Raw genomic sequence first — 123250 nt, forward strand, 5'->3', positions numbered from 1 at the left:
ATTTCAAATATGGCAAAAGAGTCAATGATTGCTTCACTATAATGATAAGAAAATAAATACGGAAAAACACACATATGAGCTCATGGATGATTACTGATGAAATCTGAATAGAAAATATGACTCTAGAAAATCTTGAACATTAGTGGCAACTTACGACCAGACCTAAACATTATTACTACGGTGGCTGGGTTGTAAAAAAGAAAACGTCCATTCATTTTAATCAAAAAAAGATGCTTACTAAAGTTTTATAACCTTCGTAATCAAAAAGAGATTACTAAAGTTTTATAACCTTCGTAAATCGTTTTTTTGTCATAATCTATTTTATAAATTGCACAAAAGGAGTTTTGGTTCTACCTGGGCCATACAAAAAGACACCTTTTTTTATCCTTTAATTCTCTGTTGACACCAGATTCTTCTTCGGGTACTTTGGGTCTCCCTGCACAATGTAGATCATAAAACCTGTTAAAAGGAGTTTAGGTATATGCTTGAGACTATTACTTATGTGAGTAGGAGAACGTACTCTTGACCTGAGATATAGACGCTCAGTCCACATAAAGTTGTTGGACTTGAGATATGTAGATATACAGTATTTACGAACATGAAGTGGAACCAAGAAAATAATATATATTTTAGAGCTAAACTTATAATAGATTTCAAGAGTTGTTTTATGTCCTTCCCATTTCAAGTTTACGTGTGCCAGACAATTTCACCAATCCATGTCAGAGTTAAACTTCATTTATGATACACATATACAATCAACAAAAATAAAGTCATTGTCTGACCATCCCCCTTTTCCGCATATACTTGTAAAATGTATGGTTTCGATTGGTTATTGACCCAAGTTTATAAAACTGACCCGTTTTGACCCATTGCCAAAACTACCGGCTAGCCCATTTTCCCACCTCTAAGCAACAGCATGACGAACCAAGACAAATTTTATTTTTGCAAATAAACATAAACAATACATAACTATATAGAGGTATACCTATACAAATGATGTTGTATACCCTGTATAATTTGTTCACTATTCCACAAAAAAATTCTACTATCAGCCCCTCTTTCTTATCCACATCCAAGTCCCTGCTCGTATTTACATATAAAAGAAGTTAAGAAACTATATACAAGTCTTTTGGCTTCTTGTATACTGCACAAAATTTGGATGTGTGCATCTGCGTTTAACTAACAAAAGATTAATTAAGTTGTATGTAAGGGGGTTTGTATGAGGGAATGGAAAACAATACAAGAAGGGCTAGTATTTTCATTGGAAGTTTCATACCTAAATGTACTTGGTGCCAATACGAATAACCTCAACATATCCAACTTCATCATGTAGGCCAATGTCTATCACCCGATCAAACCTGCCAAAAATTTCCCGAGTAAACGAAATCCAACTTAGCTTGCATCAACTTAAAGGTTTTAAACAAAGATAAAACCTTGTAATAAAAAGAACCCATTATACGCTATTCATCAAGTGATCGCGTAAACCCTTGAAACACATAGATCAGGAACATATGTTAAAACAAAAAGTAAGGCGGTTCAAAAAAATTAAAAAGTATGAATGTTATCAACACAATCTAGTTAAATATACCTTTGTGTTCACTGGCTCAACTATTTGCCCTTTTTTATTCGACTCAAGTATTTGTATCACAATGCTGAAAATAAAAACAACCCATTAAACCTATTCATCAAGTTACATCAGAAAATACATAACTAATAGAGTACTCTACAAATAAATAAATTAAATTAGTGTAAAATAAAATATAAAATTGATAATACATGAATATCCTCCATTGTTGATGTATCCCCAAAAAACTATGGAGAGAATGGAACATGGAGATGGTTTCCAATGAAAAAACGACAATGGTTGTAGTGGTGAATACAAAGACGATGGAGGCAGAGACCCGGTTGGTGGAGGTTGGCGATGTTAGACAACATATTTACAACCAACCCAAAGATAACTAAAGATGATGGCGATCGATGTTTTTAGGGTTTTGTTTAGGTTGGGGTATTGGAAGAGAACACAAATTATAGAGGCCTTGGTTACCTTTGGTGACTGCCGTCGAGGTGGGGGTTCTTGAAAGGGTGTTTGAATGTGTGTGAGAGGAGAAAATATTGATTATAGATAATCTCCATTTGTTTATTCGGGTGTCTGAATGTGTGTGAGATAAAATAGAGACCTGTTTGACCCGTTTAAAAGTTGACTTTTTATTTAAATGGTTGAGATCAATTCTTTAATTGAATTTAAATTGCTGAGATTACAAAAAAACTTTATTTTTTTCTCACTTTTGTGGGAGCCATATATATAATAGGGGTGAGATAATTTGAGACCACCTCTTATTTTAGGACTAACTAGGAGCATTGATTTTTGTACACCATCATGATCTACTACGATATACAAGACTTTTTTGTAAAAACACTAAGACTTTCCGGCGATGGATCCATAGAAAAATCATGTGTAAGTTACTTACACATCCGTAACTTACACACTAACTTACACATGTGTAAGTGTGTAAGTTAACTTACACATGATTTTTCTGTGGGCCCGTCGCTTGAAAGTCTTAGTGTTTTTACAAAAAAGTCTTGTATATCATAGTAGATCATGATGGTGGTGTGTAACTTACGAAAATCAATGGTCCTTTTTTGGACTTTTTTTAGTTGGTCTCGAATTATCTTTTCCATATATATATATATATATATATATATATATATATATAATATAATAGGCTTGGATTGGGTTTACAAATATTACCCCTTATTTTCGAATCACGATACAAAGTTCTCAAGCGAAATCCATTTAATATATAAATTAAGAAATTGATCTTTCAATTGCTTAACAATCAGCGAAACCCATTTAAAACTATCTACAAACGATCTAGACTTATATAATCATAAAATTCAATTATTTTTTCTTTTAAAAGAGGTAGCAATTTAATGATTTTCTGTTTATATTAATACTTAACACGTATCTTATAAAAAGTTAATGGTTGTTTATACTCTTACCATAAAATTTACAGTGGTAGTCCAAAGATAAAGACTCTCAAAACATTGAAATTCTATTTTGTAAACTTTTAATTTAATGACATATCCAATCCATTAATCTAATCGGTTTAGATTGGTCTCAACTTGTCATTTGTCAGCATAATACACGATGAACAAATTTGATCGCCCACTCGATAATCATAAACCAAAAAAATGGCACGATTGATAACTAATGAATTTTCATACGAAAACACTAATGGATTGTATACGTAAAAAGTTATAATCAAAACTTTATATATCTTGTTGATAGCCAAAACGTGGATTTGTCTATGACTCTATGTTTATCAATCAACATTCTAAAAATGATTTTATTGTCCAATATAAAACTTAATTACCTACGTTTGAAAAAAATCATGAATGTTGAAATTGAATCGATCTTAATATCAAATCAAGCCATCAGGATGTACCAACTTATACATAGGCTAGATAGAATTGTGTAATCTCTTTAATTTGTAATTAAAATGAGAAATTCAAAAATGACATTCATAAAAAAGAAAAACTATCAAAATTTATGACACATAACGATCAAGTTTATACATATCAAAAATTTCGTTAAGATGCATTAAATAATTGTATATTTACCTGGACGAGCTTTTAATAAAAAAAAAGTAAAACAATCTTATGCAAATTAAATAAAACTCACAAAACTTCATTTAGCATTTCATAAACTTATTAAATATAAAGTCTTCATTTATTTTGACCTTAATATTTTTAACGGCCAAGTAAGTAGTGGGAAGGTCAAACACGAATATATGTCCAAAACAAGGGGTAATATTGTAAACCCAAAAGACTCCATAAATACGTCTCACTGGAAACTCAAACAGTAAAAAAGAACCTGTTCAAAAACATCACAAAACAGTCTTTACTCACACACAGCTCCACACTGGATTTCCTGCTTCTTCTTTACATTTCATTTCATTTCATTTCACTATATATATATATTGGTACAATTCACTTCTTCATATGCAAAGCATCTTCTTTACATACACTAGGTAACATTAATCAATAATCATAATCTTCATTTTTTCTTTTTATATTCATGATTAGCTTGTTTTCGAACATGATATGTATGTGAACATTATTATTGTGTGTTATGACTTAGAATACTGTTATTGTTTTTTTGTTACTTTTATTATTGCTTACTTTGTATTTTTGTGTTACATTGAACCGTCTTTTCAACTATTTATTATATTTGTTTTCAATACATCCAACTTGTGTTTATTGGGCCAACAAACATGTAGCAAAATCTCATTAATTTTATTATTGTTGTATGATATATACATTTTATGTAACATATAATTTTTTTTATGTTTCCATGTATGTAACATTGTAACTTGTAAATGACTTTTAATAAAAAGGCAATTTTTATGCAACATAGATTTTTTTAGTGCATTAAGTTCATCCACCCGGGTTCGAGTTTATTTGGAAGATGTGGTTTCCATTCCTACGCATTCAGGGTAATTTAGGAATAATTTGCCTGTTAAAAAAACACGCGATTAAAGTTTATTTTATAATGTTTTTTAAAAGTTGGTTTACTACATATAATGACAATATTCGTAGAATGTCGTTGTGTTTTAGCTCGAGGATAAACATGTACCTGTGTTTATTGGCCCAAAATGTAATAAAACTTCATCAACTCGACGTTGTATAAAATAATTAAACTGTTTTTTTTAATGTAATATTTCGGAAACAAAGTTAGGAATGATATATGTAAGTGACAAGTGATGACGCGACGAGTCATATCACCATTGTACTTAATTACATATGAAACGGCCACACGTTACACGTTTGTTATGTAAAAGGTTCATTAAAAAAAGTTCATTACATACAATGACGAGATGAAATTTTGTCACATTTGGTGTTAGGGATCACACATTGATGTTAATATGGAGTTTGTTTTCGATGACTGGTGGACAATGCACGATTCGAAGGTTTGATTGTCTGTGACAGAATTAGTAATGTCATTTCGGCATTAAATCAAAAGGTATAATCACAAAAGTTGTTCAACTCTACTGTCATGTCACTTGAAATCATTCATAGAAATTGTGAAACTAATATTTATCTATTTTATTTCAATTATGTGTTGAATTTGTCATTTTGTATATTTACATATAATTCATAAGCAGTGTGTGGGGATACTAAATAGAAGACCTTGTTGTATTTGGGGCCAATAGATGAAGGTAAGCTGGATGTCATCTTTTTGTTTTCTTTAGAACAAGTTACATTGTGTGATTGTTTGTTTGTGTTGTACATGTGCTCCAAACAGTCTACTTTTCCGCTTAAGACTTTGAGAGATTTTGTACTTTTTGTATTTATTTGCTTAGAGTTTTGCAGTTTTGGAATATTTATACAACACTTGGCTAAACATCATCCCCCACCAAGTCAATTTTTAAGCATTTTACATGCATTGTAAAAGAGTAAAAAACATGAATATCAATTTTTTAAGTATCTACCTTCATGGAAGTTTCAACTTATTGGGGTCACTGGCACCCGTCTAAAATTTCTTGAATCGCTTATTAAATAGGTGGTTTGCTTGTTCCATGGATCTTTGGGGTATTTGTGGAGTCCCGGATTTGCCTGTCAGGTCAACAAAGTTGGCCCGGATGGGCTCGTGCAGATGAAATTTACTTGTTTACGCCAAAATAAAGTTAACATGTAGTTCATTGTAACGTCAACATTTCTATATAGGTATACAATGTATCATAACTAAATACAATTTACAATAGGAAAGGGTATCAGGATATGTAAAGATGACAAATTATTCATAAAAACTGTTGATGATATAGTGTATTTAGTTATTGTTCAAAAATTTTTTTCCTCAATTTTTGGAGGTATTCAATACATATACATAATGCTATATCACAACTAGAATTGTCTACTTATACATTGATGAGTATCTAACTTGGTGGTGGGGGGTAGAATGTCACAAACACAATAATGCATATTGGATTTCTTGTTAATTTTCCATATAAAGCAATATATGCATGTATTTACAGACAGCATGCATAGATATAGTATATTCATAAGCATTAGTATTATCTTATATTACAGGAAACATTGAGTAAAGAAGTGAACATGGGAAAGATGGAGAAGATCGTTGTTGCTGTTAAAGCGTCTAAGGAAATCCCAAAAACCGCTTTGGTTTGGGCCTTGACTCATGTGGTTCAACCAGGACATTGTATTACATTGCTTGTGGTTAGCCCTGCACAAAGTTCGGGTAATATGCTTGTTTTTAATGGTTTACTAGCATTAATGATCATAAGTTGCATGACCAAATTTTTTTTTTTAGGCTAGCCAATGATTTAAGCTTTTGTTGCATGTTGATTGTGTTTACTGAAAAGGGTTGTGTTACATTTGAAATTCGGAAAAACAGGGCGAATTTTATGTTGTATGAGTGTACTATATTTAACTACTATTATGGTTTCTTACAAGGGTAGTCCTCAAAAGAAGTCACATAAACTTTCAACAAAAACACGGTTGAGTCATTGAATAAGTATTGTGTATAATAAAGTCACTCAACTAAGTGATTCTTATTCAAAAGTGTACTGATTAACTACAAACCGTTTACAATGTCTGATAAAAACCTGGTTCCATATAACATAATAGAATACAGTTCACAAAACAGATAAAATCCTGTCTAGCCATTAAGATATATACTTTTGAATTAATTTTTTTGGGGTAAGTGACAGTAAACACACAAATTGTTCAGTCACTTAACTGCATCTTTGTTGGTAGTTAACTCAAAGTTTTTTTTGAATAAAAAAGGATGCCATAGGATATATTTTCTTTACGATATGTATAAATAGTTCTTTTGCTCTTCATAGGTAGAAAATTATGGGGTTTTCCAAGATTTTCTGGAGACTGTGCTAGTATACCCAAGAAGTCGAATTTAGGAACTAGTGCAGAACAGAAAGATGATATTACTGATACTTGCTCTCAAATGATTCTTCAGCTTCATGATGTATATGATCCAAATAAGGTAAATGATAATTTTGATAATCCATGTTGCCTAATGATTCTTAATCATCATCTTGATTGCCATAACTGTTTTCTGAGTTTTTTTTATTGTAGGTAAACATGAAGATAAAAGTTGTATCTGGAACACAATGTGGGATAGTTGCTGCAGAGGCTAAAAAGTTCAATGCTAGTTGGGTTATTTTGGACAAGTAATATTTTGATGTTCATATTATAATGTTTTTTATGATAGTTTTCGATATTTTTGGTTTTACTTACTTTATTGGTATGTATTTTTCTTGTAGAAAGCTTAAAAATGAACAGAAGTCATGTATGGAAGAACTGCAATGCAACGTTGTCATAATGAAGAAATCGCAACCAAAAGTTCTTAGGCTAAATTTAGTTGGATCTCCTAAAAAGGACTCTAAAGCGAAGTCTCCATTACTATCCGAGGCAGAAAAATCATCTAAGAAACATGAAATTAAGAAAGTAAACCATAAGTCATCGGTAGTTTCTGCTCAAAAACAGGTTAGCACTCCAACAAGTAGTCCTGAGGTATTTACTACAACCGAACCTGGAACTTCATCTGTATCGAGTTCTGATCCGGGCACTTCACCGTTTTCTGTCCCTGCAACCGAAGTTTCTGAGAAGAAAGAATCTTTTACAAGAAAAGATGATGAAGATCTCACCGAATCAAGTTCGGACTCTGAAAGGGAGAACCTTTCATCAACTTCCTCTAGCTTGAGATTTCAACCGTGGGTAGCTGACATGATTACTTCAAGTTGTCGATCTTCGCAAGCTTACACCACATTAAGTAAAGGGTTTCTTGGAAAGTTCTCTAAACTTGGTCATGGGTCTGACACGGAGTATAGTGGGAGTCTTAGAGAAGCAATATCGTTGTCACGAAATGCACCATCGGGTCCACCTCCTTTATGCTCAATATGCTTACACAAAGCACCCATAGTTGGAAAACCGCCTAGGTGGTTCACCTTTTCTGAACTGGAGCTTGCTACTGGTGGATTCTCGAAAGCTAATTTTTTGGCAGAAGGAGGTTTTGGGTCGGTACACAGAGGGGTACTTCCTGATGGGCAGGCAGTTGCTGTCAAACAACATAAACTGGCAAGTTCTCAAGGTGATCAGGAATTTTGCTCTGAAGTTGAGGTGCTAAGCTGTGCTCAGCATCGAAATGTTGTTATGTTGATTGGATTTTGTATTGAAGATGGAAGGAGGTTGTTGGTTTATGAATACATATGCAACAAATCATTGGATTTTCATCTTTATGGTGAGTACTATACTAAAAATTCCATGTAACATGCTAGATGTGTCAATGTCAAACCATTTACTTATAGATCGGTTTTGGTTTTATTTTAATTTATAATAGGTCAGATAACTATAAAGGAAACGAATTGAAGGGGTTAAACATGTTGAATATCATAATTCATACAAAGGATCAATGCATAAAAAGTGTCTTAAAGTGCTTTACCGTATAAATCATATAAAAAGCTTAAAGAAACTACTAAGAAAAGTTAATGCAGGTCAGCCCGACTCTTTTTGACCCGCTTTATGAAGTTCCCATTACCCATCTTGACTTGTTGCCACCCTAACTACACTGTACATTTTCCCAACTTTATGATATACTGTACACACCACCTGCTGGATTTACTTTAGATTGCAGAACTTTGCTCCATGTAGTGGTTTCGAGATAGGGAGAAACTAGAAGTATATTTTACATGTAGTTACTATATTGATGATTGGAGGGCTACTTTATATGACCTACTTTGTGGTGTTTCAGGACGTCATCAAGTTCCGTTAGAGTGGTCTGCGCGCCAAAAAATTGCTGTTGGTGCTGCTCGAGGACTACGATATCTTCATGAAGAATGCAGAGTTGGTTGCATTGTGCATCGTGATGTGCGGCCAAACAACATCCTTGTAACTCATGATTTTGAACCTATGGTATTTACCTTGTATATCTAGAAACTGTTAAATGGGTCAAGTCTCTCAACTGTGGCTGTGGGGGGTAATGGGTCAAAAGTCAAAACAGGTCACTTGTAGTACATGTTATAATGGTCTGCGTCAGGTTGGTTGTCCATTGAACACTTTGTCCATTTGCAAAAGTTTACATACAAATGATTCATTAATCATTCTTTAGGAATCTCTTTACTAAAAAACATCATTTTTTTTAATTTTCAAGGTTGGGGATTTTGGGCTAGCGAGGTGGCAGCCTGATGGAGAAACAGGCGAATCAACTCGAGTGATTGGAACATTTGGGTAAGTTACTAATGCCTTCACTCCCGTGCCCGTTTGCACCATCTTTGAAATCTTGTTAATATGATCATCTATATCTGGTTTAGATATCTAGCTCCGGAATATGCCGAAAGTGGGCAGATCACTGAAAAGGCTGATGTATATTCGTTTGGGGTTGTGTTGGTGGAGCTTGTTTCTGGACGAAAAGCAGTGGATCTTAACCGGCCTAGGGGACAACAATGCCTCACTGAATGGGTGAGTTTCAACTGTCTATATATTAGGAGGTCGTATTTGTTTGAATTTAGGTTAACTTGACCCACCAGTTGGAAATTTTCAAGAAACAACAGTGTTTTTGAGAATGCAAGTACAAAAAAACATTATTAGAAGAATTACAATATTGTCTTGTAAGCACGACGATTTAAGAACTTCTATGCATTTGAATACTCTTGGGTGATGTTTGACTCATTTTACCTATTTCATTCTGAGCTAATTTTTTTCTTTGAATTTTGCCTAAGTAGTTGAAAAAACATAAAATTGACTCATTAAGCAATTAGTTCATATTCTCACCTTTGGTTTGACAGTTATAAATGCTTGTTCATGATTTGTAGGCGCGCCCATTGTTGGAAGAAGATGCCATTGATGAGTTAATTGACCCACGGCTAGGAAATTGTTATTCAGAAGATGAGGTTCATTGTATGTTGCAAGCTGCGTCTCTATGCATTAAAAGGGACCCTCACTTACGGCCTCGCATGTCACAGGTCATTCCCTTTCAGAAGCTTTTATTCACATTTTGAACATTTAAGTGGAAACAGAAGTTGAATGGGCTAAACCGCAAAATGTTAATACCCCAAAGTGATAATAATTTAATCCAAGCTTAAGGCAAATTGGCAAACTATGGTCATCTTTCTCACTTAAGGTGATATCAACTGATTTACTTATGGGTGGGTGGATTTGGGTCATCTTTTAACTCTAATGATTAGGACAAAAAGTTAGCTACAAAGAATCAGGCCAGATGTTCAAAACAGGTTGAAAGTTGTTCAAAATGTACATTTGTTCATACAACTTGCTAAATCGCTTCATTTAGGTCACCTGACTAAACCGTTTTGACCCATGCTAATAATGTACCTGACCAACGCAATCGACAGTCAACTGTCATACTAATTACTTTAAAAAAAACAAACACACACACATGAACCGTTCTAGTTGTTTGTGCATTTAAGTTGTTCGTTGATGGTATTTCATTCCTAAATGTTAATATTGGAATAAAGGTGCTACGCATACTCGAGGGTGACTTCATCATGGAATCAAGTTATGTATCGTCACCAAGGTGTGAGGTGAGTAACCGAAGTGATAGGAGCTGGAGTGATCAGCCACAATACAACAGTTCTCCTTTAAGTAAGCCCTTGGAAAGATTCAGCGGCAAGCATTCAATGGACTCGAGCATGCCATCTTGTTGGAAAACAGAAAGAACTTGATGTAAGAATGTATCCTATCGATGTTATCTATAGTTTTTAGGATATATTTTTGGCAGATGCATTTCCTTCAGAGGAAGGCAATCAAATTTATATTAGAAGTTTTTGATATGATCTACTGTTAGTGTAGTACTATATTATCACAATCTTAAAAGGTTGATACTAGCTAGTAAAGATCCATATGCTGGTCAGATGAACATCCATACTATCTATAAATTGGTTTTATTGTTTCACATGACAATGTGGCAGCATAAACATAACCACATAGCCATATCAAATATTTAGGCTAAAATGCAATTTTAAAACCCCAACCCGTCAGGTTCGGCCATACAAACCTGTGCTTATTCATTTATTGTCTAAATAAGAAATGATCCCTATGTTTAATTAGGGTGGGGATTCTCTCAAGTTATTTCTAACTTGAAGGGTCAAGTTAAGTCAATCTCGACCTTTTGATCAAAATTAAAGGACAAGATTCAAAGTTAATTTTTGAATCTTGTCCCTTGATTTTAATTCAATGATCAAGATTCAAAGATTTATTGAGAGAATCCCCACCCGTTTAATTAACATAAGACTATAAGCAACCTGACATCCTTTGGGACACGGCCAATCACTTTGTTTGAGCATTAAAACTGGCCAGATTATCATTATCAGAACCGGTTAGCTATCATTTTAAAACCAGCCAGTATACAATTATCTACTTCGTAAACCTTCAGATCAAATAACTTGAGTGGGTTACAACAGCTGAATATAAGCTTTGACGACGTTCCGTCAATCAATTTATTGCTTTGGATCCACTCGACAAAGAGATGCTTTAGAATGGCCGACTCTAACCAAAATGAAAATTTTACAATCACAGGGTTGAAATCGTCAACAGAAAGATCATGGGAGTTGCAGTGGCTTTACACGACTACAAATTGAAATTATCATTACACTTGCAATTTTACACTAAAAAAAAAGATCATACCCGTTGGTTTGTGTTTAGACTATCTTGACAAACCCTTTGACCTCTCAATCCCATAAAATCAAGTTATGTGGCATCACCAAGGTGTAAACTACAGTGCCTAACCAAAGTGATAGGAGCTGGCCAATCAGGCACACAACAGCTCTTCCTTAAGTCGCTGGAAAGACCAAGCGACAAGCTTTCAGTGGACTCGAGTAGTCGCCACTTTGCCAGCCATTAAAACTGGCTATCTAACTTTTATAACATGATACATGCAACGTTCACAACCAACAAACTTGAACAAGAAGTTTCAGACAACCAACAAATTAGATATATTCCACCAGTTTCCTTTATTAGCTAAATTTTACTACTTAAAATTACTACCCTTAATCATCTGTAAAACTTGTATCTGGGATTCACTCCTTGAACTAATCTGAATATTTTTTTTTTTTAAGAACAGCACTAATCTGAATATTTTACAATCATATGGTCTTAAAATCTTGAACAGAAATATCCAGGCGGGTTGCAACGGCTATAATTGCTGCTACCAGAGACACTGGATTCCAAATGGTAAACCTTATATTCAATCCATGTTAACTAGGATCCATCAAATACGTACATTTCTAGCATATTCAACAACAAACTATCATTACAGATAAAAATTAGATACACTTCCGTTTGTATCAAGATTATCCTAAAAAACCTTGACCTCTCACCGCTTTCTCATTTTAGACCTTGCGTACCTACAAACATCACACAGATTAGGAAATAATATGAAATACTGTAAGAAACAAGAAAGGCATAGATAAGTCTCAATATGTACGGATGTAACCATAACATTTCGTTCAGGGATGTTCATTTTTGACATAACAAGTAAATGGGTGTTCTGATGTGCTTCAAACTGATTATTGCACCTTTACTTGCTGAATGGAAGTTATCGCTCTGAACTTTTGGGGCTAAAAAATCAACTTTTAACAAAAGTGCAAGATGTTGTTGCCAAAAATTGCATAATTCAGGGCAATGCAAAATTATCTTATTAGCATTAATCTCCAAGACAATCTTTAAAAAGTTTTGATAAATACTTCGATAAACTCGTCAAAAGTACAAGATCATGTATTTGGGTTGGGTGCATTTGCAAACATTAAGTATACAGTAACTAGCACTTACTCTATATGCATGCCTCCACGGTCTGATGAAGGTAGTGTGGTTCCCTGAAGGGAATTCATGACCTCAGTAGCTTGCTCTACTTCCTGTCAACAAGAAACAATTGATATATTAAAGGAAAAGGGATTCCAGAAATAACTGGATAAAAGTTAGTTGGAACAAGAGCTATCACTATGATTCGAAAAGCATTATACAGCACTATCAAATAACACAGATGATACGCAACTCGCGCCACCAACTCTTAAGTAGAGGTTGCTATTTCATTCACTAATATCATTGTCTTATGTAAAAGAAATTGCAAAGTAGATACTAAATGTAAACATTAACTCTATAATCAGAATAAAAGACCAACTAAGGTCCTCTTCCTACAATAGAAACTTAGTGTCGTACCTCATAATCAGCAAATGCGACAGGCATTCCACCTCTATTACGCACCTTAAGTGTGTTAAAACCCGGGTATCTATCAAAATACAATTATCAGCACTCCGGATGCAATTACTTCAGCAGTATCACATCTGAAATCTGAATTAAATGTCAATACTAGCAAACTTAAATTCTAGAATCTCATTGAACTTACTTAGAGACAACAGGCCTTAGCTCAGCTTCTGTGCAATTGGGACCTAAATTTGCAATAAACAATGTTGAACATGCTCCGTCGACTGTACTTTCTGTCTGGTCCTGCTCCTGCTCCTGTAAGTTGCAATCAAGCAGGCATCAATCACACACATAAAAGCATGTCTAAACAATTACCTGCTACATAATTGAATCATGTACACATTACACTAGGTTACATTCAACTAAATACTGTACTGAGGCAATACTTATAGAAGAAAATATCCTTCATAAAAATCAAGCATGGCCCAAAAGAGCTGGGCTGACTTACATTTTCTGCAGCTCCGGTATTGTCAGGATCTACAGCTGTCTCATCATCACTGCTGGTTGACATAAAAAACGAGTGAGTTTAGCTATCTGCAATCATGGTGAGTTCTATTTACTATGTGATTCGTAATGACTGATTCATTGATAATCCATATGACAATCAAAAGAGACTGGTGCTCTTTAGAAAGCAGTCAACCTCTTTGTTGAAGTATGTTGATCAGGCTCAGCTGCTTCTTCTGATTCACTGTTGCCTGAAGGTGTTAAAATGTGCATGTGAGTAAAACAATGGAAGCTTAAATTTGCTATCTCCCGCGTTATTAAAAAAGTGTTTGTTGGACAAGAGTACATTCTTGCCGATCATTACCATCATAACTCGATTCTTGGTTATCTTTAGTAGCTTTGGATCTGTTATCGATAACAACATAAGCATCGGGTCCTGTGTAATAAGGCATTTATCAGTCATTGCAGGGTAAACCCAGTTTAAGGGTCAAACTTAAACACAGTTGATTACCTGGTTTGTTCTTTCGTCTGGAATTTGATCTTGCAAGTTCAATATGCAAAGTAGACCCAGTTTGAGGATCAAACTTAACACCCTGCAAAAGCGAAAATTATAAATGCCCGTATGACCTATAAACTAAAAACTACTAATGTCATCATTCTTGAAGATTAGCATGTAACACTCCTTTCCCATCGGCACATTCTGAACAACAATTCGTGAAACAAATTTGAAACCTAGTTAACATGTGCTAAAACCTAGCCAACAAATCAGCTATATACTTGAGTTAAATGACCATCAAAACTTGCTCCAAAAAATTCGAACAATCTCCATTACAGAGAAATGTGACTGGCCTAAATTAATAATTCAAATTTGCAGCAAAAATGTGTATACTAATGAATGAATTTTATGAAAACAACAATATACACAAGTGGGTGCAGGTTATTTATCAAGAAAACTAATTAGGTGATAGCAAATCCTTACATTCAAAGCATGAAGAGCTGCCATCGCCGATTGATGGTTTACAAAAGTTGCAAATGCAACAACCTGCATAGTCACAACAAGAAGCGAGTCACCGAAAAGATTATATGCACATGAAAACTTCTAATTTAGACAAACACAACTACAATTACTTTCAATGGAACAATGGAACACCCAAATACCTGTATCATTAATACGAACTTACACTTACTTTCAAACCCATACAACATTAATCAACAATAAGGTATTCTTTTGTTAAATTTTTTTGCCATGTAATCTTAGATGTTGTTAGCGATTCAAAGTAAGGAGTAACGTCATATAACAGCAACACGTTTATCGCAATATTTCACATCCAATACTATAACTATTTCTAAGCCTTTATCGATGTAGTCAATAAAATTAACATACGGCGTTTCATTTTCGTCAGTTTTTAAGTCATGAAACAGCAAAACCTACTTTCTCAAACAGTTATCGGTATCTCTTTATAGTTACTACTAAGTCTGTTCACTAAATTTGTCATCATGGCCAAGTCATAACAATCGATATAAAACACCGAAATAATTGTTGCTTCGATACAACCTTACACTTAAATTCAAACCTCGTACAACATTTTTTTTTTTAAAACCTCGTACAACATTAAACAATTACATTTAACAGACTATAAGACCTGATTGCCACGGCCGGTGTACTTAAGTTGACAATAATCAAAACCAGGCCGCCGGCGGAACAAATTGTGTATCTCACGCGCTTTAACGTCGTCAGGTAGACCCGAAACAAAGAGTGTGTTAATGGCATTTGGGTCATCGTAAACGGAATATTCCGGTGGTGGAAGGGTCGGAAGATTGTAGTATAACGGGTCGTAAGAATGTGGTATCGCCATCACCGGTGGCAGTGGCGTCGCCGGAAAATTGATCGGAATTGAAAGCCTAGGTTTTTGAAAGGGGGGGAATATGTGAAAGTTTGTAGCAAAGTGATAATATGGACAACAACAAGGATGAACTTGTGTAATTAATTTTGGGAAAGGATGAGTTATGAAGAAGAAATAACTATAGGATAGTTTGTGTTATCTATCTAAATCTTTCTTCCTTTTTCCTTTTTCTTCTTGAACTTTTTAAAAAATGATACCTTCACATATATAATTTATAGAGATATGTCACTTGGGTCTTGTTTCGAGAAACATTAGGTTTATGTATATAGTAGCATATAAAGTTAAAATATTTTTCAGACGTTTATTGTATATAATAATATATAAAATTTATAACGATTTGTCTATTATTTAAATGATTTTCACAGATATCAATAACCATGTTTTGTCGCTAATCAAATCCGAAGAGAGGACACGTTCAGATCGTCCATGTGAAACCGAATTACTTGACGCCTATCAACAATCTCTATATTCACCAAACGTTTTGAATGGATTTAAGATCTTCGACACACCAAACCATAAGTTGCTTTTAAAACATAGTGTACATGTTATGCTCCTTCGAAATATAAATCAGTCTAAAGGGTTGTGTAATGGAACAAGATTGCAAGTTGTGCGTATGGCTCCCCATGTCATAGAAGCAAAAATCATCTCAGGTTCAAATGTGAACGATGTAGTGTACATATCAAGGATGAATATTACACCATCATACAAACACATACCATTTAGGTTTCAAAGGCGTCAATTTCCTTTAGTTGTTTGCTTTGCCATGACCATAAATTAAAGCCAAGGACATTCATTAGCTCAAGTGAGATTGTTTTTACGACGTTCACACATGGTCAACTATATGTTGCTCTTTCACGAGGTTACAACCAAATCTGGTTTAAAGGTCCTTATTGTCGATTAAGGTGGAAAAAGTTCAAACAAAACAAGCAATGTCGTGTATAAAGAAGTACTACAAAATGTTTGACATTTTCACATAATCAAGGCTGGTAATGTTTTCATTTCATAAATGTCTGTTACCTTTGAATGTCTTCATTTTTACCTTATTTTTTTACTTTTCGTACTTTTATTATCAGTCCATGTTCACTTAGATCCATTGGATATGTAATAAAGTTGGTAGTATTATATGTAATCGACTTGATTTTATGTATTTTCTTCTTCTATGGATTGAAACAATCAAATGATGTTAGCCTTTCTAGGATTGTACAGATTCTTTATCGTTTTAGAATTATAATTAGAAAACCTGAATTGAACCCGGGTTAATTAACTAGTAATTTCAAAACTCAAAAACTTCTTTATAGCCCAAAACTCTATTTATTTATTTAGGAGTACAATAAAAAAAAAAGTCCATCACCTCTAATAGTGTTACACCTGTTACTTTTAAACATTGTTAATTCCATAATATCACATAATAAGGTCTCAAACTTAAATCATACAATACAGAAGATCAGAAGTCTTAAAGCTTTATATTATAACTTAAGTACAATCTTAATTTATTTTACACACAACTAATTAAGTCATCATAGCTTCCTTGTAAAACTTTTACACCTTCTCTTTTCCCTTTAATGTACCTGCCTTACAGATCCCGAGATACAAGTTTATTTACTAATCAGCCAATGGCCTAATGAGTTCAAGGGTTCATAATATACAATAATATTCTAAAATAATATACTGTAAATAACATAAAGAGTTCAAACTGTAGAAAATACATCATGTGGAACTGTACTGTAGCTGTATGATACCGAATAATTTAGTGAGTGAACACTTTTATCGGTAAAAGCATATATATATCTGTAATAAGTCGGCATCCCAACTAGTCCACATAATTGTGTCATAAAATAACTGTACAAATCTAATCATGCATATAAAAAAATATAACTGTAATAATTAAATGCATGAAAAGAATTGTATAACATGTATCCCAGTTTATAAAAACTTGAACTCACCTTAATGCTTTGTTAAGATAACTTGTCCTATCTAATAGAGATTTTAACTACATATAAAATTTCTCATTTCTATAAATAAACTTATCCTTAAATTATCACCTACTATTTGTTCCTAGTTTGTCCCATAATAATTCATAATTTATATATATATATATATGATCGTAAGTTGTATTATGCCCAATATGGATTAGAGGAAAGTTATTTTGAGAACTCCTAAAAAAAAAACCCAGGAACCAATCTGGACCACTCATTTTCTTATATTTTCTCTCCCTTCCATTAAATAAGAAAATTCACCCAAATCATTTAAAATGCTTTATCTCACAAACCGTAAATCATTAGACGAAACAAAAAACATGGGTAGTCTTATAATTTCATCCTCTTTCATTAGAGATCCAATTCGATATAATTTTGACGACTTTTTAATTTTCATTTTTTTTCCCCATCACGTTCATCCTACACATGTGTAGGTTCATCCTACACATGTGTAGGTTCATCCTACACATGTGTAGGTTCATCCTACACATGTGTATGATTATTGTTTTCACATGTAAATTAGTAATGAACATATGTACACAACAATGAAGGTCAAGGGCGGAGCCCATCAATCTATGGCAGAGCCATGGTGGCCAAGGATGGAGCCCGTCAGTCCATGGCGGAGCCATAGCGGCTAAAGGCGGAGCCCGTTAGGTAGATCACCCCTCACTGGTCACCCCCTATGACCTATCACCCTCTATGACCTATCACCCTATGACCTATCACCCTCTATGACCTATCACCCTATAACCTATCACCCTCTATGACCTATCACCCCCACTAGCTTTGGTTTATGAATATCGTTAAGGGCGAAGCCCGTTCCGAATCATAATTTTTGTTCAACCTACACATGTGTAAGTTCAACCTACCCATGTGTAAGTTATGTGTAACTACAAAAAAAAAACGAAAATTAAAAAGTCGTCAAAAGTATACCGAATTGGATCTCTAATGAAAGAGGACGAAATTTTAAGACTACCCATGTTTTTGGTTTCGTCTAACGATTTACGGTTTGTGAGTTAGAACATTTTAAATGATTTGGGTGAATTTTATTATTTAAATGAAGAGAGAGAAAGTGGGAAAGAATGTGTGGTCCAAATTGGTTCCTGAATTTTTTTTTTTTAGGAGTTCTCAAAATAACTCACCCCTATATATATATATATATGTATATATACTTCTAATTTATGAAGGGATAAAGAGCCCATACCCAATAACTATACTATGTAAGACTTATAATGTCCTTTACACACTTGACTCTACACTTCACTTTGGTAAGTCATCTCTAGCTATATCACTTTCACCAATTCTAACTACCATTTAAGTGTTGTAGTGAATGTTTCTTACACAAACGGTGGGCAGTTTTAAAGAGAAGATTTTAATCTTGTTTATAATGCCTTTTTAAGCCACGTTGCACCCAACTTTTTACATTTAGCTTAGACCGTCAAAGTTTATCTTTATTTTATTCTGTACGACCAAGTAACAAGTTTATCTTTATTTTACTCTATATTTATCTTTATTACTATGTAGGACCTAGTAAGTAGTACCTTGATTTATCAAAATTATATAACTTTTGATTATTTCTAGTAAAATATATATATATATATATATATTCACATAATATAATTATTCAAATAATATAATTAGATACTTTTATCATATCTCAGTACTTTGGGTGTTACAAATAGCTAAACGAAGCCCATCACTTCCGAAATTAAAAAAATACATTAGAATATCATTAACGCCGAGGCTAATGAACGGTAGTTTTTTTTGGCTTTTTTCTGTACAACAAAAATTAGACATATATATTTGATAGATGAGATAAAAAATGAAAAACTGATTTAGTTCAGCTGGATTTGGGCTCTATCTTTGCTATAAAAGGTGTGGGTTCGAGTCCCCCCAACACCACTAAAAATTTCCAACCTTTTTAGATATGAACAATTGCATATATACCCAAATTCACCATTTAAATTACAAAAATCCCCAATTAAAAATTTTTTCCCAATCTTTTTAGATATGAACAATTGCATATATACCTAAATTCACCATCTAAATTACAAAAATCCCCAATTAAAAATCTAAATTGCAAATATACTTTTAAACACACATATTTACCAATTTATATCTATTCCATTAAATAACTTTTATTTCAAGACCATTATACCCTTCTTCAATTTCCACCTAAAACTCTTGTCACTTTCCAATCCCAATAAAATCAAAACTCACAATTCATTTTGTTCCTTTCGATCTCATCATCATCATAATCAACAACAAAACCATTTGAGTTTAATTCTCTTTTAATCTCATAATCTGTCAATATAAATAGCAACAAAAACAATTTAGTATAATTCCCCTCAATCTCACCATCATAATCGACTTTTGTAGATACTTTGTTTTTTGTATAAAAGTAGTATAAAACCCACCAATCTTTGCGTTTGAGCAATCATATCCTCCTCCGCATGCGGTTGTTCAATAGTTGGCACTACTACTCGGTTGCTGCTCTGGGCTGCACGAAGAGAGACGACGACCGGCTCTCGTTGGTGAGAAAAGCGAGGTAGATATAAAAGAATGTATATATGAAGCTATATATTGGTGATGATAACACACCTTTTGATTGATTGCAAAAACTTCTATATTATTTGAAAGTATATATTTAGAGCTGAAGATAGATGGTGATGATTCTTAATAATGACTTTTAATAATGATATAATATTGTTGATTAAGATATCGAGATATGCAACTCAAAGAAAAAAGAAGATGAAAAATCTGTTGTTATAATGTTATGTATGTATATATGTTTGTCATAATTGATGAGTATAATTGTCTAACTAATAAGAAAAACTAAAATTGGGTATATTTGTGATTTAACTTTTTGATTGGGGATATTTGTAATTTAGATGATGAAATTGGGTATATATGCAATTGTCCCTTTTAGGTATTACATTTTCAACCCTTTAAATTTTATATATATAACCTTGACCTTTTACATTTGATGATTTGGTGTAGTAGTTTAGTTCACTTTGTTGAAATTTTTTTTTTTTTGCTTTCTAACATTTTTTACTTTACCAATTCTTTACAATATTTTAGAACTTTTTGATTTATTTGTTTTCCAATTATTGTTTTTTTTCATAATTTATTTTTTTTTTGCAATTAGACACATATTTCCACTATTAACTAACTTTCTTACATCTAAAAACTTCCTAGTAAGTACCACAACATGCTTCAAACGTTGGGCGGCACCAGAACTTTCTAGTTTACCAAAAGAAATACAAACTTGAACATTAAATTTTAAATGTTGTAACTCTATTTCTTACTCCAGAAGCTATGACATTTTGATCTTTTCTCCTGCAAAATTATCCAATCATAATTAGAAACAATGGAATTAGCATATAATTTTTTGAATCCATAGTAATGGAATTAGCATATAATTTGTTAAATAAATATAAATTGAGACTTTCTAAAAGAAGAAAATGAAAAAATTTACTTGGTTGTGATTGAGAGCACTATGCCACCATGAGAGAACAATTGAAACAAATTTATCAGAGAACCCATTTAAATAGTAGACAAATCGGCAGGATATTTGGAACCCAATTGGGAATTGGTATTAGATGAATGGTAGAGGTATTATTGTCTAATTCATATCAAAACATAAGGGAGATAACGGGTGTGATTAGGAAAGAGAATTAGTGAAAAATCTTTGTCACGTTTTAAAGCTATTAGGATGATTTTTAGGCTAATTTTTAGGAGGATTAATCATTTTCCAAATTAACATTGGGTATATTTGTTTTTATTTTCTTAGTTGGGGATTTTTGAAATTATATATATCAATTTAAGTGCCCTTAAGGCCTCTCCCTAAGCCTTCGTTGTCACCTTCGTCGACGCCCTTCCACTATCGACTCCATAGGGAGCAACTCATATGACACCCCCTTTTCGTCCGTCCTTCCAGCGATGAGCATTGACGAAGCAAAGGAGCGTGGCAACGACTAGTTTTTATTTTTTTTTTAACAAACGGCTAACTAAGTTTTTTTAAAAGAAACCCTACTAAAAAAATCAACTTTTATTCAACCATTCTCATCTTATTCACTTCTCTTCACTCATAAAATTTATACGAAACAACACACACTCTATACATTTTCACTAAATATGTCGAGTTCCGACGAAGATTCAGTTTCATACATTCGTAAGTATACAATAGATGCTGAAATGTTAAACACTTTCGTTACTTTAATTGACGAAGAAGAAAAAGAAGCAGAGAGTTCGAGAATGGCAAACAGACCAAAAATACCAAGAAGAACAGTACCCAGAAACCATGTGGAAGCCGCTGCACGTTTATATAATCATTACTTTGCCCCGCAACCCGTTTACCCTGCTGATTATTTTAGAAGGCATTTTCAAATGCCCAAAGAAATATTTCTTCGTATAGTAAACGATATACATTCCTTTAACGCCATACAACCATTACCAAAATACTTTGCATTCTCCCACAACGCTCCAACCGACGCCGTGGGTCGCCCGACGTTAAATATTTTTCAAAAATGTTCTTCCGCTATACGCCAACTGGCTTATGCTTCTACTGCCGATCAGTTAGATGAATACCTCAAAATGGGTTCCCAAACGTCTGCCGACCAGTTCAATACACTCGTAGTGACAAAGGACATCTGACGATTATGCTTGAAGCGGTTGCTTCATATGATTTGTGGATTTGGCATGCTTACTTTGGATTTCCCGGAACAACGACATCAACGTCCTTAATGAATCTGACTTGTTCGACCAGTTTCTCCAAGATAAAGCTCCTGCGGTAAATTTCACCCTTAATGGCCAACAGTTTACAAAGGGTTATTATCTAGCTGATGTTATCTATCCAGAATTGGCTACCCTTGTCAAGTCTTTCAAGTGTCCCATGGACCCTAAGACCAGTAAATTCAAACGCTTCCAAGAGTCTGCAAGAAAAGACGTGGAGCGTGCTTTTGGGGTACTTCAAGGCCGATGGAGAATCCTTCAACAGGGTGCGTGTCCATTAAGTATTAACAAAATTAAACGCATCATGTACTCTTGTGTGTTGTTGTACAACATGGTCGTTGAATATAACGAGTGTGCAATCAGTCCTTTGGATTTGGAGCTAATTCCCGATACGCCGCCAGCACGTTCTTGGGACGAACGTGTTGACATTCATTCACGTATGACAGAGGAGTTACGTGATAGGGCGACACACAACTTTTTAAGGCTTCCAATTTCATAAAGCTGTTAAATTTTTAATTTTGATGACCAATTTTCTTTTCTTTTACTTTTATTTATTATATGGCTTATTTGGGGATATATGTAATTATCCCTAAATAAATATTTAGGCTATGTTTGGCACAAACTTTTTAAGAGTTTTTTATGAGCGTTATCTTTTTGTTTTAAACTAAAAGCTCCTAAAATTCTAAAAACTTTGTTTGGTAAGAAAAGCTTCAAGCTTTTAAACTTAATGAAAAGCTCTATTAGAAAATGGTTTTCTTCATACTTATCTTATATTTTTAATTAAGCTATAATGACAGTTACCATGTCAAACACCATTAAAAGTAAAAGCTCATGCTTACAGCTTTGATGAAAAGCTACCGCTTACAACTCTAACTAAAGCTACTAGCTACAACTACTTTTTGCCAAAAATACCCTTAAAATTTAGACAATTTATAATATGATAGACAAGTAAAACGTTATATAAGAAAAGTAGTCGATTGTCATTCAGATAAAAGAATCTCACATGAAAAAACAAACGGGCCTAATTATAAAGTGGGCTAGCATAATTAGGGCTGTAAACGAACCGAACGAACACGAACGGATAAACGAACATAATGTTGTGTTCACGAACAAATGAACGAACATAATGGCTTGTTCATGTTCGTTCATTTATTTTCACGAACACAAACGAACGAACACTAATGAACGAACACAAACGAACTACAATGAGCAAACATATAGTTATAACTATTAGAACTGAAATTCAAGATTACAAAATATCCATTGCCTAAAAGTTTTACGAAATATTCCTACTTATGGTACAAATATATAACATTTATCTATTAAAAAAAGAGGTTTATATCCTTTCGTTTCCAGAAAAATAGAGTTTTAAGCTTTAAACTTTGAGTCCAATATAACAGGATCATACGGTTTTAATATAAAAGAAGTAATTATATTTAATTCTTTTCATACATATATATGTATATGATATAAAAGAAATGTTTATATTTATAACTACTTTTAGGTATAGTTGATTAGGTATTACCATATTAGTATATTTAAACGAACATTAACGAACAAATGTTCACGAACATAAACGAACGAAGTTCACGAACGATTGTTCACGAATATAAATGAACGAACGTTCACGAACAGATTATCGAACGTTCATGAACATAAATGAACGAACGAGATCTTTGTTCATGTTCGTTCATTTAACTAAACGAACAAATTTTTGTGTTCATGTTCTTTCATTTAACTAAACGAACGAACACGAACGAACTTCCCGCCAAACGGTTCGTGAACTATTCATGAACTGTTGAGTTCATTTAGGCCTATACTTATAATATCCCACTTCTAACACTATTCATCACTTCTAGACACACCAAGAACACCCCCTCCTTATAACCCCCACTTCTAACCCACTTCTAACACTATGCATCTATTATTTACTTTTAATTTTTCATAAAATTAAACAAACACATTTTATTAAAATTAAAACACTTTTTATTATTAAAAAACATTAAAACACTTAAAAATAAAACATAGAACACATTGAAAATTAAAAAAAAACATTAAACACATTAAACTAAAAAACAAACAAAAAAAAAACCCAAACTAGATATCCTTAAAATATGGCCCACACTTCTCGAAGAGGTTTTTGCGCGTAGCCCGTATTTGCTCCAGCTCGTCTTCATCTATGCCGGTGGGGATTGGCTGTTGCAGAAGTGCGAAAGCCGCCCTGACCTTCTTCCGGAAGCGCTCATCCGCTCTCACCTGCCGCTCCTCCTTTACTTTCCTCCTATCCTCATCAATTTTTCTGGCCTGCTCTTCTTGCAACATGAGCATTCGATCAAGGGTATGCAAGGCCTGTTCAGACCCACTCGAACCACCACGGCTAGAAGTGACATCCCAACCACTTGACATTTTCCGGGCAAAATTACGACCCATAAGTCGTCGAATTGGGTCGTCTCCAAACAACCGCTCTATCGCTGCATCCGGGTTTTGACTCGACTGGCCCAACCCTACAAAATCACCCAAATCAACATACTCACCCACGTCTCTTCTAGGAATACTATGATCTTGCCAAAAGGCAGGACAATCTTTCAACACCCCGTAACATGGCTCAAACTGATACCTGGGCGGTCCATGAAACCCCACGTACTCAATGTGAGCTTGATTGTACACTTGCTTATCATCGGCGCCGCTCTATCGCCCATGCTCTTGCAGCCTCTTCATTATTGCTCCAAACTTCTTAGTGGTACTTTTGATCTTGTTCCACTTTCCCTGTAACTGGCTTTTATTTCGTTCTCCGGCTAGGGGGTCTTGGTTGTACCATTCGATCACTTTACGCCAAAACATTGTCTCGTCTTGGCTAATACCAACTTTTGAGTCCTGTGAAGCATGTGTCCACGCCCTCCACAACAATACACACTCGTCCATGGACCACTTCGCCTTCTCAGCTGCAGCCACCCCTTTTTTTGGTCACTCGCTTGGGTGGTGCAGGAACCTCTTGAACTTCGTCTTCTTCAGCAGATGCGACACTAGTTCGTGCCGGTTGTGAAAAAGTCTCACCTACAGGCCTCTGGATGGGCCCACCTGCAGCCTGAAGTGCGTTAAAGTGTTGCAACATCAGGAACTGCTGCCACTGTTCGTTTATCAATGGTGTACCTAACAAGCTCGTGAACGATTGGTTCATCGCATCCAAGCTGCTAGACGCCCCCGCCATATTAGATGACGACATGGAGGGGGGGGGATCCCATTTGTGAAAAGGGTCCTAAACCTAGAAGAGAATCAAAATCATCAATCACATTTTGATATTGGGCAGGGTTTTGGTTTATGTTTGTGTTTTGGGTTTGATTTTGGTTTTGGTTTGCAACATTCTTGTTCTTGAAAGAAATGTGTGTTTTTGAGTAAGAAAATGTAAGATGGAAGTAGAATGCGAAGAAATGATGGTGAATGGTGGTGAAATGGTGTTATTTAAATAGAAAGGAAAAAAAAAATTTTAAATGGGGGGAGCGGCGCAACACTAGCCGTTGCTAGTTCAAAAAATCCTTTTTTTTTTTTAATTTACGCATGAAACAAGCGAACCGGGCCCCACTTGCTCTCTCCGACGCGCATTCGATATTGGAAGTAGACACAAGACGCGGCCATTAGATGAGCCCGTGCTACTAACGTCGTTGCGTCTTCTGCGTCCAACGCATGGCCGACGGCTTATAAGTATAGGCCTTACAGCCCTAAGCATATTACAATACTATCAGATTCCTTGAAGGATAGATGTGGGCTTGTATTACAATACTATCAGATTCCTTGAAGGATAGATGTGGGCTTGTATTACAATATTATCAGATTCCTTTCACTGTAAAACCCTAGAACGTGTAACACCCAATTATTCATTTCACAAAATAATTTATAGAAAAAAAAAAACCAAAAATCACAATCAAAATAATGTCGGAATATATCCCACTGGATGTTCAAGTGGAAATCTTGAAAAGGCTTCCTGTAAAACCATTGCTTCAATTCCGATCGGTCTCAAAACAATGGAAATCCTTGATCGACAGCCCCAAATTTATTGCTGCTTACGGTTTCCGCGAAACTCACCCGAATCGTTTGATTTTAAGGTACAAACCTACTATAGATAGTGACGAAACATTTTTAACATTTGTAGATGATAGTTTTCTCAAACAAGATTTTGTTCCCACTCTTCCTGATCTCATTAAGAATAATATGAAACGCAACTCAATTGTTGTCGGTAGCTCTCATGGTTTGTTGTGCTTTCACGGTTATTATAAATATCGAATTCACGATTGTAACTATGTTGGACCAGAGATAGTTGTTCTTTGGAATCCTTCAACCAGTAAATCCGTTGGTATTGAAGTTCAAAATTATTTGGTTCACCGAATTATGAAGTTATTGGTTTTGGGGTTTGTCCGGTCACTTTTGATCCTACTATAGTTAAGATTGTAAAATTTGACGTTGGTATCCCTTGGAAAGTTGGAGTTTTTACGTTGAGCACCGAGACTTGGAGTATTCTATCTACCAATCTTACTAGCAAATTAATTAAACTTTTAGGGTCTCAGGTTGTTATCGGTAGGTTTATTTATTGGCTTTCTGTAAATGAACCATATCCACTGACGATGATCTTGTCACTTGACTTGACTACCAAAGAATTTAACGAGATAAATTTCTCGGATGGTTTAACTCACCCGCTTTGTCGAATTTGGACTATATCTAAGCTAAAGGAGTCTCTTGGTTTGCTTGCTAACCATAGAGAGTTTAAGGAAGACCTAGGAGTTTGTTCTATATGGATGATGAAGGAGCAGGGTCTTAATAGATCGTTTACCAAGCTATACAACTTCAACAAGCCGGATGCCAGAGTAAGTAGATTACTAGGATTTAGGAAGACAGGTGAACTTATACTGGAAACATTCAATTACTATCCCAGACTTGAAACTTACGATCCCAACTCAGAAGATACTGTTGATCTTCGGATTGTCGGAGAATATTCTTCCTTTTTTATGTGTTCTTATATGGAATCACTACTTTTGGTTGATTTAGGAAGAGAGTGGAAAATATTGTAGACAGCAAAAGGCTTCGAAGGGCATGCCAAAGTTCAAATTTACGATCCCAACTTAGAAACCATTGATAATCTTGCACTTTTAGGAGAGGAGTGCTGCTTCTTTATGTCTTTTTATATGGAAACAACACTTTTGCTTGATCAGTTAGATGGTTTATTATCTACAGTAGATGATCTCATTAAAAGACGTGGGTGGATTTACCAAGATGTAATTGATCAGTTAGATGGTTTATTATCTACAGTAGATGATCTCATTAAAAGACGTGGGTGGATTTACCAAGATGTAATTAGTTAAACCTAAATTACTTTTGTCATGTAAAAGTACTGTCATTATTCTGCCCGACTTAGGAAACAGTTAATTTTAGTATCTTTGTATCTATTTGTAGCTGTCTGATTTGTTGAGGTTTTGTATGGTTGGTTTACATGCAATGAAAGTGTTTGAACTTGATGAGATGAGGTTATGTATGGTTAGTTTACAAAAGGAATGGTTAGTTATTTCTTTTTATCATATGGCGTATTAGCTTAGATTCTATCAAAGGTTTGTAGAATTCTGATTGCTCAAAGCTCAGTTTCAACTTGATGCAATGATGCCTACAGACACTAATTTGCTATTAAAGAGAAGATTTATCTTGTAGTTAAATTGAAATAGTTTCCGTAAGTGAAATTATACATAAATACGAGTGGATTCTGAACTTGAACGTAATATTCAATGACAAGGCTTGCTTAAATGCATAACAAAACTACATTCTGAAGCTCTGGACTTCTACTCATTGCATGGTTTGGTGCAGCTCATTTATACGGTTTGAGTTTCTCATCCTCTTCTCTTAAAGAGAAGACTTATCGCTGAGGTCACATCTATCACGCTGTCAACTAAACAGCCTTGCCACATCAGATTATGATGTAATATGCTGATGATTTTCATGTGTTCTCTATGGTTTTTATACTTTGTGAAAACGTATATACTGAAGTTTATACGAGATACGTACATGGTTATTACAGGGTCTACTCAAGAGAGTGGGCCTCTTTGAGTGTTGATGCCAGGAGGATGATTCGATTGTGAAGTGTAATGAGTGGGCATTCTCAATGAGCGGGTCTTTTGAAATTCAAAATTATACCAGATTTTGTTAGAAGGTAAAATCCTATGAATCTTCTCTCTCCATTATCTTCCTCTCATTTTCTTGCATTTTTTTTCTTTTTCATCGCAGTTCTCTTTCATAATGAGTAAAAGCATCTGATTTTGGGATTTAGGATTTAAGTAGTTCACATGTATAATTTGTTTGATTGTTGTTTAGAGTGCATACTAAGTGTTTGATGAAATGCCTCAACGAGTTTCATCTTCCTCTTCTATTTCACTTTTAGTTACAGGTTTTATTTGAAGCATATATTATTTATTATTGTTTAAATTATCGTGCTTCTATTTTTCAGATTCATATCACTAATTTGAAATTCATCAATGTTTAATGTTCACAATCTGGTATGTTTCTGTTTATATATGGGTTTTAGTAATTTGGTGTTATTGGAATAATAAATATAAATTGATATCTATGTTTATGTATATTGACATATTGTTTGTTGATAAGCAAATGTTTTGGAATTTCAGATTTCAAAAACCAGAGCTAAATTTCATCTCCTTAGATATGATGGTTGTCCTTTTTTGATCGGCTATGATGATATGTTTACATTAATATAGAGCTAAGGCTTTGTGTTTCTTGGCATGGCATTTGAGGTGTCTATGTGACCTTTATGTCACATGTAAAGCTTCTGTATGAAGCCATGTTGAATCATTACTTTTGCTTGAACATGTCTGAGCCTTTCGTGTACAACTGGTGTGTTTGGAATTTGGACTGACTATGATGATGTGTTTTATACAATATGCTTGTCCCTTCTTTATTGGCTATGATGATGTGTTTACATTAATGAAAATAGTTGAGGTTATGTGTTCCTTGGCATGGCATTTGAGGTGTGTATGTGACTGTTACATGCCAACCTTCTTATATGTAGCCATGTTGAATTGTTGATCTTAATTAAGCATGTCTGAGCCTTCCTGCTCCTGGTGCGTTTAGATTGGCTATGATGATGTCTGATCCTTCTATGATTTAAGTGTCTTTGTTGACGAGTTTAGTGAAAATCTCAAAGTGTTTTTTTGGCAGAGTTTTGATTGAATCGATTACTGGTGAATGATCTGTTAATGTGGTATGATGCTACAATTTCGTTTTTCATAGATGTCGATTTGCCCGCAAAGTGTGAAAAAAAAAAGATTTTTAGCCTTTTTTGGCACGGACAACAGGTAATGTGTATTGCTTCTTGGATGTCTTATGGGATTATTCACTATACAAGTTGAAATTCATTTCTTTTTTGGTTAAATTTTATTCAAATATATTGTTTTCTCGGCCTTTTCTTTGAGTTAGTAATATGTTCTGTTCTATAAATCATGATTCGAGTTTTTGATTATTTTGAAATTATATATGGTGGTGAAGTGTTGATTTAATGGGTTAATAACTGAAAGAGTTTTTGATGGAGGTCACCAATAGTGTAGAGACAAACATGGTGAAAATGGGCTGGTAACTTTATTCATTGTTTTGTTATAGCTTATATTCATATTTGTTGATAACTCAATGTTTTGTAATAGCTTATAGTGGTTCATGGCAATTGTTGTTTGAGTCAACAGTGTCATTCAATGAATCTATTTTCCATTCCAAGTGGTTTCGTGTCAAAACGAGAAATCAAAATTTGTCAAAACAGCTTTGCAAGTTAAGTGGTCTAGGCCGAGTTTTGAGCAGAAAGTTTGAGTCGACTTTGAAATATCATAACTTACTGGATTTTGAGAGTTATATGAGCAGAAAGACTCCTAAATCTTTATGGCTGCGAGATCTTGATGCTCTTGATAACCAACTTAATATTGGTTTAACTTTGTGTAAACAATGACTGAATATTTTATACAGATTGGACAGTGGACTTGCAGCATTATATATATGTACATATGTGATTGTTTGTTTTGGATTTGAAGGTGTTTGTTATTGGATTTAAATTTGTTTTGGTTTATGACTTTATGCAGCTATGTTGCAAGTGGAAAACTGAAGGGACAAGCTGTGACAAAGGAAGATAACTATGGCTCTAAACCGGTAATGCTTTGTGTGTTTATTTTATTGGGTAAGAATGGTTTTGGTACAATGTAATGAAAACTTTAATATGTTTTTACTTTTTGGTCATAATAATCTTTTTTATGTTTCGTTGGAGGTTTGGACCAAGTAAAGCGAAATTGTTGAATTGAAAGCGAACTTGACATAATGTCTCTTGACAACAAGAACTGGTGCAAATTGAGGTATTGCATAAAGATTAAATATGTTAGTATCCTCTTCTCTTAAAGAGAAGACTTAGCGGTGATGTCACTTCCTAATTGTTGTCAAGTAACCAGCCATGCCACATAGTATTGTGATGTAATATGGTGATGAAATTCATGTGTTTTTGATGGTGTTTATACTATGTGAAAATGTAGCTTCTTCTCCCTATACGGTATACGTATTTACTTTGAAAAAAGAGTGGGCTTTTTTTTAAATGTCAGATCTAAACTTTATTTGATATATAGAGAGAGACAGAAGAGAGAGAAAAGAGAGTCATAGACTTATGGTCGATGATTAAAAAAGCCCAGGTATGATCGTAGTCGTTTAAAGGGTGTTTGTGTACTGATTTTTGTGTGATTATTATAAGGTTACACAATAAGTGATGATAAAGATTATTTTTGGGGAGAAAAAAAGTGTAACGATGAATTATTTTGTTTCTAAAATTTTCGGTTTTGATTTTGTTTAACCTAATGTTGTTTCTTTGTTGTATGTTTATTTATATAATCCACATCTCTTTCTTTAAACTTTCATCATCTTCTTTCTATTGCTTTCTTTTTATTTTCTTTTAGATGAATTTTGGGTTATTAATTCGACAAGCTTTGTATCAAATTTTGAGGTTTCATTATATATGTTTTCTTTTTCAATTTGCAGAAAGGCGGTCTGATTCTAAGTCCGGAAGAATTGCTTCAGTTAACTTCTGATTTTGGAGAAAAAACTATCATTAAAGTGGCGGTTTGTTCATAATGATATATATATATATGTGTGTGTGTATGATGATATCTTGGAACTTGGGAAGCCGGTTTGTTTCATTCTTTAATGAGAAAGTCCCATTTAATTGATTTAAACTGGGACTAAATCAATTTTCAAGATGGTCGAGTCAAAACTATAGTGATGAAAGTGGGATAAATCTGTGTTCTAGATGGTCCAGTCAAAGCTCTAATTTGTATACATAGTGTGGTAGTAATGTAGTATTGTTTGATTTCAGAAAATATGTATTTTGCTTAAAAAGTGGATAAGGAGCAGGTGTTACTTTATGATGCTAGGGCTTCAAGAACTGAAATCGAAGCTCAAACTTCATACTTTGGGTTAGTGAAAAAAGGTAAACTATGATAAGTTAGTATTTGGGTTTGTTTTATATATTTTGCGTGATTCAAGATAGTTTAATCTCATACCAACACAATCTAAGGTATTTGGTGTCACATTATTTGAACTAATAAATCCATATATCCAGGTTGATGAGAATGTGTTTGATAAGTTCATACTCTATTTCAAGATAACTTTCAGTATATTTCTCGAAACTTGCTTATAATTACCTTTACGTATTTGGTGTCGCATTATTTGAACTAATAAATCCATATATCCAGGATGATGAGAATGTGACAACCCAGTCAAAGAAAGAACAAAGCGAGTTCTGAAGCCAGTGGCTCAGAGGAAAGCGACTATGATGAGGAGGTATTAAGCGCTATACAAGTTTTAGTTCTCTTTTTTTTTATGTTTTTTTAAATAATGAATTTCAATCTCCAATGCTATGACGACTGCGATATACTTCCATGTTGTTTTTAGGTTGCTTTTCTTCTTTTCGTTTCTCTCTCTCTCTCTCTTTCTCTTGCGATATACTTCCATGTAGATGATGATACGATGAATTTGCAACTGTTCAGGAAATGGATTGGTTATATTTTTAGGGGGTTTTGAAATTATTGATAATAATGTGTGTTGCTGTGCTAATTGAGATTTATTTTATTGATGTTTTCATCTGGTGTATTGTAGTGTATCTAACTTGTCGAGTTTTTCTATTGGCGAGTATACGAATTTTATGTCTATTGTGTTTATCGAATTTTCAATTATCATTTCTATAAAAGTTACTTTGGCCATATAAGTTGTCAACTATGTCTGATATTGTCAATACCAATGAGTTGAAAGCTTCGGCAGACGGTTTGGAAGTTAGACAATTTGGTGCACTGGCTCTTTGTTATAGATTGTTCTGTGTTTAATTGTTAGGTCTAATTATATACTCTCATATGGTTTTGAAAATCGATTACTGCCATGATTTTTTATCTGAGATTTAAGGGATGGTAATAGAGTCAATGACTGTATGTATCTGCAATGTGTTGACTGTAGTGAAAAAAGTAAAACAAACTGTTAGTGTGTGTTTAGTATGGTTTTGTTGGTTACTTATGTTTCTGGAGGGCGGCATCATTTTCCTACCTATGAGAAGTAGCTTATCAGATTGGATACGGTAGTTGATACTTCTGCAATTTGATTGTTCATTGTAGAGAGGCATAATTCTAATTACACTGCTCGATTTTACTTTAGAGATTCCAGTACTCCGGCTGATGGGAGCACTTTACATGGAAATCAAGCCCGTCCTTAAAATGATAGTAAGGTGAGGTTTTTTTTGTTTGATAAGTGAAGTTATAAAGTACAACGTGTCAATGTAGTGGAAATGTCTGCTTAATCATCTGTAAAGTATTTATAGGTATGCTTAGTGATGGAGTCATGAGTATCACCATGATCTATTAAGTATGGTGTGCCTTTCTGTGTTTTTTATAATAAGTGAAAGGCCTTGGTAACCTCTTTTTCTGTGTTTTTATAACAATTTCCAGATCATATTTCAAGTTTCTCTTTTTGCCTATAAGTTTTTAGAAAATGTGTAGGTGAGCGAGTTTCTTGCACGGGCAGCTCGAGTCTTTTAATCTCATACTTGGTATTGATATCACTAAGAGCAATGAATGGACAGGTAAAGTTACTACTTTTACTTTATAGTAATTATCGATTTTAAATTTTTGTATAATCGTGAGTCATTGAATGAAACGACGACGATGAATGTTAATTGAAGTGCAGTATCGTCAAATGATTCTCATATGGGATTCTAACATTTACTTGAAATCGTCATGTGGTTTATCTTTTGGCAAAAGGAACAGATTATACAGGTATACTAAGATTAAGACGATTATGTTTCATTGTGTATAATTGTAATCTCTTATTATACTAATGGAGATATAGAAGCAGTTGGACTTCTAAATTAGTCGCCACATAATACGTTGATTTCTCTTAGACGGAATGTTAGACTAAAGATGGCAATATGGGTGGGTTGAATATGGGCTCGGTCACAACAAGTCTCTTTTTAGTATATGTCAGGCTGGCTTGAAACACCTTTTGTCTTCTTTTTCTTTTTTTCAATATGGAGTAACATATTTTCCACTAAAGATTGTTGTTTTGATTTAAGTTTAAGGACAACTCATTGTTGGGTTTGTTCATTTTGCAGAAAAAGTTTGAGTCAGTTAAATACAATATAAGGTGAAGGCTTACAGGAGGCTTGGGATGTAGTTCGTGATAGAACTGATTGAGATGCAATCGGTAAATGTATACGGATCGAGGTATAGTTAATGAACATATTAAGTGAACAACAATCCATGGCTTCATCTATATTAGCATTAGTAATTGTATGATGGCATTAGGTAATGGCTATTGAATATGAAGAGGATAACACTTAACGCTAACTGTGTTTTGTAGGTGCTAACTGAGTCGAAAAACGCATTAGGCAAAACATTACATTGAGTTATTTTTCAGATGGAAGGTGGGTGAATGTATGACATTGATGCAGCTGCTGACATTGTTCGAGTGGACGATACATTAAGTTAGTCTCTCGTGTATGTCTTTTGGTCCCATCCTTTATTCTATAGCTTCACAACAGGATTCCTTTTGGTTGCACATTCCACCATAGAACTCAGCACAGTTTTTTTGCATCTTATCTGGTCTTTTAAATTTCACTAATTTTTTTTTTCTACATTACACTGCAATGCATAGAAGTCGCTAAGATTGAAACTTAAAATATGGTTATGCAAATGGTGGAAGCTCAGTTAGAGAGTAGGAATTTAAAAGGCAGCCACACATTTTTGGGCAACTAAGGGGAAGAGGTGTAATGCCAATTTTTTTGGCAAATTGGCAAATTTTTAACCAATCACAATTTGACACGTGGCAATCCAAAAAACTACCAAAAAGTACCCAATATTTGTCAAAACTATGGGTGTAGTTGGTAAAAAAGTGCTGATCGGTTAGTTTCTTCATCTCCCACCCAACCCCCTTTTCTTTCTTCCCACCCACCTGCTGCTTCTTCTTTGTGACCGTCTCTTTTTTTCTTCTTCTTTGTGACCATCGGTTCTACATCTATCTATATCTCTTCTATATCTACACATATATATCTATTTCGCCGGGAAGCGGGAATAAAAAAAGAATAAACTTGCCGGGAAACAAGAAAAAAAAGGAAGATGGTGGCACGCCGGAGTTTAGCCACTTCCGACGATGATGATGGTGATGATGTAGACGCAATGACGGTAGCACGCCGGAGTTTATCCATATACACCCCCAATTTTTCCGGTATGTGTGTGTATATATATATTATATATGATTTTTTTTTAATTTGTTTACCTCGATGCACATACACCCAACGTTCACTTGCATCGGTCAAATGTGGCCGATGAGCCGAGCCGATTGTTGCCGATGAAGAGGTTGTAGTGTTGCCGATTTGCCGATGAACTTGCCGATCCATTTTGCCGACTACACCTCCCCCCCTAATGTGTTGAACCTTTAACATCTCTACGGATTAAGTAGAGATGAAACTTAAAGATATCTACTTAAGTTTGGTGTACGTTTGGATGGTGGAACCTAAAAATCTCTTTTGATAGCTGGTCTTCGTATGTGATGTTTTTCAGAGCATTGAATTGAAGTATTGTCATTAGACCCAAATTTGACCCAAGCCCTTTTTATCATTATTTTTCCAAATCATCCGTTTTTTTATAGACACAAGTCCTATAATTTGACCCAAATTATCTTATCTAAAAGTAAATGGACCAAATTTTGTACCTCTAATTTTCATTGATATATGTAAATGGTGTTTTATAGGTGTAGACTGTGTAGTAGTCCTCTTATACACAAATGGATTCTCGTGAGGAAGGGACCAAGGCTTCTGATTGAGGTGGAAATAATCATTTTCATCTCTTATCATTTTCAGAAAACATAGAAATATGTAAGGTTAAATTTTTCATGCATCAACTTTTGCTCAGTCAAGAAGACTCTCATATTTATTTTGAGTATTTCTTTTTTCAACTTATTAAGTGATAGTTATCAGTTATTTCTTTTTACCATATGGCGCATTAGCTTACCTTCAGTTACATGAAGTCATTCTTATTTATGATGATAGGTGATAGATGTTACTTTTAAATGTTAATCGAATTCTGATTGGTCAAATGTTAATTTCTAACAAGTTGGAACTTTCTTTATGATGTTTTTGAGGCTCGACTATCCGGTTGGAAAGCTGAGAATCTATCTATGGCCGGCAGAACCACACTTATAAAATCTGTTATGGAGAGTTTACCCACATATTATCTTTCTATTTTCAAGGCCCCGGTAACTGTGACGGAAGGGTTGGAGTCGCGCATAAGGAAATTTCTTTGGGGAAGTTCTGATTCGGGAAAGAACAGATTAAAGGAAGTCAATGTAGCTTTATTATCTAAATGGATGTGGAGATTCAAGACGGAGCCCGAAAGTTTATGGAGGAAAGTTATTAGCTCATTGCACGACACGAAAAGAGGCTAGAACTTCATCCCTGCCAATAGGTACTTGCCAGGTATTTGGTGTAACATCGTCAAAGGTATCGACTCCATTAAAGTGGCGGGTGTAGGAGTACAGAACCTGTTAAAAGGGGAGCTGGGTAATGGAAATGATATTCGATTTTGGTTAGATAATTGGATTGGAAGCATCCCTCTAAAAGATAGGTTTCCTCATACTTTTCAAACTTGAAAGAGAAAAAAGATTACGGTGGGGGAGCGTTTTAACGGGGAGACAGATGGTTTTTATGGGCGATGGAACTGGACAAAGAACAACGTGACGAGCCAAGAAGTCAGTGAATGGGAAGAGCTCTCTAATCTAATTGATGGGGTGGGAATAGGGGACAGAAACGATAAATGGGGGTGGCATGGAGGTAATGGTAAAGAGTTTTCGGTTAAAGATGTGAAGACTTTCCTCTTAAAAAGAAAGGATTTCAGCGACTCATATGTGTTGGATTGGTGCAAATGGCCCCAAAGAAGTGTAATGTCTTTGCTTGGAGGGCTGCTTTGGATTGAATTCCGACCAAGGAGGCCCTTTGGAAACACAATAGTTGGAATGGGGATTTGGCGTGTGTCTTATGTGGGGAAGGACAAGAAAGTACAGACCATTTGTTTTGTGAATGTGTGGTCTCGGCTAGGGTATGACATTTCATCAGGAGATGGACTAGATCTGCTCCATTTTTTGTTTTCAATATCAAAGAAATTCTGGAAATACATAAACAACGAGGAAGAAGTAGAACAGAGGTCTCGGCAATCAAGGGCATTATAAGGATTAGCTGCTGGTGCATTTGGAGAGCAAGGAATGACAAAGTCTTTAACAATGTTGATTCTAATGCTATTGGAATTATTCAAAGTATCAAGACACTTGGGTACCTCTGGTTTAAGCATAGAACGAAGTATAGGAATGTTTCTTGGCAAAACTGGTGTAAGTTCATTTTTGTGTAAATATTTGTATATATTGGCTGCCGGCGTTTTTGCCGGGGCTTAATGAATAGAATTTTACTTTTCAAAAAAAAAAAAAATGATGCCTAGAACCTTTGTTTATTATATAAACTAATTTGCTATTCAAGAAAAAATCCGTTAATCCTCGACCTTCAAACCCTGAACCCTAGAGCTTGTTATCGTCCGTGAATGACGCATTATAAAACCCTAAAATGGGCACCCTTTTAATATACTAATTGGACCGACTCAACCTAGTTCGGGCCCTGAATAAGATTTTTTAGTGAGAAATGTTAACGTAAAATTTTTTCTAACTTGTCAACCCACCAATCTAACACAAGTCAACCAAAATCGATCCAATTGACTGCCCTACAGTCAACTCCATATATAAACTGAAGTCAAAGAATTTTATTTTCGTATTTGATCCATCCCAATTTAAATACCTTCTGAAAAATCTTCAATCACTGCAGGCAATATTCTAGTAGACAAATAAGTGTTCATGAGACTTCCTTGTTTACTTGTGTTTTTGGTTAAAATAAAATAAAGGAAAATGTGACTAAAAATAAAATGGTTCCATCCTAATACGGTACCTCACATTGCTGAAAGCGAGTGACTTTAATATTTTGGTTTTCCGAAAATGAATATTGAAGTTTGTTGTATGCTAATTTTTTTTTATTGAACGTGTAGTTGTATGTTAATTGATCAGTAGGTAGTTGTCTTACAAAAGAATTTTAAATATAAAGTTGGAAGGTACAAAATCACAAAGCCTATAATATTATTTAATTTCACATTAAGTTTCGTCTAACTTTTTGCAAAAGGCCATCTTTTAAATTATTATTTGAGGTCTCGTAGTTGTGTTATACTTATATACACAAATATAATCTCGATCTCAAAAAGCTAGCTATGATCAACGAATTAAAGTCCGGCACACTAACTGAATTTCATATAGACAAAACATGAATTACAAAAGAAATTCGTTTAAAAAACACCTAGCAACATCTGTGATGGCATCACATTAGCAATTCATAAATCAATAACTCATCACTATAACATATGTTTAACAAACATTAATCAATATGAAGATGGCCTTAGAAATGTCTGAAAGTGCTTATAAGAATTGGATTTTCTGAATAGATAACTTATTTTCTAAGCAGATAAACGCTTTAAAATAAGATTTCAGTTCCGAATAATCAAATCTCAAACACCTGACACCCTCGATTCCATCTTCTTCTATGATGAAGCCTCCAAGAATCCGCCTGCCTCGACGCCATCTTCGTCTAAACACAAATTATCCGTCTTTCTAAGAAGAGCATGTACCAAAACAACCACAATTCCAACCAAAACCGATATAATAATGTTCAAAGTCGCACCAGTTAACAACAACAAGCCAATTGTAAATACTGCCAAAACCCCCAAAACCACACGATCATCAATCGTGTAACGAAATATCACTAGAGGTTCGTCACGTAAAAAGTAAAGAAACAACCAACCCGCCATCAAGACAATAAATACAATCAAAGATATAGGGTGCCATAACAAACTTAAAAACAGAACTGCAAGTACTATAATAGCGTAATTCATACGAAAATATCCTATATTCGTTTTGACTCGTGAAGTTGCATCAGAGAATGCACGAGGGAAATTTATTGAATGTATGTTGAACATTTCTTTCCATGACCTTTGTACTCCAAGGCCGGTTGTTATTCGTTCTTTTGCACGAGATAAGAACTCAACCTTGGAGCCAGTATCGGTTGACGTTGGAATCGTGCCGTATGTTGCCGACATGTTGGCCGGAAATTAGGAAATGGGTGCAAAGGGTTGCAAGTGTTTTGGAGTGTAAATGAGAAGAAGGGGACGTTTTAGATGGAATGAAGAAGGGAACGTGGAATATTAATAATGGAGAAGTAATGGCCAAATGGTGGAGGTCAAGCTGCCATGTGCTACAAGTAGATATTTTCCGGATTATATATATATTTTTATTTTAGTACGAAATATTAATGTTGATATGGTAATATTGTTATTTAATTTGATCCATAATGATGTTTATGTAAGGCTTAAGTTGAGGTGCAAATGAGACTCAAGCTCATTTAAGTCAAACTTACTTTAAAAGGTAAATGGAGGAACCTTAGCCCCAGTATCACAATTGGATACCTATCGACCCATCTTGTATAAGCTATATGATGCCGGTTAAATACCTTCATCCTAATCCCTACATGATCTGGGCACCCCGAAGAATCAAACCCGCGTATTTAAACTTCACATATGGGTTTAGGCTTCATTGGTAACGGGTACCTTAAAGGAATTATTTTTTGTTCCCAGCGGAGATCGAACCTGAAACCTTAAGGTCACCAAGTGCTTGCCTTACTACTAGGCAAACTTACTTTATGTGAATGGGAAGTTGAATTTGGTTTTTCATATTCAGTTTATTTATAAAAATAAAAACGAGTATTGATTTAGATATGCACGATTCGATCAGGTTATTTGGTAGTTGTTATCGAACCCTCCAATCCTTGATCAAGTCCAAAACTATACCTAACAGGATTTTAATTAACTTGAGATTTCTTATAATATATGTTTTATGATATACATGTAGCTATACAAATTGAGTGTGGAATCACAAAACAAGCCGAGTTCAAAGTTAGATAACTTGATGTGAATCTATGTTAATTTATTCGTGAAAGTCTTATGTAAGAGATTTTATACTCGATCGTGGTAATGCTCAAAATACTCAACTTAGTTTTTTTTAGCTGATTTGAGTAATTTGAACTTAATTAGTTTGGTCTAGAATCGAGATGAACTAACCGTAGAGTGTTGGCGAAGTATAGATCAAAGGCAAGGTTGACCAAATAATTAAACGAGTAAAACCAAGACGCGATTATAATCTCATAATTCATTAAAGTTGAAAAAAAAAAAAAAAACTTTGACTTTATGTTGACCCAATCCAAGATGCGATACACCCTAGTCTTAACCGATACACCCGAGACTTGACCAAGTTGACCCGAGTCTTGACTTCTAATCGACTTTGGTCTGAGTCTAGCAAAATGGTATCGTCAACCTGCCAATACACGATCCGATTCCAAGAAATTGAGCGTATCAGTCGAGTTTCACAACATCAATCAAAGGTGTGGTGCGGGTGTAGCACCACACATGAACGCCGCCACCAACTCCTTAAAGCGTGGTGCGACAAAGGATTTGAGGGGAAGTTTGCCGTGAATGGTAGAGTGAAAGACTCTTGTTTCTTTTCCTTTTTTTTTTTTTTTTTTTTTTTTTTTTTTTATCAAGTTGTTTATATATAAGGTAATGTGATATAAGGTATGATCCTATGAGTATAAAATGAGATGTAAAAAATATTGTAAAATGTGGTATGAACAAGGTAAAAATGAAGTAACATAATAAGATTATTTGGAGTGAGGGGTGAGAAAAATACCAAAAATGAGGCATGCCAATACTCTAAAAGCTTGTTTTTGTCGACTCATATTCTTCTTCAATTCAAACTTAAAGGAATTAGTTTGTAAAAAACTTTGATTCTGTTTGTAAGCGAGCATATTTTCAAGATCCAATTAGTTTATCCCCTAATATTGAAAGTAGACCAAATATCAAGTTGGTCAATCGGAGGGTTTCTTAATTAGCAAATAAAATGGTTTATCGGTTAACTAAGAAAAGGACTATTCATAATAATGAAAAGGACTAGTAATTTGACGTTTATATTGAATGAAAATACGTAGCTTTAATGCCATACACATGTCACCATTTCTTGCCTATGTGTAGCGAAAAATCATTATTAAAGGGCCTTTCCATTTTTAAGCATGTATTAAGAAGAAAAATCATATCACAAACTTAACATATAATCGTCTAGTCACGGTAGTAACTAAGTTTATACATCCGACACTAGCTAGTTAAGTAATGAATTAACCTTTGAAAACAACTCATCAGACTCATGATCTAAAGACTACATGTTCGAATCTTGTCCCCGCCTAAATAAAAAGTAAAGTAATGAATGACATTATAAAGCTGTTATTTTTCATATAAATAAAGTATTTATGTATTGTACATAAATACTAGAAAACATTTTATAAGTAAATAAAATTTTCAATAATAGTTATTAGTTATGCTAATATTTATTTATCATTATCTTACAGTGTTCATATATCCATTAGGATCTAAATACTAGTTATAATTACCTACAAAAAAAAACACTAGTACTCGTTGATTACATCAGACTTTGGAAACGGCGGTCCTTATCTCATGTAAATGTTGAAAGTCTTTTTTTTACCATCTAAGAAGAACCTGCAAGCGATATCTATATCCAGTTATAGGTAAATTTTGTTCACAATTTAATCGCCTTTATACACTATCGAAATATTTAGACACAATACTATTAAAAAAAGGCGATGACCAGTTGCTTCCTTACCTTTCTTTAATTATTATACAGGCCAATCATTTAGTACTTATTATTATATTAGTTTTAATTTACGTATTAGACCCGTCAAACAAATAAATTAAATACATATCATTTCTTTGAGTATGATTACGATATACGAGTAATATATTAGTAACCACTAACCACCATTGGCGTAGTCTAGCGATTGGATGATCGTATATCTTAATAATAAGTATCAAATTCAAACCTTTCATAAGTACTAAGCTTGTGTTTTTGAGTTTAAATGTAAAAGAAGAGAAAAGAAGAGAAGAAGGATGAATGGAAGAGAAAAGGTGGAGTTTTCTTCCTTCCAAATCATCCCAAAAGTGGGAGGAAAATATCTTTAACAAATTCTATAGAATTCTCTTTCCAAATCTTTTCCCTTCTTTTCTCTTCTTCCCTTAAATAAAACTCAAGAACCCAAATATTTTTGAAATCCTTTACAATCTTTTCCTTTCTTTTTAAAACAAAACTTAAGAACATACCCTAAGATATTTAGGTGGTCAATGTAATTAAAGATTTAAAAGTTAAAGCTGATATTATTATGCATTATTACTTGTATAATCTTTATATGAAATTATACACATAATGGTTAACAAAATCAAAATATGTGATAGTGCATGACACTGTCTTTCAAAAATTGCCACAGTTATAAAAATTATGTTATGAATATACGAGTCAGAGCTTGTTCTTTCCATATAATGAAAAGAAAAAAGAACCAACTTCGTTAAATTATTTGCTAGAGTCATAGAGCATTTAGTGGTTGTATTTATGTGGTATGGATCGGATCCTATTGGACCCGACATATTCAACTGCCCCGTCATGGCCATAGACGACGAAAAGATAAGTGCTTTAATGGTAGGGCGTATAGGAGTAGCCGAGTAGGGACTTATAAATAAAAGGGATTCGGGGCTCCGATTGTACCACGTGGTTTGTTTCATAAAAAGGGAACATGTGTCTATGGTCTTTTGCTTTTGATGATATATGCATTTCTTTAAAGTATATATTTTTCTCTTCTTGTTTCAATTTTTTTCAAAGACCCTTAAATACAATTACTGATATACCACTAGTTTACTCGATATATCTTAATATTAACGGAAGGAAACTCATTATAGGAAGAAAAAAAAAAAAAACCTTATGAATCAACATAGATTATATACGAGTATATGTACGTTATGGTTATATTAATACCTACTAGACATGAATTTCATGTATGAAGACATTGTAAATTTGTGCAATTGCATTTTGGCCCCTTCAATTTCCATTTCTTTTGCCGACTACTAATTTATATATGCATACAATTACATATACATAGATAAAGACATACACACATGGCACAAGATAATATGGAAAAAACATACAAAAAATATATAAATTTAAAATTAACTATGTGAATCTACATGTATATATATGTGTGTGGGTGTATACATATGTATATGTATGTTTTCTTTCGGTAACACTATCTTCCAAAGGTAAACTGGCGAGATGGTGAATTATAGGCATGATGTTCATCTGACTTAATTTCGATATGATTGCCAACTTGATAAATATCCATTGCAACAAAAAAGCCAATTAAGTGTGAAAATATATACAAGGTATATTGTATGTAATTAACTTAAAATGTGTTTATCATGCGTATCGTATGTACTTCTTGATTTCTTTCACTTTATCAATCTAATAATATAAAACGAACTAATCTAACTCCTAATAGCATCATGAGTGATTTTGGCGACCATAAAAATGTCACATCAACGTTTGTTTATCTCATTATATACACCAGTTTTACCATTCATTAATATCCAACCACACACCCCATAGTTATTATTAATATGAGAAAATGGAGTATATGACTGTTAGATACTTAAGCTTGAGTGTAAAATCCCTCACATATCAATATTTTAATATATATATATATATATATAAATGTTTGGGCCCCATGTTTTTCATGGATTACAAAAACAAGATGTGAGGGGTTCTACATCCAAGCTGGGTGATGGTGTACCCACCGTCACCTAGGATAAAGCCTCACCCTAGGTAAGCTAAAAAGATCACCCAAGGTATCACATAACCTGGGGAAAAAAAGATAAACATGAAAAGATACGATCATATCACTTCCTTAAATAAAGGAGATCGTTACCAAAGATACAAAACGCGTGAAAGACTTATTCTCCACAAAAAAGCAGCTATAAAAGGGGGAAAACCCTAATCATTATCATGATGCCTACCACGGCCCGAAAAACCCTACTTGGGAAATAAGTCACGAACCCCCTGCACACAGGAGGAAGGATGGCTAGAATTATCTCTTTGGCTAAGACTAACAACATGATCTTGGCATATCATATTATTAGTCTGGGGGGCTTGATGGTGTACCCACCGTCACCCAAGATAAAGCCTCACCCTAGGTAGGCTAAAAAGATCACCCAGGGTATCACATAACCTGGGGAAAAGAAGATAAACATGAAAAGATACGATCACATCACTTCCTTAAATAAAGGAGATCGTTACCAAAGATACAAAACGCGTGAGAGACTTATTCTCCACAAAAAAGCAGCTATATAAGGGGGAAAACCCTAATCATTATCATGATGCCTACTACGGCCAAAACCCTACAACACATACAAGATCCACGGGCAAAACCCTAAGAGATCTTAAACACATCTAAACCGGCGTACAAAAGGTTCTCACACCTTACCAGCAGGGAATCGCCGTCCAATCCACCAAACACCTCCAAATTCTCTAACCTAATCCGTTGTACAAACACTGGGTATCTAACAGCCACATACTCCATACCCTCTATTAATATATAATGTTTGTGTGTGGAACAAATTAAAGAAAAAAGCCTTGATTACAAACGTCATTGGAGAGTCGAGACTCGAGTGATTCCAATTTCCGTACAAATTGTGGCTTAAGCTTCTTTTTCAAACCGGGAATTAAAACCAAACTTCTGCTCAAAGAGATTATGTCTTATGTTATAGAGTATATAATTTCGGTCACGGGAATCAATTTCTAGTCGTAAGATCCACTTTTCGGAAATATGAGTCGAAACAATAACAAGATCGAATACTTTTAGTTTCCATAAATAGAGCACTAATAGACCTAGGGAGAAATAATTAATTTAACTCATTCGTTTCTAAATCATGAATGCTTGGAATCTATATTATGTCCTATATTTAGATAATAAACTTTTAAGTGTGAATTTTTTTAAGTGTGAATTTTTTTAAGTGTGAATCTATATTATGTCCTATATTTAGATAATAAACTATATTATGAATGCTTGGAATCTATATTATGTCCTATTTTCACACTTTTAAGTGTGAATTTTTTTTTATACAATTTTAAATGTGAATGAATAATTAACATATTTTTTTACATTTTTTAAAAATGTGAGGAAATAAATTTGAGCAATTGACATTTTTGTTTGCAGTGAATAGAAGTGAATTAGAATATGAGGAGGCGTGGAGCAAGTAGTAGGGACCTATAATGGGCCAGTTATCCGGTAACAAAAATATGTACACAAAAGGAATTAGGCAATTAGCCCACAGATAAGAAAATGCTTTCTTATGCTTTGAAAATGCATTCTTAATAATGTAGATATATATCTAAATTACATATAAAACACAAATCCTCAGAATTGCAACATTAATACATTAATACCATGAAAGAGTTTAGCTAAGATTTATTGAAGTGTGATTTTATAAGCTTGTAATCCATACATATAGATGTTACATATATATATATATATATATATATAGGGTAATACTCCAGTGAGAACAGTTTTAAAATAAGAAGAGTGAGAACACCTTAAAAATATCATTTTGATGCATTAAAAGTCCATAAAACTAACATAGTGCAGAACTAATTATCTTTATTTAAGTGTTTAACAACACATTCATCCGTCAAAATCGAAATAATCATGTATTTTGTTTTGTGCATCCATCTTGGATGCATAATCCATATATATATATAGACGTAAAGTAAGGTCCTTATTGGTCATGAAGAAATCAAATATGCATGAAGTTCCCTAGATATGGTTAGGGGTTTAAAGACTTGATCATTCATGAGACAAGTATGTACATTTGTTGAGGAGAATATAATTAGAGATGGGCGGGTTGTGTAACGGGTCAAAACAGGGTGTATCCAGTTGTGTTGACCCGTCCACACTTTTTTCTCTATCAATTTAGTTGCAGGAGAAAGCTTTTCTAATCCGATTGGACTTATAAAGTCAAAGGCGGGATCTTTCTAGCTAGGACAGGAGAGCTATTTATTGAGTTTAATGTTCTCAAATGTGTATAAATTCAAAAACAATGTTGTGTGTTCTCACATAAAAAAGTAGTCCGTCCGGCCAATTAATGACATTTTAGAGCTTAAGTTATATAGTGATTTATTTTTCTATAAAAATAATTTAAAAATCTGGTACAAGATATGAAATAATCTTATTTATTGGTAAAAGATTAATTGTACATGGAAATAAGAAATGTATATACATGGTCAACTAATTAATGGGCTAGTTAACGAGCCGCACACTCATAATGAATCGCAAACTGATGGCACTCCAAGCAGTTGAGAATCATCCTGTACTGCAATTGCTGATGACACATACTGCATTGACCATCACTTTCAATCCCTTGTACAAAGGCCAGAGAGTGTCGGTGCAGACTTTGGATTTCAACCTTTCCCCCAAACTTAACATTCAGAAAGAGAAAGACACATAGCGGATACTCGGAATAAACAGCTTGTTCACTTTGTAGAATTAAGGGAACACAAGCTGCATGCATGGACCAGGCACATGTAGTGCAATGATAGAACCACTGTCTCGAGTTAAATGAGTATATTCTATCCTCGCAAATCTCACAAAAGTATTCTTGCGGATGGTTCTCGACCAGACCGTATCTTAGACTCAACGGATGTTTGTCGTACTTGTGCCGGACTTGTCGAGGCAATAACAAAGCACACCTTGTATGGATGTAGAAATCACAAGAGGGACAATGGAAACCCCATCCAAATTTCATCTGGAACCAACATGCCTTGCAATACTCATCTGATGGGATGTCTGAACCCTTGATTCTTCGCAACAGATGGTTGGGGTGAGCTTCATGAGTGATTTCCTCCGGTATGAGGGAGCAATTGATGTCTACATAATATCCACACGTTGTGCACCCATACGCAAAACCATTGGAGGGTAACCGGCAAACTTCACAATCGAATACAACGACCAACTTTGCTTTTGGCAGTAGAAGTAGTAGCGTGTGCTGTGGATGGCCCGGGTGGTCATGTAGTTGAGAGGGTAGCTTTGCACACCACTCATGGAGCACAAAACCACCACAGGAGGATGATGATGATGATGATGATGGGTTTTCTACATTAGCATTAATATTATGTTGGGGACTACTACCACTACACTTGTAAAATGGCACTGACGTGATTGGTCTGACACATCCATCACATAGCAGCTGTGTCTTCTTCATGGGATCATGAAGGAAAATTGATTTGTTATGAAGGGACGCCTAGGTATCAAATAGAATGAGTGAGTGTGGATGACTAATATGGTTGATCAATCTCCTTTTATCTTTCACAAAAAATCCGTTGAGATTGTAAAAATAATAGTGCTTCAGCAGGTTCCAACTTTCATCTGGAAATGGGCAGTGGAGTAGATTAGGATGATCAGCGTCGTTGAAGTCTTTTTTGTAAGTACTGCCACGGCCTGATAATTTAAAGTTAGAACCATTAATTAATATATCAACCACAATATACATATCATGAACGTACACTTGTAATTTATCAAAGGTTAATTGCTCACCTGCCCACTTTGAAGTCACACATCCAAAATGGACGTAATATCGACATTATCGCATTTGTAAAGCCACGCGTAATTGCCAAGAAAAGTGTCATCACAGACTTTGCAAAATGGAAAGGTGTTAGCTTTCAGTTCGATATAGGGAAAGGAAGAGGCAAGGGTGAGTAGATGAGAATGAGTGAAAGTGTCTTTGGTAGATCGTTGAATCGATAACTTTGTCGGCAGCAAAGCGCAGTCCAGATGGATCCAGAACCAAGAACAGATGGTACATTGGTAGAAGGTCCCCCTTTCATCATTATGACTCGTAGCACAAGCATCACAAGTAGCTGATGTCGACTTGAACATACGCTGATGTCGACTTGAACATATTATGATCAGCTTTGCAGATGCTATAGCTCCATAAGAAATCAGAATAATCTCCAAATTTGAAAGAGGGATCGGGATCGGTAAACCGGAGTTTCTTGGACAAGGTAAGCTGATGACCCGCCGGATGATCATGTAACGGGTGGCTCTTTAGGATTAAAGGCAGTTCCGCACAGAATTTGTGCAGAGAATAGTCGTCGTCACATTCATGACACTTGTAGTAACACAAATGAAATGAATAAATCCGCTCCTCACACATTTTACATTGCCCCCCATGCTGCTGCTGGTCGTCTTCTTGTACCACCACCTTCAAATCATCACCTCTTTCTTCGCATTTTTCATTTCTTCCTTCTTCTTCTTTTTCTTCTTCATCAGAGGAGTCTTGAATGATGTGGGTTTGTTGTAGATGCGTAAGGTAAAGCAAATGATGGTGACTAAAGTGTTCCATTGCAACTACATTCATCATACCGTATATATATTAATATATACTATTTAATTAGTTATTCAAATTTTGTTTTTTATTTTTGAACCGCAAATAATTAGTTATCCAACTTCTAGTTATTATAATCAAATCAAGGATTACTCCATCCCCTTTTCTACGTATATGAAGAGCTGACCTAACGTTAGATCATTTGTAATACTCCAATTATAATGAAAAAAACATTAAAAAAAATAAATAACTAGTAATTGCAAGTTAAAGTATAACGAGTAAATAGCAATTAAACTTTACCTCAAACAAAACTGATATTGTTATTTAAGTTATCTTTATTCTTTTTCTTCTCTTTTTCTTTTTTTTTTCCCTTTTCTTAAACAGCAAGTTATCTTATTTTAATTTATTATCCATGTTATGGTTCTAAGAACATGCTCGATGTATTATCAATTTTTATTTTTTTTTTAACAATTGAACTATATTATCAAGGGTTAAGTACCTTGAAATGTAAGTAACTATAACCAAATATATATAGTTGGAACGAACTAAGGTTTTGGACATTGTATATTAACAACTTCATACATTATCCAAATTATGTACTGTAATATGACATGTGTAGCAACCCATATGAGCAGCCACATGTAAGTTTTTGATTGGTCTCATGATTTGAACATTTTTACTAAGATCGTAACACCCAATATCCAATCTGATAGTCGGTTCTCACTATAAACATTTGATCACAGTTAGTTACATTTTTGGCACGCTTAACCCTATTATCAAATACGGAGTATCACATAAAATTTTAAATTAACTAGAGGGTACCTGTACAATGCAATGGTGATGACTGGTAATGGTGATGGTGGTGGTGGTGAATAGTGTAGAAAATCTATGTTATATTATAAAAAAAAATTAGTTTTTTATTTTTAAAAATGTTGAAACTTATGTAATATTTACACATAACACCCCTTAAAATATTTTTATTTATATTATCCTTTAACATTAATTATTAAATTTCACTATCAATCATTGATCTTTCAATATATCTTCATTAATCCTTTACATTGAAAACTTTTACATCAATAAGTTACACCACTCGATATCGCCTCCACCACCAACAGTCATCGCCATCATCACACCGTTTTCGCAACGACCATTGCTGCATTTGTGTGCGTATTCTGCTAGTTGATATAAAGATAATTAATTTAGGTGAAAACATATTAAGGAGTGTCAAGTTTCATGAGTAATATTAAAGTAAGCAAAACAAAAAAACATAAAATTTTAATTAAAAAAAAATTGAAATAATAGTAATTTCATGCAATTTAAATATGGAAAAAGATACATGCAACATAATTGTTAGTTAAAAGTGCTCCATGATGTTCTAAAATATTTTTATTCAATTTTCTTTTATATATGGATTTAGATTAGATTTAGATTTAATTTACATGTCATCATTTTAAATTGAATCGATAATAATTTGGTATAGGTTCCCCGCGTTAATAAACCCACTAATTTTAAAATTACTTACCATATAGGCTATAATTCCCGTTGGAATTTATTTATTTTTTTAAATTTCTACATAAACACTCTCTTCGGTTATCATCCAAATTAGAGGAAACAAAACTATACGTAAGAACCTTTCAAAATTGGAAGGAAAGATAAATGATACCTGGTACTATAGATAGAACGGAACTATTCGCATAAAGCTGCAAACTCAATACAAAAGCATTCAAAAAGACTGATGTTTAGCTCTGAAGATGGAAGGAAATGCCTTGTTAAATAGAAGTGGATAGGAATATCTTTGGTTATACGAAATGAATTATTATATGAAAGAAAATGTCTTTGGTTACAAAAAAGGAATTATCAAAAAAGTATACCATACGAAATGAATTGTTATATGAAAGTTGATAAGAATGTCTTTGGTTTAAAAGAAAAAGGAAGTAAATAAGAATATGTGTGGTATTATCAACCACTCATTTTCTTCTCTCTCTTTAAATCTCAACCAATCATTTTTTTCTCTCTCTCTTATAAATCATTTATTTCCAATTCATTCCAAAAACTTTATTTCAAAAACCGTACATCGATAAATTATAAAAATCATATAGGTGTTCTTAAAATTTCATGTTCTTTCATTAGAGATGTCATTCGATATACTTTTGACGAATTTTTAAATCTGAGGGTGGAACTCATACGGTTAAGGTATTTGGCTATCACACTTTATGACTTATCACACTCTATGACCTATCACCCCACCATTTCACCACCACAACGCACAGATACTTACTCTCGTTATACAAACATAAAAGGAAGTTCAATTGAAGTGTACTCCACTGTTCCATTTGGTCCAATATTTTGGATGCATAGTTGGAGGAGCACACGAATGCTATCCCACCACTACGAACTACACTAGATTTGAAATTAGGCAGCCCTTAAACCCGAATCGATGGTATTTTGAGACAAATAAAATGGGTCGGGTCGGGATAGGTAATAAAATATGAGTTTGATAAAATAGTCAAATTTATATAAAATGTATTCCCTCTGTCCCACTAAATGGTCCATTTATAAATTTTCACAAGTCAATTTTTTGCAACTTTGACCTTGAATATCTTTGTTTGTGTTGTATAATACTCAATGAAAATTATATGAACTAATTGAGTTTTACATATATTTACATCGATATAATTTTCATCGAGTATTATATAACATATACAAAAATATTCAAGGTCAAAATTAGAAAAAGTTGACTTTGAAAACCTAGAAATAGAAACATTTGATGGGACGAAAAGAGTAGTTATTAATTGGCAAGCATAAAAGGAAGTTCAATTGAAGTGCACTTCACTGTTCCATTTGGCCGGAATTGGCCCAATATATTGAATGCATCCTTGGAGGAGCAACACGGATGCTATCACACCACTATGAACTACACTACATACAGTAACGGATCTCAAATTTGAAATTAGATGAGCCCTTAAACTGAAATGGATGGTATTTTAAGACAAATAAAATTGGTTGGGTCGGGATAGGCTAGGTAATAAATAAAATACGAGATTGATAATAATAATAAATAGTCGAATTTGTTACAAATACTACTTGGTGAACATGTCACTCCATCAACCTCAAAAATCAGTTATTATGTGACTACTAATGATAAATAAGTTTTCCAGTTGAGATTTATTTAACTGACATGAACATGACTACAATTTTTCTTTTTAACGAAAAGTGTTGGATGTTAATGAGTCGTACACTAACAGTAACATTTAAGATGGACAGTATGCTAGAAGTTGGAACTCGCGTACTCCTACAGAATAGGAGCGATAATACGTATACCCACACGTTCAAGAAGTAAATGCCCAAAACAAAATTCAAAATTTAATTTCAGGTCTCCAAGCTAACATCCATACGCCAATTCCCAAAAAAAGCTACTTTATCCAAGACCAAATAGTTAACTGACATGACTACATTGTTTTTACCTTTTCTTCAAACATGATATACATAATACATACATGACCGCATATACATAGACCGATCCTCTAACTTCTTACTTTCTTTCACACCGTAGAACTCAAATTGAAAAAGGAATCTGTATAATTATCTATGACCACACATTTTTATCCGTACAACTTGTCAATCAACCCAATTTTGTAGTTTTTTATAAACATTTATTTTTTGTTATTTTTTAATTTCTTTATTTTCAATTATACATAACATTAAAGGAAACGAGGTGCTTCCATATAACGTCCTGTAAAATTTTGCCAAATCGTGTCTCATTTAATTTTTTTTATCACGGGTTATTTATTGGTTTTTTGCACTCTTTTTTCTTATGGGTTCTCAAACGATATATCACAACTTTTTTATGTCTACATCCCGTACCACTACAATTATTTTCATTTTATCACATCGCAGCTTTCTATTAAGGGTTATTTATTGGGGTTTTTTTACACTTTTTTTTCCGTTTGAATTTCCAAACAATATATTACAACTCTCTAATGGTCATATCCTGAAATGTTATGTACTCTTATTTGATTTTGCACACTTTCTTATTTGTGGTTTCAACCTATATATTAAAATTTTCCATTCGACTTTTTTCTTTGTGCATATTAATTGTATGTATTTGGTACTATAAACTTTTAGACGCTTTGTGGTGTTATTTTAAATAAGTATCTATTTCATATGTCAAAAGTTTGAAGCTAACATATATAGAGACATCATAAGTTACAAAATGTAATCACAATAATTGAAACTTGACAATGCTGAGACGGAAGCTAATGTGGTTTTGACATTAAACAAGGATACATTTGAAAAAATTTCATCCGTGGTAGAATGATTTTTAATTAGACGGTTAAAGGTTTAACGCAAGTACATAAAACAACACAACCATTTCATAGCGAAAATTAAGTTGCAGGGCTCGAAATTTGCTAGTTAATATTATGACAATGTCTCTTCACAACTTAAAAATTGGATGTTTACCACTTTACCCAACAAATAACTAGGGTGTAAACAATGTAAGAAAATTTCCATCATTTTCTTTTTAGCCATCATGCTTTTTTCTTTTAAGTGGATATCCCTACTCTTTTTAAGGAAGGTCCTACAAAATTTTTATAACTTTTGTAAAATATTTTTTCAAAAAAATGTCACAAATGATTCCTGTTGTTTGTCACGAAAACGAAAAAGACAAGAACCAATTACAACGAAAAAAAAAAGCACAAGGGGGCAAAATGCAAATGTGAAAACCATTTGTGACATTTCCTCTATTTTTTCTTAACAAAGAGGTTCCTTTGACCCCTATAAACATACAAGTTTATTTGCCATAATGGCGAATTGTGATGTGATTAATAGATAATAAATATGATGTGGTTAATAGATGGTAAATATTATACGATACGAGCATGATACCCGCGCTATGCAGCGACAATGATAAGTCAGACGGTCTAGTGGTGTCGATGATGATATTATCGGTGGTGGTGGCGTTGGTGGTGTCAAGTGATGTAGGTTAATATAATTGTGATATGAAAATTTTTTTAAAAGATAACAGCTTAAAATGTTAATTATTAAAATAAAGGTTTAATAAATTAATTCATTAAAGACAAATTTAATACTTTATAAAAACTTTTTCCATAATGGGTATTAATTAAGGGTAATTTAACATGTAATTATTGTGTAACTATTTCTAAAAAATAGAGTGTAATAATTTTTATAAAAGAGTATAGATATGATAGACTCCATTGGTTTTAAACATTGCTAAAAAGTGGGCTTTCAACCCCTTTGATGCCTCGTCATTCAACTTCTAATCAAACAAAATTATGCAAAATGATATACAATTACATACATGTTCCATTGAGAAACATGATCAAGAGTTCAGGCTGGCATCTCTTTATGTAAGTTCCACCAACTTTGGGAAACAACTTCTGTCTAAATATACAAGTGAGCAACAGCAATAATTACCGCGTCAACCTTGTAAAAGGAGGATCATAATGATGCCCAAATAGTCGTTGCAACAATTCCAAACATTTACCTCAGTCAATCACGTGGCTCTACCCATAACAAAATGATAAATATGGATTTTCATGTCTTCGTTTTGGGTTATGATCGAGATTCAAAAAACAGGAAAAATAGGATGAAATAAATCAAAACCACATTACTAACGTAACATAGCAGGACTGCAGGAGCAAACATGTATACACATGATTAATAGGAACATATACACTAACCAAATATCACAATCTCAGAGAGATTGAACGATGTCAACGTGAATTATTCGTGCAAAGAATCATCTCAAATTCCTTGAAGAATCAAAACCAAATGTGTTTATCCCTATAACAGTTTTAACCTTTAAAGTATGATTCATATAATGTGTGCTTTAAGATGTGCGCTTGTGTTGTTTTTCTTTTCCTTGCAGGTTTTATTTGGGAGACACAAAAAAAAAAAGGTGGGAAGGAGAGGAATATAGGTTAATTTGTTTAACTTTAGCCTATTATATGAAGCTGACTATAGAATAATCAGAATCAGAAACTGAATATCTTTATCTGAAACACAAATTAGAGTTTCATTTTGTTATCAAAGGGTGTTTGGATTGCATGTTTCAAAGTACTTATTGCGTTGTTAGTCAACTACCTTCTCTGAAGGTGCTTTAAAACAACACACTTTTTCCTCTCAAAATAAGCTTGAAAACAAGTTGGTCTTGTGTATCCAAAAAATTGTAAGCACTTATATGCTTTCAAAAACATTTAAGATATAAGATACTGGTCATGGCATATCAAAATTCCAAAGCCCTTCCTGAACCTCATCGGTTTTTGCCATCGAGAACTTAGAAAGCGTTCCTTTCGCATAACTAGATTAGTAAATTTGGACAAAACAGAGTGTCTGAAAGCTTTTCCTTTACACTTACAGAAAAACCTTCTCAAAACTTCAAAATGATATTCAGAATGCTTCAAAATGATGTTTTTTTCTTAATTACGAAAACCAACTGTAGAAGTAATGGTATACTCACTTGCCATTTAAATATTTGAGTAGTTGGAAGGGGTTTAGAAGCTCATTGATCAGATCCTATCAAATGTCATTTTCATCCAGTTTAATGTATTATTGATTAGATTTTAACACGAAAGATACCTTCAATCACTTAGCTTTCTTCTTTTGTTTCTTACGACCGTTATAATGGCCCAGGGTTTAAAAGATCTTACCTCTTTCACTTTACCTGGTTACCTCGTATAACCGATGATGCATTCACAACTTTGCAACCAAGTCTATCTGCAAAACAAGAAAACAGTATCAATTTCATGTAGTCAATCTATAAAATACTAGGTATAAATTTGTGAAGGAGCAGAATATATATCATTCGCAATAGTTGAAAAATGAAATATATTTTAACTGAATCATGTTTTGAGCACAAACTAGTGGCATCTTTCTATGTAGCAATGTGCGTTCTTTAAAGAACCTATAAGTTATTACCGAGATTAATCATTAATATGAGAATATATTATATGACTAAAGGAATCGGTTAAAGGTGTTAGCAGACTTCCTTATTTAAAAATAAAAGAGACTTCCTTCCTGCAAACGGAGGTCCTCTTTGGCTCCACACTTCAGAAATTGAGCAGATATGTGATATATTACACCCTCCAACTAACTTCTATACTAAAAGAATGAATCCCTCAGAGAAACCACATATTTTTATGAGCAACTAATCATCAAGTACCAACTTTATCGTGCTGCTAAAGACAATAAAAAGCAACCGGGACAAAGCAAAATCAGATTATTTACCATCCTAAAGACAGATTAAAAAAAACTAGTAGAGGTGGCAATTTTGACCAGTTTACTTATAAACAAGTAAATATTGATCCTGTTTTATCTGAAATGGGACGAATAAAAAGGTTAGCTAATAGGGAAAAAGTTTAAAAGGGTCGGAAGTGGTCCAATGGCCCAATTTTTAAACATAGAACCTCCTAGAGTATAACAGCCGGTCCCTTTTGAGCCGTACTAAAAACGATCCATTGCCCAACCTGCTCATCACCGCCAAAGATTGTTCCTTATATGAACTTCCTAAAAATTTTGGGTAACAAGGGTCAATAACAAACCTATACATGCTATTCAAAAGTAATGTCAAGACTAGATATGAACTAGTGCATGCTTGTGACCGATTTTCCCTGTGAAAAAAAAGAACTGATCGGCCATATATAGAATTAAGAAAGGAAGACAGACGAGTTGCATCATCAACTAGATGTTGGAAGTTCTATATGCTAAAACCTCAGAGAATTCTAGATGACATATCTTTATCCAAAGGCAGTTCCTGAAATATGCCAATTTTAATCTTCTTTAACTGTACAAGTACAACTAAAGGTATGTTAGCCTTCTCCCGACATGCATCATGATGAAGATTAAGGGCCAGCAGAACGTAACAAGCTTACTATGAAAAGGTCCCATGTGCTTCAAAATACCATAAAAAAGATCTCACCCATATCATTTACTAGATGTTGAAAGTTCTATATGCTAAAACCTCAGAGAATTCTAGATGACATATCTTTATCCAAAGGCAGTTCTTGAAATATGCCAATTTTAATCTTCTTTAACTGTACAAGTACAACTAAAGGTATGTTAGCCTTCTCCCGACATGCATCATGATGAAGATTAAGGGCCAGCAGAACGTAACAAGCTTACTATGAAAAGGTCCCATGTGCTTCAAAATACCATAAAAAAGGTCTCACCCATATCATTTGTGTCAACTCGTATCACAAGTGACAAGGTATCCAAGCATACTCTAGAGGAATGTGGTCATGAAGAGGAGATCAGTAGGGGCATTAATTATTCTGGTCAAACCATATACGTGCCTAATCCTATTTTTATATTTCGGTTTAATGGTTTGAATCTGGATCACGAAACTTTTCAGCCCCTACAAGATGAACACCCCTAGGCATCAGAGTAATTCGGTTTAGGTGGCTCTAATTTTGGTTTAGGTAGCTCAAGTGTTGATTTGGTTTTTGGGTAAGTTGTGAAGACACACAAACCAAATAAATTCAAACCTACTAACCCATGACCTGCTCATCAGGATGAAATGGTTAGTGGTACTCTTGTTTAATGGTTTATAAAAGACAAAACACTTACCCAATCACAACACTGGCTCCAATCTTCACGGTGAAGGACAAACAAGAGTAAGATCTTGTCCAACTAGTAACGACATCATGAACTAACGTTCATCTAACTAAAGGCTGACAAAAGGGGAGACCAGATACTATAGGCCGATTAAGTATATTATTTCGTCTTCAAAAAATCCCTATATTTTCCACTAAATTGCAGCATAGCAAGGCTTAAAGGACCTATGAGGGGCTAACAACCAGCTTGGGAATTAACAATATGAGTTACAAAACATATTCATACCACTTGTAGCCGCAAGGCCATAGAAAATAAACGAGAAAGGTGGAGAAAATAGAGTAAATTTTGATGATGAAAATTCTAGTAACACTGAAAAGAAAAGTTTGTTGTAATGCAAATAGAAAAGGAAAAAAGAAAGAAGCAATTAAAGTCTTGGAATACTTGCCTATAGTATAAAGTTCACAGTAGAACTCACCCCATGAAAAGCCTGAATGATTGTTGTCTTCCCTTGAGGGCTGCAAGTAAAAGCAGGCTAGCAGCAGAGGTCAAACTTGTCAACATCAACCATCTTAGCTTCGGCTTTCCATTCCTGAAGTCATCTTCTAATAACTTTTCAAAGAAAATACGGGATACCGAAGGGAGTGATTTGTATAACTGATAAATCAACCAACTTCAACATAGCAACAACGAATATATTGTAGATATGTGCCTTATTCCTCCATTTCACTTTCAACCACTCGTCCACTAGTCATATAGCTGCAATGCAATGAAAACCTAACAGAATCCAGCACAACTTTGACCTGATACATCCTAACTATAAACGAATACATCTAAGGGCCTTTGCTGTAAGGGTGTGGCGTTGTTGGTTGTTTGAGAAAATGGCCCTGGGGTTAATACCCTTAAAACTTAGAAAACTTAACACGCACCTAAAGGGCTGGGTTTAGAAATCCATACCCATTCTCATTCCACCTATTAGTAATTGATGGCTTCAAACCAAATGCCGCCGATATCCCCATTTCCTATATGCATCTATGTCCACTGATCGTAAACAATGACATGCAACAAGGCCTACTAAAATTCACTAACGCATTCTACTTCCACAAAGTTACTCCACTACCTTGAACAAGACTGGTATCTTTGATCATATCATAACAACCGTTAAAAACACCAGAAAACACCATAATAGACCTTATGTCTACATCTTACAAAAGTCCAACCATTATTCAATTAGGGCGAATGACTCCCCTCTTCTTATGCAGTTAGCTCGACTCCAGGTTGCTGGCTATCCTGCTTACATGGCATCTCAAAAACAGAGACCTATGAAATCACAACAGAACATAGATCTAACTACTCTGTACTTCCCGGCCCCTCATGTTGAAAAGATCACAGAACAGACCATCAAATCTGTTGCTGTTCTTGTAACATGGCAAATCTAATGCCACACATATACCAAATGCATGTATATGATGAAACTCGATGTTCCCTCTACAAGTCTACAGCTATCTCCTAAAGAACTTTCTTACATAATAAGGTTCATGTGAGAACTATTCACATATGAGCATAGGTAATTATAAGTAGAACTTGATAATTCATATGTGAACGAATATGTTCACATATAGCATTCATATATGAACATCAAGTTATAATATAGAAGTTCTCATGGTTCTTCCGATTCAAATGGTTCTCACATGAACTTTTTCCTATATATACATATATATATATATATATATATTGTAAAAGGGCACATTATGTATCGTTTAATCACCTAAAACAAAATATACAGAGTCATATTGGGCGCATTCAAATTTGTAATGCTCAGATATTTCAACACTTAGCCTTCTATATTCTAAAATATGAAACTATATCCTAAGTCCCAACTCAACAAATACTTGTGTCTTTGTGGAATACAAAGGTAATAACTTTCAGTCAACGCAAAGAAGTCTCTTCTTTGGTACCCACACAAATGAACGACCAGCTGATGTCTCCACAATTCTACTCCACTAGGAGTTAGTTATGCAACTACCAATCAACATCCAGTCCAGTTAGCTATATGTGTATATGGTAATATTCAAGACAAGAAAAACTTTTATACGAGTAATAACAGACAAATTTAAAAAGTCTCTAACTCATATGCTTCAATTACTAATTAAGAACTTGAGATGGCAACCACACAAAAGAGTCCTTGTTGGTATCGGTAATAGAAAACAACCCAATAATCCTTTTTTCTTTCACTTACCTAAGATGGCTAATGAGAGCAAACAAAGGGATTACCGATGTAAACATAACTGAGAAGAACCATACACATCGACCCACTCCGTAATGGACACAGAATAATTTTGACAAGAAGATGTGCCTTTTGGGTTGAAGATGTTCCATCCACATGTCAGCGACGAGTCATTCGAGATTTCTCAAGGTCTTCCCATAGAGTAGAACTTGAGCCATATAGACGATTGTCAGCAGCACCCTGAGGAGAATAGGGATGTTTCGTCAAGCAAATGTAAAGTTTCGATTACATGGGTGGTGATAAAATAGAGTAGCCACTGTACCAGTTGATGTCCATATGCATCGCCATAAGGACGAAGATAACTGCCATCAGAACTGCCGTGATTCAGCCTGTATGATCCACCTATACAAGCAAGTATCAAAACATAGTAAGAAGATGCCATTTACCCCTAATACATGCCATTTTTTGAACTATTTACATGCAACATCCTAGTACTTTCAAAAATGCATGACCAGAAGGGCTTGACAATCTTAGCTAGGTTATTTTCAGGCAACAATTTTGGGGAACAGATGGAAAACCCCATACTTGCACCAATAACACAAGTGAGAAAGACTAGATCAATAAATCATAAGACGGAGTATACCAATACCCCACGATCTAGAATCAGTATTTGCAAGTTCTGCCCTAAGATTTTCAACTTCCCGTGCCATAGATACCAAATTCTTTTCCATTGCTTCTTTTTGATCCATAAGCTCAAAAGCACCCTTCTTCTCGTAATCAATGGCGGATCTACAAATTATCGAAGTTACAAAATAAGTTCGAATATTAAACAAAAGACAACGGATGCACCAAAATAGTGAGGATTTCAAACCTAGCATGCATAAGCTCCTTGTGTAGTCCCTCAAGCTCTGCTCGTAACGCTGGAAGTTGCTTGTTTTCAGCTTGTAATTTCTCAATGTCTTTCGTGAGAGTCTTAACCTGCCCAGATAGATCATGCCTAATAGAACTAAGCCTCTTTACTTCATCACGGAGTTGGATAACCTCTTTTTTTAAAGGCTCAGTAGCACGAAGATCAGCTTCGAGTTTCATGCCATCATCAATAAGCTGCCTTGAACGCATCTCATTATCTGCTCTGATATCATCTATTGCAATGTTCATTCGCCTAACTTCTTCTCTCGCAGCACCTAACTCTCGTTGCAGAACAACGCGATCATCAACTAACCTTCTATTCTCTCCTAAAAGCCTGCGAATTTCATGATGTTGCATTTCAAGTTCTTCTTCCAGCATGATGGGATGGGGTGGCATAGGTCGACCCATAGGAATCCGGGAGGGAGGCCTTTCCGGGGGATACCCACGATGACTGTCATATGCCTCATGAGGATATCTGTTTCTTCCAGCCATTTAATATGAAACTGAAGGAAGAAGATAAGTGTTCAACTCAGTGATATATAAAGAAATGGCATTTCCATTAAGATCACGGGACCTAGTTGATGTAAACCTCGACATACATCTAGTATAAACTTTTAACATAAACGCAACAGACTAAAGATTCAAAAATTTAAAAGTCGGTTTCCTTCCTAACACCTAGTATTCGTGAGTAGTCAATGCTATCAACAGAACTTATTTTCTAAACTCGCCCACAAGTAATCACTTGAGTTCATGTAAACTTCTATTATCGGAACTTAATTAAAAAAGTAACGTCAATTATCTTATACTATTGTATAAAGCATCTATCTTCTGCAGCCGTCTAAATTTCAACAATGGTCATAAACTTAAGGACAGGTGTCATTTCAGCCATGGAATCATCCCTTGATTCAGTCTTCATATTTAACACCCCGAAATTACAAATCTTTAGGGCATGGGCAACTAAAAGTTGTCTCCTTTTTTTACTTTTAAGCATCTTCTTTAACCAAATAACCGTAACTAAAGCTAATCTTGATACTTAACACCGAGCGTGTGACAATGTCATATTTCGCTTATAACCAGACACCCCGAACTTACTAATTTTTAGGCCAGAAGCAGGCAACTAAAAGTTGTCTCCTTTTTTACTTTTGAGCATCTTCTTTAACCGGATAACAGTAATTAAAGCTAATCTTGATATTTTACACTAACCGTGTGATAATATGTCGTATTTCGCTAACTTGACACATACTATTAATCCATAAAGTCTGTACTTTTCAATAACAAAAATATAACCTAGTCACCATTATATCAACACATAATCTTTAACTACGGGACATTCACCCAATTGTGAATGTTTTACACATATGTATATGTATATAAATATATATGTATCTATATCTATATCAATATGTGTATTTATATGAATGCAAACCCTAATAATATAATAATATGTAATAATACATGGAATTTAATGTATGAAAAGAGAAATTTTTCTTTAAAATCAAACCTTTGAATCGCCGATTAGATATTTCTTCAGAGAAATTTGCAAAAGGAGGATTATATACAGAATTATTATTATTATTATTATTATAGACGGGAAAAGTGGAAACTATTAAATCAAAGGTGACTTAAATATGTTTTTTTTATATATACTTTAACTTTAACCTAATGATTAAAATCTTCATTTTAAATTTTCTTTTTAAATTTTAATCAAATAAATAAAAATCACCAATTCATTAAATGTTTTGAATATATTAAATGGCTTAATTTATAAATAATATCGGTAGTCATTGAGTAAAAAATAGATAATTGATGGTTAGTTTGTTTATATAATCTATCCTATATTATAAAGCAAATCTCCCAAGTCTACATTTTAAGTTTCAACATTTATTTTTCCAAAATGCCCATATATCAATTCTATATTTACCTAACACATTTTTTCTCTTTTCAAATCTCAACCAATCATTTTTTTTCTCTCCCCTCATAAATCATTTATTTTTCCAATTTATTCAAAATCTTTTATCTCAAAAATCGTACATCGATAAATTATAAAAATTATATGGGTGTTCTTAAAATTTTATGCTCTTTCATTAAAGATGTCATTCGATATATTTTCAACGAATTTTTTAAATCCGAAATGGAGCCCGTACGGCTAAGGTATTTGGCTATCACACTCTATAACCTATCAACCTCACCATCTAACCGCCGCAACGCGCGGATATTTGCTCTCGTTAAAAAAAACATAATATTTGACTGAATTTATAAAGTTCTCCCTTATTATTAAGTTTATTGTATAAAAAACAGAATAGGGTCTAATAGACTTTATTTTAACTTCAATTCAAAAAAAAGTTAGAATGGTCATAAGTCACAATATAATATTATAATATACTTTATAAGAAAAAACAATAGTCATTAAAAATTTAAAAATTAAAATATTACAAGAATTTCATGCAACTTATATATGTAAAAGTACTACTTTACTTTCCCATTATATTATATTATATCTTTTATTAAGATAAAAGGATGTGAATAGTAATATGCATATTCTAAATCATAGTATACAATCAATTTTGAAGTATGATCATAAAAACCCGGGATTAATCATTCAATGACCAATGTACTTTTTTCTTTGTACATGGTTGCTAATCGAACTGAATTAATGTTTTGTATCACTAACAAACTTTTTAAAATTGTACATGGTTGCCTAATATGTGACTTGTTACCTGAGATAATAGGTTAAACTCTTTTTTCTTTTAATTAAATTTATAAATTTATATTTTTCTGCTCTTCTCTCTCTTCATATTCATAAAAATTTACAGATGTTCATAAATTTATAAATGTTTTTTTTTACCCAACAAAATTCTACACAGAAAGAAAACAAAATACATCAACACATGATTATTATCTATACATAAAGTCTACACAACAATATACATATTATAAGTAACATTTTGGTAAAGGAGATGCTCTCACTCACAAAGACAACATAAAAGAGGAAACAAAAGCAAATTTCCGGCCAAAATTCATGACAATCCGGCCGGCGGCCTCATCCCATTTTATGATATTCTGATCCGCTCTTCATCCTCTACAAGTCCATGTGTTCACTGTTCAACTCCACTTGAAGACTTAGAGAAAGAGAAAAGATAAGAAGAAGAACACGACCGTTCACCGGTGTTGACCGTCGCGTAGAGGGCTTCCATGACTATATCTGATCGGAGCAAACGAAGAACATATATATTTTCGAGACCCATAACAAAGATTTCTTCACGGATCTATCATTGATCTAACCGACTTCCATTTATTTTATATGATTCGTTTTTTTACATATACTTATACCTTCATCGATCGATTTGAACTTTGGTTGTTCGTTTGCTGTGATTGAATGTGTTTTTTGTTTGGTGAGTGTTTGCAAGAAAGATATTCATAAGCCAGTGTGTTGTACGTTTAAGGAAAAGGAGAAGTGATTTTTAGAAGCAAGAGAGATAAAGGGAAATTAAATTACAAATTTATCAGAAGTTGTAAATTTTTTCTTTTTTAGCACCACCTTCAACTTCGTTCTTTTTTCTTTCAACATTTTGGGTTTTTGTGTTTGCTACTTCTTAATATTGGTTTTTTCTTGAATTTTGTAGTAATTAATTTTTTGCGTTATTTGTAAGGGAAATTATTTTTATCCACATATCTAGATGTATTTTGTTTTATCTCTTTTGTTATGTAGAACTTTGTTGGGAAAAAAAAAGATTTATAAATTTATGAACATATATAAATTTTTATGGATGTATGAAGAGAAAGAAGCAGAAAAATATAAATTTAATTAAAAGAAAAAAGAGTTTAACTTATTATCTCAGGTAACAAGTCACATATTACACAAATGTATAATTTTAAAAAGTTTCTTGGTTATACAAAGCATTAATCCAATTCGATAGGCAACCATATACAAAGAAAAAAGTACATTAGTCATTGAGTGATTAATCCCTAAAAACTCTCACATCTGTATATATAAATAATTTATCAAATTTAAAATAAACATGACAATAGAAACGCTAATTTAGATCTATGTGATTTGACTTCAAGGTCTTTGGATAGATCCTTAGCCCCACCTTCTTTATTTGTTTTTTTTTTTCTTATTTCTAAATTTGTATCACCTTAAACTTATTAATAAAGATTAAAACTTAAAAAACCCTCTTCACCTTTTGTCTTTTGGAATTAGGATTGTAACATATAAAGGTTATCAACAGATTCATCTCTAAATGTTTTTATTTTTATTTTTGTATACTCATGTCCCATGTAATTAGTCATTCTAAGTAGATATGTTACGTTGATCACGCAAGCATGAATAAAAACCCAACAAGTTAAGGCACATGCTTCTAAGAACTGTCGCTGCCCATCGAGTGCGGTGAATCACCTAGTTAATGTTTGTAAAATACATAATGTATGTTTTTTTCTTGAAAAGTAAAAATATATAATGTATGTAAAAATACCAAATCAATAAACATTTGATAAGTATATATTTTCCAAAGCGGTCATGTACTTATATAAAACATTTCTATTTTTATCCATATGAAAAACATGAACGCTTGTAACTACTTAATGGCGTTGGTGTGTAAGAATTTTATATGCATGACGCAATACATGAAATGTATTGATGTACATAAACAAACTTTTTAGTCAAACATGTAAATTTTTATGATAAAACATCAAATAGCCCTAAACATAAATGGGGGCATCAAAAATAGAAAGTTTCATGGACCGACAATCATCAATTAGGGTTGTAAATGAACCAAAATTTATGAACCATTCTATCGAAAATTGGTTTGTATTTTTTCGTTTAGTTAAATGAACAAACATGAATACAAAAATTCGATCATTTATTAAATGAACCAACATGAACAAAAATCTCTTTCATTTATTTATGTTCATGAACGAATCTGTATGTGAACATTTATTCTCTTATGTTCGTGAACATTCGTTCGTTTTTGTTCGTATATGTTATAGTCTTTATGTATATAAAGGTAAAGGAGGGCACCATGTCCCGGATACCACATTGGAACCCCATCATCCCACTCCGTAAGAGTTATGATGCTAGTTAAATACATTCACTTAATACCCACATAATTTGGACATCTTTAAGGATTGAACCCGCGTCTCTCAACTTCACATGTGGGCCCAAGCTGCATTGATAACGGTAACCACTCAATCTATTGATGGATTGGTATACTAAATATCTTAATTAATAACTAATTTATATATTTTAAAAACGATTTTCTAATATTAACCTCCTTTTATTAGATGAATATGTAATATTATTATCATAATAAAGAATGCATTTGGATTTTAATACTTTGTCATATGTTTGTTCAATCGTGTTCATTTATGTTCGTTTGTCTATGTTCGTGGACATTCGTTCATCAACACAAACGAACGAACATGTACAAACCAATTTCTTTAATGAACGATTAATGAACGAACATTGACAACTTTATGCTCGTTTATCCGTTCGTGAACTATTTATTAAGTTTTAACAAATATAAACAAAGTCTCGTTCGTGTTTGTTATGATTTGTTTATACATCAAATATACATTTTAAGCAAGGTTGTAAATAACGGTCGGCGGTCACTCGGCGGCCGACCACCTTTAAGGATATATCTCATTTCGCGGAGATATATCGATGTTATAACGGAGACTATAAGTTATAAAGGAATTTTTTTTATAAAAGATATATATGAACAATTTCTCTACAAAATAAGTCAATAACCATAAAAAACTAAAAAAAGTATAACATAAAATACCTATACTTAATTTTTAATATGATTTTTTTATTTATTTAAAATTTACAATAATAATGTGCCTACCTATAATGTTGATGGTTTTATTTAAACCACGTTATCTTTTTGTTCCATAGATATTTGTATTGGTTTTAAAACCAAAGTTAGCCTAATAAACACAAAATCATTAGGTTAAGAATATGCATCTATCTATTACCCATGGCCTAGCCTCGTTAAGTTCGACATTTGACCCTTATTAACTATAACCTTTAAATCTACCTTACAAGACACATAACGTAACAACAAAGACCACCTTTAGGCATAATAACACCTTTATAACGGCCTTTAAAACCTTTATTTATAACAACACTGATTTTAAGTCCCCCAAACATCTTGCTAGACAAGGTGTACTCTCGGGTATGATGACAACACTAGTACCAAAACAAGTTGAAACCCGGGCTCCATGTTTCTCATATTATTAATTTGTTTCACACTAATTTTCCTTGTTTTACAACAAGAACCAAACAAATCTTTATCTATACTATTTTATAATAATTATCACTTTCTCTTTCATAAAAAATGTTAAATACAAAATTACCATTTTATCCTTAATAAATTAATTTACACAATTAATCTCTTATCTTCTAAATTATCTCCAATACCCCTTTACATAAATTACATTTATAGTTACACCCACTACCACCAACACCACGACGGCCGCCGTTACTACTGCCAGTCGTCGTCACCATCAAACCGTTGTAACGCACGGGTACAATGCTAGTCTAGAATAAGTTAAAACTAAAACATTGTATTTAATATGTTAAAGTGGAAAAACAAGTCAAAAATTTGGGTAAAAAACCAAATAAAATTCAATAAAAAAAAAAACTAAAAATCATTTTACGGAAAGAAGACTAAACTAAAAGCGGTTACCGAAATAATGTATTTTACACTGTTAAATAAAGCAGATAAATAAAATAGAATACGGAGAGAAAAAAAAGGTTGTTAATAAAACCTAGAGGATCAGAGATTCAGAGTGCACCCTACCGCAAAGAGCAAACACCCTGACCAGTGATTTAGTCTTCAGTTGAATATATAGATAATAATAAATTAATAATACAACTCTTTCCAAGCCTTATAATATTCTACTAGGATGGATAAACAGTTTGGAAATTCAGCCAATACTCAACCAGATATATATCAAAGAACTCATGAACCAGAAATATTACATAAGTATGGAGTAAAGGTATCTGTGACACCATACACTAGTTTCAAGTCCGAAAATAGGTTCAAGGTCCTTGTATTATGCCAGGATGGATGAACAGTCTTGGGTATTCGGGCGATAGTCAACGAAACATATGTTTAAGAAGTCATGAACCAGGTGGATTATAAGTCTGAAGCAAAGAAATTCTTGACACGATAAACACTAGTTCAAGTCTGAAAATAGGTTGAAGGTCCCGCAAGCATATAATCAAAAGTTCTACTTGGTGAATTCTATCTTTGATACACGACCACAACGCTCTAACTGCACTACTAACAATGGTTTAAAGAAGTGAACATATAAAAGAACCAGCAAACCAGTTTCAAACGTGCAGGAGGAGCACATTATTATATAACCCCGCTTGTTGGCAAGTGGATAGTATCCACTTGTTGGTAACCTCGTATGTTTTCTTTTTGAAAGTTAATCAGTTCCAAGATCGTCCGCCGCTATAACCCCGCCCACGATCACGAAAACCACCATGTCCTACATGACAAAGATATTATATATAGAATCAGTTGCAAAAGTTACGAGCACATTAAAAAACACGCAAAATCCAGTTAACTAACCAGGAGGAGGAGGTGCACCACGACCCATCGCTGCTAGATCAGGATTGACTTTCTGACCAGCCTCCTGAAGGATGGCAATAAGTTCTTTAGCAAACCTAGCATTTGCTGCTGTAAAGAAGGTGTATGCTGTCCCCTTTGCCCCGGCTCTTCCTGTTCGGCCAATCCGATGAACATAATCTTCAAGTGAACCAGGGAAGTCATAATTGATCACATATTTCACGTCCTTCACGTCTGCCATTAATTCAAAATCATATCAACAATATGTATACCATCTTTTTTTGGTGATGCACGAGGTTAATGACTTGATGCATCCAACAAGTAGTTTAAGGTACATTTATTGTCTACCCTAACTACAAGAGATACTTACACACATTAATCAGAAGAGGTATCGTTTCAGTAATGTCTATACGAGCACAGACAAAGCTAACAATTATTCCTATGGCATCAGCATGAATGAACTGAGCGGGTTGGGTAAAAGGTCGATACTACAGACACTGCTTAAGATAGGTTGTTTTCTAGTGAGAGCTGAAATCAACAGGTCAGATTGGGTCGGCCAGAAGCATTTTTCATCCTTATCTCAAAATTAATGCAGTAATTACAAAACTATACAAGTTCAATAATAGTTTAAATCTTAAATAGAACACTTAAGGAAGTTGTATGTGTTAAAAATAGAATCTCCGCAACTTCAATCCTGTTTGGCTTGCCTGGCCCATTCCTTGTACTTGTATTAAAGTGAAACACCAAATATATGTAAAGACAAGTGCAGCAGATATGAGGCTGATATTTTAAACTATATACGTATAAAAGATAATATAGTCAAGCAATGGACTGTTGATTAAATTCATATTTTACAGGGAATAAAAACAAAATTTCTGTGAAATCATCATAATACATAAAAGCCTTGCCCACATCTCCAGTATATACTTGCAACACAATTAGATTGCTCTGAATTACACGTACCTAACCCACGGGCTGCAACGTCTGTGGCCATCATTATTGGACTTTTGCCAGCTTTGAACTCAGATAAAACCCAATCCCTTTCTGCTTGACTTTTATCTCCATGAATGGATAATGCAGGCCAACCATCCATCCGGAGCTGACGAGTAATTTGGTCACACCCCTTTTTAGTGTCCATAAAAATCAATATTCGACTACCATCCATGATATCATCCAGCAGTTTCACCAATCTAAAAAGACAATCAAAGTTAGGTTTTTTCAAGCATATTAGTGATAATTCTTAGAAATCTCATCCGTAACACCAAACCAACAGCCCACTTACTTGTTATACTTCTGATTCTCGGTCACAATATCCACATGCTGGTGAATTGAATGATTAGCTTTTAAGTCTGAAGACCCAATTACCACCTGTACATATCTCAATGTCAATCATCAACATATCTACAGGGCTAGTTAAACAAATAGGGGGCAGTATATATATGCCAAAGATAGAGGGAGGGAGACTGAAAAAGATTGTAATAAACAAATGTAGCAGTTTCATACACTTACTTGAATATGGGTCAATTTGGGTTAGATTTTTATCTCTAACGGGTCAAAGGGGCAGATGTAATGACATACTTATAGCAAATGGGGTTAAAAATTGTCCATAGTTCTCAGTTATTCCAAAAAAAGAATATGTTCTATTCATAGTCAAAATTTTACGATTATATTAAAACTAGTATATAATTTATAAATATTAGAAAATCGTTGCTATTAACGGTTGGCAGGTAAATCATCCTGACCCAACCCATTTTGACCTGTTACCCAATCATTTTGCCACAGCTAGTGATTAGCACTTTGAAAGTAGTTCTTACTTTGTATGGGTTATAAAGGATCTGTTTTGCAACTTGCTCAACTTCCTTCGGCCATGTGGCACTCCAATACAAGGTTTGACGATCTGGCCGTATCTGTATGATAAATATGACAATAATGAGTAGATATTTAAGTGCTTGTGTTAAATGATTTATTTGACTTCTGCAATCCCGATATAAAAGTGATACTTAGCCAGTTTACAGGGAAAAATGGCACAAAACATGATTTCATTTAGATATTCACAGTACACAACTAAAGGACCATCAACAACTAAGCTCCTAAGACAAAACATGATTTCATTTAGACTTCTGTTTAGGAATTGTTTCTATTAAATCTTTGGATTGAAATAATACTTAATTATAAACAAAGTTTTCTTTATAACATAAATAAATAATTAGTAAATCACAAACCTGCGACACAATTTTCTTCATTTGAGGTTCAAAACCCATGTCTAACATCCTGTCCGCCTCATCCAACACAAGATAAGTGACCCTTCTCAAGTTTGTATGATGAGACTCCAACATATCAATCAACCTTCCGGGCGTAGCAATAACAATTTCAACACCTAAGACACATGTGCGAGCACACATACATACACAGAACAAAAATATTAAATGGACATTAAATGTGTCCTTATGTTCAAAGAGAACTATGCAATAGTGTTAGTATATACCCGATCCATGAACATCACGAGATACTAAAGTCATCTTGTGCGTATCACCACCTACCTTTCTGTAAATCGCGAACTTGAGGTCCCTTTGGAACCCCACCATATATGCAAGTATTCTTTATCTTTGAAGATGCACCAAATTTAGTTGCCTCTTGTTGTATCTGTACAGCAAGTTCACGAGTCGGAGCTAAGACCAATACGATTGGACCATCTCCGTGAGCTGAAAAAAACAAACAATATTACAATCATGCCTAGCAGGGGTGGAATAGAAGGAAAAAAGGAAAGAAAACATTTAGACTAAAACATAAAAAAGAAACATAGAATTGGGAACAAAAAATAGCAGAAAAAAGGCATACATAAGATTGGTTGTGCATTAACATGCACAATGGCAGGCAATAAATAAGAAAGGGTCTTTCCAGATCCTGTTTCAGCTATTCCAATGAGATCCCGACCCTTTAATGCCATTGGCCATCCTTGAGCTTGGATTGCAGTAGGCTCTGTGAAGCCTGCTTTGACGATTTCTTGCATAACATAATCTGTAAAGTTAAAAGAATCAGTATAACTGATTATTGAACACTAAAACCAAACACAGCTAAAAATAGTTTACTGGCTCCTGCACGTATACAACTAACAAGACATTTTTAATAAATATATCCCTTCTGAACAAATGAAAAATATCATAAACCAAAAATGTAGTATCCTAGAATTATTTGTTTCAAGAGCCTGGTATGCATAGTTCTTCAAATTTCTTGCTAATAATGGCTTCACAATATTACTCTAGGTTTGGTCGGATCACAATTGCTGCATAACTTCACATATTATATGACTCAAAATAATCTGGGGGACATAAAATATTTCGGGAGCCTTCACAGGAAAAAAGAGCCCCACCACACTTCAGCGTACCAAAAAATATCCATTTTGTCCGCTTACCTGACCCGCCACCACTATTCCATATCATAGAGATTAACAAAAAAAATACATATGGCGGTCCTACATTAAGTCACTACAACAAGAGCTTGCATGACTTTTACCTGGAAATCTTGCATCAGCGAATGTCTTAACAGGCTTAGGAACATCGCGACCTTCAACAGTGATTTCTCTTTTTCTCCTATACTCTTCCACCTCACTCTCAGTCATTTTTGCAACATTGGGAGATTCCACATAGAAGTTCTTCTCAAAAGGAGTTAATCCATCCAAATCCACCTTCGGTTGTGGCTCCGAACTTTCAAAGTCCCTCTTGCTAGATGATAGATGATGTCCACTACCACCACCACTAGAACCTCCACCGAACCCTGAATCACTGAACAAACCGAACATACTCGAATTAAGACACTTTATGTTTTCATTAACAACCAACTTGACTATTAGGCTGAAACTAGTAAGGGCTAACAGCAAAATGTATTTGAATGCATCTAACTTTACCCGAAAATCTATTTTATAAATCCTATTTAAAACTCGCTGTATGTACATAACTTCAATTATTGATTGTATCTCGCCTGTAACCTGCATGGCTGCATCTATTATTGACATAACAGCCATACAAGTATAAGTATATTAGCTGTCATGTCATAACCGTTTTACAAATCATTCAATAGCAATGTAGCAAGCTTTAAAGTACGATACATCTGGTTTAGTTTTAAGATCAACTTACATGCATTTAGACACACTTCACTATGGATAACATCAAAAATTATGAATTAGTGCTATTGTATGTATTTGATGAATTTTTTTTTTCAGGTAACCAATATTATTTAGGGATAAGTGTTTAAGAATGTATCCAACTTTAGTTCTAATTCTACTGTATATGTATGTATCCAACTTTTATATATTCCCATTGTTGTATCCAATTGTACATTTGTACTTTTGCTGACATGTCCTCCATATAAGTTGACACGTTAGCATAAATACCACCGAATACATACAAAAAGAATATTTAAAAGTTCGATACACACAATAGCAATATTTAAATACATACTATAGTGTTCAAATCATATTTTAGTACATTTCAAAGCACTTAATCCTACTCTTCGGAACGCCTAATGTACAATTTATAACAGGTCAACAACAAACAATAGCAATTGAAAGTTCAATATCTACGATAGCACCGGTTATAAAATACAATACATACATACAAATGTAATTTCCGGGTTAAGCTTACATACTAGAAAAAAAAATGAAAAAATCTTTTACCTCAATACATAACCACATATGTGAAAATAAAAAAAAGATGCAATAATAACGAAAAAAAAAAAAACATCAGACATCTAAACTGGATAACTGACCCATTATCGATCTCCAACCAACGAGTCCTAAGGCCAAAACACTATGGTAATATGCACATTGGGTCGGGATTTGAACCGCTGACCAACGATTGGCTACCGGGGACATAAAAGGAGACATCTTTATAAACCCTAAGACACAAAAGGTACTTCAAACCTTAAACTACAATGACTAACCTAGGTAAAAGCCCTAAAAAAACACTTACTAAACCCTAAAATATATATATATATTATATAAAGCAGGAAAATTTAAGGGAAAAAAGGGAAAACTAGAGATGGGCATACGTTCTCCGGTCACGGTATGAGCTGGGGTCGCCGGAACGGCTGTCGTAACGACTCATTGTGAAGCTCTTTTATAATTATTCTTGAAGAAAATCTAAAAGAAATTGTTACTGTAATATATATGTATATATCGATACAGATATAGATGTATTAAAAAGTAAAGAAATTTGGGACACGGTTGATTGATGTGATGATGGTCAGTCAGTCGGCAAATATAGGTTTGGCTGATGTTTGTTTGGGTAATGGGTGGTACACCTCCACATATATACGGTTTTGACTTTTGAGTACGGCTCGATATCAAGGGGGTGTTTGGGAATTTTTTTGACAAATTTATTTATTCATTTATTTTTTTTTGTGTGTGTTTAAAGGTGGTTAGATTTAGCTTACATTGTATTCATCGAGTTTGTCTTAGAAAATCTTCTCACTCTTAATGCTTAAGTAATGGTACATTGAGTCATTGACATTGGCTCAAGAGGTCATCCCCATTCACAACCCAACTCAACAATACTATTTAATAAAAAACTAATTTCTCTTTTATTTTTATCCAATTCAACTAAACTCAACTTTTATACTCTCATTCACAATCCAACTAATTCATTCAAAATCTTTTATCTTAAAAACCGTAAATCGATAAATTATAAAAATTATATGGGTGTTCTTAAAATTTCATGCTCTTTCATTTAAAATGTCATTCGATATACTTTCAACGAATTTTTAAATCCGAGGATGGAACCCGTACGACTAAGGCATTTGGCTATCATACACTATGACATATCACAACCGATGACCTATCACCCTAACATCTTACCGCCGCAACGCACGGGTACTTACTCTCGTATTCTAACTATTTATAAAGTAAAATTATTAATCGAAGAAGTTAACAAATATGTATGTAATAATGAATAATACATATAAAAAATATACATAATATAATATTAACGTGAAATAGATTAACTTTAAGCATTCATGACATTAAAAATTTAACCACTTAGACATTGACTAATATTTAGCGAACGACATGTTCAGTGAAACCAACGAGTCGGTTGCATATAATGTAGGCCCTACCCAAAATTGCTCACTTGAACCGACCAATCGGAATAAATATAATGATGATGGGATGGTCTTATATGTTTTATATATGTGTTTTTGCACATGATATGAACTCAACTTGTTTGCAAAAGTTATAAAATTCAAATGATATGATTGTAGTCTTTATAATTGCGGAGTTTGATTGTTAACTAGGATCATGAATAATGCCATGAGTTCTATGGCAATTGTGAACATAAGGTATTGGTATGAAGTAAACCAAAAACATTACATTTCTACTATAGATTTAACTAACCCTCTCAACATGACACACATAAATTGTGTAAGTTGAGGGACCAACTTGGGGTGAACTATAACTACTTCCACTTCATGTTTATTGCAATTTGCTAAGTAAATACGAGTAATTAACACCTAATACAGTAAATCAACATTTGGCATGATCAAATAAAGCGAAGCTTCATATAGCGCTGGACACTTATGTGATTTAAAAGATCAGATTTTAAGTCTTGTTACACTTGATAAAACCTTAGGGATGAAGACAAATCGACCTGGAAGCTCAATGGATGGAAAACAAAATCAATCGTTTCCAAGGTAATTGAAAATTTACACGTTCGTGCAGCTTTCCAAACGGTGATCCAAAGGCTCGGAGAGGTACACCTCTCTCAAACCTACTTAGAACTATCGTTAGATACCCGTCATTTAGATTTTGACATAAGTTGTGGAGCTTAATGCACTACACACAAGGCCTCATTTTTTACATCTTTGATTTTCAACATTAATAGATTCCAAAATGCCAAAACTGTATTGAGGTTATCCAAACCAGATGTCAACCAAATGTTGAGGTTAACCGAATTGATGTTAAGGATATATACATCATATATAACCTGTGAAACCATACAAACACTTTGGTCGAAAGTTTCACAAAAAATTAGTTAACCGATCCACTGACAACGCTACCGAACTGAAAAAAAAACTAGTATTTTGAAAAAACTGAACAAAAGTGAAACATATTCTACAATCATCTACTTTTCCACAAGAACCTTTTTTTTTATCCACAAGAACCTTGTTTGCAAAAACTTAAGTTTCTTTCTTTCCAAAACTAACACCTTCACTACACCAACACAGTTGCCTTCAGTTCTATTCATATTTATCTTCTTGCTTCTTTACATCAATCTATCTTCAGAGACGAGTAGATCTTACACACAAACCAGAAACAAGCATAGAACCCAATGGTACCCGTCAACACGAAGAATGCATATGAAGCAATCAACATATACCCAAAGTATAGAATGCCAGAAACGAATTTTGAAATTTCCAACTTTGTGAAGAAGTAGAATATGGAGTACAAAAAGAGGTATAAAGCTGACGAACCCGCAGTCAAATAAGCCCGCCACCACCAATTATAGTCTTCACTGCATAACTGGAAGTAGCACAGCACAACTGTTATTTCGGCACACGTTATCATCAATATCACGAAAACGATGAATAAGAACCCAAATATGTAGTAGAATTGGTTGAGCCATATGGATGTTAATATGAAAAATAGCTCGATAAAGACTGCCCCAAAAGGTAGAATTCCGCCAATGAGAATTGAGAACATGGGTTTCATGTACCAAGGTTGTTCAGGAATTTGTCTCGGAATTTTATTTGTCTTGACAGGATGTTCCAAAACGGGGTTCTTGAACCCGAAGTAACTGCCAACGAAGACCAAAGGTACTGAAATCCCAAACCATAAGCAAACAAGAGCAAACATTGTTCCAAAAGGTACTGCTCCTGAAGACTTCTCTCCCCAAATTAAGGCATTGAGAACAAAGAAAACTACAAATAAGATACCCGGAAACATAAATGCTGTCTTCAACGTGTTCTTTTTCCACTCAGTACCCCTTAATGTTTTGTAAAGACGGGCCGAGGAGTAGCCAGCAATTGAGCCCATGAACACCCAAACCAGAACCAGGGACGTCATAAGCCCACCACGGTTAGAAGGGGAATAAAACCCAAGCAATGCAACTATCATAGTGGTTAGTGTCATCCCAATGATTTGGACACCAGTCCCAACATAAACACATAGTAACCCGGAATTCACAGGGGCCCGAAAAACATCTCCATGGACGAGTTTCCAGCCTGTTTCTTCTTGAGATTCATCTTGTGTGTCTAACTGGTTATAATTTGAAATGTCTTTGTAGAGTGTTCTCATCATAATCATGGCTACCATTCCGGAAAGAAAGAGGACGATCATTAAAGAGTTAATGATGGAAAACCAATGAATTTGATCATCATTCATAAGAAGGTATGTGTCCCAACGTGATGCCCATTTAATGTCACTCTCCTACAGTATTGATAAAGATAAGAAGCAGAATACAAAAGTATCACCAACTGCATATCATATGGTGGCAATTTTTACCCATTTGCTAAAGATATGCTGATTTAGGTTGTGTTTTATTACTTTATTCGTCACAAATGCATCCAATCAAAAAGCTGAAAGGGGATCAATATAAAGGGTCAAATAAAAATACTAGCTGAAAGGATATCTGGTCGAATGGGTGAAACTTCAAAGTTGCCCAAAGTCTATTATTAAAGGACAAAACATGTTTGCAGATCTAACTGACAGATTACACCAGACACAAAAAAAACTTAAACCAATTGTGAGAAATTACCCAACCACCCATCTAACCACCTCTATCCAACATACTGCCACCAAATGCTTAACAGAAATAACAAATGATAATGTTTCTTGAAGATCATACCTTGAAAGTAACATCAAACGTAAATACAACCTCCTTGTCTGTATTGACTTCCTGTGGTACGGTGCTCCCTTGTATTATTACGCTTTTCGTATTTTGGTTACAGGTAGTTAGCTGAGGGTTGTTGTCATTCCATTCCTTGTACTCGTGATGAATACTGTAAAATTAAGTAAATAGTAAAGTTAAGATAATATAAAGATCATTGATTTAACATATACCAGTTGTTTCAAGATTTGATACTGAAAAAGATATGTGTAGATGATTACTAGAGATGACAATTACAACCCATTTACTTAAAAATAGCATTTGGCATGTGTTCTTTTCGAAAGACATCAAAAATAGCCCAAACTAAACTATAACATATACAATCTCAAGTATTTATCCAAAAATACTGTGAATAAATTAGCTTTGGTTAGCACACTTGAACAGCTATTTATTCATACAAAAATTTATAAAACAATATACACTGTTTACCGGCCAACCCATATACCAAAAGTCACCTGTTTCGACACAAACCCGTTTTGATATGTTATACAACCCGCCTGGACCACCCATTTTGTTACATTTAATGATTACATTCAAAAAAAAAGAAGGTAAGGTAGACGAGCATGATCAATCCTCAATATTGTTCACCATCAGATACAAAATAATCCATGTCTGTCCACCTTTAATAAGAGTCTACTATATATATGCATGATGATGCTTATATTTTTTTTCTTTTAGTAGGACCAGGAGAAACAAATACCTGCTTGGGGTAACTTCAAACCCAACAATACGAGCAGCATCAGTCTCAAGATCCTTGTGATACATAACTCTAAAGCTTAAGTGATTATTGATGAAGTATTTTTCATCTTTGCTCTAAAAACATAAACGCAGTGACAAATTAATAAACTTCTAGTATTTTAAAGCAACGAAAGGGAACTTTATCCCCTACCCTATCTCTAAAAAACTTACCCCAGCATAGTTTCCTTTGAAGCCAACACGGAAACCATGTTCATAAGTGGTTGAAGGACTACCATCACGTCGTTGTCTAAGAACAGCAACCGGTAAGTTATCTAATATCCTGCATTACACACACACACACACACACACACATATATACACAGTAAATTAATGCTTTCACGTATGCAAGGAGTAGTTTACTAATACTTAAAATAAACTAGAACGGTAATATTATGAATGTCCTACTCTATGTAGCAATTAGCAAATCTAAGGGGCCAAAAGAAGGGAGAGAGGTAAGCTGTACGCTAACAGTATCTATCCCTTCCTTGAGTCAGCACAAAAAGCAGCAAAAATGGGCAGCTAGGGTGACGGATCGAAATGGTTTTGGGTCAAATAAGTAAAATATAACCCGACAACCCATTCATAAGTAAAATATTGCCACAAGCAGGAACCGTAAGAAGAGTATATCAGATATGAAACTAATATATGGTATATGTAAGCTGATGACAAAATTAAAACGAGTGATCCATACATATTAACCCGGTACTCATCATTAATCATGTCCTTGAATTTTTTTGCAGATTCAGCATCAAGCTTTATTCGGCAACCAACTTTACATGGTACTTCCTCTCTCATGCGAAACTGCAATGATGTTTAACAGCATAGATCATCACACACTACATATATTACTCAGTTACATATAGAAGAAAGACCACCACCCTTATCAGGAACTAGATAGAACAAGAAAAGGTGTGTCCTCACTGTGTAAATTGAATTCTCAATCCGATCACCTCGTAACACCTCGCCCAAATTTTCTGCGGTGTTTTGAATATGCTTGGGCTTACAATAGTTCAAGTAATAGTATTCATAAGGAAGTTGTGTCTTGGTAGATGACAGCTTGTTGACTTTAACTTGAAGTGGATCACTCTGATAATGCAACACAAATCAATATAGAAGGTTAAAAGCCATAAATAAAAGAAGCTTAGTATATATATATACACTGGTAGTAGTCTTAGAGTAACAAGGTTCGTAACAGCATCCGTTTACAAAATACCAAAAAAAATATAACTGAAATCCATATGTTCAGAGGAAACAACTATAATGAACAATAGTTCATATGTGGTAACGGGCATCCAATGTTATAGCATCATAATCTGTAATAGGAAATTGCTCAAAATTATAAGCGACATGTCTATATAGGTGAAACATAATTATGCTAGCAACCAAACATATTCACCTTTACATGCACGAATCCGACACCATCTAGCTCATAAAAGGTCTGGAACTATGTAGGAAATGAAAAATAAGTGCCAAATAAATCACCCTTGTCCATTCAATTTTCCTTTATTAGACCATTACTTTAACATTAGAAAATGCCTATACCCAAATCCCTAAAACACATTTTCTCTCTTTATGTGACCATACAAGCAGCTAAATTAGTCTAGTTACAAAAAGCTGGAAGATACATACATATCTTTCTAAGCATTACACAAACTAGAGTAATCTCATTGAATAGCCAACCAACAGAATCTAGCCTTTACTATATACATGTATCCACCAAAGGTGTGTTTGGCGTGCAATTTACGAGAACTTGCTTATGCTTTTCATAAGATCAAAGCTCAGATGTTTGGCTCACAAAACTCAAAGAGCTGAAGGAACAAATAAGCTCTTAAACCATTAAATAACTTTTGAAAACTAGCCAGAGCTATGAAAAACTAAATTACCTGAATGCCCCTTTTTATCACATTTTGCATTTATAAGCTCTAGCACCAATTACTTTGCCAAGCTACTATGCCAAACACGGTTATACAAACAAAAAGCTTCTGCCACAAGCTCTACAACCAATCGGTAATATAAGCTGACATCGTGCACTGACTTTAAACCAGACGGTTTGCGCCACATCCACCATCCACACCGTAACTAAAACATGTCTCCTATATCAAATGATAGAATCGATACTAGGTCCACTACAATCATCAACACATAATACCAATAAGGTTCCACTTTAAAACTAAATAGTGATAAAACGAGCAGTCCAGTAGCTTAAATATTGCCATTTGTTTCTTACAATTTCAAATGCCGGATTCTGTATGCACCCATGACTCAACAACCCTTTATATCATATGTAAACAATTTATAGGTTTCTTATATTAAATGGAAACCACCACGAAAGTAGCCTATGTTGATATAAGTCCGAATATCCCTAACTAAACAACTTAGGTATGTCAGCCAAAAGTACTCAAAAAACGATCACAAGGATACCCCGGTTACATTACGTACATCTAATTCAAAAAACTCGGCTTTCACGATAACCTGAACAAATAAAACCTACACCGTCTTTACGTTATATCAAAATTTCGAAAATTCGTTATCACAACAACATTTTTTTTGGTAAAGTTGATCACACTTTTTCCTACTATAAAACCTTCACTAAATTCTCAAATACAAAAACGCTAAACCCTAAATCGACACACGGCTCATAAAAATCATAACAAAAAATTCATATATAATCAGAGTATTGAAACACACACACACATATTGTAATAAGTTAAAAAGTGAGTAGTTACAGTTTGGAAATCACGAGGAGCAACACCAGGAAGATAAAATGATTGAGAAGATGAGGCGAAAAAGATGATGACGATGATATATGTAGATACAGAAACTGTATGTATCATTCTGTTGCTAAGACGACCCATTTTTTTTTTTACCAAAACACACAGAGAAAATTGCCGCACACTGTGTGTAAATGATATATGACTTTATACAGGTTTGGTATCTTCTTCTAAGTAAATTTTTTTTATTATTATTATTATACTTACTTAAGAGTTAATCAACATTTTTTTTTTCTTTTTTGTATTTTTGAAAGACAGAAAGAGTTAATCAACTACGACTAATTTAATTGATACCTTTAAAAAAAAAGTGTATATAATTTAATCTTTTACTTTTTAAGTTTCAGACATTTAAACCTTTTGATTTTTAATCTTATGTGGAGATGTATCATTATTTTATTTATTCAATCGTATATGATGCTTATGTTTCTAACAAAAACTCGTAATAATCCATAAGTGTTCTCTTTCATAATGATTTTGTTATGTAAGTTGTTCGGGGTTCTTTTGATGACTTAGTTGTTGGAAGGCTCAAATTTTCATAACACACGTTACACTAGTTACTTTGTGACGAGTTAACTTTTAATTTAACTTCAAAAACTTAGTTGTTTAAAATTCGAAGGGTTGGATCAATAAGTCAATACAAAACATATAGAATTAAATCATTGACAAATAGAACATAGCTTTCAAGTCCATTTTGGAAGCGATATGTTTAACTTGGTGGTGGGCTTTTTGAAAACACTGTCATCTTGAAAGGATGTTATGTCTCTAGTTTAGGTGTCTATCATTTTGATTGTATCTACTTCCTTCTTTTGAATTAATCATCGTAGCACGAAGGATACCTTATTTTGGCCCCTCAGGCACATTAGTCCTATTTATTTGTTTGCAACTTTTGTATGTGATTTTCCGTATGTTGCAGAAAGTTGGTTTTAAAATATATATATCCAAGCCGTTTATTGAAAAAAAAAAATTCCAGCATCAAAAATCAGTCAATACGACCACCACAACCATCAACTGCACATCTTTCACACATCAAAACCCAAAACAAAATAAATAGCATCAAAACGCAAAAGATCAAAAAAAAAAATTCCAAGAGCAACTATGATCCAGAATGCGTCAATAAATTCAGGAAACCTAAGCATGCAAGTTGCACCTTTTCTTGACAGAAAAGGCCGAGTTAATGACAGGCTCCTACAATAGCTAACAAGTCCAAGCAGATTAGTCTGCAAATTCACAATGAATTCTTCGCAACACAACAATATAAGAAAGCCTATGAAGCCTTGTCAGAGGGGCAAGAGAGAATGTGAGATCTGAATTTATCCAGCTCGGTAATAACCTCCTGTTGTGGACGATGTATTAAATCAATCATCCTCCATATCTGCCAAATTCAAACCATATTCAGTTTCAGGGGTTTTGAAAAAAGTGGTAAATAGATTTTAATGAAAATTTTAACCCATTTATTTAGGATAGATTACGATTATGAAATATCTCAAATAGGTCAAATCAAACAATTAGCTAAAATGGAATTTGTTGGGAATTTTTGACACAACACAGTTCATTCTAAATCTCCCAAATTGATTATCCAAAAACTCAATTTTACTTGTAATGATACTGTATAATCAAATCTAACGCTTTTGCAAAAAGTAAGGAGAAAAACATTTCTAAGTCAAACAGACACAAGCCACCCTGTTTTGACCTGACCAACATTTTGTCATCTCTGATCAATGTTTTAAATACCGGTAAATACCAGCCGGTATTACCGGTACCGGAGACCACGCCGGTATTTTAAGTCCGGTATTTTTCCGGTATTTTCACTATTCAATACCGGCCGGTATTTCCGGTTCCCGGTATTTTCCAGTATTACCATACCGGTATTTCCGGTATTTTCAAAAAATAAATTTTGATTTTTTAAAAAAATTATTTTTATGATACTTTAATGTTATTTTTTGTTATTTGTGAACATTAAAACCTATATTTTGTTATGAAATACATATTTGGTATTATTTTTGGGTAAATTATAATTGCATTTTGACTATTTTTGTTAAATTGTAACAAGTTTTGTAGGATTTTTACACAAAAAATATAATAAATTAAAAATAGTCGTACCGGCCGGTATTTCCGGTATTACCGATAATACCGGTAATACCGGAAAATTTTTCCACGCCGGTATAACTAAAATACCGGTTTTTAAAACATTGTCTCTGATAGGTTGCCATAACATAGAAGTTGATCAGTGAACTCCAGTAATGATGTAAAAAGTTAAAACACACACCTGTAAAGTTCCACCCCCACCAGTACTTTCACCATCATCAGAGACGCTAACAATTGTCCATGGATCATGTAAGTTCCAGTGAAAATCAACCACCTTGTCCCTACGATTCACACAGATGCTATTCACTTTAGTTTTATATAGATAAACAATAAACCAGTGACTAGCTATAAATGAGATACGCAGAAACATAATGCTTATAAACACAGTGTGACATATATGTCATCTTGCATAAATAGAGAGGACCATACTTAGTCCCTTTGATTGCAAAATAAACACAGTATTCGAAAAGATTGTTTAGGATTATAGTTAAGTATCGTCTAGGTCAATTAAATACCAAACAGAAAGGTATGGTTGCCGAACAAAAACAAAAAATACCAAACAGAAAGGTAGTAACTGAAAAGCCAAGGTCAGATGGAGGGCAAAGAACCCTTTAGAATGAAAAAGAAATTTCCTGACCCAAGAATTTCTTTAACACAAAAGAAAAAACATGGAATTGAATATATCCATGAAACTATGATAAGCTTTGTACCTGTGCCCAGAATGGCGGAACAATAAGCCTTCGGCAATTTTCGGGGAAGAATTAGAGAGTTCGCCAATCTGGTTGAAAACAAGCAGGTTTATTTAGACAAGGAAAAAGAGTACATTCAGTAGAAGTGGCAAGATGGATAAACGGGTCAAAACAAGGATATTTTCCCAGTTGGGAGTTGGGACTAACCTAGAACACTTTTTGGTGCTTTAAGATGTTTATTGGGGATTAAAAAATATTATATTATTTTGATAATAATCTTATTCTTTTATTAAAATCCAAATTCGTATACATTAGAATACACTTTTGGGATCTTCCGACGCGTAAGACCCTTTCATTTTTAAACCATTTTTAATCTCATGTGGCATGCGAGAGAAGAAAAAGCGCCCAGGCCGACTGACTACAGGGTAAATGGGTTAAAACAGCCACTTCTGAAAAAGGGTGCTCAATGAAGACATATGGAGTGCACAACAAAGATAGGCTTCAGACCTTATTATGATCCCAGATGTTCAAGATTCCATCCTCTGCTGAACTACCAAAAACAGATGCTTTGTCCGGAGACCACTAAAACATAAAAAGAAAAGCTATAATTATATTTAAATGATCTAGAAGATTTATAAAAATTATTAACAAGTTATACCTGCACACAAAGAACAGCAGCAGTGTGATTTTCAAATATATGTATGGGTGATCCAACCCCGTTAGCAGTGAAATTCCGACGATCAAACAATCGAATAGTGTTATCAGCAGACCTAAAAGTAAACAATTTAGTAATGTAAGTGACTGCTTTAACAACTATCTATCCCTTATTGCACACTTTGCTCATTTATTTAGTTTACTTGATATCTAGAGCAACCAAAGCAACACGTAGAGAAAGAAGAATGAAATGGATGCTAAAACTCTAAAAGTGCCTAACTATACAATCATGAAGCTCAAAGATAACGGAAAACAATAGTTCTATGGAAACATCTTGCATTGATGTTATGGTTCCTATCGAGCCCATAATACAGAAGTAGATGTAAAGAGGGCAAAATGAGCCAGTTAACCAAAAGGTCAAAATGTCCAATGGTATGAGTCGGGTCGGGCTGACTTGAAACACATTTGGTCCTAGTTTTATAAACGTTTTATAAACCTTAATTGTGCCAAATAATTATTACGGAAATAGATTATGTCAATAAGCAATCTAACCTTTTGGATATAATGATTCAGAAGGTTATAAGCATTCAAAGAAACAGTGTGCGACATTCAACCCATTTGACCCATTTACCTAAAAGTAGTTTGTTTAATTACCGCCTATAAATAGAAGACATCATATATGTTAATTACTTAATTACCCCGTCAATATAAGATTTTCATCTATCGGATTCCAATCAACACAATGAAGATCAGCATTGTGTGCTTTCTCAACCTGCAAGAAGTACATAAAAGATAAAGATAGATATATACATCCGCTAAACAACGGCAGGTAAAACTACAAAAATACTTGTCAGGCAACATAGAATTGCACGTGTACGAATGTCATCTGTGCAAGAAGTCTCAACGACTAAGAATGACAATAAGACTTATTTAGTGAGTATAAACCGATGTTAAAGCCCTGTTACTCTATACAGGCTGATTATGATGGCAAAAAGTAAGTAGTAACAAACCAATAAAGTCACTAAGATAACTAAGTAGTCAACTCAAAAAAACAATCACAGCTTATTGGAACCCCTATGGTTAAACATACAAGTGGCCAAACGGCTAGGTCAGGCTATGAGTAACAAGTCAAAGCAGATGACTTCTTGCATGGGTCAGGTCAACCGGAAACATTTTTGTTCGGATGTTTATTTTTATTATATTTTAGATAGCTAGCATGTCAGATATGATCGCAAAAATTACTCTATATCCTTCAATTTAAAATAACACGATTTAGCTGTTCTTTTCATTTTAATTGATTCATATAAAACACAACCCATATGTAGCCATTTATATATAAATGTGCCACCCCCACCTAAGGCGCATGAGGAAGATACCTTGACAACTGGAGAAGAGCCTGTTCTTGCATCCCACAGGATAAGACATGAATCATCACCAACACTACAGAATTCTTGTGTACTTCACAAAAGTGAAACAAGCACCCAGTTAGCTAATTAGATATATCATTTACAAGAAGACATTATGTTTCACAATATAGATAGTGTAATAAACCTAGAGGGGCAGAACTGCACATCTTCAACAGTATCATTATGCCCTTGGAAGACACCCCTTGCTTGAATAACAGGGCTCTCAGTACGCTTATCGTCAGACCCATCAGTCTTTGGGCTCTTGTTTCCGTTAGGCTGTGTTGCCAATGTAGATACATGATCATGAATACTCCACAAGACAACTGACTTGTCCTTGCCTGCCAAAACATAAACGACACAAACTTGGATTACGTATGTAAACCAAAATGTGAGAATAGTAAAGTAAATTGCAAAGAAAACAACGGAAGAATAAAGGTTCTACTCTGATTAACACATATTAATGTAATCAAACTATTGCACTCACATAATCTCAACTTGGAGCGCATAACAAATATATCTAAAGCTATTAGTGCTCTTTTGTGTGTCAAATGCTAGAAATTTAAATAAACAAACAACGAAAAACTCTAAACTCGCCTCATATCACAGTTAAGCTAGTAACGGCATAATGATAACCCTATCTTATGCTAAAGTATAAATTACCAAACGACTGAAAGAAGAAAAATAAATTCAGACAAGAATATCGTGCAGGCAATTAAATCATTTAAGTTCGCAACAAATATCTGTGTGCCCCTCATGTGGTCATTTTAGTAAAGACATATAACAGAATAAACACCCTATTGTTTCACTCCAATTACAACCGCTAAAACAAATGTTTTCAGTTCTATTACGAATTTCTCTTTCTATATCAGCATCAACCACAACTAAAATAATCATATTTAACAAAATATGTCAAGAAAATGTCCTAATGTATTACCTCCAGATAGTACAAAGGGTTCACTTCGGCACATGTCAAGGGCAAATTCAGCATTTTCTTGATGACCAGACAAGATCTGTAAAGTAAACAAGATAAATATGATATAGAAAGGATGAAATTGAGGTACAGATAAGAAAAGAGGGAAAATAGCCAAAATAAATATAAAAAAAAACTGTGTACATAGCCACTAGAAGTGGCTAGATGGGAAGCATTGAGAAGCTGGATATCAGGCCAAGCAGGTAGAGATAAATCGAGTACAGTCAGGTTGACCAAGTAACATTTTTGTCCATTATTTATTACAGTAGAGATTAATGCATCAATTATGATACAAAAAACACTGTTGTAATTTTAGTAAGTAACTCAATCTGAAACTGAATAGAAATGAAACTAGAAAATTGTGGACATAAGAAATAGACTTGGGCGACTTTCAACCCCTTTGACTCATTCTGCTTCTTGATTGGCCCATTAGACCCAACTTAAATGAAACACAACCCATATCAACCCATTGAAAAGTGAATGGGCAAAATTGCCATATCTAATAGCCACAAACATCCGCAAAGATACACAAAGAAAACTCAAAGCTACTGATCCCAGAAAAGCTCCTACCAAATCCGGTCGCGACTCGGTGGCTCCCAAGACAGCATGGCGATTAGGCTGAGATTCAACATCCCAAATAAGGACCTGATTTAAAGAGAGGGCAAGGGGAAAGTGAGGATAAATATAATAGATGATATCGTAAATGGTCTATCTATCAAAACCAGCCATACATGTTAACATAAAGAGTACATAAATTGAGTGCATACATCAGGACTGTCAGTGTGGGTAGCTACTATGTTGTTGTTCTGAGGCAGCTCCCTGATACGATTTACCTGCAGATATATAAGAAAAACCAAAAAAAAATAAAATTACATCTTTAAGAAATACAACATAAGCAATAACGATTCAGTAAGATATGCGTACAGGAGTAACATGAGTGCTTGAATATATATGCCTAGATCAAATAACAAAAGAGGTGGCTAGGATTCATTTTGATCATACTCTTTGCTTAAAATGTTTCTCTCACAAAAGACATATTGGTGTTAATTGCATTTGCAACCAGTTTCAACTAAAATGATCCGCTCAATTTTTAAAAAAAAAAAAAACTCCCACCACATGGATGGACTATTATATAAACAATGAATAGCGACTACATGAAAATGAAAACAAGTAAAATTATGAGAAGGGGATTAGATAGCACTGAAAGTTACCTCTCCGGGATGTATAATGGTTTTATACTTCTTCACATAAGGTGACCGTGCTTCTTCATTGAACTACGGAAAAAAGAAATTGTTATTCAAATCATACCAGAAGCGTAAAGTGAAGGAAGAACAGGTATTCGTTTGACTTTGGGACTCACCTGTGATATGTGTTCTGCAGCTGCTACCCTAGGTTTAACAATTTCACAATTTGCTATCACAAGTGTATTTGGTACACTGCCATCGGTCTGTGAATGAAGAAGTTCAGATAACAATGTCAGAAGATGCAACACAAAAGACACATTCACATTTTGTACCAGAACATAACAAAAAAAGGGACAAACTTAGATGCTGAAATGACAATATTACTTTCAGACTAAACGAAATTAAACAAATAATATTTCTAAGAATTTCATCAGTTGTTGAGAAAATTAGTATCTAACATTCAAAATTGTAAGAAGCTTCATAGACCGGTTTCTCATATCAGAAAACTTCATATATATAGTTTTCACCTATAAATATAAAAAGTAGTAGTTTCCTATACTAGAAACACATAACTGACTAGCTGTCTAATTTGAGTTAGCAACAGTTTCAAACATCAGACGACTATCTCTTCTACTTATTTTTCCTTTTAGTTTATGGCTTCGACAACACAGAAACAGACCAGATGCACCCAAGTGTCTCGACGACAATGCCATGATAGTATGCTCACATGACAAACAGGTTTATCATATGCGCTTGTTTTCTTTTGCTAAACCATGAAATCTAATTCATAGCAAATCAAGAACATAACTTTACCTGCTCTGAGAGGTAGAGTCGTTGACGATTCTTGTAAGTAGCTCGCTCTAACTGCGGTCCCCATCTAGCAAGCAGTCAAATTTAGCATTATATAACCAACATAAGGGACTCGACATGACTACGCGAGCCTTGTAAACAAATTTGGCCACAGCCCCTTAAAATGTCTATAAAACTCTATATCTCTAGTACTATTTTTTTTTTTTTTATCTTTAAGTTTATTCCAAAGTTAATTGGCCCACCAACAAACATAAATTTATCGCCAGCTTTATTACCATTTTTTTTCAAACATTCAGTCGGTATGCGGCATCAGGAAACCTCAACGTATAATACTTATGATTTTATTTAAAACATAATTTGAAAGGGCCAAATTTGGTTTTTATTACTACCCATTACAATTTAAACTTTTGTTAATTTACAAAAAAATCTCAGATAAGTTTATAAATATGAAAGAAAAAAATGAGAAAAACAAAACCCTAGGAATTTAATTAGGATAAATTTTTGAAGAAAAAAAAATACAGACCTGCAAGAAAGAGAAGGCCAAAGAAGGTTATGATTAGCAAACCAGTCATATAAAATCGGAACAAGATATTTCCACTGTGAGTATCGCTCGTCCACCGGCAACTGTCGTACTCCGGCGCCGGCGGCTTTTTCCGGATTCATTTTCTGAAGAGAAAATAATAATTGTTTTGGTTTTCCCGCCTTTAAATTTTGGGTGAAATGTTTGATAGAGAAAAAAGTGTGGGGACTAAATATTATTTTTGTTTTTAAGAGTGGATTATTCGCACCGCATTGTTATCAGCCTCCAATAGAAAAATCTCAATTAAACAGTTAAAAGACATAATATCTATCTATATCTATAATTTATATAAATCTTATAAAACATATTGATATTTCTAATTTTAAAAAATTTAAAACTTTTTTACATTTAAAATATCCTTATTTCTTAATCTTAAATCTCATATACACCTAATCTATACTTTTGTACTATATTCAATAAATAAACAAACCCCCTATTTAAAAGTTATGAAATAATTATTCAAATACCATTAAATTACAATAGCAGTCATTTATCTAAAATATCTTCATTAACCTTTTAAATCAATTACCTTTACATCAATCATCTACACCACATGACGCTGCCTCCACCATTACATCGTTGCCGCCGCATTACGGGTACCGCGCTTTTAATTAGGATAAAACCATTGCTCTTTTGCAAAACTTATACATGTGGAAGTTTTTTTTGTGAATTTCTTTATAATGTTTTTTCCATGTCTCGAATTCGAGACCTCTAACATATAAAGTTGGTACTCAATCATCGAGTTATAATGAAAACAACGGATACATCGACCTTTGAGTGTAATTCTACTGACCATGTTTTTAGTATGGATCATGTATCATAGCAGATTGTCTAAATTATGTTATTTTAATCGAGTCCCTACTAAATAACTTTCTTAACCAGTACTTAATAGAAATAAAATTCCATAATAGTCAGTGAGTGACGGAACTTGAATATCGTTATAGGAGGGGTCAAACATAAATTTTAATTTTGTTTTTAGATTTAATATTTATTTTAAATTTTTAAGGGGGTAAATAAATATAAATTTTATGTTTTACCTTCAAATATTAAATAATTATTAATTATAATACAAAATTTTGGAAGGACAAGAACCCCTTATGGTCCTATTGATCTTCCGCCACCGAGTCAACCTAAAGATACGATAAGATAAGAGAAAACCTTGTTTTCTAAAGCTTAAACTTAAATTTCTCAAATCCAAATCATCATATAGAAACTCTTTTATTAAACTATTACCAAACTAGGAAGTTGAACACCCGCGATGCGGGGTGCAATAATCGTGGATGCGTGATGCCGCAGATAAATGGAAATATATTTATTTAAGGGCAACGTTACAACCACGTCCAAAAATGCCACTCCATTCAAACAATCAAACCCAAACAAAAGAACCCAAAAACGGAACAAAAACAAGAAAAATATAAAAAAAACTACTAAACAAAAAACCGCAAAACATATATATGAAACAAACCTTACCAAATAAAAAAACCAAGAAAAAAAATCAAAGGTTTTTTAAAAAATCAACATATTATAAAGGAAAAAAGGAACTAAAAAACAAAAAAACTATCTAGAAAAATTAAAATAAATAAAATAAAAAAATAAATTGTTCACAAAACTTTAACATAAAAAGGTTTTAAAAATAAAAATATTATAAAGGAACAAAAGTGTTAAATTAAAAATATAAAAACAAAAAATTAGTAAAAAAAAAATATAACTCAATTAAATACAACTAAAAAATGATAAAAAATATTATAAAGGAACAAAATTTTAAGTTTAGAAAAAGTGTAAAAAAATAAATTATATAAAACAAATTATTAGGTTAGAAAGAATAATAAATAAAACAGAGAGGCTGAAAAGGAAAAAAAGAGAAAGAGTAGGGAGCAAAGTGAAAAAACCTTTAAAACAAATACCAAAGAAAGAAAAGGATGGGGGAGAAGGGGTTTTGAACCCAAGATCTTAAACCCCAAAGACATAAACCTCAACAATTTAACCAAACCAATATTTAGTTTTATGAATGATAAAATTTATATTTATCTTATAAACGCGAATAAGGACAAAAAATTACTGTTCATTAACTTGACCATTAATGGTATTAGAATAAGCAAAGTTTAATATAAGATTTCATTTTTAAAAGTAATAAAAGACAAAGCCTATTATTGGGCTTGCCTTTATTAAACACAGAGTAATATATTTAAATGTTTAGTTCTTTTAATGATATACAAGTATAAAATAATATTTAAAAATTTTTTATTTCTAAATTAACTTTTTTTTTTCAGGACATAACTTCTTTTTAGTTAAAAAAAAATGGTTGTACTCATTCATTGGTAATTTGTTCATACTCTGTGAAATGATCATTTTGGTTGAACTATGTGTATTATAAACCAATTGGATGTCACTGAACTGCTAACTACTAACTATTAACTTGTTTTTCGAAAAAAATAAAAATATAAATAATTAAATTATATTTTAGAAAAGACGAAAGAACAAATTGCTTTTTGCTCATTGAGTGACTGCACGCAACGTGAGTAGTTATGTACTTATGTTCTAATTTAGCTTAAATACAAAAAAAACAAACCATTATACTCAAATATATTACCAGTAAACCATCTCATTCTTTACCCTTCTACATTTTAAATAGTGAGTGAAATAAAAATCTCATTTCATGTGAAGTATGGAATTGAGGTAGCTCAATCATCCGGTCCTTTTTCGTTTTTTCGCTCTGTAATGTTATTTATTTGGATTTTGTCTAGAATTTTTTTGTTTACAATCACACCCGGATGTGAAAGGGTTATTTGAATTAGAAAATAAAAAGAGAACGCCTTGATTGATAATTGAGAAAAGGTTAAGTACCTCGATTGAAAAATGAAACCACCATACTGCCGTCACGGCCACCATCAACATAAATACTACTCTACGCCGTCATCACCACCAATAGTCGTCGACATCACCTCCTATTGCTGAAACCACCAGACTGTCGTCACGGCCAGTACTGTTGTATTTTACGAGTACCATGCTAATTATAGTAAAGTAGACAACCAAAGTACCTTTAGAAGTAATTGGCCACATTCCTAAATTACACTAGTGTCTTAGATAGAACCAGAACTCTCAAAAAACTCTCTATTAATCCATCTTTTATTAATCCAAGTCAATTGTTATATTTTTACTTTTATTGTTATTGTTTTCGACAATATTTCAATATATTTACTTTGATTTTAGTTAGAATTCTTACATTTGAATTATCAGATTGATTTTATAGGTTGTTATATTCAAATTTACAATTTTCTTTAGGTTATATATATTTTATTTAATTATATTGAAAATGTCGTAACTTTTTTGTGTATTTGATACGGGTTAACATTTAAACATACTACATATAAAATCTAGGAAAAATAATACAGTAGTAGGAAAAATAAAGTTCGAAAAAAAGATGTAAGAAGTCATAAGAACCTTGGGCCAATTGGTAAGTCGCAAGTCTAAGACCCGATTGCCATGAAAGAACAGTCGGCATAGCAATCGGGATGCCTCCGGTTAAAAGCACAAAGAGATTATTGCCTATCTTGAATCAAGAATATTACAATAATTTCAACAAACAATTGGCCGTATTGACCACAGTCAAAAGTTAATAAGATAATTAAAAAAGGTAAAATCTTGAAACCCAACTGATGAACAAAATTACTCGTACACGGAAGGTAAGAATCTTTTTCATGCTCAACATACTTTTCAACGTGATTGACTGTTCGTGCTATCAAAGGCAGTATCAAAAAAAAAAATCAAACTTAAAAATACATGACAAAATCTAAATTTTTAGGAAAGCATTTGCCTCCTTTGCCCCCATGTGCTACCGCCACTGAGTGCTATCAACTAGAAGGACAACTTTTCCAATTAACGTGCAGACCATGGTAGCGATCAACCGATCACAACCGCCTCGTAAACATGGTCTCTAGGACGTTTTCTGACCGAAAGAAACTCATGGGTTAGAGATGACTACAAAAGATGGTAATTCATTATGAAAACGATCAAGTAGCAATTATACAAAATTAAAGACAGTTTTATATATACTAATTACATCACCCGGTCAATGTTTAAATTTTAAATGGCCACCTCTAAGCATACGACTATACAAGCATCTGCAGAAATGACGTCACCTAGTTTTATATATACTAATTACATCACCCTAAACTAAACTAGAAACATCGTCTTCATTGCATCTCTCATTGTGTAAGATAATTCCAACACCAATTGAAAAACTCCAAAGAACTTATCCAAGCACGCAAGGACACCTGTAGCATAATCAATATATAAGCTAAAGTGTTAATGTTTAGCAGTGATTAGATTATAGTAAAAGTTTGTTTTTGTTTTCAATCACAATTAACACAGTAAACTAGAAAGAAAAAAAAAAGTTGGAAGATTGAAATCCTCTATAGTTCAAATGAATTTTATATGTAAAGTTGAGGGATTTTGACCATTGGATTAAAAAATCAATGATTAAGATTAAAAAGTTATCTTTGAATCTTAACCATTGATTTTAATCCTAGGTCAAGATTCCTTAACTTTACTAATAAAGTTACTTTTAACTTTCGAAGATCTCTATACTTGAAGATAAGTATTTGTATGTACACCCACGCCGTATATGGTATGTGTCAACATGACGTGTTTAAAACTGTCCTATTTTGGCACGTCACCCGACCTACCAATCATACTAGTTTTAATGCACATTGAGTGAGCTTTCAAGGCATATACTTGCTAACCTGATATGGAAGTCGGCTCATCAATGAATCAACATGAAATGAGTTGGGATCCTTAAAGAAGTTAGCTTTAAGGGAGGAAAGAAAAATGTTGTTTTTATTTATTTATTTTTTAGAATGGATTTTCAAAATAAAAAACTATAGTTGAAAAAAAAAATGAAAATGAAAAAATAAAGAGAAAAAATAACTATAAACCACACTCTCTATTTTCTTCTTTCCTTAAGCCACCTTCTCACTTGATCCCTATCACACACACACACACACAAACACTACATATATGTTTTTTACGAACGACATTTTATCCTACTGCTACACCTAAAGTTCACGCATGTCTGAAATGTAATTTATAACTTTTTTATTTTTAAAAAACCCTCTCTTAGTCCACCTTCACAAATGTTAAATGTAAGACCCGAACCAGATGAATTCTCTCAAAGTTAAATTAAGACCTTTTATACGTATGTATATATATACATATATACATGATCATGTTCAACTAAAACAAATATTAAAATAAAACAAATATGACAATCATTATCTCCTTGTTGAAAATAGGTATGTATTAGGATCGATATTCATAAATCATGGAAGTCATCATGATTAGTTCGTTAATCTTTAATGCATCGGTTTTATACACTTAATTGTCTAATCTTCGTACATTATTAGTTTTATATATTTATACTAGGTATTTTATCCGCGCGATGCACGCGACTGTTTAAGATTTCCACACGCCCGTTTAAGTTATCGTTAAACCAATTTTTAAAAAATCAATTTAGATGTAGACATTAATGATTGCTAAAAAGTATATTCTATTAAATTGTATCATTCCTTGGCCTTCTAATTATTAATACAACCATTTTATTTATGGAGATTTATATATAAAATATTCGGTATGATGTCATATGAGTATATGACCAAGGTTTTTTATTTTTTATTTTTTCACAATAGCAATCTATTATTTTCATTATCTTTTGTTTTACGTTATTTGTGGCATGTTAGACCAATAGTGGTTCACAAAACTGCATTGGTTTGGTTATTTTTTTGAACATATATCGTTCACATTTTAAACATTACCTTTTGATAACTTTTTTGTAACATTCATAAATTTTGACCCTTTGACTTTTATGTAAAATGCTTAGTAAATTCAAATAAAGAATAATTTAACTCCTTTGAGATTAAATGATGGGCAAAACCCTTAATGGGTCACTTGACCACTCGTTGGATGGTATGATCTTAGATGACAAAAGCAACAATTTAACTGAGCTAGTAATGTGTGAAGCAGGTCAACTCATGACCCAAGACCCATGACCCAACCTTATCCCAACCTCCACCCCATTCTTTCCACCCATTTATTCACTCTTCTCTTTCTTTCTCTATCTTCTCCAAGAACACACACACAATCAATCTCTCTCTTTCTCGTATTGAATAATTAAAGACGACGATGCATCTTGATTGTGTGTACGTACATTTGCTGTTTTATATACTAACAACACAATGAATTACATATATACACATATATATAGGGGTGAGATATTTTAAGACCACCTCTTATTTTAGGACCAACTAGGACCATTGATTTTGTACACCATCATCATCTACTACGATATACAAGATTTTTTTGTAAAAACACTAAGACTTTTCGGCGACGGACCCACCAGAAAATCATGTGTAAGTTATGTGTAAGTTAACTTACACATGATTTTTCTGTGGGCCCATCGCTGGAAAGTCTTAGTGTTTTTACAAAAAAGTCTTGTATATCGTAGTAGATGATGATGTTGGTGTGTAAGTTACAAAAATCAATGGTCCTTTTTTGAATTTTTTTAGTTGGTCTCAAATTATCTTTCCCCTATATATATATATAGTATATATATAGGTATATATATATATAGGGTAACACTCCAGTGAGAACTTTTTTAAAATAAGAACGGTGAGAACACTTAAAAACATCATTTTAATGCATTAAAAGTCCATAAAACTAACATAGTGCTTAACTAATCGGAAAAGTCCATAAAAACATCATTTTGGTCATGAATATTTTTGTATCTTGTAAATAGATGTAACATGGAGTAGCAAATCGTTGAAGTATCCGTTATCATTTGGGAAATCTCTAAGCAAAAGCTAAATGTTTTTGTTATAATATAATACAAAATCGGAAAAAATATTTGCCAAAGATTCAACATTTAATAACATCTTACGTTTCAAGGTGAAGATGCTCTATAATTGTTCAGATTCCTACTGTTTTAATAATTATATAGATAGATTTTGTGGATTTTCATCCAATCAGTTTTATTATTTTAGTCATGTTTAAGATCTTGCGAATGCTGTCTTATATAACTATATAAATATATACATATCAATCTTATTTACTTTTAATTAGAGAGGTTAAAAATGAGATAAAATCATGAACACACATTCAGTTAATTAATGGTCCATAATTGGTGGTCCTACTCCTAATTTGATAATTATGCGTGAATTAAATATAATTAAATTAACCAGCATGTGAACAATGTATATCCTAGGAAGAATATTTTATATGTGTGTGATTTGTTTATATTAAGGATGAGTTATTATGTATCATAAGCATATGATCAAACCCATCGATCAAAATACAGATAAACACTTGAGCCTAAACACGATATATATGAACAAAGTATCCTAGGAAGAATATTTTATATGTGTGTGATTTGTTAATATTAAGGGTTGTGGCTTCTTCTTCTTAATTTACACATTCTAAACATATATGCTTATGGAGTGTATAGTATGTTCTCCAACTACCAAGAAACACATATGGACATCAAATCTCTGATAGACTTTAGGGAAACAGAAATTTGTTGCAAAACGCAATTACTACAACTATCACAGTAGTATCACGGCATTACCTTAATTAATTAGGAGTTGAAATTAGACAAATTGGTTTCATACAAATTACCGCATATATATATACACACAATTGTCGACGATAATGGAACTTCAACCCAATATCTCTTGGTAGTATGATTTATTTAACAGAGCATATATCTAAAATCCATGAGACCGCTTTGCTGACTATTATCGTGTCGTAGTGTGCATGGATATCTTGCTAGGGTAATTAATATACTAGTATAATATCTCGATCGCATGCATGCGAAAATCATGCAATTAACTTGAATGAATTTAATTAAAAAGGAAAGAAAAAGACAATATATGGTGGTCCTAATCTTAGTTATGATAAAACCGAGTTTGAATTAATTATAATTATAAATTAAATCAAATCAACCAGCACGTGAACAATGTATTTTAGGCAGAGAATTTTATGCGTCTATTGTAGTATATAAGGGATGAGTTGTTATGTATCATTAGCACATCAAAACCATACTCTACTATTGATTAAGTAGCTATATATTATTTATCCTACAAGTTAACATTGCAAGCTAGCCATGGCAACATTACTACTCCCAAGTTTTTTCATGCTACATTCCGGAGGTAAATACTTGAGCCTAACGGAGAATAACCCGCCAACAGCCAACCTACCATCAGGGATCTTGAAGTTCGATGAACAAACATGGACTAGTCCACGAACCAAGTTTGCAGCCGAGCCAGCAGCTGGCGGGTTGTATCACATAAGGTCGGTGTACAATAATAAGTATCTGGTAATTATCGGTTCATCAAATTCTTGGATTGTTGCATCCGCCAAGAAACCAGAGGAAGACACATCCAAAGGAGCGTCGTGCACGTTGTTTGAGCCTTATTCCTTGCCAAATGATGATCAAACTACTATAACAGCTACTGTCCGCTTACGCCACGTTGGGACCGGGATTTCCGCAACGTTAAGCCCGGGGCCTGCAGATGATGATGATGATGATGATCATGGCGTGCTACTACTATCCTCCTCCACATCTACTACTGGATCCTCTTTCATTCTCAGGGATAGTGAGACTGCGTTGGTACTACCCTCTCGAGTCGCGTTCAGATCTCAAGACATAAATAACGGCGATAATTACCTGGGCTCGATTTGGCTGTATGGTAAATTCATGTATCAGCAGTTCCGGTCCGGATTGGATATCGGAGATCCACGGGTGTCCAAGGAGCTCCTACCCATTAATAATGAAGTTAATTACTATCATATAATGGACTTGTACAATGGCAGATTATGGACACGTGCGGATGGCTGGATAAGGGCTGATGTGGATGATCCAAGCCTGTCGGACTCATTTTCCTTCGTCCAAATTAAAGACAACGTTTTTGCTCTACGCAGTTATGGCGGTGTGAATCAATACTTCTGCGGTCCATACACCGAGGACGCTTCCGTTAACTGTTTAAACGCGGCTTATCCTAGCATCTCAAAGGAGACGAGGCTGGTCATTGAAGAGGCTGTACTTGAAAGGGAGATCAAAGATGTCGAATACCGGATCGGAGACTCGAGGGTCTATGATGAGCAACCCGTGGAAGTTGACCATGAGTACGGAACCAACAACTTGCCAACCGACACCTCAATGACCCTCGAGTTTACCACCACTGATTCCAGGACCACTAGCTGGAATAACAGCGTGTCAGTCCAATTAGGTGTAAAAGTGACGTTCGAGACCACTTATGTACCATTTATCGCCAAGTCGACCGTCGAGCTGTCAGCCGAATTTGGCTATACGCATGAGTGGGGAGGGGAAGTAACAACACAACATGAAAGAAAGTCGAGTTACACCGTTACGGTTTCGCCAATGAAGACGGTAAAGGTGACGATGTTGGCTACCACAGGTAAATGCGATGTTCCCTTCTCTTACACTCAGCGTGATCTTCTGCCGTCGGGTGAATGGGTTGAAACTAGAAAGGATGACGGCATTTTCAAAGGCCTCAACTCCTATGACATTCATTATAAATCAGAGGAAGTCGACCCAGATGATCAGGAGTAATTAAGCCGCCCGATTGATACTAAATGATGGAAAACTATATATATATATATATAGTACATGGAAAAACTTAATAATGCATGCCTTGTGTGCTTCGTTTTTCTTTCGTGTGTGTGTGTGTGATTTTATAGCCGCCTTTTCTTTCATGTAATGTAATGTAATGTAATATATTTTCCGTGTGTTTGAATAATGCAGCACTTGAATGTGTGGAAAATTCTTTTGAAACGGTGGTTTTTTAAGGGTGTTTTGTCAACAAGTTTTCGGAATTTTCTTTTTGTGAAAGTGGGTAAACCGGTACTCCCAATACCGGTTTCATATTTTTGGCTCGAACCCGGTATTCACAAAATGGGAAAGGATTCTCTCAAGTTCTCCCAACTTGACTAGTCAAGTTGGGATAATCTTGTCCCTTGGATGAAAATCAAGGGTTGAGATTTAAATATTATCTTTAAATCTTGACCTTTGAGAGAACCCCCTCCCTCGCAAAATCCCCGGGTTCGAAGTACGTACAGCCTTTTTCAGAGGAACAATGAGCATTGCAGGAGGATGTGACGATGATAGGACAACTCACTGCTAAACCGATTTTCCAAATAACTGTTTCGCATGTCGCGACAAAAAAGACACCATGCATGATTAATTCAATTTACGCAGACAATACTATATATACATATATATACATGTTTTGGATAGCTAATACAGCAGATGCAAGGAGTAACATGATCGGGGAGATTGAGAACCGGTGGTGTATTATATTCTCTGGTGTGGGATATGCATTTTTTCGGTCGTATAAAAACTAGGAAGAAGAAAAGTGAAACCGGTGGTGTATTATATTCTCTGGTGTATTATAGTATGTTGCAATCGCTTCCGTCATCGATGTGCATCTTATCCACCCATCTTTCTTGCAATATTGCTTTGATTGTTATTAGATCATCCGAGACGTTTGTTCCTAATATTAGGGGGAATGAAATTTATTCTACGCTCTGAATTAGTGCATCAACTCCCTTTCTTTTCTCGACTTGCCTTTCCCTTCTTATTGTGTAGATTGTTGCCTGGGTGTTGTTGTTTTTCTGCTCCCTAGACTCGCTTGTTGCTTGTCTTAGTTGTTGTCGGATTCCTTTTACCAGATGTGCCAATTTACCTGTTTTAATGGCTTCATCGATTGCTTTCCTCAGTTGTATACACGAGTTTGTGTCGTGCCCTGTATCATTGTGGAAATCACAATATTTGTCTTTATCTTTCCTTCCCCTTTCTCTTAAATTTATTGGGATGGGGAATGTTTTTCCCACTGCCTCTGTGAGCAATATTTCCTTTGGGGTCTTTGTCATCTCTGGGAGTGGTATGTTATGATCTTTTCTTTTATCTTCCTTATTGTATGGACTATATCTTCCTTGTTGATCTTTGTTTGGTTGCCACTTTCCCTTTTTGTATCTTGTATCGTCCAAATTACTTGCTCCGATTTCTTTTGTATCTAGGAATTTGTGGGCTTTTTTCTTTGCTTCATCGAATGCTTCTGCTAAATCTGTGTTTAAGCATTCGACCAACTCTCTGTTTCGACAACCATGTGTGAGGCCAGAAACTCTCTATGATTCTGGCAATCCTGTGATTTCTTGTGACTCCACAGTGAACCTTTTTATGAAATCCCTAGAGGTTTCATTTTCTCTCTGCTTTATGTTATGGGCTGCCACATGTGTCTTCTAATGCTTCTTCTGTTGGCAGAAGTGCGATAAAAACTTTGTTTTGAGTTCATCGGCGACGCCTTTTCCTTTCTTCAGAGTGGCATCAACAACATCGAAAGGAGAGCCAGAAGAACCAACGTCAGCAACTTTCCTCTTTGAAGACATTATGGAAGATCTGAAACAAATAAAAACAACGTAAAAAAAAGAGAAGAAGAAAGAAGGAAATAGTTACAGTTGACGGCGACGGTAAAGGGGAACACTAACAGGGAGTAAATGGAAAGATGGCAAAAAAATAATGACAGAATTGATTAAAAAGGACTTTTATAGGAAGGAGGATGAAACCCTATCCGTCGATATAGAAACTCGGGATACGTGAAGGACTTCTTGGATTGCATCTACCACAACACGTCCTCACTAATTATCAGTTAGACAATGATAGTCCAAGACAATGTTTATTTTGCATTAACATCCCCTTGGACTGGGGGGCTTGATGACACACTCTGCCTGAGGTACGAAGCGCGTCACGAAGGTTGTACGTAACAAAGGTCGTATAGAAGATAAAAGAGGAAAAGAATTGCTTCCCTACAAAATAGGAAAACCCTAAATCTTGGCTTATTTTCCAAGCCAAGATTGTCCTATAAAAAGAGACCTCACGAAGGCACCATATATACATACGCAATATAATCAGATCCAAACTCATCCAAACAACGCAACTACACATACAATTGGCGTAAAGAGATTCACTCTACCTTTGGGGAATCGCCAACAAACGACCAAAAACACCCATCATCTTTTCTTCTTAACCTAATCTCGGTTTGGTGTACAAACACGTAGCGTTTTCAAAACTTTTTTTTTTTCATAAAATCAAGTGATGAGAATGATCTAAATGTGATTTTGTTCTATAATATCTTCGTAAACGAATATAATATATGTTGCAAAAAATTTTATCGAAATCTATTGAGTAACGAAGCGGTGATTACATATTAGAAGTGCTTTTTCTTTAATTATACAGAGAAAAAATCATTTAATATTAGATTTTCTCTTGTAATTATATATTTTTTATTAACAAAGACGGAATCTCATTTTGAAGTCTATGTAGGTTGTCACGTATTATTAGCAAATGATCCCACTTTAGCTACCAAACGAATGTTTCATCATTAGGTCTTCAAAGTCATATCTTGCGCTGATGTCATTGTGACATCGTTATTATGATGTCATCTTGATGATGTCACTTTACTAACAAAACGCTGATGTGAGCATTAATCATATTTACGTTTTTAGTCCCTATAGTTTTATATTTGACTTGTCTCTGAAGTATCGATAAGTCAATCCCTTATCGATATAGTCAATATTAATTATAGAAAATTTAATTAGTAAATTAGAAGTTAACTAGACTGTTTTCGCAAGTTTCAAATTGGGTGATTAGTTATTTTCGAGTCTTGACTTGTGCGATATATTGTTAGTGTGTGCTTATTGAGATAAGATAACATATTTTTCTCACACTACGGAGAATAGAATATATATTTCATAAATAACTTCCCTTAAATGACTGTGTATATGTAACTACAGTATGTGGTCGAAAATTATATGGGGGCTTACTATGGGTGTCATTTATGCTTACTATAGACGATATATTGTAAGTAGATTATTGTTATGATGTTTTTGATGACATGATGTTTCATTTTAATTGACCAAAACACTTAGTCACTAGGCTTATGTAAGATTGTCATGACACGTGCACGATTAAAAGACCTAAAGCAAAGAAATATATATGTGTTAGGTTTTAGGTGAAAGTTAACCTAAACTTAATAAAGAAAGTAGTGTCTCAAGCATAAGTATGATGTCTGTGTTATAATTAGCTCAGGCTAGTTCCTCGAGTTAGTGTGTACGTGCTCACGTGGTTTGGAAATCTGGATACTTCCCGTGACGTAGTTATATTTGTATTTTCCGAGTGCAGTAACTCAACATTAATGCGTAAAGGCATAATTAAACGGTTTACCCAGTTGAAATGGCATAGCTTTTCCTTAACAATGCCGATGGACTATCAAAAGGTTTAACTTCATGTCGGGGGCGAGGGTTCCATGTATGGTCTATGACCGCTTGTACACAAACCTTGCATACATCCCTATGTTTAAGTCACTTAGCCTAAATCTTGGCAAATGTTATAAAGAAAGAAAGATAAACGAATTATGTGATATTCCTGACGTGTCGTGATGATTATGTGATATTAATAAATATAAAATGTTTTTGTTAATATAAATGAATTGGTAAATGTTTGTATATGTATGTTTTACATTCACCACCATTGCACCCCTCTCCCCCTCCCCCCCCCCCCACCAACCGTCACCACCACGCCACGCCATTACCATCATTGTCGCTGCATTATGCGGATATATGACTCGTTCATTAAAATACAAATAATTTTTTTTCCCCGTACTTGATGAAAAAGGACGAAAAATTTAAATGACATATGATTTACGTGGACGTAGTCATCTTTGGATCTATCCTTGCTAAAGTACACATCCAGGAAACTTGCATGCATATTCGTGGAATGGCCATCGATATCCACTGCATAACTACAAAACCATTTTTCCTTTCATAAATGGGAAAAGAAAAACGCAACAACCACAAAACTATATTTATGTGATATATAGTATCTATGTTTGTTAAATGATAATATAATCAATTTTTAATATTTTTTTATCTATGTGATTATGTTTGTTAATTTAATGATATTGTATAAATTTAACATGTCATTAATAATTTTGTAATATATAAAAATTTCCAGCATTTAGTATTTACATTTAACTTTATATCATCTTTTTACTAAAGATATATATTAATATTTATATTTATTATAAATTTTGATACAAAATATTGTATAAAATAATGGTATCAATAACTTTTAAAATGTCTTATTTATAACTATTGATTACACTTTAAATTATAACAAAAACTTAATATGTTTAAATTATGTATTACGTGAAATATTTATTATTAGTCTTTACTCCTTTATAAAAGAAATGACCTCTTTTTATTTTAGGTAATTCTACCTTTGAATTACCAGAATTACCTTTGACTTTTATATTTTTCCTTAATGAATTATAATTTACACTTTAAACATTTATTTTAATAATTAACACTTTAAACCCTTATCTTCTAAAAATTTCTACTATCACAATTACATTGACATCGCTACCACCACCAATAGTACCATCACCGACGCCACTAGACCGCATTCTCCACCACCGCCACTGCATTGCATGGGTACCATGCTCTTTTCCTATAAAAAGTATAAAATTTTTTCAAAATATTTGAAAATTAAAACCTTAAAAATATTGGTACGTACACCCTTTACCTTAAACTTTTATAATTTCTCTAAATATTAAATCAAATTTACTTGTTAAAGTAATTATTTCAATATTTATCAACTAATCTATAATCTTTTATAAAAAGAACTAGGATAGAGATTAAGCAAAAATTTTTTTCTAAAAATACTATTACTTAAACATAAAACCTTAATACCCTCTTTTTTCTCATTCTTGCTAATCATTACACACTCATTGACCTTCTATCACCCTCCGTCGCCGCCTTTATATTGTCCTCACCTTCTAGCCGCCGCAACGCACAGAGACTATGTTCATTTTTTCTATATAAATTATTATACATTTCTTATTATCTCTTAATTTAAATCTTGTTTCTTATACGAATCTTATCAAATTTTGTCAAAACTTATATCATAAAAATCATCTCTAACATATATAAAGTAGTCTTCTATTTAGAAGGTTTTTTTTTTTAAATTTTGCTAATGTGACATGATCTAACCTTATTTATTGACTATAACTTTCATTTTTTTAAGAGAAAATGTCACAAATGGTCCCCGTGGTTTGTCACATTCGCATTTTGCCCTTTGTGTTTTTTTTCGTTGCAACTGGTCCCTGTCTTTTTCGTTTCCGTTGCCAAAAACCCCTGACACTAACTTCTGTTAAATTTGACCGTTTAATAAGGGTATAATCGTCCATTCCAATTCAATCCTCTTCACTCAATCATCTTCTTCTATTCTTGTACCCATTCTTGTCATCTTCCCAAAAAACCACAACCTAGATTCCGATCACATTTCTTTTTCAATCTATCTTTAAAATTAAAAACCACTAACCAAATAAATCAAGACCAAATCACCAAATCTGATAATAAAAGCAAACACAAATCTAAAAAGAATAAAACCCTCCAAGTCATCCCCTACACCATCATGAACCCAGATTAAATTCAACCTAATAATTCATAAAAAAATCAATAGACATCAAAACCCAAAATTCAATTATCAAACATTTCAAATCATTATCACCATATAACACATAAAAAAACCAAACCCTACACTTTTTCTCTGCTTTGTAGGAGCGATTTTATCCTTAAGACCTTCGGCCATTTATTTGGCTAAATCCGGCCAAATTGTGACCGGATTTTGTTTTAATTTCATTTCCATCTTGTTCCATGTTTAACTATCTACGATTTCATGTACTTTTTCCATGCCTAGATTATGTAATACCACAGAAAAAAATCAAAAAAGAAAGAAATAGGTGTCGCCGTTGACGATGATGAGATTATGCGTGAATTGATGGCAAACGATCAAGCATATTTTCAAGATTTTGAAGCTAATCGACGCTATGTTGAGGCTAAATACAATTTACGATCATCCTCATCACGATCTGATCAGAATAAGGGGTTTCTAACCTTTTGTTTCCGCCGCAATTTCGTACCACCACCTCACTGTCATCTTCAATTTCGGCCACTATTCATGCGATTTCTGATCATTTGAAGGATAGGGATGGGCCAATTTAAGGGTGGTATTGATGTTGATTTGATTGAAAAAACACATGTTGATAAATCTGGGGGTTTATTGTTCAAAAAAATAGGAAAAAACCTCAATTCAGCCGCTGCCCAGCCACCTCTAATTCCAGCCACTTCCAGGCCATATTCCGATCAATCAATTGAAGGGGAAGGGATGAATATATAATAGAACGGATGGATGGATGGATTTATAGAATGATGGTATCATTTATATGTATACTGATTTTTTTCCATATATATACATACTGATATGTGTAAAACGGATGGATGGAGGTTTTTTCATATATTTGTATACTGATAGATATAACTATACAGATGTGTATATATATATATTCTTAATTAAAAAAGGTTTTTCTCACATATAGTCCCTCTGGTTATCACAAAGACGATTATACCCTCGCGTGGTTCGTACGTGAAGGGTTTTAACGGCCAAATTTAACAGAAATTGGTGTTAGGGGCTTCTAGCAACGAAAGCGAAAAAGACAGGGACAAGTTGCAACGAAAAAAAAGTACAGGGGGAAAAATGCGAATGTGACAAACCACATGGACCATTTGTGACATTTTCTTTTTTTTTTTACAAGTAAATTTTACCTCAGACGCGTATGATGTGTACAACGAAAAGGTTCCCGCACAAACGGATCTTAAATAGTCTTTCTCATCATACCACCTCCTTAATTGAAAAATACCGTCGACGAGGGCCTATCAAGGCTCGAACTCTAGACCTTGGAGTAAACTCCCCCGGAGTCCCGCATAACAGGTTTAATGAAACACCCCTGGCCACTTGGATTTAACCAAGTGGTTATTAAAACTTTCATTTAATGATGCCTTAAATAATATTAATCTCACTATTTAAGTTAAATAAAATTAGTATGACTCCCAATCCATTTAGTGGGTTAAAAATAGTTATATTGTCACCGTTTATTTTGGATTCTATAATAATATTTACACGGATAAATTAGCTCGAAAATAAAGATGTAAAACATCGTTCAATTCTGTAATTAAGTGTAATCAAAAATAAAACTTTAACTTTTTATACTTTTTTGTTATGTACGTGCGGGTAATTATCCAGGTTGTTTAGCTAGTATAAGGAAAAAACAAAATCATAAGAAACAAAAGCTACAAAAATAAAATAAAAATATAAACGCGTTAAATTAAAATACATGTGATTTACGTCATAGGCGGACCTACATAGAACCTAGGGGTAACCCGGGTTATGAGTCCGCTAGATCCATGTAGTGTAATTTTTTTTGGAAAACGATATATTAATTATTGGTGCTACGGGTCAAACAAATATATATGAGATACCCGTCAATGTAACTAATTCAAAACTTTCAAAAGATAATCTTAATAATAAACTCATAAAGACGTACTTGTGCAATTAGATGATAAATGAAAACTAACCAAAGTGCCAAAAACTCTTAACAATCATTAAAAATAGTCAAACTCCTAAAAAATCGTAACAATTTAGTCGGTATTATTATTTTATGTCGATATAAGGCTAACAATAAAAAAATTGTGTTACCCGCCCTACAAATCTTGGGTCCGCCGCTGATTTACGTGACCCTTGTATCCAGGGGCGGTACTAAAAGGGGAGCAAGGGAGTCCAATGCCCCCCTCCAAATTTAAATTTTGTCATGTATTTTTAAATTTTTCATAAATTTTTAAAAATTTTTTATAGGTTTTTAACATTTTGCCCCCTTATAGATTTATTTTTCATAAGTTTTCTAAGTTTACCCCTTGTAAAATTTTTTTCTGATACCGCCTCTGCTTGTATCTATCCGTCCTGATCGATGACATGTTTGTGGAGTGGATGAGCATGAGTGCATCAACATCCATTGTATTAACTACAAAACCATTTTGCCCTTAAAAATTGGAAGTAAAAAACAAAACACTACAAAATCATATTTATCGCAATAAAGATGTGGAGGAGGGGACATAGGCTTTCGAGTAGATAAGCCTTAGGCCTTAGCCAATAAGCATCCAAATCGTCATTCTTTAGACTGTACTCATAACTACTGGCGTCGTTTGAGCTTACTAATTAGAATGTAATTAGTGATCTGGAGCTTGTACTTAGGAACTTATTAGTAATCTTAAACTTGTAACAAGAAGTTTATAATAAATGAAATATTTTATTTTGGTGAACTAGTGATCTTATACGCTATGTGTGCGAGAGTTAACTAGTGTCCAATAAGAAATATCATTAAAATGTAAAACAAGTTGAAATGTAATAAGCGAACTTCAAATATGAAATGATATATGTGACTAGTCCTTAGAAGCGAAATTCTAAGATACTAACCCGTATTAATATTATTATCGAGTCTCCAGTTTAGTTTTAATTAGAAATCGATCTATGAGCTACAGATGGATGAGTTTTCGTCAATTTAAGCATGTACCAGCTAGAACTCGAGTTGGCCGTGGCTGTTTGGTCTCGAGTGGCCGGGTCAAGGCTAGGCCAAACTTTCGAGTTTAGGCTTTCTTGTCTTTGTAAGTTTATTACCTAAAATTTAAAACGATGTTGTATGATAGTCTACGTTTGGTGTCAATGTGGTATCAAAGGAACAAGGGTTTGTTCTGATTTTATTTTAGTTTTGTTTATTGGTATATTATATATAATTATTTAATTTGTTAAGTCGCTGTGTTTTAAAACTTTTTAGAGTTATAATAACTTCATATCTCTGAAAAACACACTTTTTTTAAAAAAAAAATTAAGATTACTTGTCCAATCAAATTGAACATATATGTAACTAGTATATTAACTTCTCAGACGTAGAGATCATGCACCCATGCATGTATCACTTGAGTTAAAATAAAAAAAAAAAACGAAAAAAAATAACAATGGTCTTGGATCGGTGGTCCTACTCCTAATTTGAAGTAGTATAACCTTCACGTGAAACATGAATTCCAAAAAAGACAATATTTCATTTTATTAATTTTAGGTGTTATTAGTTTGTCTATATAAGGGATGAGTTGTTATGTATCATAACCATATTAAACCCATCAATCAATATTATATCTTATATATCCTAAACAAACCATATGACAACACTCCCAAGTTGTTTCGTGTTACAGTCCGGAGGTAAATACTTGAGCCTAACGGAAAATATCCCAACTCCTAACCTACCCTCAGGGTTCTTGAAATTTGATGAAGAACAAATACGGAGCCCGCGAACGAAGTTTGTAGCGGAGCCCGCTGCAGGAGCTGGCGGGCTGTTTCACATAAGGTCGTTGTATAACAATAAGTATCTGGTGACGAAACAAATCGGGTCGAAATCTTGGATCGTTGCATCCGCCGAGAAACCAGAGGAAGACACATCCAAAGGAGCCTCGTGCACGTTGTTTCAGCCTCATTCCTTGCCGGATGATGATGATCAAAGTAAAACAACCACTGTCCGCTTACGCCACGTTGGGACGGGGATCTCCGCGACCCGTCACTCTAATGATGATGATGGTGTCGACGACAGTACCCATCAAGGCGTGCTACTATCCAGTACTAGTAGTGTTGCTCGATCCTCTTTTGTTTTCACGGATAGTAGTAGTGTGCTGGTCTTGCCTTCTCGAGTCGCGTTCAAATCTGTAGACCTAAATGGCAATTACCTCGGCTCGGCTTGGCTTTATGGTAAATACATGTATCAGAGGTTCGAGGCCGGATTGGATATCGGAGATCAACGGGTGGCCAATGAGCTGATCCACACTAGTCCTCAGTCTGAGTACTATCGTATAAAGGACTTGTATAATGACAAGTTTTGGAAACTGGAGACAGGTAACTGGATAAAGGCTGATGATGACTCCGGAAGGGATTATGACTGCTTATTTTCAGTTGTCCACGTTCAAGACAATGTTGTGGCTCTTCTCAATATGAACAGCGACTGTTACTGTGGTGCATACACCGAGGGCGGTTCCGTCAACTGTTTACGCGCGGAATATCCTACTTTGTCAAAACAGACCAGGCTGATCCTTGAGGAGGTTGTACTTCGAAGAGTGATCAACGATGTCGATTACCGGCTGCCTGACTCAAGAGTTTACGATGAGCAACCCATAGAAGTTGACCATCAATTTGCGAGCAACTACTTGCAAACCGACAGCACAATGACCCTCGAGTTTACCCCAAAGGAATCCAGGACCACTAGCTGGAATAACAGCGTTTCCATCCAATTTGGTGTAACGCTGTCGTTCGAAGTCTCTGCTGTACCATTAATTGAGAAGTCGAACGTCAGTTTGTCATTCGAAGCTGGTTATACGCATGAGTGGGGAGGGGAAGTAACAACAGAAAGGGAACGAAAGATGAGTTACACCGTTACGGTTCCGCCGTTAAAGACGGTCAAGGTGACGATGTTGGCTACCACAGGTAAATGCGACGTGCCCTTCTCTTACACTCAGCGTGATCTTCTGCCGTCGGGTAGATGGGATGCAACTAGAAAGGATGATGGCATTTTCAAAGGCATCAACTCCTATAACGTTCATTTTAAATCAGAGTATGTCAACCCAGATGATGATCACAAGGCTACTGCCGATACTAATAAATGAATTGAAAACTCTGTATGGCCAGCTGGATGGACCTAGCTATATATATAGTTTGATCATCATGGAAACCTTCGACCATAATGACAAAAGTATATATATTCTAATAATGTGAAGTATGTCAAATAATATATAATAATAAGACAGATAGGCCACAGTTATTGTAAACGCGGGTATCACTCACCTGCTAGAAACCTATATATGTAATATGTATGTGTGTGTATGCTAATTAAATTTGTACAAATAGAGTCCATCGAATAAACAGTTTCTACTTAAGTGATATATCTGTTCATCTTTCGTTTTATTATCTTATAAACACGTACACACACACACATTCAATTAAATTCCCTGCAATATAATGTTTAGTACGGATAAACCGTGTGAAGATTCCCTTAAAAACTACGTACTACTGTAGTAACTAACTTTAACTAATTGACTTAATCTGATTAACGGTGTTTAAGTCAACTGGTGCAACAAGCATCATATCTGAAATAGTTTTCAAAAAAAAAAAAAAGAATTGCACAGTAAAGCGCTTGTTTGATGATACGAGCAGTGAATTGAAGGCAGTGGTAATGAATATTTGAAGGTGTGAAGATGGTTGTATGGGTGAACGTACGGAAAGGCTAGCTTGCACTACAACAAATTTGTTAATTGCTTGCGGGTTTTTTCTCGCATTTAATGAAAATGCGAACTTATATTTTGAATTGTTTACAACTAAAAATGTGATAATTAATTTCACATTTATAACTGTGAATGAATAAAAGATATCTAAAAAAATCGCATTCATAAGTGTAGAAAAAAAGGCTCACAAATATAATTGTGAACAAGAAGATATAATATTTTTTACATTTTAAATTGTGAGGAAATATAAAGTTTTGTTACATTTTTAAATGTGAAGAAATATTTACATTTAATCACTACTTTAAATGTGAAAAAAAAATAATTTATTACATTTATAAAAGTTAAAAAATGGATTACTTTCATACTTTTTTAAATGTTAAAATATATATAATTCATAATGTGATTTTTTATATGTAATTCATCACGTTTTTTACTGTGAGAAATGATAATGTATCTTTATCTTTATAATGTAAATATATTTTAAACGCTTTTTTGTGTAAAAAAAGTAGATGGGATATTGAAATGAGAAAAACATCACGTTTTTATCCGTGAGGATGAAAAATTGAAATGAAAATAAAAGTTAGATGAAAGGTTTTCTGGTGAGTCATCAACCGACCCTCATATCATTATGTATTCTCTAATTTCTATTAATGGTTATTCTCATCTATATATAAGCTCCTTCAAAACGAAACCCTCTAATGTGTGGATCTGAATCGAAACCCTAGTTCGAGTTTGGTGCTTTCAAGGTAATCATCATCGTTACACACGCGCACACACACACACACACACACACACATATATATATGTATATATTATATCAAACTATAATCATTATCCATTTTCCACGAGTTCAATCGACGATTTTGGAGCTATAACCATAACACCGCCGCAATACGGCCGTCGTACAACCGTTACATCACCGGTGTATAACCGGCGCAGGTATTATAATTACCTCCATGCGTTCGCTTCATTGTTAATTCGAGATGAAATTGGAAAAAAATTAATCGTAATTGCTAGCTTAATTGACCTATCTAGCTGAAATAGATAGTTCATTGTTTAATTGTTTGGAAGAAATGTTTGGCTATTTGACTAGTTTTTAATTGAAGTTCAGATTGCACATAAAATGTTTGCAAATTTCCTGAATAAAAAATACATGTTCTTCACTTTACTAGTTTGGTTTATGCTCGAAAGTTTATCATTTTACTTGGTTTAAGTTTATCGGTTTTTGCTCAACAGTTTGTTTACTCAGTATTGCTAAAACAAACTGTTATCCCTTAGATGGTAATTATCATTTAACTTATGGCCTTTAACTTGCAAAATCTTTATTTGCTTAGTAATTTGTTGCTACTCTGTTTGTTTAGTAAGGTTACTGGTAATTAGTAGCTTGCTATTACTTTAGTTTTAGCTTAGTCATCATTTCTGCTTGCTCTTGTCTTGTGCTCGGTCCCCCATCAGTTTTTAGCTTGGTCCGTGCTCGCTTTGGTATTAGTTTTTGTTACTAGCTCGGTTTAAAATTGCTAGTTCTGAATTTCTGATGCTCGGTTTAAATATGGAGTCCAATCTTTTATCAATTTTGCTCGTATTGGAACTATAAGAGGGTCAATTTCATGTCCTTGCTTAAAATGTTGTAACACTAAGTGGTTGGAAGAACATGATGTATTGATTCATGAATTTCCTTGATTTTTAGTTGCACAGTCTATGTTTTCATATTTAATGTATGTATTATATTATTTCCTTTCAGCCCCCTTCAAACGGATACCATGAAGATTCTTAAGTTTTGTATGAAAGGCTTCCCTACTGGGAATGAGTTCTACATATAGGTATGCAAGATTCTTCTTATCAGCCTTGTGTCCTTTAATAATGGTATTCTCTTATTGATTTATAGAATGATTGGTGACTGCTACACTTAAGTAAAAAGCCTGGATGACGAGATTTTAATTTGACTTGCTAATTATATGGAAGTTTATTGACGGAATTGTGCCTCTGTCATATCTATCAAAGACCTGCGTGATGTTCAGGTCAATAACCCATGGAAAATAGATGTCTATATGTGTATATATAGGTATAATATGCATTAGTAAGCCGCCAAAATGAAATTTTTAGTAATAATGGGTATTCAACTCCTGTACCAATTCTTTTATTATTATTATTATTATTACCAGGTGGTTTAGGAGATTATTTGCATTAAGATTGACCATTGGATGACTTTCTTGAACCATATCACCAAATACCAATCTTTTTGGTTGCTCAAATTTTTAGTTTCCAAATAGATATAATATGATCCAAATTGATCCATATATAAGTAATCCACAAATGTATCATCTCTTCAAGGATGGGTGATAGTGAAGTTTTGTTGGATGATAGTGAAGTTTTCGGTTAGTTGATTGAGTGGTATGTACATGTTGATCAGTTAGAAAAGAGTGTTGGTATGTATGATAGAATGAGGGGAGTGAAGTTAGTTCTCAAGTTGTCGTGTTATCGTACTTTGGTTGATTATCTTGTAGATAAGAATGAAACTGAGTTGGTATATATTCTGAGTGTTTAGTGATATGGTTGATATGGGTTTAGCTGAGAAAGACATGTATGAGATGTTGGGCTTTACCCCTGATGCTGTTACAATATGCTAAGCCCACACTACAATCATTCGACTTATTTGATGTTGTTATTATTGTTATGCCTTTAATTTTATAATCAACAAGGGAAGAAAAACAATGTAATTTTCTGTTTGTAAAATGGCTTTATAGTACTTTGCAATCATCTCAAGTGCAACTTAAAATTTGCAACGATTGTATTCCGCTACCCATGAGTTCTGCTATCAAAGACAATTATCAAGGCTCCAAATTTACATCAGAACTTAATGCTCAGCAGGTTTGCACCATTTAATCATTTATGCTATCTTCAAGTTAACTATTTGAATATGATCAAGATGTCTATAAAGCGATAGTCTGGTATATTAAACAGGTAGACACATTCTTTTATGACTGGAATCCATAATCTCAAGTTTTGTGAATATAAATACTTACTCGTGTAATGTCCTATTTCATATAGTTACTAATGTAACGTGGTATTTCAATTTTTTTTGCAGGCATTAAGTAGAGAACCTGTTATTGGATGGCTCAATAGATTTTCAAGACTGGATTGAAAATTGTGAACTAAGTACAAACATTTTTGTTTCCGAGTTTAAGATTTTTATTAGTCAATGTACCTTGCATTTTGTTTGGGATATTAAAATTTTGATACTTCTATAATATAAATGATTTTGATTGATATACACTACAACAAAGTCTTCATATGTTAACAATTTCTAAAACATATATAAACACTTATAAATGTGTAGAATAATAAAGTTCGCATTTGATTGGTATGCGAGGAAAGTAGGTGTCACAAAATTAAAAAAGAAAGTTCACAATTTAAAACGTGATTAACTTGAAATAATCCTCAAACTTTTAAATGTGAGGATTTTAAAGTAATTCCACACACTTTTAAATGTGATAATTTTTGTGTGGTTCCTCACACTTTAAAATATGTGGATTTTGAAATAATTCCTCACACTTTTAAGTGTGATAAGTTTTGTAATTCCTCACACCTTAAAGTGTTTGGATTTTGGATTAATTCCTCGCACCTCCAAATGTGAAGATTTTTTAATGATTTTTCACACTTTTAAGTGTGAAATTTTGAGATAATTCTTTACACTTTAAAATGTGAAGACTTTATATATATACACAAAATAATATATATATATATATATATATATATTTCACTTAGTAGCACTTTCACAAAGTAATTAAGCTATATATCAATCAAAATCATTTATATTATAGAAGTATCAAAATTTTAATATCCCAAACAAAATGCAAGGTACATTGACTAACAAAAATGTTTGTACTTAGTTCACAATTTTCAATTCCAGTCTTGAAAATCTATCGAGCCATCCAAAGACAGGTTCTCTACTTAATGCCTGGAAAAAAAAATTGAAATACCATGATACATTAGTAACTATATGAAACAGGACATTACATGAGTAAGTATTTAAATTCACAAAACTTAAGATTATGGATTCTAGTCATAAAAGAATGTGTCTACCTGTTTAATAAACCAGACTATCGCTTTATAGACATCTTGATCATATTCAAATAGTTAACTTGAATATAACATAAATGGTGCAAACCTGCTGAGCATTAAGTTCTGATGTAAATTTGGAGCCTTGATAATTGTCTTTGATAGCAGAACTTATGGGCAGCGGAATACAATCATTGCAATTTTAAGTTGCACCTGAGATGATTGCAAAGTACTATAAAGCCATTTTACAAACAGAAAATTACATTGTTTTTCTTCCCTTGTTGATTATAAAATTAAAGGCATAATAATAATAACAACATCAAATAAGTCGAATGATTGTAGTGTGGGCTTAGCATATTGTAACAGCATCAGGGGTAAAGCCCAACATTCTCATACATATCTTTCTCAGCTAAACCCATATCAACCATACCACTAAACACTCGGAATATATACCAACTCAGTTTCACTCTTATCTACAAGATAATCAACCAAAGTACGATAACACGACAACTTCAGAACTAACTTCACTCCCCTCATTCTATCATACATACCAACACTCTTTTCTAACTGATCAACATGTACATACCACTCAATCAACTAACTGAAAACTTCACTATCATCCAACAAAACTTCACTATCACTTAGTGTTACAACATGTACATTAAGTAACAAAACTTAGTGTTACAACATGTACATTCCAACCACTTAGTGTTACAACATTTGAAGCAAGGACATGAAATTGACCCTCTTATAGCTCCGATACGAGCAAAATCGATAAAAGATTGGACTCCATATTTAAACCGAGCATCGGAAATTCAGAACTAGCAATTTTAAACTGAGCTAGTAACAAAAACTAATACCAAAGCGAGCAGGGACCAAGCTAAAAACTGATGAGGGACCGAGCACAAGATAAGAGCAAGCAGAAATGATGACTAAGCTAAAACTAAAGTAATAGCAACCTACTAATTATTACTGAACAAACAGAGTAGCAACAAATTACTAAGCAAATAACGATTTTGCAAGTTAAAGGCCATAAGTTAAATGATAATTACCATCTAAGGGAGAACAGTTTGTTTTAGCAATACTGAGTAAACAAACTGTTGAGCAAAAACCGATAAACTTAAACCAAGTAAAATGATAAACTTTCGAGCATAAACCAAACTAGTAAAGTGAAGAAAATGTATTTTTTTATTCAGGAAATTCGTCAAACACTTTATGTGAAATCTGAACTTCAATTAAAAACTAGTCAAATAGCCAAACATTTCTTCCAAACAATTAAACAATGAACTATCTATTTCAGCTAGATAGGTCAATTAAGCTAGCAATTACGATTAATTTTTTTCCAATTTCATCTCGAATTAACAATGAAGCGAACGCATAGAGGTAATTATAATACCTGTGCCGGTTATACACCGGTGATGTAACGGTTGTACGGCGGCCGTATTGCGGCAGTGTTATGGTTTATAGCTTCAAAATCGTCGATTGAACTTGTGGAAAATGGATAATGATTAGATGTGTGTGTGTGTGTAACGATGATGATCACCTTGAAAGCACCAAATTCGAACTAGGGTTTCGATTCGGATCCAAACATTAGAGGGTTTCGTTTTGAAGGAGTTTATATATAGATGAGAATAACCATTAACAGAAATCGGAGAATACACAATGATATGAGGGTCGGTTGATGACTCACCAGAAACCTTCCATCTAACTTTTATTTTCATTTCAATTTTCCATCCTCACGGATAAAAGCGTGATGTTTTCTCATTTCAATAACCCTATCTACTTTTTTTTATACAAAAAAGCGTTTAAAATATATTTACATTATCACATTTTTAATTGTAAACAATTCAAAATATAAGTTCGCATTTTCATTAAATGCGAGAAAAAACCAGCGAGCAATTAACAAATTTGTTGTAGTGATATAGCTTAATTACTTTCTTAATTACTTTCTGAAAGTGTTGTTAAGTGAAATATATGTTTATATATATATATATATTATTTTGTGTATATATATAAAGTCTTCATATCTAAAAGTGTGAAGAATTATCTCAAAATTTCACACTTAAAAGTGTGAAAAATCATTAAAAAATCCTCACATTTGGAGGTGCGAGGAATTACAAAACTTATCACACTTAGAAGTGTGAGGAATTACTTCAAAATCCACACATTTTAAAGTGTGAGAAACCACACAAAAATTATCACATTTAAAAGTGTGTGGAATTACTTCAAAATCCTCACATTTAAAAGTGTGAGGATTATTTCAAGTTAATCACGTTTTAAATTGTGAACTTTCTTTTTTAATTTTGTGACACCTACTTTCCTCGCATACCAATCAAATGCGAACTTTATTATTCTATACATTTGTAAGTGTTTATATATGTTTTAGAAATTGTTAACATATGAAGACTTTGTTGTAGTGTTGATTTGGTCAGAGAAGAGGCACATTGAAGCCGTAACGAAATATTGTGATTCTACGTACACTTAACACAAACCACAATAAGACTTTTGAAATTAATCAGAAGATTATGAACTTGAACCTTACAACATGTTTGAGACCGTTTGTCAGCATAAGATCAAAATATTTGTTAATTAGGTAGTTACGTGTTTTAAAGTGTTTCTTTTTCACAATGGGTCAATTGTGTCTTGGAAGCTTAATTAGAATTTATTTCGATTCTGCTTTATTATATATAAATATTGTCACCGGTGAGTTTAAGTTTTGTTTAATCGTGTTCGTTCAATTGAATTCTCCTTCAATCCCATTCGTAGAAAGTCGTCCTTTTAAAACGGAGTTACAGTTAGCCAGATAATGTAAACGTGGGTTATAATTTCACTAGGCACTAACTAAATTCCCGTTATTTAAGAAAGACTATAATATTTTAAATGGATGGCATGGGTCTATATTTTCTCATATCTTTATAAAGTCATCCACCTAAAGTGGATGGGTTGTTAGTTAGATAATGTAAGGTGGATAGAAATAAGCACGTAAAATAAACAACAACAAAAACTCCTATTTCTCAGCCATTTAATTTCGACATTTCGTATCCTTATATATAAGCCCATCTGCATCTTTTCGTATTTGTGATTCACACTTCATTAAATACTTCTTTTACCTTGACCACATTAAATCCCATCATCCCACCCAATAATAACTATGATGTCGGTCAACCTTCACTTAATACCACATGATTTAGGCAACTCTAAAGCTCGAACCTGCACGTATTAGTAACGGGACCACTCTATCTTTGTCATTTTATCTTTTTCTATTTTATATTCTCTGTGTTTTAATTTAAACAAGAACACATCATGGCACGTACAATGATCTTAGCTTGTGATATATGTTACCGTGATGTGTCTATTTTCGTAAACATATAGAATTATAGATCGACTTTTGGTGGAAGTGCATTTTCATGGGAAACTATTGTCAAGCAGTTATCCAATATGTTTTCTTAAATTGACAAGAATCCATGTAGGTATGTGACACGTTTACTCAATTTTAATTTCAATCTTTTCCTTTTTTTTAGAACGGCAAGTGATATATATATGTTATGGGCATGAAGAAATAGAATCACTCAAGCATAAGGCAAATATGTTGACTGCTATATTGACTATATTTCTCTTCTCATATTTGCCTGCTATATTGACAGCTCCTCTCAGATTTGGCACTTCGATCTCATATCTTTGGATTTCAGATAAATGTAAAATGTTGGATATCAATTGGAGACATGGAGGTGCTGAAGTGTCATGTCAAAAGGAGAGTTCACTAAAATTGAGTTTAGTATATGGACATGTATTATGTACGGTATATGTTTTTGGCTGAGTCTCTGACTCCCTTGCATTGCCTTTTTGGGCTATTAATAACATTGCTTTAAAAAGAAAACTTTCATATTAGCTGTACATATTTTGTATTAGTCCAATTTATAACAGTTAGCAACGGAAGTATTGTCAAGTTAGGTAAGTAAGATCAAATTACATTAACGAATGTTATACATATTGTTGTAAACTTGACGTTTTATTTTGGAATATAATTTTCATGAATCATTGTGTATCATGCATGTGCATGTGACCAAATTATGTAATTATGTAAATGTGAGTAAGGTTATCTATTTTAGATCTATATAATTTCTTATTTCTTATGTAATGTCTAATTGGACTAAGATAATAATTAACTTTGTGGCTAGATAATGTTACTTTTTGCGTTAATGTTTTTTTTCCAATTTCATTAATCAACGGTATAAAATCAGTCATATCATTAATAAAAAAAATTTAATAAATGTAACTCGGACTTCGTACGAGTATTGTTTTAGTATATATTGCCACCGGTTAGTGGGTGTTTTTATTTAATCTTAATTGATCATTCAATGGTAATTAGCTTGATAATATGAATGTGGGATTAACACTAAATGGTGAATAACTAACTCCCCTTTTATAGAGTAAAAGCTTTAATATATAATAATAGAAATTCATCCCTCCCATCTATCAAAACCATCTCCTATCTCTTGTATCTATATACGTCTTTAAATTTAAATTATTTATCAAAATCATTAAAAAAATCTTTTGAAGTTAGAATAAGAAAATATTTAAATGTGATATTGATTATGAAAAGTAAAGAAACACTACCAATGTCATCATCGTCATCCCATCACCGTCCCAACACCACCATTATTTTCTCTAAAAAATAACTTTAATGTCACATTTCAACCATAGGATGACAATACTAATTAATCCTGACCGATAGCTCCTTTTTTGCCTACATATTTGAAAAGTTGTTACCTTTCATTACCCCATGTGTTGATCACACCCCATACAATAGATGGAGTCACGATTATATTTATATCAAACGGAACTTAGGGATAAAAGATGTGATTTAAGTAGTTGGTAAAGTTAGGATGAATAAAATTGTGATTGAAATCAATAAAAAAAAAAGACACTAGGTGGCTAGGTGCAAAAGAACTATCTTTGATGAAAACTAAGAAAGAAAAGATTTAACTAAAATGAATGAGATAGACCAAATAAAAACATGTGAAATACGTGATATTCAAGTGAACCCGAGCTATGCACGGGTATTGTTCTAGTTAGAATATATATGTGGTCTGTGGAAATTAACTACTCACTAAGTGACAAAACCGTGTTGAGATGAAATCTTATATCATTAATTTGATCACTCTTGTTGTAAGTATTTCTCTATTAGGCTGGGGGGAGGGCTTCCCCACTCCTCCCCTCCCCTCCTCGATTTTTCTTCTCCTCCCCTCCCCTCCCCTAATGCTAGGAGCACCTCGCCACACTTTCCCTCCCCTCCCCACCCTTTTCTATTTAATTTAATTTTTATTTATTTTGTTTAAAATAATAACTAAAATATTTATTTAATAATCCAAAAATACAACTTAAAACAATAATTAAAACTAATTATAAATAATAATATATTGTATGGAAAAAACAAAAAAAAAGATTTTGAACTAATATTATAAATAGTTTAGACTTTAGGGGTATAACTTGTAAAATTGAATATAAATATATATAGATGGATCGTGGTCTCTTTCTCCTTCTTTCTGGCTTCTGCAATATAGATATAGATATTTATATGTATATGTATTTATATGGCAGCTAGTTTAAAAAAAAAAATCATAAAAAACGGTCAAGTATAACGGTCATCAAGTGGCAGTGAAACCGGCACCACCATCCCCAAATCCCTCCCCACCCCACCCCACCGGTACCGGAGGGTCGGCGCGGTGTGCCAACCGGTACCGGTCCGGTACCGGTTCCCTCCCCTACCCACTCTGTCCACCCTTAGATCTTAGTTATGTAGTATTGAAATGATGTTTGCAAAAGTTGTTATATAAAAGTACATTATAAAATAGAAGTTGAATGAATTGAAATTTGAAAGCAACAATCCTACGTGACCCACCAGTTGACAAAAAGTCAACAAATGTGCATGGAACTTGTAAAGAATTGAAAGAACAACTTCGATATCGAATAACTTACAATAGCAGCAAGCTACAACGAATCAGTTCTCACACCTAGATTCTTTGTACCGCAGTCTATCAATCTACTATTTTTAACACCCTTTTTACTATTTTTAACACCCTTTTTACTTAAATGGTTATCTCAAAATTACCAACCCAAAAATAGCAAAGAACATGAACTTTGTATCAAAGTAGCTTTGATCGCTTCTAATTTGTAAATTTTTTGATCTACAACCAAACGGTTTTCACATATCTATTATCTTGGCCTCAATCTATATATATCAAACTAAGTAACAACCTTAAAACCTTCACAATTAACCCTTACACTAGACCAAAAACCTTTTGAAAAACTTAAAAACTCAATATTTCACCAAAAACAAACAGTAACGAATTGCTATGAAACTCAACACACTAGTAGATAAATCAATAGTGAAATTATAACTATGTGTAAAATGAGATTTCTTCGTAATGATTTCACAAACGATTGGTGTGAAATCGATTGGTGTTTGATCAAATTATTGCACGGGTATTTGATCGGATCAGGGTTTGTTTTACCGAGTTATTGACGATTCTCTACTATTCTCTACTGATATAAAGCTTTGAGAAGCTTAACACCATGGAATCAAAGATGTTTTGTGTTGGCGTTGGGGGATTCTTGATAGAATAGAAGCAGTATTTCTCCCTTATTTTCCATTTGTGGATTACCAAATTATCAGATTCCACCAAACCATGATTGTACGTTAAATTTGGTTTGGATTTCGATATACGAAAGTTTTAAGGGTCCGTGTTTACACACACCCACAAATTAAGCAAGAACATTCACTTCTTGGCAAGTATTTCATTACTAGTGCTCAGGTCCGTCTAATAGACGAATAGTAGTCTCAAAATATAATAATCAAAGCTAAAAGATTGGAATTCAAGTAAGGGGAAAGAATATGATGTGTTTAGAATCTGGGTTTTAGACTTCAGGTCCGCGTGTTTTGTAACAACTTTTCTTAATCTTTATTTAATTAATAACATCTAATTTAATGTGGTTGGTTTGGGAGTGTAAGGGTGGTTTGGAGAAACCTGACTTCTTTGAAATTTTGTTGTTTAGTTTTTGATATTATTTTTAAATACTCCGTATCATTCTTTGCATATGTTTACAGTTGTTCTTGACAACAAATGCTCCTTAATATATATAAAAATTATAATAATATAATAAATGGCTGGTTTTGATTTTTCTTTGATTTTCTTGCTTTTTATTCGAACATACTGAAGCCAAGGTTCAATGTTTATATTAAGCATTATAATCACTGTGAAGGCGACAAAATCCCTAAAACCAATACAACAACTTAATCAATACAAAAACTAAAGAAGGAAACATATGAAAATTAACTTCATAAAAATGTTGAATTTAGTTAACATTTTTTTTCAACTATAATTAAATAAAAATTTGTAGTTTGTTATATCTAAACTTAAGTGGCCGGAGGTCCTATTGGAAGCAGTCTCTCTACCTTCGGGGTAGAGGTATTAACGGTCTACAGCTAACCTCCCCCATACCCCGCACAGGGATTGAGCTCTGTTGTTGTTGTTATATCTAAACTTAAGACAAACACAAACAACAATTTTAGACTGTAATTACAAAAACTAAAGAAAAATATATAATTTTTGAAAATTACATACTAATTCATCAACAAAGATCATCTCGAACGTTTTGATTTTCTTTTAGTTGTTCCACTTCGACACAGTCCATACATGCACAACACGGAGTCGTAGATGATGGTTAACATGTGTTGGCTTAAGATTTTTAAGATGAACTAATGTTGTCTTATTTTTTGTTGTTGAAGAAGAACGACCCATGATGAACATATATTGGACAACAAACTAAATTAATAGAAATAATAATAACAATAACATAAGAATTTAATGTTAAACAATAATAATAATGATTAAATAAGAACAAAGTATATTAAAAAAAAAACTCTCTTGGTAGTCGACTTCTTGGTAGGCGACTATTTTTTTGTTTTGGTTGTAGGTTTTTTATTTTTGGTTGAGGATATGTGAGAGTTTATTCCTAGGTTGTATATATATATAATTAAATATAATATAATTTTTGGGAGACTTTTAAAGATAAAAAGATTTTTTTTATATTAAAAATAAAGTCGGCCTATATATTTAATAATTAAAAAAATACTTAAAAAATAGAGGATTAACGAGAATTATGAATGTATACTCCCAATATGATGAGTGTTTAGGTGAGTATAAATGTATACTTCTCATATGGTGGGTGTTTGAATTTATATGATGACTTGGAGTGTTCTTATAGCAAGACCATAAAGTTATACATAAACATAAACGTTACAAAAGAAAAGAAAAGGTAAAAAAAAATTAAAGCACCTTGAAAATTTTTAAGCCATGTTTAACAATTCAGTTTGTAAATATATGATATAATATCAATCTGCATTTGACCATCACGTAGTGACGAATTTTAGGATCCCATCTTTTCAAGAACCATATTTATATTATGCATTAAGATTAAAAAAAAAGGTTTTCCGTATAAAACTTCATCTACTATACAGTTTGTTCTTTTCATGCTATCATAGATTTTTATTCCCTTTTAGATTATTAAAAATTGTTAAATTGACTTTCAGACTATCTAAGATGTCATCATGATAAGCGCTAAATAATAAAAAATACAATGATCTAAAAAGAAAAATCGTCAAAAAGAAAACATACGTAAGGTTTTATAGAAAAGTTCATTTCTTAGTTAATTTGGTTCCTAAGCTTGAAACGATGCTTCAATTAAACTTTATTTTTAAAGATTAAACAAAGTTGGAAGACTAGAATTGGCTGTTTGATGCTTTTAACTTTTAAGCCCACAAAAATGAAAGAATAATTCATAATATGGCACTAGTACAAGTAATATTTTGTACGAGTATTAAAGTTTAATGGACGGTTTAAGAGGACCCACTGGTCGGTGTCATGCTCCGATAAAGTAAAAAGACCCAAAGGTTTCTACTAATCATGTCAAAAATGATTTTAATTTTAATAAACAATAAACTTGCGTAAATACGTTGTATATCATGATCGTCAAATGATGTAGTTGATATAATCTCATTATTAAACAAAATATTAAATATGAGTTTAAATTTTTTATATATTTTTTTTTCCCAATAAAGGCAATACAATGTATCTAACTTTTTTGATCTTGGATTCATTTAATCAAATCGTATATTATCAAAATCGTTTCATTATGGGAATTTAAATATTTCTAACTAGAGAATGATATCACAATTTGATTCATTGAAGTTACGGGTTATGCGAGTTCATTTCTTTCACGGGTAGCAATTGTTTTAATAAAAACATAGGTTGTAATTACAATTATTCCTAATCAAATACGATATTTAGAGCAAATATGCAGCCACAAGATATTGTCAATCTCATTTAAACTAATTTTCACTATCTAAGTAGCACAACACCATTAGGTTTCTAAATATGTTCAACTAAGTTTAATTTTTTTTTTTTGGTATTTAAATGTTGAACATTATATATATTATTGATTTCAATGTCAATATTAAAACTTTTAAAAAATAAATTTAATATCCGCACATCGTGCGGGTAAAAAACCTTGTTACTTATATATAGTTTTCTTTTAACAATGATTG

The 123250-nt window shown here is 33.6% G+C and overlaps 11 protein-coding genes, 3 long non-coding RNA genes and 1 pseudogene across 16 annotated transcripts; 6 read left to right on the forward strand and 9 right to left on the reverse strand.

Moving 5' to 3' along the window:
* Positions 1-4931: 4931 nt before the first annotated feature.
* LOC122608463 (inactive protein kinase SELMODRAFT_444075-like) lies at positions 4932-10900 on the forward strand. Its single transcript, XM_043781571.1, has 11 exons — positions 4932-5023; positions 5166-5219; positions 6091-6256; positions 6864-7018; positions 7111-7205; positions 7299-8275; positions 8786-8946; positions 9185-9261; positions 9345-9492; positions 9846-9995; positions 10506-10900. Exons 2-11 carry the CDS (start codon positions 5214-5216, stop codon positions 10710-10712), a joined length of 2142 nt encoding a protein of 713 aa, XP_043637506.1. The 5' UTR covers positions 4932-5023; positions 5166-5213; the 3' UTR covers positions 10713-10900.
* Positions 10901-12210: 1310 nt separating this feature from the next.
* On the reverse strand, positions 12211-15666 carry LOC122607528 (U2 small nuclear ribonucleoprotein B''). Of its 2 annotated transcripts, none has more exons than XM_043780516.1 (10): positions 15336-15666; positions 14672-14734; positions 14204-14285; positions 14057-14128; positions 13889-13943; positions 13697-13748; positions 13391-13503; positions 13204-13273; positions 12817-12899; positions 12211-12392 (listed from the first exon to the last, which is right to left on the reverse strand). In XM_043780516.1, the coding sequence occupies exons 1-10, from the start codon at positions 15546-15548 to the stop codon at positions 12362-12364; spliced, it is 834 nt and encodes a 277-aa protein (XP_043636451.1). In that variant the 5' UTR covers positions 15549-15666; the 3' UTR covers positions 12211-12361. The 2 variants fall into 2 exon arrangements, with proteins under 2 accessions (XP_043636451.1, XP_043636452.1); XM_043780517.1 differs by having other exon boundaries at positions 13697-13745; positions 15336-15665.
* Positions 15667-21709: 6043 nt separating this feature from the next.
* LOC122607113 lies at positions 21710-22805 on the forward strand. The gene is made up of 2 exons (XM_043780028.1): positions 21710-22207; positions 22341-22805. Exons 1-2 carry the CDS (start codon positions 21710-21712, stop codon positions 22803-22805), a joined length of 963 nt encoding a protein of 320 aa, XP_043635963.1.
* A 3325-nt stretch (positions 22806-26130) lies between these two features.
* LOC122607967 lies at positions 26131-27815 on the forward strand (annotated as a pseudogene).
* Positions 27816-30440: 2625 nt separating this feature from the next.
* On the forward strand, positions 30441-35844 carry LOC122607968. Its single transcript, XR_006325132.1, has 11 exons — positions 30441-30684; positions 31355-31435; positions 31689-31802; positions 32068-32155; positions 32977-33086; positions 33180-33269; positions 33358-33440; positions 33545-33633; positions 33969-34080; positions 34217-34353; positions 35606-35844. It is a non-coding gene; the product is annotated as an uncharacterized LOC122607968 (long non-coding RNA).
* A 2325-nt stretch (positions 35845-38169) lies between these two features.
* On the reverse strand, positions 38170-39134 carry LOC122607432 (PRA1 family protein F3-like). Its single transcript, XM_043780403.1, has one exon. It carries the CDS (start codon positions 39031-39033, stop codon positions 38479-38481), a length of 555 nt encoding a protein of 184 aa, XP_043636338.1. The 5' UTR covers positions 39034-39134; the 3' UTR covers positions 38170-38478.
* Positions 39135-46086: 6952 nt separating this feature from the next.
* On the reverse strand, positions 46087-47373 carry LOC122608472. Its single transcript, XM_043781576.1, has one exon. The coding sequence runs from the start codon at positions 47131-47133 to the stop codon at positions 46177-46179; it is 957 nt and encodes a 318-aa protein (XP_043637511.1). The 5' UTR covers positions 47134-47373; the 3' UTR covers positions 46087-46176.
* A 1893-nt stretch (positions 47374-49266) lies between these two features.
* Positions 49267-50062, reverse strand: LOC122606510. The gene is made up of 2 exons (XR_006324924.1): positions 49922-50062; positions 49267-49430 (listed from the first exon to the last, which is right to left on the reverse strand). It is a non-coding gene; the product is annotated as an uncharacterized LOC122606510 (long non-coding RNA).
* A 3425-nt stretch (positions 50063-53487) lies between these two features.
* Positions 53488-57455, reverse strand: LOC122607753. The gene is made up of 2 exons (XR_006325089.1): positions 57308-57455; positions 53488-54996 (listed from the first exon to the last, which is right to left on the reverse strand). It is a non-coding gene; the product is annotated as an uncharacterized LOC122607753 (long non-coding RNA).
* Positions 57456-58941: 1486 nt separating this feature from the next.
* On the reverse strand, positions 58942-61562 carry LOC122607818 (protein FLX-like 3). Of its 2 annotated transcripts, none has more exons than XM_043780870.1 (5): positions 61467-61562; positions 59928-60468; positions 59706-59845; positions 59379-59458; positions 58942-59296 (listed from the first exon to the last, which is right to left on the reverse strand). In XM_043780870.1, exons 2-5 carry the CDS (start codon positions 60455-60457, stop codon positions 59216-59218), a joined length of 831 nt encoding a protein of 276 aa, XP_043636805.1. In that variant the 5' UTR covers positions 60458-60468; positions 61467-61562; the 3' UTR covers positions 58942-59215. The 2 variants fall into 2 exon arrangements, with proteins under 2 accessions (XP_043636805.1, XP_043636804.1); XM_043780869.1 differs by having other exon boundaries at positions 59700-59845.
* Positions 61563-66793: 5231 nt separating this feature from the next.
* On the reverse strand, positions 66794-72825 carry LOC122606865 (DEAD-box ATP-dependent RNA helicase 20). Its single transcript, XM_043779746.1, has 10 exons — positions 72589-72825; positions 71056-71324; positions 70381-70560; positions 70083-70244; positions 69765-69919; positions 69357-69449; positions 68825-68910; positions 68506-68732; positions 67546-67776; positions 66794-67462 (listed from the first exon to the last, which is right to left on the reverse strand). The coding sequence occupies exons 1-10, from the start codon at positions 72642-72644 to the stop codon at positions 67404-67406; spliced, it is 1518 nt and encodes a 505-aa protein (XP_043635681.1). The 5' UTR covers positions 72645-72825; the 3' UTR covers positions 66794-67403.
* Positions 72826-74536: 1711 nt separating this feature from the next.
* Positions 74537-80036, reverse strand: LOC122608659 (transmembrane 9 superfamily member 7-like). Its single transcript, XM_043781749.1, has 7 exons — positions 79883-80036; positions 78078-78242; positions 77848-77957; positions 77328-77436; positions 77119-77231; positions 76377-76530; positions 74537-75958 (listed from the first exon to the last, which is right to left on the reverse strand). Exons 1-7 carry the CDS (start codon positions 80009-80011, stop codon positions 74801-74803), a joined length of 1938 nt encoding a protein of 645 aa, XP_043637684.1. The 5' UTR covers positions 80012-80036; the 3' UTR covers positions 74537-74800.
* A 939-nt stretch (positions 80037-80975) lies between these two features.
* On the reverse strand, positions 80976-88501 carry LOC122607620 (WD-40 repeat-containing protein MSI4-like). Its single transcript, XM_043780636.1, has 15 exons — positions 88249-88501; positions 87729-87792; positions 87092-87178; positions 86943-87005; positions 86499-86564; positions 86302-86376; positions 85696-85771; positions 84907-85099; positions 84732-84813; positions 84054-84127; positions 83360-83471; positions 83209-83283; positions 82723-82790; positions 82194-82293; positions 80976-81299 (listed from the first exon to the last, which is right to left on the reverse strand). The coding sequence occupies exons 1-15, from the start codon at positions 88386-88388 to the stop codon at positions 81192-81194; spliced, it is 1383 nt and encodes a 460-aa protein (XP_043636571.1). The 5' UTR covers positions 88389-88501; the 3' UTR covers positions 80976-81191.
* A 7956-nt stretch (positions 88502-96457) lies between these two features.
* LOC122607115 lies at positions 96458-97927 on the forward strand. The gene has a single exon (XM_043780031.1). It carries the CDS (start codon positions 96458-96460, stop codon positions 97925-97927), a length of 1470 nt encoding a protein of 489 aa, XP_043635966.1.
* A 9554-nt stretch (positions 97928-107481) lies between these two features.
* Positions 107482-108969, forward strand: LOC122607117. The gene has a single exon (XM_043780033.1). It carries the CDS (start codon positions 107482-107484, stop codon positions 108967-108969), a length of 1488 nt encoding a protein of 495 aa, XP_043635968.1.
* Positions 108970-123250: the final 14281 nt, after the last annotated feature.

The sequence above is a fragment of the Erigeron canadensis genome, chromosome 7 (genome assembly GCF_010389155.1).
Source record: "Erigeron canadensis isolate Cc75 chromosome 7, C_canadensis_v1, whole genome shotgun sequence".
Classification (NCBI taxonomy): Eukaryota; Viridiplantae; Streptophyta; class Magnoliopsida; order Asterales; family Asteraceae; genus Erigeron; species Erigeron canadensis.

What these genes read in the sequence shown, in the direction of transcription:
- LOC122606865 (XM_043779746.1), bottom strand. Translation starts at nt 72,644, where the DNA reads ATGAGTCGTTACGACAGCCGTTCCGGCGACCCCAGCTCATACCGTGAC. An exon ending in AGTTCGCGATTTACAGAAAG is followed by an intron (nt 69,920 to 70,082) that starts GTAGGTGGTGAT and finishes CATGTGTCTTAG; the next exon opens with GTGTTGAAATTGTTATTGCT. An exon ending in CGTTGCAGCCCGTGGGTTAG is followed by an intron (nt 67,777 to 68,505) that starts GTACGTGTAATT and finishes AATTAATGGCAG; the next exon opens with ACGTGAAGGACGTGAAATAT.
- LOC122607115 (XM_043780031.1), top strand. Translation starts at nt 96,458, where the DNA reads ATGGCAACATTACTACTCCCAAGTTTTTTCATGCTACATTCCGGAGGT.
- LOC122608463 (XM_043781571.1), top strand. An exon ending in AGTTGGGTTATTTTGGACAA is followed by an intron (nt 7,206 to 7,298) that starts GTAATATTTTGA and finishes TTTTTCTTGTAG; the next exon opens with AAAGCTTAAAAATGAACAGA. An exon ending in AACAATGCCTCACTGAATGG is followed by an intron (nt 9,493 to 9,845) that starts GTGAGTTTCAAC and finishes CATGATTTGTAG; the next exon opens with GCGCGCCCATTGTTGGAAGA.
- LOC122607620 (XM_043780636.1), bottom strand. Translation starts at nt 88,388, where the DNA reads ATGAATCCGGAAAAAGCCGCCGGCGCCGGAGTACGACAGTTGCCGGTG. An exon ending in CTGCAGAACACATATCACAG is followed by an intron (nt 87,006 to 87,091) that starts GTGAGTCCCAAA and finishes TTTTTTCCGTAG; the next exon opens with TTCAATGAAGAAGCACGGTC. An exon ending in CTGCTGTTCTTTGTGTGCAG is followed by an intron (nt 83,284 to 83,359) that starts GTATAACTTGTT and finishes TTTATGTTTTAG; the next exon opens with TGGTCTCCGGACAAAGCATC.
- LOC122607818 (XM_043780869.1), bottom strand. Translation starts at nt 60,457, where the DNA reads ATGGCTGGAAGAAACAGATATCCTCATGAGGCATATGACAGTCATCGT. An exon ending in AAGGAGCTTATGCATGCTAG is followed by an intron (nt 59,846 to 59,927) that starts GTTTGAAATCCT and finishes GATAATTTGTAG; the next exon opens with ATCCGCCATTGATTACGAGA. An exon ending in TTCTAGATCGTGGGGTATTG is followed by an intron (nt 59,459 to 59,699) that starts GTATACTCCGTC and finishes TTGCTTGTATAG; the next exon opens with GTGGATCATACAGGCTGAAT.
- LOC122607117 (XM_043780033.1), top strand. Translation starts at nt 107,482, where the DNA reads ATGACAACACTCCCAAGTTGTTTCGTGTTACAGTCCGGAGGTAAATAC.
- LOC122608659 (XM_043781749.1), bottom strand. Translation starts at nt 80,011, where the DNA reads ATGGGTCGTCTTAGCAACAGAATGATACATACAGTTTCTGTATCTACA. An exon ending in GATGAGTACCGGGTTAATAT is followed by an intron (nt 77,437 to 77,847) that starts GTATGGATCACT and finishes TGTGTAATGCAG; the next exon opens with GATATTAGATAACTTACCGG. An exon ending in CGTTTGATGTTACTTTCAAG is followed by an intron (nt 75,959 to 76,376) that starts GTATGATCTTCA and finishes TCAATACTGTAG; the next exon opens with GAGAGTGACATTAAATGGGC.
- LOC122607113 (XM_043780028.1), top strand. Translation starts at nt 21,710, where the DNA reads ATGTCGAGTTCCGACGAAGATTCAGTTTCATACATTCGTAAGTATACA. An exon ending in CCGACCAGTTCAATACACTC is followed by an intron (nt 22,208 to 22,340) that starts GTAGTGACAAAG and finishes TTGTTCGACCAG; the next exon opens with TTTCTCCAAGATAAAGCTCC.
- LOC122608472 (XM_043781576.1), bottom strand. Translation starts at nt 47,133, where the DNA reads ATGAAGAAGACACAGCTGCTATGTGATGGATGTGTCAGACCAATCACG.
- LOC122607528 (XM_043780516.1), bottom strand. Translation starts at nt 15,548, where the DNA reads ATGGCGATACCACATTCTTACGACCCGTTATACTACAATCTTCCGACC. An exon ending in ATACCGGAGCTGCAGAAAAT is followed by an intron (nt 13,504 to 13,696) that starts GTAAGTCAGCCC and finishes TGCAACTTACAG; the next exon opens with GAGCAGGAGCAGGACCAGAC. An exon ending in CTAAGGCCTGTTGTCTCTAA is followed by an intron (nt 13,274 to 13,390) that starts GTAAGTTCAATG and finishes GTATTTTGATAG; the next exon opens with ATACCCGGGTTTTAACACAC.
- LOC122607432 (XM_043780403.1), bottom strand. Translation starts at nt 39,033, where the DNA reads ATGTCGGCAACATACGGCACGATTCCAACGTCAACCGATACTGGCTCC.